Source organism: Drosophila rhopaloa, unplaced genomic scaffold (genome assembly GCF_018152115.1).
Source record: "Drosophila rhopaloa isolate 14029-0021.01 unplaced genomic scaffold, ASM1815211v1 contig_155, whole genome shotgun sequence".
Lineage (NCBI taxonomy): Eukaryota > Metazoa > Arthropoda > Insecta > Diptera > Drosophilidae > Drosophila > Drosophila rhopaloa.
This window is the reverse complement of record NW_025335034.1, coordinates 7,902,946-8,047,124: the sequence shown is the minus strand read 5'-3', so window position 1 is coordinate 8,047,124 and position 144,179 is coordinate 7,902,946. Positions and strand designations below refer to the sequence as shown.

General features: G+C 37.7%; 1 protein-coding gene and 1 long non-coding RNA gene across 4 annotated transcripts; one reads left to right on the top strand and one right to left on the bottom strand.

The window, feature by feature from the left end:
• The first annotated feature begins 26,821 nt into the window (after positions 1 to 26,821).
• On the top strand, positions 26,822 to 122,204 carry LOC108050656 (neuroligin-3). Its single transcript, XM_044457400.1, is given in 14 exon segments — positions 26,822 to 27,391; positions 71,398 to 71,715; positions 73,883 to 74,787; positions 83,974 to 84,137; positions 107,241 to 107,525; positions 108,560 to 108,757; positions 109,125 to 109,517; positions 110,120 to 110,156; positions 115,205 to 115,417; positions 117,577 to 117,715; positions 118,103 to 118,254; positions 118,803 to 118,915; positions 119,044 to 119,789; positions 119,792 to 122,204. Coding segments are annotated over 12 exon segments (3,498 nt in total). The 5' UTR covers positions 26,822 to 27,391; positions 71,398 to 71,715; positions 73,883 to 74,140; the 3' UTR covers positions 120,203 to 122,204.
• Positions 48,461 to 49,495, bottom strand: LOC108041726. Of its 3 annotated transcripts, none has more exons than XR_001769164.1 (3): positions 49,207 to 49,495; positions 49,089 to 49,154; positions 48,461 to 49,032 (listed from the first exon to the last, which is right to left on the bottom strand). It is a non-coding gene; the product is annotated as an uncharacterized LOC108041726 (long non-coding RNA). The 3 variants fall into 3 exon arrangements; XR_001769165.1 differs by having other exon boundaries at positions 48,461 to 48,980; XR_001769166.1 differs by having other exon boundaries at positions 48,461 to 49,154; positions 49,207 to 49,276; positions 49,333 to 49,495.
• Positions 122,205 to 144,179: the final 21,975 nt, after the last annotated feature.

Sequence of the window (144,179 nt, the reverse complement as noted above, 5' to 3'; positions counted from 1 at the left end):
GAAATAAATAAAGTTTTAGTCAAATAAGGATCATCGAATTCTTTTGACCACCTTTTAATAAATCCAAGCACTCCTCTGGCTTTATTAACCATGGACGAAATGTGATTAGAAAATTTTAGTTTAGGGTCCAAGAGAACGCCAAGATCGTTTACAAGAGTTATTCTATCCAAAGAGCTGCCACTTAACGTGTAAGTCGCGTATATCGGATTGGCCCGATAAAAAGTCATCGGCTTGCACTTGGAGCCGTTTAAATTTAGTAAATTATCTCGGCACCAGTTTTGAAAATTATCTAGATCGGATTGCAAGTCTAAATGGCAGGAAATGTCCTTATACTGCAGGCACAACTTAACATCATCTGCGTACATAAGTACGCGAGAATGACTTATAATTGAGGGAAGATCGTTAATAAATAATGTAAAAAGTAACGGACCCAGATGGCTCCCTTGTGGGACACCGGAGGTAACACGGAGAATTTCAGAAATTGAGTTTTTAAAAAGGACCCTTTGTGACCTGCCATTTAGATAACTTGAAATCCATTTAAGCAGATCAACTGGAAAACCTAAAAGGTCAAGTTTATGAATAAGAAGTAAGTGATTTACAGAGTCAAATGCTTTACTAAAGTCAGTGTAAATGACATCTGTTTGAAAACTACTATTGAAGCCTTTTATCACAAATGTAGTGAGCTCTAGAAGGTTTGTAATTGTGGATCTACGTTTAATAAATCCGTGTTGACACGGAGAAATAATTGATCTGCAAAAGTGCTGCAAATGAGGAGTAATAATTTTTTCAAAAAGCTTAGGAATAGCTGACAACTTAGAAATACCTCTGTAGTTACTGGCTTCTAACTTGTTACCTTTTTTGAAAAGAGGAATAACAAATGATTCCTTCCAAATATTTGGGAATTGGGACGTTTCTAGAGATAAGGTAAACAACTTGTGAAGAGGTTTGCACAGGGCCTTAGCGCGATACCTAAGCACGCACCCAGGAATACCATCGGGCCCTGGCGAATAAACAGGCTTAATACGAAGAAGATCCAAAAGAAGAGAGCTTTCTGTTAAAGTGGGACAGAATATGAGGTTTGACTTGGGCATGGTGTAAGAATAAGGCTGAGATGAATAATCTAAAGTAGAGTAAGTCGTTTGAAAAAATTGGGCAAATATATCGGCTATTGCCTGATCTGTGGTTCCCGTCATGTTTTCGAACGACAGCGAGGAAGGATAAGAATTAGATTTACGCTTGGTGTTAACAAAATTATAAAACTGTTTCGGGTCCTGAGAGAACTGGACCTTACAACGGTTTAAGTAACTATTATAACACTGAGCATTAAGCACGGTAAATCTTGACCGAGCACTTAGATATCTAGTAAAAACAGATTGAGAACCGGTATTTTTATATTTCCTAAAAAGTCTGGACTTTACATTTCTTAAGTGTGTCAACTCTTTGCTAAACCAAGGTGATTTATTGGAAGTTGACGGATAGTACCACGGAACACAGGAATTAAAAATGAGTTTATTGCAGTATAAAAAACATTAACTGCATCGGACATATTATTGCATAAGTAAAGATCAGACCAATTAAAGCCAGAAATAAAATTATTAAGCCTCAGAACCAAAGTGTTTAAAAGTATGGGACGTAAATAATAACAAATTTATTGTTGCAAGAGACGTAATCGTAGATGAAACCAACATGATCAATTCAAGAGCTGTTAAAAGTGGAGTGGAATTCCTGAATGAGAGTAAGGAGGTAAGTGATAGGCTAAAGAACAGGCCACAAATATCTTACAAAGAAAATGAAATCGATTACAATAACTATATTTTAAACGCTCATTCAATTTTTAGTGATGTTCCAAATTCTTTCGAAGAAATACAAAGTAGGAGTGACAAATGTCTGTGGGAGGCTGCTATTAAAACTGAATTGGACGCTCATGACTTTAATAATACCTGGTCAATTGTTAAGCCGCCTGACAATGTAAATATTGTTGACAGTAAATGGGTTTTTACGTTCAAGTCTGACGAATTCGGAAATCCAATAAGATATAAAGCTAGATTAGTGGCACGTGGGTTTACTCAGAAATATTTTATAGATTATGAAGAAACATTTGCTCCTGTGGCTAGAATAGCAAGCTTTCGTTTCATATTATCCATTTCAGTCCAATATCATTTAAAGGTACATCACATGGATGTAAAAAGTGCTTTTCTAAATGGAAAATTAAAAGAAGAAATCTATATGAGAGTGCCCCAAGGTGTATTATGTAGTGCTAATAGTGTATGTAAATTGAATAAAGCTATTTACGGCCTTAAACAAGCAGCAAGATGCTGGTTTGAGGTATTTGAACAAGCGTTAAAAGAATGTGGATTTGTAAATTCACCGGTAGATCGATGTATTTATGTTCTTGATAAGGGTGACGTGAAGAAAAACATATATTTACTTCTTTATGTAGATGATTTAGTTATTGCCACATCAGACTTAGAGAAAATGAAATGTTTCAAATCATATTTAATGAACAAGTTCAGAATGACTGACTTGGAAGAAATACGATATTTTATTGGAATGAGAAAAGAAATTGATGATGATAAAATACTTTTAAGTCATGCTGCTTATATTAAAAAGATTTTGAATAAGTTTAAAATGAGTGATTGTAAATCAGTCAGTACTCCACTGACAAGCAAGCTTAATTATGAATTACTAAATTCAGATAAATGGCATGACGCGCCTTGTCGGAATTTAGTTGGTTGTCTGATGTATGTTATGTTATGTACACGTCCAGATTTGGCCACTGCTGTTAATATTTTAAGTCGATATATGAATAAAAATAATGCAGAATTATGGCTATGTTTGAAAAGGATTCTAAGATATCTAAAAGGGAATATTGATATGAAGTTAGAATTTAAAAGGAATTCGAGTTTTGAAAATATATTTGTGGGTTACGCAGACTCTGACTGGGGAGGAAATGAAATCGATAGAAAGAGTACAACTGGGTTTTTATTCAAAATGTTTAACCAAAATCTTATATGCTGGAATACAAAAAGGCAAAATTCAGTAGCTGCTTTATCGACTGAGGCAGAATACATGGCCTTGTTCGAAGCTGTAAGAGAAGCTTTATGGTTGAGATCCCTATTAGAAAGTGTTCATATTAAATTTGAAAGACCTATAAAAATATATGAAGATAATCAGGGATGTATTAGTATAGCTAATAATCCCTCATGCCATAAAAGATCTAAACATATTGATATAAAATATCATTTTACGAGAGAGCAAATAGAAAATAATGTAATTTGTATTGAGTATATTTCCACAGAGAACCAACTTCCTGACATTCTGACTAAGCCGTTACCCGCTCCACGCTGTATGGATTTAAGAAGAAAAATGGGACTGGATGGAGCAAATAATGAATGATCCGAGCCACAAGACAATATTGAATATGAATATTTTTTTTAACCATTACTATTTCATTTTAAGAAGTGATCGGATTGGGTTTTTTTGGGTTTTCCCAATCCTAGCAGCGAATGCTGGATCACAGAATTGTACGTTCCCAATAGAAAAGAAAAGAATGAACACAAGCAAGCACAAGCCACATAGATTAAGTTGAAACATGTAATATAAATTTTAATTTTTATAATGCTATTTTTGAGGGGGCGTATTGAATATACCTAAGAATATCCCCATTATAATTTATAGTATATACCAAAACCAGCATTACACATTATTGTGTAACATATTTAATGAAACATAAATCAGATGTTTTTGCAATGTTTAAGGATTTCGTAGCGAAAAGTGAGGCGCATTTCAACCTTAAAGTTGTAAATCTATATATAGATAATGGTAGGGAATATCTATCTAGTGACATGCGTAATTATTGTGTACAGAAAGGGATAAGTTACCATCTGACTGTTCCATATACACCGCAATTAAACGGCGTGTCAGAAAGGATGATCAGAACGATTACTGAAAAAGCTCGTAGTATGGTAAATGGTGCTAAATTAGATAAAAGCTATTGGGGTGAAGCTGTTCTGACAGCAACTTATTTAATTAACAGGATTCCCACTAGGGCACTTGATAATAATTCAAAAACTCCTTATGAGGCATGGCACAATAGAAAGCCTAATTTAAAATACTTGAAAATATTTAGTTCATATTAAGAATAGAAAAAGAAAATTTGATGAAAAATCATTCAAAACTATTTTAGTTCTTTTTTTTTTTTTTGTTTTTTTTTTTTTTTCGCGCGGAGTCCCACGGCCCACTTACCCGCCCAACCGACCGAGGGGCTCAGCCGTGTATCGTACGGCACGATTCGCGATAGGATAGACGCGAGATAGGAAAATAAAGGTAAAGGTCCGGGGAAAAAAGTAATAGTTAGATCAATCTTGTGCCAATGAAGCAAGTATTAATCGTTTTAGGAGCGGCAGAGAGTCAAGATTTGATATTACAGGAAAAAGTCTATTATAGTCAGAACATAATACTCTGAAAGGCTCATGCAAGGCATAGTTAGATCTACAATGATTTAAAATTAGGGGAATATAAATTCTAGTTAATCTACTTGGCACAGGAAAGTTTAGCCGACTTAACAAGTCGGGGCAGTCAATATCACCATGTATAAGGTTATAAATAAAGATAGTACCAAGCATCGTTCTACGGTTGGCTAGGGATGGTAAATTAATCAAAAGAAGTCTACTAGAATAAGAAGGTAAGATAAGATTTGCATCCCAGTTTAGGCGCCGTAAAGCAAAAAGAAGGAAGTTTTTTTGTACAGATTCAATACGACCAATATGTATTCCGTATTGTGGACTCCAGACGGGAGACCCATACTCCAGAATCGGACGGACTAGCGAAATAAATAAAGTTTTAGTCAAATAAGGATCATCGAATTCTTTTGACCACCTTTTAATAAATCCAAGCACTCCTCTGGCTTTATTAACCATGGACGAAATGTGATTAGAAAATTTTAGTTTAGGGTCCAAGAGAACGCCAAGATCGTTTACAAGAGTTATTCTATCCAAAGAGCTGCCACTTAACGTGTAAGTCGCGTATATCGGATTGGCCCGATAAAAAGTCATCGGCTTGCACTTGGAGCCGTTTAAATTTAGTAAATTATCTCGGCACCAGTTTTGAAAATTATCTAGATCGGATTGCAAGTCTAAATGGCAGGAAATGTCCTTATACTGCAGGCACAACTTAACATCATCTGCGTACATAAGTACGCGAGAATGACTTATAATTGAGGGAAGATCGTTAATAAATAATGTAAAAAGTAACGGACCCAGATGGCTCCCTTGTGGGACACCGGAGGTAACACGGAGAATTTCAGAAATTGAGTTTTTAAAAAGGACCCTTTGTGACCTGCCATTTAGATAACTTGAAATCCATTTAAGCAGATCAACTGGAAAACCTAAAAGGTCAAGTTTATGAATAAGAAGTAAGTGATTTACAGAGTCAAATGCTTTACTAAAGTCAGTGTAAATGACATCTGTTTGAAAACTACTATTGAAGCCTTTTATCACAAATGTAGTGAGCTCTAGAAGGTTTGTAATTGTGGATCTACGTTTAATAAATCCGTGTTGACACGGAGAAATAATTGATCTGCAAAAGTGCTGCAAATGAGGAGTAATAATTTTTTCAAAAAGCTTAGGAATAGCTGACAACTTAGAAATACCTCTGTAGTTACTGGCTTCTAACTTGTTACCTTTTTTGAAAAGAGGAATAACAAATGATTCCTTCCAAATATTTGGGAATTGGGACGTTTCTAGAGATAAGGTAAACAACTTGTGAAGAGGTTTGCACAGGGCCTTAGCGCGATACCTAAGCACGCACCCAGGAATACCATCGGGCCCTGGCGAATAAACAGGCTTAATACGAAGAAGATCCAAAAGAAGAGAGCTTTCTGTTAAAGTGGGACAGAATATGAGGTTTGACTTGGGCATGGTGTAAGAATAAGGCTGAGATGAATAATCTAAAGTAGAGTAAGTCGTTTGAAAAAATTGGGCAAATATATCGGCTATTGCCTGATCTGTGGTTCCCGTCATGTTTTCGAACGACAGCGAGGAAGGATAAGAATTAGATTTACGCTTGGTGTTAACAAAATTATAAAACTGTTTCGGGTCCTGAGAGAACTGGACCTTACAACGGTTTAAGTAACTATTATAACACTGAGCATTAAGCACGGTAAATCTTGACCGAGCACTTAGATATCTAGTAAAAACAGATTGAGAACCGGTATTTTTATATTTCCTAAAAAGTCTGGACTTTACATTTCTTAAGTGTGTCAACTCTTTGCTAAACCAAGGTGATTTATTGGAAGTTGACGGATAGTACCACGGAACACAGGAATTAAAAAATGAGTTTATTGCAGTATAAAAAACATTAACTGCATCGGACATATTATTGCATAAGTAAAGATCAGACCAATTAAAGCCAGAAATAAAATTATTAAGCCTCAGAACCAAAGTGTTTAAAAGTATGGGACGTAAATAATAACAAATTTATTGTTGCAAGAGACGTAATCGTAGATGAAACCAACATGATCAATTCAAGAGCTGTTAAAAGTGGAGTGGAATTCCTGAATGAGAGTAAGGAGGTAAGTGATAGGCTAAAGAACAGGCCACAAATATCTTACAAAGAAAATGAAATCGATTACAATAACTATATTTTAAACGCTCATTCAATTTTTAGTGATGTTCCAAATTCTTTCGAAGAAATACAAAGTAGGAGTGACAAATGTCTGTGGGAGGCTGCTATTAAAACTGAATTGGACGCTCATGACTTTAATAATACCTGGTCAATTGTTAAGCCGCCTGACAATGTAAATATTGTTGACAGTAAATGGGTTTTTACGTTCAAGTCTGACGAATTCGGAAATCCAATAAGATATAAAGCTAGATTAGTGGCACGTGGGTTTACTCAGAAATATTTTATAGATTATGAAGAAACATTTGCTCCTGTGGCTAGAATAGCAAGCTTTCGTTTCATATTATCCATTTCAGTCCAATATCATTTAAAGGTACATCACATGGATGTAAAAAGTGCTTTTCTAAATGGAAAATTAAAAGAAGAAATCTATATGAGAGTGCCCCAAGGTGTATTATGTAGTGCTAATAGTGTATGTAAATTGAATAAAGCTATTTACGGCCTTAAACAAGCAGCAAGATGCTGGTTTGAGGTATTTGAACAAGCGTTAAAAGAATGTGGATTTGTAAATTCACCGGTAGATCGATGTATTTATGTTCTTGATAAGGGTGACGTGAAGAAAAACATATATTTACTTCTTTATGTAGATGATTTAGTTATTGCCACATCAGACTTAGAGAAAATGAAATGTTTCAAATCATATTTAATGAACAAGTTCAGAATGACTGACTTGGAAGAAATACGATATTTTATTGGAATGAGAAAAGAAATTGATGATGATAAAATACTTTTAAGTCATGCTGCTTATATTAAAAAGATTTTGAATAAGTTTAAAATGAGTGATTGTAAATCAGTCAGTACTCCACTGACAAGCAAGCTTAATTATGAATTACTAAATTCAGATAAATGGCATGACGCGCCTTGTCGGAATTTAGTTGGTTGTCTGATGTATGTTATGTTATGTACACGTCCAGATTTGGCCACTGCTGTTAATATTTTAAGTCGATATATGAATAAAAATAATGCAGAATTATGGCTATGTTTGAAAAGGATTCTAAGATATCTAAAAGGGAATATTGATATGAAGTTAGAATTTAAAAGGAATTCGAGTTTTGAAAATATATTTGTAGGGTACGCAGACTCTGACTGGGGAGGAAATGAAATCGATAGAAAGAGTACAACTGGGTTTTTATTCAAAATGTTTAACCAAAATCTTATATGCTGGAATACAAAAAGGCAAAATTCAGTAGCTGCTTCATCGACTGAGGCAGAATACATGGCCTTGTTCGAAGCTGTAAGAGAAGCTTTATGGTTGAGATCCCTATTAGAAAGTGTTCATATTAAATTTGAAAGACCTATAAAAATATATGAAGATAATCAGGGATGTATTAGTATAGCTAATAATCCCTCATGCCATAAAAGATCTAAACATATTGATATAAAATATCATTTTACGAGAGAGCAAATAGAAAATAATGTAATTTGTATTGAGTATATTTCCACAGAGAACCAACTTCCTGACATTCTGACTAAGCCGTTACCCGCTCCACGCTTTATGGGTTTAAGAAGAAAAATGGGACTGGATGGAGCAAATAATGAATGATCCGAGCCACAAGACAATATTGAATATGAATATTTTTTTTAACCATTACTATTTCATTTTAAGAAGTGATCGGATTGGGTTTTTTGGGTTTTCCCAATCCTAGCAGCGAATGCTGGATCACAGAATTGTACGTTCCCAATAGAAAAGAAAAGAATGAACACAAGCAAGCACAAGCCACATAGATTAAGTTGAAACATGTAATATAAATTTTAATTTTTATAATGCTATTTTTGAGGGGGCGTATTGAATATACCTAAGAATATCCCCATTATAATTTATAGTATATACCAAAACCAGCATTATAATGTTATCGATCTCTGGTAACACCAAAGACGTGAACCACGCGATTAATCTCTCTCTTATTTCTGATCTCGTAAGCTGTGGTTGATTATGCTGTGCTTAATAAAAGAAACAATAATTAAATATATAATACGCTGGTCTATTTATTTAAACTTGGAATCCCAACACCTTGGAATCGGCTTTAGGGTCGGTCGATTTTTGTTAAATTATTCGGCTTCTTTTTTATTTTTTTTTGTTGCTGCTCCCACTGAAACACATTATTCTTAATTTTTTTCTGCTCAGGCTTTACAATTTTTATACCCTTGCAGAGGGTATTATAATTTTGGTCAAAAGTGTGCAACGCAGTGAAGGAGGCATCTCCGACCCTATAAAGTATATATATTCTTGATCAGGCTCACCTCCTGAGTTGATATAGCCATGTCCGTCTGTCCGTCTGTCTGTCCGTCTGTCCGTCTGTCTGTTTCTACGCAAACTAGTCTCTCAGTTTTAAAGCTATCGAATTGAAACTTTGCACACACCCTTCTTTCCTTTGCACGCAGTATATAAGTCGGAACGGCCGGGATCGGCCGACTATATCCTATAGCTGCCATATAACTGATTGATCGGAAATGCCATAACTCTGCTGTTTGTTAAGTTAGGAAGTTGGGACTCTCTATGGGTATTATATTTGGCCAATCAATCCGACGTACCAAATTTCATAAGGATCGGCCGACTATATCCTATAGCTGCCATATAACTGATTGATCGGAAATGCCTTAACTGTGGTGTTTGTAAAGTTAGAAAGTTGGGATGTTCTATGGGTTTTATATTTGGCCAATCAATCCGACGTACCAAATTTCATAAGGATCGGCCGACTATATCCTATAGCTGCCATATAACTGATTGATCGGAAATGCCTTAACTGTGGTGTTTGTAAAGTTAGAAAGTTGGGATGTTCTATGGGTTTTATATTTGGCCAATCAATCCGACCTACCAAATTTCATAAGGATCGGCCGACTATATCCTATAGCTGCCATATAACTGAACGATTGGAAATGCCATAACTTTGGTGTTTGTAAAGTTAGAAAGTTAAGATTTTCTACAGGTTTTATATTTGGCCAATCAATCCGACCTACCAAATTTCATAAGGATCGGCCGACTATATCCTATAGCTGCCATATAACTGAACGATTCGAAATGCCATAACTTTGGTGTTTTTAAAGTTAGGAAGTTTGGATTTTTTATGAGTATTAAGAATGCATCATAGGAATAATTTTGGAGAATATTATTATAGAGAATTCTGCAAGGGTATATCAACTTCGGCTCCGCCCGAAGTTAGCTTTCCTTTCTTGTTTTTTTTAACACCTACTAGACACTACGCCACTCTAGGCCTGCCGAAAATCAAAAGAAAAAATGTGGCGCGCGGAACTCGGTCGGAGCTGTCTCCGTTCTCCCTAGCCATGACTTTGCCATTTTTCCTGATCTGACAAGTGCCTCTGTTGCCTTATATACTCCAAAACCTTTACCCCCAGAATTCTTCTTCTATCCCAGCAGGTAGTACTCAAATCAACTTCTCTGCCACAAGCGTTACAATCATATGAATAATTTTGGAGAATACAATTTACAGAATATTCTGCAAGGGTATTTCAACTTCGGCTCCGCCCGAAGTTAGCTTTCTTTCTTATTAGGGTTAATTTTGGTATGAGTATACTGTTGTTTTTGTATTTGAATTACTGGAAGTCTCTCCTAAAGAGGCTTCCTCTTTTCTTATTCTAAACAAGGCGTCTGCCACATGGTTTTCTTTACCGGGCAAATATTTTATTTCATAATCAAACTCATTTAGTTTGATTTTCCAGCTCTGTAATTTCATATTAGGTTCTTTGATATTATTAAGCCATACTAAAGGCCTGTGATCACTTAGGATCAGAAATTTGTTGCCAAAAAGATAGAACCTGAAATATTTGGTGGCCCAGACAATAGCTAACAGTTCTTTTTGTATTGCCGAATAATTGATTTCGTGTCCATTAAGAGTTCTGCTGGCATAGCAGATTGGTTTATGATTTTGGGATAATACTGCTCCTATAGCAATATTACTTGCATCTGTTGTTAGTGAAAATGGTTTTTTGAAATTTGTGTATATAAGTATTGGATCGGACATTATTAAAAGTTTAAGTTTTTCAAACGCTTATACATAATCATTATCTTTTATATTTAATGTTACGCCTTTTTTAAGTTTTGCTGTCATTGGTTTTGCTATTTTAGCAAAGTTTGGAATAAATTTCCTATAAAATCCACAAAGACCCAAAAAGGATTTTATTTGTTTTGGGTATAGGGAAATTTTGTATTGCCTCTATTTTCAGAAGATTTTATATACCAGTTGTTTGATACCAGTTGTTGTTATAATATGTCCAAGGAATTCTGTTTCCTTTTTCATAAACTCGAGTTGAAGCTTGAGATTAGCTTTTCGTATTTTTATACCCTTGCAGAGCGTATAATTTATAATTTTGGTCAAAAGTGTTCAACGCAGTGAAGGAAACATCTCCGACCATATAAAGTATATATATTCTTGATCAGGATCGCCTCCTGAGTTGATATAAGCATGTCCGTCTGTCCGTCTGTATGTTTCTACGCAAACTAGTCTGTCAGTTTAAAAGATATCGAATTGAAACTTTGCACACACCCTTCTTTCCTTTGCACGCAGTATATAAGTCGGAACGGCCGCGATATGCCGACTATATCCTATAGCTGCCATATAACTGATTGATCGGAAATGCCATAACTTTGGTGTTTGTAAAGTTAGAAAGTTGGGATTTTCTATGGGTTTTATATTTGGCCAATCAATCCGACATACCGAATTTCATAAGGATCGGCCGACTATATCCTATAGCTACTATATAACTGAACAATCGGAAATGCCATAACATTGGTGTTTTTAATGTTAGGAAATTGGGATTTTCTATAGGTTTTTTTTTGGCCAATCAATCCGACATACCAAATTTCATAAGGATCTTTGGTATGTTTTTCATATATAGCTGCCATATAACTGAACGATCGGAAATGCCATAATTTTGGTTTTTGTAAAGTTAGGAAGTTGGGATTTTCTATGGATTTTATTTTAGGCCAATGAATCTTAACTACCAAATTTCATAAAGATCGGCCGACTATATCCTATAGCTGCCATATAACTGAACGATTGGAAATGCCATATCTTTGGTAAAGTTATGAAGTTGGGATTTTTATGAGTGTTAAGAATGCATCATATGAATAATTTTGGAGAATATTCTGCAAGAGTATTTCAACTTCGGCTCCACCCGAAGTTAGCGTTCCTTTCTTGTTCAAATACCTTTCGCAAAGATAATATATGTTCCTCCAATGAAGTGGAGTACACGATAATATCGTCCATGTAGACCAAACAATCCTTGTAGATCAAATCTTCTAAAAGATTGTTCATGCACCTTTGAGGGGCTTTTTTCAACCCAAAAGGCATTCGATTATATTCGTAATGACCATTTTTGGAGGAAAAAGCTGTCTTTGGAATAGAGTTTTCATCCATTTGTATTTGGTGAAAACCTTTTGCGAGGTCAATAGTGGCAAAATATTTGCATCTATCAAGTTTGTCCAATAATAGTTTGTCCAGTTTCATCCATGACCGGGATGGGGTATTTGTCATCTACCGTAATTTCATTTAAATTACGATAGTCAATTACAATACGGAACTTTTTTGTTCCAGATGCATTACCTTTCTTAGGTACTATCCAAATAGGTGAGCAATAAGGGGAATTTGACTTTCGAATTATTCCCTGTTTTATCATATCCCTCATTTGCGAATCGACTTCTTGGTCGTAAGCTTGAGGATATTTATATGGTGTTTTGTAAACCGGTTGCTCATTAAAGCATGAAGCGAAACAAATTCAAATTCAAATAGTCAGGCGGGCGCGCCAAAAGAAATAGCTGGGCACACTGACCAATGACCACCACACGCGGTCACCGGCGGCCAGCCATCGATATTATCGATAGTGCAATAGATTTTTTTGCAGCGCTACCCTTGGTTTGGCGATGGTCGCCGAATGGCGAATCAGTGTGACCAGGCGGCTTTTGACTTGGCGCGCGTTCAAATCTGCTCGCTGATTGGTGAATCGGTGTGACCAGAATATTCGTGGATGGGCGCTCGTTTAAATAATAAGTCGAACTTCTTTTTATATTTATTTCCTTATTTATTTGAACACATCTTTATGTTGTGGCAACATAGACGTCACAGTATTTGTATTTTTTGTTGGCCCCTGGCCGTGGCTGGCCACAATTTATGTATTTGTAAGCATGGCATTGCCTTAGAGAAAGCCATTTGATATAAGCCCAGCTGACCAAGGCGCGATAGTAAAGCGAAACTATCGCAAAATGTTCGTAAACGGACTTAGAAACGATAGAAATACACGAACTTTTTACCAAAGTCTCGTTAAATGTGCGCAAACGAACTCGGAAAAGCATAGAGTAAGAAACTACATAGAGGTTTCATTTGCTCTGCCCGGGCCTCTGCCAAAGCTCTGCTGAGAGCCATGTTCGAAGCTAACTTCTTCTAACTTCGGTTTCTGACTTCTTCTAACATGTGCGAAGCACAAGCAATAGTATGGGGAGTTCTCGCACCTATCCTTAGGAATAAGAGCGAGCAGTGCAGCAATAAGAATTTACCATGGGCATCGATTCAAGCTCGATTCGAACAAATGAAAAGCTCTCCTTTTTTTAAGTTTTTCCCCTACGTGGCATCACTGGCAAAGTCACTCGAGAGCGCGGCCAGAGCAACTGAAACCTCTAAATAGTTTCTTACTCTATGTAGACATAGGGAAAAACGGAAAAAAAGAGAGTTTTTCATTTGTTCGATCGAACTGGAATCGAGTCCCATGGTGACTTTTTATTGCTGCACTGGTCGCTCTTATCCCTAAGGATTGGTGCGAAAACTCCCCATACTATTGCTTGTGCTTCGCACATGTTAGGGATGGTGAGAAACATAAGTTAGAAGAAGTTTGCTTCGAACATAGCTCTCAGCAGAGCTTTGTCAGAGGCCCGGGCAGAGAAAATGAAACCTCTATATAGTTTCTTACTCTATGATGTCTATATAGAGGTTTCATTTGCTCTTCCCGCACCTCTGCCAAAGCAGATATAACTGAAATATCAGTTATAAAGGCCAATGTTTGTGGAAAAAATCCAAAGGCAAAAAGAAGCGATGCCTATTGAGCCCTTTAAGACTGTCGGCGAATGGGACAGTTTTCAGACGATTTTGAAGGAGGAAGCTGTCTTCAAAAAGTTGGTGAGTATTCTTAATGCAACTCAAGAGTGAAATTTAACTTATTTGTACATTCTATACAGATTTCTAAACTTATGATGTCAGGCGAAAAAGCGTTTGACAAATGGATTATAAGCTCTTGGCGCTTAGAAGTGTGCGACGAACTCGCACAGCAGTGCTCTTGGCGTGGAACAGAAGCTGCGTACCGACGGAGCCCCAATCTTCAGCAAAATATGATGCGGCGCACAGAGTGATTGTCCACCTGTGGCGGCGTTGGAAGTTCCTCGGAGTGGCGGTCTGTTTCCCAAGGTCCCAAATAAGAAGTCGAAAGGTTCCAAAAAATGTGCGTTCGATTTCATTAGGTTATGTAAGGAAACATAAAAGAGAAGAGCACAGAGGGTGCTTCTGAATATATTGACTGTGGCTCGCAGATTAACTTATCGGTTTTACATTTCATTTTCACCGAAGCTGCAGCTCTCCAAATTATGTATGTACATATGAAGAAATTAACTGTGATCTGGTTCGATCTTTCGAACAAGACTACGAATAAAAGGCAAAGAAGAATGTCTGTAACTAGAGAGCTTACAGTGTGACGTCAGTCAGTCGTGTTGACAATATACAGTCCGAACATTCTCCCCCTAATGATATTATTAGAATATTATTAACTGCTTCTTCAACGTCTTCGGTAGGTTGGAGGTTGGACGCTAAAAGATAATGCAACTTAGAATTGTTGTGGAGGGTCAAGATCACGATTTAACCAATTGTCTTGTATGGGTAATGGGCACAATTTTGCTACTGGCCGTTTAATAATACCACTCTGAGACTGGAGTTTAACCACTCGAACCAAACCGTCTTGGCCGCAATGAGTTTCAGTAATTCGACCAAGAGCCCATAGATTACACGGCAAACGTTCATCTTTAATGAGTACTAGATATCCAGCCTGCAAGTTACGCCTATTTTCCAACCATTTCAGTCTTCGCTGCAAGCGTGATAGATAATCCGAGGACCAACGCTTCCAAAATTGCTGAAACAAGTGCTGACAGTTCCCCCATCTCTCGGTGGCACTTAGTTTATCGGCGTGCTCTGTTGGCATAGCGAGTAGAGCATCCCCAACTAAGAAATGGCCTGGAGTTAGGACCATCAAATCTTCCGGGTCATTACTTAGCGGGCACAACGGACGAGAGTTTAAGCACGCTTCAATTTGAGCTAATACAGTGGCCAATTCCTCGTATGTAAGCGTACGATCACCAACTATCCTTTTTAAGTGGTGTTTCATTGACTTAACACCCGCCTCCCATAGACCTCCAAAATGTGGAGCGGAGGGAGGGTTAAAATGCCACGTAATCCCGTCATCTGTGAGTCTACCTAGAATCGTTTTTTCGATGTACAACTTGTATGCCAACTTGTCTGCCTGCAGCTTCCGATTTGCCCCGACGAAATTTGTGCCACAGTCGCTATAAATATGAACACATTTTCCACGTCGGCCGATGAATCGGTAAAGTGCTCCAAGAAATGCGTCCGATGTCAAATCCCCCACTGGTTCTAGGTGGATAGCTTTTGTTACAAGACATACAAAAACAGCGATATAGCCTTTAACCGAAGTCCGTAGTCAATCCCAACTGACGTAAAAGCCTTCTGTGGCCGAATCCTGGCCGTTGGCAGATTACCCACCTTTTGGCTTGTAATACTAGGGTTAAATTTATAGCAACCAATACATTTATGGATTTCTCTTCTTACGGCGTTACGTCCGTTGATGATCCAACATTTTTTCCTGATATGATTGAGTGACACCTCCATGTACGGTACTGACATGGCTATAACGAATGACCAAGCTTTGTAAATGAATGCTGATAAGGTAGAATGTATGGGTGTTTTTCCGCCATCGGCAGCAGTGCGTCCTCCAAGTCGAATGATTTTTTCCGATTCACCAAAATACGGATTGAGTGGTAATAGCGGACTTTGCTTATGTAACATTTTCGCTTCCGATAATAGTTTCCAATCGCCTGCAAAGCCTTCCATTTGGCACATACGAACCGCACACAAAAACCCTTCAGAAAGTTCGCTTATCGTGAGAGAATCTATTATTCGAGCAGATTTCGATATCTTGCAATTCCTTATAAATCTATGAATATAGGCCAGCATGCGAATGAGAAATGTGTACGATGAAAACCTTCCTAATATATCGGATCCGTTCTCTTTCTCCACAGAAATAGCGTTGCAGTGCATCTGCTTCTGTTCGCTGGTGACTCGCATATCGGTTCCAGAATCTAGTTTTTTCGATGGCCACTCACAATCTTTAAATCTCAGCCACGGCGGTCGATTCCATCATAATTGGCACGATGCCTATTTAGTAACACTGATACCCCGATTTAGATCGGCAGGATTATCCTCAGATGCTAAATGTCGCTATTGTTTCCCATCGCATAGCTCCAAAATTTTGCTTATGCGGTTGGCAACAAAATCCTTTCACCTCGCAGAACCTCCTTGGATCCAGCTCAAAACGATCATCGAATCTGACCAAAAGACAGTCTCTGCAAAATCAATATAAATAGTTAAGTGATCCTTTAAATACTTAAATATTTTCGCAGCAATGACTGCTGCACACAATTCCGCTCTTGGAATTGTAAGCTGCGGCTTGATAGGCGCTAACTTGCATTTCGCTAAAATTAGTTCCGCATGAAAGGCGTTCTCTCCTATCGGAATTCGTAAGTAAGCCGCCGCACCGTACGCGTATCCTGATGCGTCGCAGAACATCTTTAACTGTGGAGTTCCCTTTGACATTCCCCAGGCAATGTAGCGCGGTATATGAATCTTAGACTAGTTTGGTGGCTCTTGAATGAATTTCTGCCATTCTTTTTGAAGTTCCAATGGTACGTGGTCGTCCCAACTAAGTTTTGTCTTCCACAGAACTTGCACCATTCGCTTTCCAACAACGGTGATTTGGCTCAACCATCCCATTGGGTCAAATAACCTCGCAATCGTCGAAAGCATCTTTCTATTCGTTGGTGTACATGCCGGGAGATCAAAATTAATTTGAAATCGAAACTCATCTTCATTGGGTTTCCAATATAATCCTAACGCTCTAATCGTCTCGTCACCTTGAAAGTTTAGAGGCTCTTTGGTTTCCCGATGTTCTAGAGGTATTCCTTCCAACAGTTGAGGACATGTGCTGGCCCATTTTCGCAACTCAAAAGATCCCCTTCTCATCATTCCTCTACCTTGAGCTTGCAGCTCCAGATAAAACGTCGTCCACATACATCTGACGTTTAAGAACATTGGCTGCCAGCGGGTAGTTATGCTCTTTATCTTCGGCTAACTGCTGCATAACTCTAATGGCCAGATATGGAGCACAGCTCGTGCCAAACATGACCGTGCAGCAGGCATATTCCTCTACCTAGACAGTGTTGTCTGTTTTCCACAAAATTCTTTGAAATTGAACATCCTTCTTATGTATATTAATACATCTATACATTTTTTCCACGCCCGCAAGGAATGCAAAACTTATTACTCTCCAGTTGATCAGTATTGCTGGAAGCTCCATGTGCAATTTGGGCCCTATTGCTAAGATTTCATTCAAAGATTTCCCATTGCTCGTCTTCATCGATCCGTCAAAGACGACGCGCACGTTGGTAGTCGTTGACGTTTCCTTGATTACTGGGTGGTGAGGTAAATAACAATGTGTGGCTCCCCCCGGGTAGCCTGTTTCTTCCGTTTGCCCAGCCTCACCCTTACACCTCATTCAAATTGGCATCGTTGCGTAAACGCTTGTCCAAATGGCACAACAAAATTACTAACTGGGGATCCAAAGTGGATAGAAATGGCAACCGCACTTAATATTTCCCTGAAGGAAACCGCACATGTGTATTAACAAAATGTTCCTCACACCACAAATCTTCCTTCGAGAAAACTTCTGCTGCCTCATCCACCTGTTCAAACTCCCAGAATCTGCGAAGTAATCCTTCTAATTCCGCAGATGATTCGTCCTTGATTACGGTCACCGTATGCACCGAAACCCTTGTGATGGGTTCCTTAACTTTTTTTGATATAATAAATCCAAGTCGTGTGCTTTGAGCAATAGGCCTGCCATCCGGTCCACGATGTATTTCACTTAGCATCAATTCATCATAGATATCACTCCCCAACAATATGTCCACACCTTGTGGAACAAAATAATTAGGATCAGCCAGGCAAAGCTGTTCAAATGGAGACCATTTTTCCACAGATAAGCGACGATTTGACATGCGATTACTCACGTTTGGTAACACATACGCAGTCACACTATACCTTGCCTGTGGCTCAAACCTTGATCCAAAACATAAAAGAACGGAAGAAGACGCTTCGGTAACTTGGGCGTTGGCCAGTCCATTAACCTTAATGTATGCCTTTTGACGAGTTCGTCCCAACTTCTGAACTACGTTTTCCGATACAAACGAAGCTTGCGATCAATGCTCGGAACTGTAGTGTAAACCCTTCTGCTGACTGGATCAGAACTAACGCTGTTGGCAATAGCACTTCATAACTAGTTTCAGTTGTACTCGAAGTCCCATCTTCGCGCTCCATCGTAGTCCAAGTAGTGACCCACAGATAATCCAAGATTTTGTTGCGAGCATGCCTAAATTGTTGTGGTTTAAGCAATTTTCACTAAAAATTATGGAAAAGAAAGACAAAGGTATGTTTGATAATGTGTTCTTTGTGTGCGTTTATTGGTGTTGTCCAAAAGTAGAGAAAAGCTAACCTGCTAACCCGTCTGTTAGTGTCATTAAAGTGCAAAGTGTATATAAACTAATTTTATTAAGCTTTTTTGCTCTATTTTGCACCGATATGTATAAATCCCACATATTGAAGCTGTGGTTGAGTTCACCTATAAGCAACTACGTGATATCTATATCTACATATATGTCTCTGTCCGCCCTAAAACAACGAAAGCTGATTTGGTTTGAAGTTTTCTCAACCACTAAGCGCAGCCACCGACTGCGGTGCGCCCTGTTCCTATCTCAGTAGATTGATCATGTTTCTGCTACCACTTACTTGAATTTGTAAACCAAAATGAAATATATGCGTAAATATTCCGTCTGTCTGTCCGTCTGCCTGTCTGTCCGTATGAACGCTGAGATCTCGGAAACTAAAAAAGCTAGAAGATTGGCATTTTGCATGTAGATTTTAGGAGTTCCTACGCAGCGCAAGTTTGTTTCAAAATGGTGACACGCCCCCTCTGACGCCCACAAGCCACAAGCTGTGGTCACAGTTTTGATGATATTATGAAAATTTTAATTGATATGTATTTGTTTCGTCAATAAATATCGATTGGCCTAATAAAAGTTTGCCACGCCCACTCTAACGCCCAAAAACCCATTAAACGCTTAAGCCTGGCTAGCGCCTACATTTCCGCCTTTCATGGCGCCATCTAACGGATGACTTTGGAACAGCTGGCCAAGGTGCTCAACAGAGTCAACGTTAATTCTCGATAAGGATTTCTATTAAAGGAAATTGCGATGGTTTTCGTTTGTCAATACCGAACTATATCCCAAGAACTATGCAAATCAAATCAAGTTAGCCAAATTGGAGGTCTGAGTCAAACAATGCACTATGGGGTTTTTGACCACTTTATGTGGCATTTAGTCATTTTTTAAAAGTGCTCTATTTAAAAAAAAAAAATTGGAATGCATTAACAGAACATCAAACTGTTATGCCTCATACTCAAAATGTTAATACTTAACAGCATATGTTAGCATAACAGCTGTAAAGTCAGCTGTTGCATCCGAAAGCACGAGCGCTAAGTTTGCAATTTTTTTAAAGCGTTCTTTGAAATTAATTTACTCGTGTAAAACACCATTTGAAAAGAAAAAAACAAATGGAAACTGATCTCACAGGCTTGTACTATATGTTAAATGTATTAATTGTTTAAATTATGCGTGTTTATACTAATATTTTGTCATTTTATAAATGCACCTTAAGCTGAATTTTGAGGAACAAATTTCAACTTTGGGAAGAGTTTTGAAATAGAAGTTTGCATTAGTTTTCAATGCGCCCAAGTGTATGTTGTAGCCTGGTCAATTCTGAGCAAAAATCTGTTAGTCTTATTGTGCACTTTTCCGCACTATTGGTGCAATTTGAATTTTTCTTAGATAACCTCACTTTCTCCAACGCCGACTTGGTTGCTGTTTGCAATAGCGAGAAGGGCCGGCTTGAGCAAGAAAAGGTTATACAATGTTTGATGAACAAATTATTTATAATATGAGGATCATTTTGATATGTTTGTCCTGTCAGTTGCCCGTCAATTTGGACAAATTCGAATCATTTTGCCTACAAACTGGCGAATTGTTAGTCGATATGTATGCATGGCTGCCGTTGAGTTTTGAGTTTGATGAATTTTTTTCTTTTTGCTTTTGTTGCACTTATTATCATAAACTTTTATAGGGCTGGAGCAACAAATTTCAGCTACTTAAATTTCATTAATTTTTTTTTAGTTTTAACCGATCGTTCCTATGGGAGCTATAGGATATTGTTTCCTGATCCAAACGATTTTCACACTATATGTGCCTAGGGACAAATAATGACGATTGGTAAAGTTTCATGTCGATATCTCCAAAACTGACCGAGTTATTAATTAATGCCACAAAAACAGGTCAAAAACCCCATAGTGCAATGGCGTATGTGTGTATGTATGTAAGCATACATAAACACAGCTGCTGGTGCAGGACAAAAGCTGCCTGCGCTAAAGCAGCGCTGGTGCTGATGCTCGTGCTGTAAAGCTGCCAGCACTAAGAGAGAGCCGAATTCAAATTGATAATTTGAACTTTTTGTCCTTTTTTCCTGTGGTCACTATAATTCACATTATGTTAAAAAAAAAAACAAAAAAAATCACAAGAAGGCATATTTATATTAAGTTGTTTAGCTGAGTAACGGGTATCTAATAGTCGAGGCACTCGACTATAGCGTTCTCTCTTGTTTTATCATTAACTCAATAATAAATACGCCTGTATTGTTAGGGTATCAAGTCTGAAAAGTAGCCAAAGACGAATTAAAATAAACGCACACATGCACCCCTTTATGAGAATGCATGAACACGCATACATATAAAGACCAATTCAAGCGCAGGCGTAACCTTCTTCAAAATGCGCGTCTCTGCCATAGAATAAGAAACTTAGTTTCTTACTCTATGTCTATGCGACTGAACGACCGAACTCGTGCAATGAGTGCGCGACCATCAAAATGAGAATAAGAATGAGAGCGCAAAAAACCCGAAGGCACACGAAATGTCCGGGGCCTGCCTGTCCATTTTCGTTGTATGAAATTACCAGTCTATATGTTGTATGGTTAGTACCTTTACTTTGAGTGTTCCAGAATTCCCGTAGGAATTTATAAAAGCTTGCACTTTTAAATTTGGGAGCGAAATTCCAACTTTTATGGCGGGTGTTTTTCCATTTATTATGTTTTGGTGAATATAGTGTTATCGAGTGGTATATTCGAAAATTGAAATTCTGATATATTACTTATTACATATTGGTATCAAAAAATACTGAGTTATCACTGTTAATATGTATCTATACACATATGTGTAAGAACTTGAAAAAAAAGGTGTCTTGTTTTCATCGTTGGGGAATTGTAAAAATATTTTTTCTTTAGTTCAGGGGAAAGTCAAAAGTGGAGTGAATTTCGCGGCCACTAATATAAAAGTGGCTTACAGAGGGTAAGTGACAATATTTCTGGCAGGGCGACTGACTCACTAACATCGGCTCTTTGTTTACTTTGATCGCAATCAGTTAAAGTTTAATACCGCAAGTAAGTGTGTATTCCAGCAGATCGTTTGTTTTTATACCCTTGCAGAGGTTATTATAATTTCAGTCAAAAGCTTGCAACGCCGTGAAGGAGACATTTCCGACCCTTTAAAGTATATTATTGTAGGGTATTACAAATTAAATATTGTTTATTTTATTTCGGGTATTTTACAAGGTTTAATAAATTAATTAATTAAAGATTAATATTCGGTTTTTACGACTTTCGCACTATGGATATTTAATTTTAGTCAAAGTATATTTCGATTTGTCAATTGTTCGGCATCAACTAAACTTGGTGCAATATCGTGGCGCGAAATTCGGGTGGAAGAGTGTTATCCATCACACTATCCATACTATAAAGATCACATTCATGGAAAAGGATGGAGAGTGGTTTGCGATGAGGTTGATGAAATTATACGCCTCGTTGTGAAATCTATCAATGTATCCCTATCCCACAATCGGCCATCCTGAATATTCATTCGCCCCTGAATGAACCCCATTTTTATACCCGTTACTCGTAGAGTAAAAGGGTATATTGTATTCGTGCAAAAGTATGTAACAGGTAGAAGGAAGCGTTTCCGACCCTATAAAGTATATATGTTCTTGATCAGGGTCACTAGCCGAGTCGATATAGCCATGTCCGTCTGTCCGTCCGTATGAACGCTGAGATCTCAGAAACTATAAAAGCTAGAAGATTGGCATTTTGCATGCAGATTCTAGGAGTTCCTACGCAGCGCAAGTTTGTTTCAAAAAGGTGCCACGCCCCCTTTAACGCCCACAATCGCTTATATACGATTTTAAAAATTTAAATATTTCGGAAAAGTAAAAATGCAGTTTTATTGTGTTTATCAATACCTATCGAAATGTAGAAGAAATTTTTCAAATCGGACCATTCGTTAAAAAGTTATGCGTGATCAAAGTTTCTATCTCCATCTCCCTCGCACTCCCTTTACCTGAGTAACGGGTATCTGATAGTCGGGGCACCCGACTATAGCGTTCTCTCTTGTTTCATATATTCTGCAGCTGTTGTAGCTAGTTTCGATCCCTCCTGGTTGCCTTCTTTCTGAACTTCATAGCGCCCATGATTACGAAGTTTCATCCCAGTTCCATACTGTGTCCTTTTAATTGCTACTAATTCTCCTACAGTATAATCAGTTTCAACCTTTCTTTTCTCATTAAAGTTCTTTCGGTTCTCTTGCTGCGCTTTCTCAATATTTTCCTGAGCTTTTTCACGTATTTCTTCTCGCTCATTACTTATCTCTTCTATACCTAAGTCTTCAAAAAGTTTTCTCAAATAATCATCTTTCTTTCGCATATCTAATCCTGTTCTGTTTATTATCTGTTTAACTCTGTCTACGTGCCGATACCAATTTGCTGGGCTTTCTTGGCAAATCTTGCTCAACATCTGGATCACAATTTTGTGGATTCTTTCCACCTGACCGTTGCCCCTAGGCATGCCTGTGGTGATGTGAAGTAGTTGAATTCCTTCGCGGCTGGATTACTCCTTGAACAGTCCAGAAGTGAATGCAGTTCCCCTGTCAGTAACTATGCTTACATACATACACACATACGCCATTGTTTGACTCAGACCTCCAATTTGGCTAACTTGATTTGATTTGCATAGTTCTTGGGATATAGTTCGGTATTGACAAACGAAAACCATCGCAATTTCCTTTAATAGAAATCCTTATCGAGAATTAACATTGGCTCTGTTGAGCACCTTGGCCAGCTGTTCCAAAGTCATCCGTTAAATGGCGCCATGAAAGGCGGAAATGTAGGCGCTAGCCAGGCTTAAGCGTTTAATGGGTTTTTGGGCGTTAGAGTGGGCGTGGCAAACTTTTATTAGGCCAATTGATATTTATTGACGAAACAAATACATATCAATTAAAATTTTCATAATATCATCAAAACTGTGGCCACAGCTTTTGGCTTGTGGGCGTCAGAGGGGGCGTGTCACCATTTTGAAACAAACTTGCGCTGCGTAGGAACTCCTAAAATCTACATGGAAAATGCCAATCTTCTAGCTTTTATAGTTTCCGAGATCTCAGCGTTCATACGGACAGACGGACAGACGGACATGGCTAGATCGACTCGGCTAGTGATCCTGAACAAGAATATATATACTTTATAAGGTCGGAATACTCAGAGATATATGTTTGCCATTTCAGAAATACAGTTTTAGTTTTATAAGAATTGGGCGAAAATGGGAAATACAATTATAGCTTCGATATTTCCGCACATATACCCATACTCTGAGATAAAGTAATTTTTAAGGATTTTAGAATTATAGAATGATTAAAAAAATTATCTGTAAATCGACTAAGCTTCATTGTTTTTAAGTAAGTATATGTAATATTCTTGCTTCCTTTCATTTTAAAACTTGTTCCATCAGTCGAACGTTCATGCTTTTTTATCGGTACTAAAACCGCGTACAAAGACAAAAGCAAAAGCACAATTTGGGTGTAATATAAATAAATATATAAATATTGACAAATCTTACCAAAATAAGTTTATTTAAAAATAATTAAATATTAATATATTTCGTCTTTAAAAAAACCTTACAAATCAAAACCAAAATACATCGGAATTCAATTTGTTTCTTCATTCGTAATTTGAGACCATTTATCGAAAACAAATCCCCTTGGATCTATGTTAAACTTTAGCCAATATATACCAGATCGATCCTCTTTATTTACTCAAAATACTTTTTGTGACTACTACTCCGTTCGAAAATAGGTGGAAAATCTTTTAATTTCTAGTGGATTTTGTAGTTATGGTTGTATATGACAATTTTCCCAAAATAATAGCATTCTAAGTAAATAACTTAAGAATCCTTCTTTTGAAGAGTGTTGGGTCGGAATGTTGTACTCGACAATTATTTGATTCAAAGGTGTTCTGTACTTAGGATTCAAAGGTTTTTCTTTTGCAAAGTAATTTAGGCTTCTTACCAACTACAGTATAATTTTATATTGTTCCTATGGTAAATCCTATATGATTAATTTACAACAAACTGAGATTATTAGAGTCCTACAAAATCTTAAAATTAAGATTTTAATTTGCTTATTCATTACCAAATTACTATCTATCTTAGATATTAAGGTTTGACTTTAATTTTATTTCATTACACTTTACATGAATGTATACAATGTATATAATAGAATTTTTAAGATATCTTCTTTTAAGGAAAATGTCTTCTGCAATAATACCTGTGACATTTTCACTGTTTTCTAAAATACATAGCAGTTTTTTTTAGTGTGTAAGTTTTGGTTTTCCAATTGTCAAGTCAAGTGGTCCTTTAACAGAAATTTAAACCAAAAATTTAATATCAAATTTTGTGACGAAAAATGATTAAAGACTCGGATAGATTAATACACTTTCAAAAATTGTATCACTCGACATTATGCATTACATTTCGCACGAAAACGCCTGAATATTGAATAATTGCCCTAAGAATATAGGGAAAGCCACTTCTGATAATATTGCCCAATTTTTCCTATTTAATGGCGAGTTTTCGTAAATTTATGGCAATTATTTTTTAAGTGCATGTAATTTGTCTTATACTCTTAGCTATTTTCCTTTTTTTATTAAAAAAAATCATGTTTGCACATGCCTCCACAGGGTTGCAACCAATCCTTTCTAAAAACAAGAGAGAACGCTATAGTCGGGTGCCCCGACTATCAGATACCCGTTACTCAGGTAAAGGGAGTGCGAGGGAGATGGAGATAGAAACTTTGATCACGCATAACTTTTTAACGAATGGTCCGATTTGAAAAATTTCTTCTACATTTCGATAGGTATTGATAAACACAATAAAACTGCATTTTTACTTTTCCGAAATATTTAAATTTTTAAAATCGTATATAAGCGATTGTGGGCGTTAAAGGGGGCGTGGCACCTTTTTGAAACAAACTTGCGCTGCGTAGGAACTCCTAGAATCTGCATGCAAAATGCCAATCTTCTAGCTTTTATAGTTTCCGAGATCTCAGCGTTCATACGGACAGACAGACGGACAGACAGACGGACAGACGGACATGGCTATATCGACTCGGCTAGTAACCCTGATCAAGAATATATATACTTTATAGGGTAGGAAACGCTTCCTTCTACCTGTTACATACTTTTGCACGAATACAATATACCCTTTTACTCTACGAGTAACGGGTATAACAACATAATTTTTCTTGTACTGTTCCTATTATTAAACTTATTTAACTTTTAACATACATTTTTACATTCATGTGTAGGACAGTAGATACTGAAAATGATAAATAAACTACAAAAGGGGAAATAAATACAATGATCAAACAATTTACTTTTTTGAGAAAACTTTTTTGTTTGTTTTGGCGGAATTGAACAAGCGAACTCTCGGCTTGTAGTCAAACAAAATGTTCAATATCCTATTCTTTTGTAGTCTAAGTTGCATTCTTACCAAAGACAACAAAGTTTGAAGTTTAAGCATAAGCGATAAGAATATTTACAAAAAAAAAATTGTTTCCCAATAAGACCAACAGTTTTTTTCTGAATTAATTATATTTGTTTCGTAAATTATAAAATAAAATAATAACAATAACACATGACTTTCTACATTTAATTTTTACTAATTATGAATAATAAGCTCAATTTTTGTTTTTTGATTTAATACAATTTTAGATGCCTATTAACCTATTGTTAAATGAAAATTATTTTATGTTCTGTGAGAACGACTTCTTTATTTGTTTGTGGTAAAAGGGGAATCCCAAGGACAATACAAAGGACTTGATTCATATAAATATTTATATAACAAGAACACATCTAGTCTTTGAGCCGTTTTGTAAAATTTTTACTTTCACTATGCACACTTCTTAGTTAAAGCTGTAGCACTCGATCAGTGTATCATTTTTTTCGTATAATTATCTTTCATCTCCGACCTGATGTTTATTAGCAACAAGTTAGATGAGCTAAAAGTTTTCGAACTCTAACAAAAAGGGGAAACTTCCCCCTAACAAAGAAGTTTCCCCTCCTGAAGGGGAAAGTGTCTCAAAGGATTTTCCCGCTCCAGCAGACCGCAAAAGCCATGCGCCCGCTCCCTAAAGTCCTCAGCGCTCTCTCGATTAGTTCGCCGCACGCCCGTCTGGCGCTGCAGTCACCGGGAGTCGAGAGTCGGCTAAATCCGAGCGAAGTTGGCCGAGAAGAACGAACGGCATCCAGTGGCCTGGGCCTCTTTTCGGCTGGCTGAAGTGGCGATTTCCATGTCAGTTCACGTTCGATATTTGTGTTGTTTGGTAGCGGTAATCGGGCGACCGTTCAAACGCTTAAGCAAACGAACCGAGCGCGTCGTGTTTTTTCCCAAAAATCGTTCTGAAAAATACCACCCATCGTGTGGGTGTGCGATTTGGCTAGGATGTGTGGCTGTGTGCGCGATGAAGTTGTTGCATTGACAAGGCGCGACCAAAAACAACGCCCCGAAAAGTAGGCAAGCGGATATATCTGAACTTCCCGAGACTTTAAGAAGATAAAAGCAGTCGGAGCGCCGAAAATCGCAAGAAGCCAACTAATTTAAGTGAATGTGCCAGTGTGTGTGCCCGTGCTCGAGTGTGCGTGTGTGAGAGGCGCCAACTTGACCCGGCAGAAAAATAGAAATAAATAGTCAGCCAAATGGCAGCAGGAAAGCACAAAAAGTGAGAAGCATATCCCGGCGAAAGAAATATTAAAGAAAATTAAAGTTTCCGCCCGAGCCAAAAGCCTTGGTGTGAAAGGTTAGTGAAGTGAGACGAGAAAGAAAAACCATTCCCGAAGAAAGTAAATTTTGCAAATCAAAGTCAAGCACTTGGATCCGGTCTGGACTATTAAACGGTAATTGAGTCATAAATCAAGGCATAATTAAAGCAGGTCACTTCGCCACGCGAGATTAAACTTGAAATGGGCTTTCATTCGCGATGAAAGTTGGCACTCCCGGAAAAAACTCAGAATCAAACTTCAAACCGACCCAATCCATCATGCAATGCCTCTCGAAAAAACTTTGGAATAACATAGACCATGAGGGCCTTCCACTGATTGATTAGTTGTCGACTTGCGGGCACGCACAAGTCAAGTGTTTTGCCCAAGAATATTCTGCTCGATTGGCGCATTTCTTTATTCGATGGCTCTTGTTCTCTGTCAGTCAGACAAACGTCCTCACACTCTCGAGGTTCAACATTTGACATGAGTAGCGCAATTAGTCCATAAATCGGATTGTGATCGCGACCTGACAATGAACCCTGTCAGTCATTAGAGTTCAATTGTTTTGTGTTCGGTGCTTTGTGAATTTGCACTTCTGGCGGGCACTTTTTGTCCCAATTCAGTTCTTTTCATGGTATTTCGTTGCGCCAAATGTAATTGATTATTAATAATCCATTAAATTTTGCACTCTGTGAGTTTGAAGAACTGTGGAAAACAAAAATTCAGCAGGGCGTGATTTAGGTCTAAGAAAGACTAAAAAATGTATTGATTTATGTGACATAAGTAATTGTGATTTAGAACTTCAGAACTTAATAATTGAGAGGTAACTTTCTTTTTAGTGAAAAAGCACATGAAAAAAAGAATTTCTATATAAATATATATATACTATTTGGTGTATTAATTAAAAAATTTAAAATCTTCTAAGTCTGGAAAATATATTTGACAGTTTTAATTTTAAATTTCATATTTTTTTGATTCTAAAAACTCTAACCATAATATTCGGATCTAATAATTTCATCTCTTTGATTATACACAATATGTATGCACATTATTTAAAAGATTGATAAAATGCACAAAATCCTGAAAACAGAAAGGCTATATGAGCATATATATCAGTTTCAACTCTTTTAGTGATCAAAAACCAGGAAACGTGAAAAGTAAGCGTCTGTAATCAGATTCTCATTCGATGAAGTATTATTCAAATGTTTGGCAATTTGTCCGCCTCGTATTCATTAAGTTGCTGAGCAAAGAAAAATATCATGGAGCTTTTCCCAAAGGGAAATTAACTTTTCTCGGCGCATGTTCGCCTAGCCCCCGCACTTGACTTTTAATTAAATATTAATTTTGATGAGAAAATAATACGCGCACATTAGCGCAGTGACCACCACCAGGGGCGATGACCAATGTAATTATTTGCCAGGACCGGAAGTGCTCACTTCGTGCATAGCTTTGAGTAGGTCCAGTAGGTGTTGCTTAGTCGCTGTGATTAATAATGCTTAATTGCAAGTATTTGCGCTGCCGAGGATAGAACTCCCCGAGCTGCGACGAGGGCTTCCCCTTTTTGATTGATTACCACATTTTGTTGACTAATACCGGGCTGCCTTGGATAAGTTTGGGGTATCCTTGAGTCTGAACTCGGAGGATTACCAGGGGGCTTAGCAGGGCGGCCACGAGTTTGAGGCGGCCACGTTGCGGCACTTGAAAGCTAATCAACAATTAATGAGCAATTAATATGCAAAATTTGGCACAGTAGATGGCGGGAACAGGCGAAGGGCTGGCCATGTGCAATCGGGCATCATTTAAATGCATAAATTAATAAGCGCTCACTCGACGCGCGCTTCCCAGATGAGGCAGTCGCTCATTAAGCACACACACGTCATGCGGGGTATATGAAATTGGCATGAATCAATTGATGAAGTCCAAATTAAAAGCGAAATCAACCCGAAAATACTGCGTTCTGTTAATTATTATGCATGCCAGCTTTCGGGCATAAAATTAAAAAGTTTTTTGCTCTGGCGGTACCAATAAAGCAAATGGAACTTTAACCATTTGCAAACATAATCAAATATTCGGCGCCATCGAAGGATGAATTTTTCTTTTGTTAGTGCCCTGAAAAATGGATAAGGTTTATTAAATGGCAACTGCAGCACAATGATTTATTCATTTACTTCACATGAATTGATATGTGTAAAGCAAACAAACAAGTAATTGTATGTGTCATTAAAATTATAGTGCACGGTGAAAAATGTACCAAATGCGTAAAAATATATTGTTTCTATAAAAGAGCAATTAATTTTTAATGCCAAACAAAACACATTAAACAACGAAACGCCGCAGTAGGCAAACAGAATCCATTTTAAATACTTCATGCAGACGAAGCCTAACTATTTACATTTTCCGCCTGGGGAATAATAAAGTGAGCATTTCGGGAGCAGTTGGCTACAAACATTTCAGTTTCCGCAAATGCTCGGTAAACTGTGCCGATAAGAAGGAAAATTATTCGTAAGCCCCAATGTTGCCTGGCAATTGCAGTAATAATATGTCACGAATCCGTGCAGCTAAACATAAAATAATGGCAGCCATAAATCATGGACATTGGCCTTGTCAAATGGCAAGAGTTTGATATATTTGCGGCTGGCGAACGCCAAAACTACACGCAATCGGAATTCCAACTAAGCCCTCAATTGAAGTTATTTGAATAATAGTCTGGCCAAAGTAAACTTGAGCAGCCAAACAGGCATTAATTCAAGCCCGAATTCGTTGGATGTTCTGTGACTTGGTGTGCAGTGGTTGTTCATTTGTACTGCTTAGGATGAGTTTCGTGGATAAAAAAGTTTTTAAAATGATTATTTTCATAAAAACAAATTGTTTAAGCTTTTAAAAAATATATATTTTAAGCCTCAACTTACTTAAAACTAATTCAAGTTAATTCCATCTATTTTAAAAGTTGAATACATTTTTTTTTACATTTATTTTTAGTACATTATAATTTTTGATTTAGTTCTTGCTTATGTCTAATTGCATGGTACTTTCATGCTGTTTTTAGATAACCTATTTTTATATTCTTAACAAGAATCAGCGTTTGTCCAGAGATTGGTTTTGTTGTAGTTATTAGTAAACAAATTTTCTAGCTTAGCATTGAATTTTAATGAGTGCTGGAAACGCAAAACTGATTTTTATAGAAAAGGCAATCTTCGCTAGGGTATATAAAAATGATTGTTTATATTGGGGAGAAACTCCTTGTTGTTTTTCTATTATTCAGGTTGTTTTAGCTTAACATCTCTCCCTGGTAATTCCCATCTTTTGCTTGTCTTGGCTTCACAAAAATACTTTATAATTAGGCTAATTTAAAATTCCTTTTCGCCCCAAGCTAATTTGCAACGCATTGCGTGCTAAGAGGACCGTATTTTCGCCGCATTGTTTTCCGTGATTGTATAAAACTTCAGGCCTGGCTTTCCCTATTCAACACGGGCATAATTAAATCAAATGGAGGCACACGTTGTCTAGCAAAAGCAGAAAAAATCACAAAACAAGGAAAAAAACAGAAGCGAATGTAAAGTTTTGATGAAATCGGCTCTCCGCTTTCCGGGCATTCATTATATTGTTTTGCTTTGGTTCTCCTTTCATTTCCACGATGAGGGCAATTAGCAAAGTTTTTCCAGCGATGGCAAACAAAGTGAAGCATTCTTTTGCGCGGGGCTGCTGTCGCATGCATAGTTTTTGTGGGGAGCGAGAGGATCTGCCATGTAATTGAATATTAATCATACGCCACCCACGCCCATTACTCACCGGGGCGGGCGGGCATTTGCATGGCCGGCTGGACAGGTGAACGAGAGTCCCTGCCGAGAATCGAATGCAAGCAGTGAAAACAAAATAAAAATGCCTTGTATGTTTGTACGCCGCCAGCAAGCCAGCAACATTTATTTAAGCAACAACAATGACAACAAGGACTCCACGTGTCTGGAACTGAAAAGTCCACCCACGAGAACCTCTGCCGGGCACCTGGCATTGCATGCAAGGCCATAAATAAATTTGCTCATATTTCAGCACATGAACAATAATTAAATTCGTTTATATGGCACATGGGGCCGGCTAACCGTTCGTCCTGCTCTTTTTACCACTATTTTTCAACCAGCCTTGGCCATCATCTTTGTAGTTTTTGTGCTGACTGTTGACACCCGTAATGGAATGAATGCTGATGCTGCAGCCCAATTAATTGTTTTTCCCGCCTGTGCTGCATTAAATTTATTCTGCAGTTATTACACCCAGCGATTGGGAGACTAGCAAAAAACACTTATGGGTGCAAATAAAACCAAGGTTTATGAGGGACACACACCAGCTGTAATGAAACCGAATTCGCTTTTTCACATTGAAAAAATCGAAAATTAATTAAGGATTTATTTTGGCCTCTTTCTGGCGGTTCCTTTTAATGGCTTTCCTGTTCGTTTGATGACTTTGGATATTCAATGCTTTTAATATGAATAATATCGAACAAATGGATTACCAAAGAGTTACGAATACCCATGATTCGATCGGCTTTATGGATATTTATTACTGAGCATGTTTTTTTTGAGCTTGTGTTACCGAAGAACGGTTTACGACTTGCCAAATTTAATTACCTTATTTTTTTTTATTCAATAATTTACGGCATTTAACTTTTTACATTCATTACCAATTTCTCATTAAAATTGGGCAATTTAAGCCAATGTTGCAAATTGCAGCTTCCCATTTATGATCCCGCAGCATTGCTTTGACCTTTTATTTTTCCATTGCGTAAACCAAGGCGAATATAAATTGTATTGTGGCTGCAATTAAATGAGCAATTCGTTTTCCCCTGCAAACCGAAAAAATACGATTCCACCCAAAACATGTGATAAATGTATCTGCGATGGATTTTTCAATTATAATTATAAAAATACATCTATAGTAAAATATATAAAAAAGCACATCAGGTCTGAAAAATATTGATTTAAATGTGAGAAGCAAATTAAATTTGCATGTATTAAGAATGAGCCACATGCGCCAGCCGCGTTGATAAGTTTTAAATTTCTGACAAGTTGTCGAGGGACGAATCATCGCCAAGGGGCTCGTTATGCTCTGTGAAAGTCAAGCGCTTCATTCAAATCCGCCGAAGGACCATAAAATATCAATGCCTGCGTTCTGTCAGCTCCAATTTAAGCCATTGCGTGTCGGGAACTGCCTTTAAGACTTTCCATAATCTACACCGCGAAAAAATCTATTTACTATGAATTTTACAGAGTTTAATTGTAAATCATTTTCTCAAAAATTAATTTATTAAAATTTGTGTATTCCGCAAATAATAGCAAGTTTATAAAGATATTTTAAAAACAAACAATACTTTTTTCAATTAATTTTCAGGACATGATTCTTTAAAAATGTAACCCACAATTGTACTCTCACCTTACTGAAAAACATACCGGAAGAATTTTTGTTTTACACACGCCTTTAAGTCCATTCTCAATGATTTTCTGGCAATTTTTGAGTTCGCTCTCCATGGAACAAACTGCCCAGCAAAACATTTTTCGAAAAACATTTTGCCTATGGCAACCCCTTTTCCCATTTCATTCTGCTTTCCGTCTTATAAATGTTTTAACAGAGTGCCATTTTGAGACGAAGTGTCACTTGTCTAAAGACAACGGCATCATGCTCGTGTGCCTTCTTTCTGGAGGATGAAAATCCCCCTCATCACACGAAAAAATACATGTTTTCCCCACTGGCTTCCACTTAAAGAATTTTAATTTTGAAATGCCTGCAAGGGTGGCGGGAAAATTTGGTATTTTCGTTGAGGTTTTAAGTGACACGACGACGAGTTAATATCATAAAAATATTAAAATTGTGTCAAAAACAGGCAAAAGTCTCTGGCAAAATGGTGGCACGGGGAGGAAGTCTCCAAATTATGTCTTCCTCATATGTTAGAATGTTTACAGACATGTTTCAACTCACTTAGGCAACTTTTTGATGTACCACTGTGGGTGGGACGTACTCGGGTAATTACGTAAAATTGCACAACGATTTGGTTTAAAAACTTTGCGTTGGAGAAATCAATTCCCCTCAACCGCAAGAGATAAATTAACCCACCAAATCCCAGAAAAATATCCATTAGCTTAGTCAGAGAAGGCAGTAAAATCTGCTTGTGCCACGTAGTGTAAGACATAAACCTCACACGCTGGCCGCACCCATGACTTTCATTAGAGCCGGAATTGTTTTTCCTACTTGCCTTGGCTTATTTATGGCGGCGTAGGAGGGAAGTTTTCCTTTTGTTTTTCTTGCTGGGCGATAATAAAAACGATGACGAGTATGATATGCATGTGTGGCCCGGTAGGGCAACGAAACAGTTCAAGATAAATGGCCCAGAACTCGACGACACAGAGAAAAACAAAAAATTCCTAAGTTGATAATTTTTAAAAAATCTTTGTTTATAGAAATCTCTTTTAACCAAATATTAGCCCAAACCAGAACTTTGCCAGACGTCTAAAAAGCTTAAAATTCTTTCAGTCAAAAAATGTACTTAAACCAATTTAAATAGTAATAAATGTTCTATCTGCGTACAATGCATTTTATATTTACATTTTATTACCTTTAACATTAAGCTAACATAAACTGTTTCGTCAAAAATAGGGGAAAACGACAATATCTTAAATCGTCTGACCTAGAAATACATTTAATAAAACATTTTATAAAAAATAAAACACATATAATGCTATAATTTTAAGTGAAACTATGTTGTATTTATTAACAAATTAATACTAACAAGTAAACTTACAATAATTGCCGGCTTCAGCAAAGAACAAAGATCATTTGACAAAAATTTAAGTTTTTGTTTTCATTTTTTAGATGTAGCCAACTCCTTGTACTTTACTGAAGTGTATTGAAGTAAAAACATTGTTCGGATTCTCTGGACATAGGGATATTTGCTAAGGATCGTAGATGTCGAAAGAGAATTACCCCAATTTTTTGTAAGTGCCAGCTGAAATGGAATCAGAGGTAGTCCAATATCAAATCAGCCTGTGAAGCCTAGAACAATGCCAGCGCACTTGATTTATGTTTATTATGTTGCCCTGCCAATATTATAGGCCAGGCAGCCTGCCCCTGCGCACTTTCCTACCTTCCCGGACTGGTTTATTACAAGACAATGGCGTTGACAACAGAAAGAAGCAAAACAGAGTGAACAAGAAATATGGTGGCAGAAGCAAGAGCGCCGCGACTGGCAATTAATATTCCATTCGCTGGCTCTGTCAATAGTAACTGCTTATAGTATTTTCGAGGCACACAGTCCTGCATTTAATTATTCATATATTTCGCTTTCCGCATTCGAGTGGCATTCACATCGCGATGAGAAAACCTTGAAATGGGATCCATTATGAGTCTGGTTCGCAGGGCTTGATTAATTGAAAATAAACCCGGTCCTAGACTCTCAGTTTCGGCAACAATGCCAGTGCCAGTGCCGGCGTCATCATCATCATCAACTGAATGGGAAAAATTGAAAAACAAAAACATCGAGGAAAGCAGGGAAAATCAGAAAAATAAGGAACCAACTGCGGAGACTATTAATGCCCATTTCAGTGTAATGCCAAACAATGCGAATGCACATGAAGGGAAATGAAACTTTTGTGGTGCATCATCCGGCGACAATGACATTGGCAGAACAAAGCGAGAGACTCGCTGTGTGTGCAGCAATAATTTTTAATCCGGCATTGTTGCACACGAATTTCCATAATTACTGGCGAAACTTTTCAGTGCAGTCTTTTTGGGCGTCTGTTAACCTTGAAATCACTGCACAACGAATTTAAGGCTCCTTTTGTGAGAGAAAGTCAGCGTACAACGCCGCGTATGCGTGATTTTTATGCAAATAACCAACAGTACACAAACCAAACAAAACCAGATGGCAGAACGCCGCTCCATTTTTTGGCTTCAAAAGGAAAACAGCGAGCGTTGGAGTGTGAAAATGCAAGCTTTAAATAAATTAAACGCAATGCGAGTTGAGTGTATGAACTGGATTCTGGGTTGGTTTGTTATTTGGTTGGCTGACTCTGAAGGCTAATTTTTTACCGAGCTGCATGAATAGCATAATTTTCTCTAAAAATGGGTCAAATTCAATGGAAAATTAAGATAAAACTGAGTCAATTCAAAAAAAATGTGTGGTACAGTACCAAAAATTTTTATCGCTCTCTGGTTGTAAAAGTCGGATCGTTTGTAGAGGCGCTACCACTTGGTAGAATTTGAAATATTCATAAATTTCAAGAGCCACCACTTTTAACTGCCACTTAAAGCATAAATACAAAATCGAAATAAATTTTATCGCTTCTACTTGAAGATGTAATAATAACACAGTCAACAAGTCAAGTAAATGTTATCTAGTTAAAAGGAATTTTGCTTAAATTCGCTTGAAATTTGAATTATTTATATTTTTATTAAATTAGGAGTTCATTTCTCAAAGTTTATTATCAACCTGATTAGAATTGTCTGAGTAATTTCATAAAACATTTTTCTTATGTAAATCATTATCAGAGTTAATTACTCTCTTCAGATCTTTCTCCTTTTGGCCTGTTCTTCACAACCACCAGCAATTTTAAAAGGGCTTTCCCTTTTCCTTTTTCTGCTGCCAAACCTTGACTTGCTGACTGATTGTCTCATTGTGACCAACTCACACACCCAACTGGCCAACTGACAGACATCTGATGTTCATTGTCAAAAATGCATCACAGCATCAACAGCCAGCTGAGAACTGTGCTAATTTGTTTTTGCACTTGTTGTCATGTTTGCTTTACGTGTTTTTTTTTTTTGATGCCATGGCCAGCTGGTTAAAACAAAAAAACTGTGGGGAAACGCTGCACCAAGCCGAGCAGAAGCAGCAGACAGACAGCATGTCAATCAAGTCCACGCTTTGGCTGAAAGAAAAACCCCGAAAAGGAAAAAAAAGGGGCGTCAGAGGAAACGCCACCAGTGCAACAAAGTGTCTTCATTTGCCAGCCAGAATTTCTGAGGCTGAGGGAAAAGCTGGGTTGGGACCCTCTGGCTGGCCTTTGGTTGTAACTGCTGCACCGAGTTATGAAAACAAAATTAATGTCAGGCAGTGTGGGTCAGGTTTGCAACACCCGCTTAACACTTTCCGTCAACTCGCACAGAACTTTCAGCAGATAGAAAAGCATATCCCAAGTTCTTGAGGACTTTGAAATTTTAGATAATATTTGAACTTAGAAAACAATTAATTAATTTTAATCTATTAATTTTTTAAATATTCCCGAATTTTTAATATTCAAATAAAAAATTTGTTTTAACAAACCTCCCACAATTTGCATACTCGACTTAATTTCGAGTTTCTAAATATAAAAAGATCTTAAAGCGTAAATAAAAGAATAAAGGGTTTTCTTAAAAAATACTAGATATATTGTGAAAGATTTATTTCTCGTCTTAGATTATATAATTAAAATTAAAAAAAGTGAAAATCATTTATTTGTTACCCTTGTTTAACAGAAAAATATTATATGAAATTTAAATAATCAGATTCTTGTTATTTTTCTACGTGTCGGTAACAGCTTTCCGCCATCAAAGCGAGCTTAGTTTTTCGTCCTTTCATTCACATTTTTTGCACTGCCACTGCCGCTTTTGCTGGCGACCTTGTTAATGACAAACAATATACATAGTTTGTGCGATGCTTTTTCATCTGACAAATGGCCGCTCGGAGGCTTGAGGAGCCGTCGCTGAGCAAATTGACAGCATCAGGCGTCCGTCAGCACCAGGACTGAATTTTCCGAGCCCCCATATTACATTTTTCTCATGTAACTTCCTAAGTTGTCTGTGCCGGGTCATTTTATGTGCGCAATAAAAAAATGAAGCCGCTTCTCGGGGCTTCTGAGGACGGCCACATAAACAGGCGGGCTTTATATGTGTGCGTGTACCGTACAGAGAAAAGAAATTCTTTTAACGGACGTCCTTGAAAAGAATTTTAATGAATAACTTAAAACACAGTCCTTACTCATTAAGGAAGAATATAAGGCAATAGCTTAACTTGGCTGTGTAGGTTATGTAAGACTAAAAAATGGCTTAAAAGAAAATAATTTGAGAAGGAGGAAAAGTTTTTCAGTGTACAAAGTTGGACGCTTGATGCCAACCTCATTGCCTAGTTTTTTGCCCAACGCAAATGTCAACAGCAACAACAACTTGCCTTTGGACTCATTTTTATGGCCCGAATTATGCAAAATTTGTTCCGTCTTTTTATTGGCGTTACAAAAATGTTTTTAATACGCAATGGTCTGGAACCAGAGTGATAAGCTTAAATTACAGTCGGACCTACACAGCCAACTGCAGTGATGTATAAGGGATATATTTTTTTTCTATTTAGCAGTTTATTTTGCAGGGCAGGCTGTTGAGCTTTATTTCTATTTGGGGCCGGCCCAAAATTTACCCATAAAATATGGGTCAGTCCGTTGTTGATTGAGTTCTGAATAGGGGCTGTGGCTCAGATTCTGGTCAGTTGAACAGTCTGGCATGTGAATTAAGTTGTGTGCAGGGGAGAAAATGGAAAGATAATACAAACAAAACAAAAAGGTTAAGGAAAAAAGCAAAAGTGAAAATGAAATAAACATTAGATAGGGTTCTGTTTACTCGGTACGTGTTTGGCCCAATTTGTTGTTTTAGCTTTGAGGATTAGAACTGAACTATTAAAGTAGTAAGACGGCAATAGAATTTCGAAAGTGTTAAGGAAGGGAAAAAAGGAATTGCCAAGTAAGCCAGCTGGAAAAACAAAAACAAAAAATAATCGAGCTCTCGATTTCTCTTAAAATATAATTTTTTAAAAATGTAAAGTGTAAGGTCGTAGTCAATATCAGTTAAATAGGTTAAATACTTTAATAGTTGTAATTTTAGACTTTAAAATAAAAAGAGAGGGATCCCGCACAAACAAATTTTTAGAACATACATTTTTTTAAAAATTCCAACACCGTTTAATATTAAAAATTAAGTTGAAAGTCCATTAAAACAATAACTTTTATTTTAATACTTATAATTATTTTTGGCGTTTTTCATTGGTCTTAATTGTTTTATTAAATGTAATAAAAAATGGTACATTTTAAATGTTTGGCCTGCCTTCAGCCAAATTTAGCAATTTAACCAATTTAGACTCAATCTGGCAAATGCCAGCAAACTGACACTCGACCCTCACGCAGACAATAAATGCAATTAAATCCTGCATACAAATAGGCGCACAGCAAGAAAACTGAGAGCCACAGTCGGAGGCTGCGTAATTTCATTGCATTCAATTACATGCTGGCAACAATAAAATCCTTGAACTGCCGGCCCCACATCCTCCAATGTCCTAAACCACTTGTGCTGACCCACTTGAGCGGCCCAGCACTTGAAAATGAGTCTCCAAGGAGCGCCACGGCTCTTCCTCCTGCCGCCATTGTCCTTGATGGTGTGCGCCATTTTATAATAATTGCAAGAATGAAAAGGGAAGAAGGCGGTATAAGGGACCTAAAACAAATTGTATGCGAGCCTCAACAACAATATATTTTAAGGCGGCACACGACCTCCCACAAAAAAACAGCGCCATTTTGTATTTTTTTGGTGGCGCTTACAAAATGTGATCAAAGAGGGTGTGCGTATCTTTCATGTGTGAAGAAGGCGTTCTGGATTTAAAATTGTACTTGTTTAATGTACCTATTTTAACTTAAACTTCTAGTTAAATGTGATGGTTAAAACAACTATTCCATACAAACCGCTCTTAAGCAATGCAACATACTTCTGAAGTACTTAGCTTGAAATTATTTTAATTTTTAATAATCATTGATTCTCTTAAATATTAAGCCAATAATTTTTACTTTTCTTGTTATTTTGCCTCTTGTTTATTTTCCATATGATAATAGATACATATAGTCCACTAATGCAAAATTTAAATGGATTTGTAAGTGTTAAGCAACTCTCAATTCTTAATGAAAGTAAACATTTCTTGTGTTTACAGCACGACAGAGAAATAATATGTAAGCACTTTAAATCTAAATTTTTCCTATTTAAAATTATATTTAACACAAAACTCATTTTGTTGGCCAGGTCAGGGCTGGATTTCGACAATTGATAGCGGGGCGAAATTGAATTCACAAATTGAATTTCAGCTAAATGGCAAGCAATCAATAATAATCAAGTTTCAGTTGAATGACACTGATTATAAATGAGAGCTGCCATTGCGTGATACAAAATTGCTCGACGAAAATGTTTATTTCTAGATCGTATTACCCAATGCTTGTGGGTGAAAATAAAGAGTACACCCTTTAATAAAAATAACCATTCAAACAGAAACAGACCACTATCAATATGGTTTTGATTCGTGCCACTTGTTCGGTTTGCTCTTTCTGTGCGAACCACCAGATAACAATCAACGGCAAAGCTAGCACTCAAGCCACATCCACAACTGTGTAGTCCACAAAAACAATTCGCCCGCAATTTCCCTTGCACCCCGGGGCCAAGCTTTGTTGGTTAGCACATGTAAAATGCCAAAAACTTTGAAAAGGAGCCAAAGCGATAGACATCAATTTGAAAAATGGGCTAAAAGAACCGAAACATCGAAAAACAAACACGGGAGAACAACGGGCAACCCAAGAGCGTACGCGAATCTAGAAAGGGACTTCGACTTTGGAATACCCAGTGTCAATTCGGGATTATTAATTTATATAGAAAATTGTTAAAGATAATTAAGGGATTATTTTTAATAATGAGAGTATATTAGAAATTTTAACTAAAATGTTTATGTATTTTGTCATTTAACATTCCATTTAATTATAAAACATATTTATATGGTTTAAAAAAATTAAAAATATAAATTATTTTTAAAGTACATATGAAACAATAATTTTTTAGATTCTATTAAATTTTTTTCTGTAAAAAAATATTCTTAGGATTTTTGAAATAACAGGATAAAGCGCTTATTTCCCACACAAAAAGAGATATTATATGGAGACCCTAACGCAGACGGCGACGTATACTTAACGTTAGTTTTGAGCTGGAAATTTGAGCAGCATAAATTTTGACAGCCAGCTCAAACGGACAGACATGATTGCCCTGACCAGCAGGAAGAGAGCAATAAAAAATGCTACATGGATGGCAGTGGGTGCAAGCTAACGGACACTCACTGGCACCCACACACACACACACACTCAGACTATGAGCCATAACGAATGCTTAGCCATACGTCACTCATACGCCAGGTAGCCCGGCAGGATACCTATCGAGCGGGAGTTCGTCCTGGGCTGCTGTACACGGAAAATATATTGAATTTTAAGACAATGTGCATATTGCAAAAACAAAAAGTGAAAAATTTATCATTAAAAAAGTGAAACTACTTCTAATTCTTAAATTAAAATGTCTTTAGAATTTTTAAAATTAAAAAAACGTTCCAGTTAATAGCAGCCTGAAGTAGAGCTTTAAAATTTAAAGAATTATAATTTGCTTATTCTTGCTCATTATTGGAACAATTTTAAATGTTTGTATATCTAAATATTAATAAGTAAAAGGACTTGAAAAACTTTAGCTAATTAATTAATTAAAGAATATGGATTGTATATTCAAAATCTGATGTGATTTTAAGAGAACAAATCCGAAAACCCATAAACAATAATTTATAAATATTAAAACTATTTCCTGTGTAAGGTGTGTCATGCGTACCAAGAATGAATGTCCTTCGCCGAACTGGCGTTTCCAAAGTGCTGGCTAGCTAGGGAAAATTCAATAAAAACAAATTGATTGCTTCGAAGGATTTGCGTGCCTGGTGAAAGCTAAAGGTAAACATCATCCGCACTCCGCGTCTCTCCGGCTTACCCACCTTTATGTTAAGTGGCACCTGACAGATTGTCAGCAGAGGCGAGGGCGACAAACAAACGCTGCCAGCTGACTTCCTGGATGGCTGAAATGGGGGTACACCTCAAGCACGTCCCCCGATCAATATTTGGCCAGCGGCGTGGATTTATGCCAGCTCATTTGACTGCCTGCCTGCCCGCTCTGGTAATCTAGAGCCTTGACAACTTGATTTGGATGCGAAGAAGTCAATGCCCGAGGCATTCCCTAGCACACACATGCCAAGAAGTTCTGGAATATATCGTAAGAGTAGAAAACGTCGTTTGTTGCCCATTTAATGTGCGCCCACGCATAATTCCATCGGACTTTCCGGGTGTGTTTCAAAGCGATTTATGTGAAGGACAGCAGAAGTTTGCTTTCGTAAACTGGCAAGGGGCATAAACACATTAAAGTCCCTTTTATGACCGCCATAAAAGTCAAGTCAATTCGCCTGCTTGACCCCCGAAAAGAACAGAGAAATATTGTACTAAAAAAGGTGAACGTTAAAAAATAATGAAATCTCTATGATCCAGGAAATGTGAACAGAAATGTTAGTATTTCCTACGGGCTTAGAAGAAAAGCCTCAAAAAATTTTAAGCAGTACGCGAAAATCTCCTCAAGATAGATGACAAACCTCTCTGGGTAATATCCGATCTTATTATTTTTTTCATTTGTCTAAGGCATCAGTCGGCAATCAGTGAACACATGAAAAAATACTTAGTTTGTCTGATACATATTTAAGTAAATAAATTTTACCAAAACAAAATTATTCTTAAGCATTGAAAAAATTAATTGGCAATTCAATGAATGAATTTTAAAATTAATAATGTGAATTAAGCTTATCAAAACAAGCTAATGAGCTAAGCTAATCAACAAAAAAACAAAATTATTTTTAAGCATAAAATAAAATTAATTGGCAATTCAATGAATGAATTTGAAAATTAATATTGTGAATTAAGCTAATCAAAAATATTAAAAATGAACTAACAAATTTATTAAGCATTTATATCAAAGATTTTAAATTAGTTGTATTTCAGTGTATGTAAAAAGACGGACTTTTCCGACACGAGTTTCCTCCTCAACCCAAACAAAATCCTCAATCACAGCATGATTCATTCCGAAACCTTAGACAGATATCAGAAAACAATACAAATCCACGGCGTTCAAATGTAAACATTATTTAAATGTTTCCCAAAAATATGCTACAGCAAAATCAAAAAAATCAGAGCGAATTGAAGGCAAGAGAATACAAATGTGAAGGCGGCAACAGTAAAAAGTGGGACAGCAATGGGGCAAAAGGCGAAAACAAAAATCAAATAAATGGCAATTTAATACACTCAACATGCCATTTCAAAGCTGTGGTTGTTGCTGTTTTTGCGTGGAAATTGTTATTGAAGCAACATAAATTGTGCCGAGTCGTGTGGCGTAGTTATTTGAATATAGCTGCACAACAAAAGTATTTCACCCCACATGGGATATGGCGGATTTGCCAAAATGGGTTTTACACCGAAATCAACCAAAATTAAATAAAACTCACACTGGAATTGTTTGCCGTCTGCTGTATGTGCGTATGCGTGTCCAATTTATTTGGTAAGCCGCTGAAAATGAAATAAAAAATCTGTTGACCAGCCGCGATTGCCAATGCGATAACAGCCCCTGGATTCAGTTGCAGACAGAGCTACAAAAGACACGCGGACACGCACAGCCAGCACTTTTGGGCGGCCTGCAATTGCCTTATTTAATTTTGGCCAGTCGTAAATCTGAGCAATCTGCCCCGAAAGACAAACAGGCCCTGCACAATCAATTAGCATCAATTAAGGTGCTCAATGAGGCGGAGGACGTGCGTCCCGAATGCGGGCAGGGATATAGCCAAACCCACGCGTCTGTACACCCCAGCCCGCAGCCGTCACCCAGCTCGATTGCAATTCCAAGTTCTTGTTGCATTGTCCGTCATGCAAATGATAACTAATTAAATGCGGATGGGAAAACTGCCGTTTGCGATGGTCGTCGACCGAGGACGAGGATGCCGTTTGCTCCGACGCCTGCAAAGTTGTTCGAGCGTTGTGTCAACTTCTTGCACAGATAATGAGTTAATGAGTTTGTCAAAGTTGTTGCAGCAAAAGTTGGCCAAGAAGAGGGTGTGCAACTGGCAGCTGCAAAACGCTAAGAGGATCTTCTATGTTTGCCATGCGAACTTGGCTAGGGATAAGTTGAGTGTTTGATTTGTGAGAGACATTTCTATGTTCCTTCAGCCATTTCCCCTTAAATAGCGGTAGGCTTTAGCTTTCTTTAGCTTTAATCAATTTGTAAATCGCCAAATACATGTTTAAGAAATGGATCGGGCTTTCTCGGTGTACATACTATTATACCCACACGCAAGCAATAAATAAAATTATTTGTTTTCATGAAAAAATACCAACGTTCTAAAAGGCACTATCAAATCTTCAGATCACTTTTATTTAGAGCCCTTTGTTAATAAGACAAACAAATTTAAAATAAAATGTCAACAAAATATTATTGGATACACAAATTGTTGAAACACATACAAATTTCAAAGGAAATGAGAACAATCATAGTTAAGTTTGTTTCTATGAGCAAAGGTTTTTCTTTTTGCCCCCTTGGCGATTGTTGATTAATTCACAAAGCAAACTATAATAAATAAAAATATGAGGTCATAAAAATACAAGTGCAAAACATAACTGAGGCCAGTCGAGGAAAAACGCATGGAATTTCTTGAGCCTTGAGGCAAAGGCCTACCAAAGCGGGCCAGGGACTCATATATATACATATATATATATAATGTGAATCTAGAATTATATTTTCAAGGCACAACTTCACTTGTGCCAATAATTTCAGAAATTTATGGCTCAACTTCTTGATATCGTATTGAAATTTTACGCACTACTTGCTGCAGCCGGAAACTTTGACAATAAGCAGCAAAGCCAAAAGCGTCGAATCCAAAGCCAGAGTACACATAAAACAAAGCAAACGACCAGGCAAACAGTGGGTCACACATTTTATGAGCCAACTCTGAACCGGGGGCACTTAAACCGCCACAAAGTTGTATGTGTTTTGACTGAAATCCCGCTCCTCAGCCAACTAATCCGTCCCTCTCCCCGCCACCCACAGCATTAAATCGGGCGCTTCAGCTTTTATGTGAATACTTTTCACAAATTTATTTATACAACTCGTTGCCTTTTAGGGATATTTAATGGCCAAATGTGACTAATAAATGCTCAGGCTGTATTTTAATTAAGACATTTTCTTTGACGCAGCCAAAATTCGAATTTGAAATGTGTCTGAATTGGCCTTATGGATACGTAATTTCCCCGCATACCAATAACTCACCATAATAAATTCGATTTCAGAATGATTTAATTACGTGTTTGGTCAATAGTTCTCGTCTCGTGTGTGCCTATTAATTTTAGTGTGTATCATCACGGGCAGTTGGGCAGGTATTTTTCAATAAAACAACTGCCAATGTTTGCTGTGCGTAACACATATTTATACCCTTGCAGAGGGTATTATAATTTCAGTCAAAAGTTTGTAACGCAGTGAAGGAGACATTTCCGACCCTATAAAGTATATATATTCTTGATCAGCATCACCAGGAGAGTCGATCTAGCCATGTCCGTCTGTCCGTCCGTCTGTCCGTCTGTCCGTCTGTCCGTCCGTTTCTACGCAAACTAGTCCCTCAGTTTTAAAGCTATCTGCTTGAAACTTTCCCAAAAGTTGTCTTTCTATTGCAGGTAGTATATAAGTCGGAACGAGCCGGATCGGGCCACTATATCATATAGCTGCCATATAACTGAACGATCGGAAATGCCATAACTTTGGTGTTTTTGAAATAACAGGATAAAGCGCTTATTTCCCACACAAAAAGAGATATTATATGGAGACCCTAACGCAGACGGCGACGTATACTTAACGTTAGTTTTGAGCTGGAAATTTGAGCAGCATAAATTTTGACAGCCAGCTCAAACGGACAGACATGATTGCCCTGACCAGCAGGAAGAGAGCAATAAAAAATGCTACATGGATGGCAGTGGGTGCAAGCTAACGGACACTCACTGGCACCCACACACACACACACACTCAGACTATGAGCCATAACGAATGCTTAGCCATACGTCACTCATACGCCAGGTAGCCCGGCAGGATACCTATCGAGCGGGAGTTCGTCCTGGGCTGCTGTACACGGAAAATATATTGAATTTTAAGACAATGTGCATATTGCAAAAACAAAAAGTGAAAAATTTATCATTAAAAAAGTGAAACTACTTCTAATTCTTAAATTAAAATGTCTTTAGAATTTTTAAAATTAAAAAAACGTTCCAGTTAATAGCAGCCTGAAGTAGAGCTTTAAAATTTAAAGAATTATAATTTGCTTATTCTTGCTCATTATTGGAACAATTTTAAATGTTTGTATATCTAAATATTAATAAGTAAAAGGACTTGAAAAACTTTAGCTAATTAATTAATTAAAGAATATGGATTGTATATTCAAAATCTGATGTGATTTTAAGAGAACAAATCCGAAAACCCATAAACAATAATTTATAAATATTAAAACTATTTCCTGTGTAAGGTGTGTCATGCGTACCAAGAATGAATGTCCTTCGCCGAACTGGCGTTTCCAAAGTGCTGGCTAGCTAGGGAAAATTCAATAAAAACAAATTGATTGCTTCGAAGGATTTGCGTGCCTGGTGAAAGCTAAAGGTAAACATCATCCGCACTCCGCGTCTCTCCGGCTTACCCACCTTTATGTTAAGTGGCACCTGACAGATTGTCAGCAGAGGCGAGGGCGACAAACAAACGCTGCCAGCTGACTTCCTGGATGGCTGAAATGGGGGTACACCTCAAGCACGTCCCCCGATCAATATTTGGCCAGCGGCGTGGATTTATGCCAGCTCATTTGACTGCCTGCCTGCCCGCTCTGGTAATCTAGAGCCTTGACAACTTGATTTGGATGCGAAGAAGTCAATGCCCGAGGCATTCCCTAGCACACACATGCCAAGAAGTTCTGGAATATATCGTAAGAGTAGAAAACGTCGTTTGTTGCCCATTTAATGTGCGCCCACGCATAATTCCATCGGACTTTCCGGGTGTGTTTCAAAGCGATTTATGTGAAGGACAGCAGAAGTTTGCTTTCGTAAACTGGCAAGGGGCATAAACACATTAAAGTCCCTTTTATGACCGCCATAAAAGTCAAGTCAATTCGCCTGCTTGACCCCCGAAAAGAACAGAGAAATATTGTACTAAAAAAGGTGAACGTTAAAAAATAATGAAATCTCTATGATCCAGGAAATGTGAACAGAAATGTTAGTATTTCCTACGGGCTTAGAAGAAAAGCCTCAAAAAATTTTAAGCAGTACGCGAAAATCTCCTCAAGATAGATGACAAACCTCTCTGGGTAATATCCGATCTTATTATTTTTTTCATTTGTCTAAGGCATCAGTCGGCAATCAGTGAACACATGAAAAAATACTTAGTTTGTCTGATACATATTTAAGTAAATAAATTTTACCAAAACAAAATTATTCTTAAGCATTGAAAAAATTAATTGGCAATTCAATGAATGAATTTTAAAATTAATAATGTGAATTAAGCTTATCAAAACAAGCTAATGAGCTAAGCTAATCAACAAAAAAACAAAATTATTTTTAAGCATAAAATAAAATTAATTGGCAATTCAATGAATGAATTTGAAAATTAATATTGTGAATTAAGCTAATCAAAAATATTAAAAATGAACTAACAAATTTATTAAGCATTTATATCAAAGATTTTAAATTAGTTGTATTTCAGTGTATGTAAAAAGACGGACTTTTCCGACTTTTCCGACACGAGTTTCCTCCTCAACCCAAACAAAATCCTCAATCACAGCACAAAGTTGTATGTGTTTTGACTGAAATCCCGCTCCTCAGCCAACTAATCCGTCCCTCTCCCCGCCACCCACAGCATTAAATCGGGCGCTTCAGCTTTTATGTGAATACTTTTCACAAATTTATTTATACAACTCGTTGCCTTTTAGGGATATTTAATGGCCAAATGTGACTAATAAATGCTCAGGCTGTATTTTAATTAAGACATTTTCTTTGACGCAGCCAAAATTCGAATTTGAAATGTGTCTGAATTGGCCTTATGGATACGTAATTTCCCCGCATACCAATAACTCACCATAATAAATTCGATTTCAGAATGATTTAATTACGTGTTTGGTCAATAGTTCTCGTCTCGTGTGTGCCTATTAATTTTAGTGTGTATCATCACGGGCAGTTGGGCAGGTATTTTTCAATAAAACAACTGCCAATGTTTGCTGTGCGTAACACATATTTATACCCTTGCAGAGGGTATTATAATTTCAGTCAAAAGTTTGTAACGCAGTGAAGGAGACATTTCCGACCCTATAAAGTATATATATTCTTGATCAGCATCACCAGGAGAGTCGATCTAGCCATGTCCGTCTGTCCGTCCGTCTGTCCGTCTGTCCGTCTGTCCGTCCGTTTCTACGCAAACTAGTCCCTCAGTTTTAAAGCTATCTGCTTGAAACTTTCCCAAAAGTTGTCTTTCTATTGCAGGTAGTATATAAGTCGGAACGAGCCGGATCGGGCCACTATATCATATAGCTGCCATATAACTGAACGATCGGAAATGCCATAACTTTGGTGTTTTTAAAGTTAGGAAGTTGGGATTTTCTATGGGTTTTATTTTTGGCTAATCAATCCGACCTACCAAATTTCATAAGGATCGGACGACTATATCCTATAGCCGCCATATAACTGATTGATCGGAAATGCCATAGCTTTGGTGTTTGTAAAGTTAGGAAGTTGGGATTTTCTATGGGTTTTATTTTTGGCCAATCAATCCGACCTACCAAATTTCATAAGGATCGGCCGACTATATCTTATAGCTGCCATATAACTGAACGATTGGAAATGATATAACTTTGGTGTTTTTAAAGTTAGGAAGTTGGGACTTTTTATGAGTATTAAGAATGCATCATATGAATAATTTTGGAGAATATAATTTATAGAATATTCTGCAAGGGTATATCAACTTCGGCTCCGCCCGAAGTTAGCTTTCCTTTCTTGTTTTAATTAAAATGTTCGGCCTTGACGCAAAAGTATTTCATTAGAGACGTATTCAACATAAATGCCACAAGTGGAAAACCATGGAGATAAAGAGACAGAGTCTATTGTACTTCCCATAACAAGGATAGGCTTGAAAAATAAATATATTATAAATGTTCATATAATGTAAACTGCCAATAGTATATTATAAGAAAGAGATTATTAGCTTCTTTATAAATCTTACTGTACTTTTTACACATAACAAAACTTTTCTAATTCGGTATAAAATTTTTTTGTATTAATAATCGTTTTTTTACACTAATACTTAATATTCAAATTATACAGAAACTTGTTGCAAGGAAAGACAGACCATAAGGAACTTTATGACTTGAGATTTCGTACTTTTTGCATTAAGGGCTACTTATTTAATTTTCCAGATATTGGCCTGTTTTTCGCTGAGATTTAACTTGACTTGAGGGCAGCTAAACATTTCAATTTCATGTGCTCACGTTATGGGCGCCTAATGAAGCCGCAAGCATTTCAACTTGCCAACCGCGCAAAGTCACACGCCCAGCACTTTTCACCGCCCCTTCACCCGACAGATGGCAGTTTATTAGCCAATTTAAGACAAAAGCTGCGACAGGCCACTCCAAACCATCGTCATCCTCGTCCTCGGTTCTTCATCCTTTGCCTGTGGTGCGTTTTATGTGCTGCGATGAATTCTGGCGGCGTTTTTGCCGGGCTGCCATTCATTTAATGACTGGAACACACACAGACAAAGGGGTGCCTCGGGGTGGCCACGCCCCCTGGAAAAGTGCAACTGTTTAAGTTCCAAGGCTGCCCCACCTTCAGTCGAAACTGTGACAAGTGTTTGACTTTGTCTTTAGTTTTCCGACCGCTTTCCACAGACTTACCCCCGGCACAGTAAGTGGCACTTTCTCGCTCTGGCATAACGTTAATTATACGACTCGTTGACCGTGCTATTAGAGCTCAGTTTTTAGCTTGAAAATGTATAAACTTTGTCATACTTACCGCTATTCCCGAGGGGACTTGCCTTGACTTTTCCTCGGTTGCCACAAGGATTGTCGGGGGTGGTCGCTTCCTGTTTTTGAAATGCAGTTTTTTACAGCTCTTGAAATAGGAATTCTAAAAACTAACTTAACTACTTGCTTCTTAATAAAGAACTTTCTTGGATGAAAATGCAAGTCTTGAGCTTAGTACTTAAAACCCAGAGGGTAGAACATCTCTTTAAGGTCAGTGTGTTTTCACGATCTAAACGGTATAGTTTATGTTACTAATCGATGACATTTTTTCCAGTCAATCCTAATTGACAGTTCCTAAAATGGTGTCTTATCTTTAAAACATCTTGTTTAAGTTATATACATTTCATTACATTTAGAATTTTTGTTGGTTGAAATAAGGAGATTTCTCTATTTTAGATTTGGTCTTTCGGATTTTTTAAATTTCTACTGTTTTCGGAATAACACATATTCCGTCCATAAAATATTTCAATTATGATGACTATTTACCGTGTCAGAACAGCACAAGTAACAAAAGCTTTTGTTTCTATTTTCAGGTATGTGAAGATTGCTAAATTGAATGTGCAGCAAAAAGGTAAAATATTAATTGAATTACTCCGTAGTTGGCCACAAAGCCACATTTGCCACAGTCAGGCCAAATATTTTACAGAGGCTGCTGCTAAAGTCTACTCTAGATTCAGCACACAGCCGCAAGGATCCTGCTGCTCCCGAAGCCGATGCCAAAATGCAAATCAGTCAAACGCATTTCATGCATGCCTGGCACTTTGGCCCACCATTAGAAAGTGCAAGCAGGCTAAGAGGAAATTACCAGGCAGAGTCGAGCAGATAATGCTGAATGCCAAGCCACACTCAGACAAAAGCGCTTCCTGAGTGCGGTTGACTTGGGAGCGTTTTCCCAGCACCCGTTTCTAATAATTAGATGTTAAGGCATCTATACTCTCACATCGTGGTCGTTGAAAACGCACCTCAGTTCTTCAGCTTAAGAGCCATCAATGTGCTCAAGAATGTTTTAAGTTAAGCTCTAATTGAGGTCTCAAATTAATTCTTCATTGCTAACAATATATTCGTTGCGTACACAACCATAATACAAGTGAAGATACTTTTTTATTACGAAATAAACATGTTTAGTGTAAGAATTCCAACATAATTTTTTGTTGCCTTATTTATTATTTAAATATTAGTGCAAGTTAATGATCCTCTTAAATTTGAAAGGTAACTTAGCAACCATTTCTCAGTGTCAAACTAATATATTCAAATAGTGAAGCTTTTAATGCCTTAGTTTCAATTGGAACACTACCGAATTGTAGAAAGTTTCAGTTTCTGGGGCTCAACACCCAAATATAAAAGCTTAAATTCTGCGTACATATTTATATTTTTGTTTCTTGTAAACCCTTGCATCGACAGCTCTTCGCACTTTGGCTGTATTCCGCAGACACTGCCATTCTATCATTTATTATTGAATAATGGAATAAATGAAGAAACTTGTATAGTCGGGCACAAGCTCATGTGGCGAAGCAGCTAAATTTATAATGTATTGCGGCTGCTCCTGCTGCTGTTGTGGTTAATGAGACTGCCAGCCAGTGGTTGACCTGCCAAAATCCCTTTCCAAATATCCTTTTCGCACGTGGCAACCACCTGGGATATGGTATAGATTATTTGGGCTACTTTTCATTAGATTGCATAATCATTTCCAGACACCAGGCACTGTGCGCCAGTATGTTGCCTTTGTAATATTTCATGTTGCCAGCAAGTAACTTAAAATATTAATGGGCCAGAGCTACACATAAACGCACTTAGGCACGGAAGGAAACTTGCAATTTTGGGCAAATAATTGAATATTTAATTTGCACACAGTGTGATATATAAACGTAACAATCAGCTAATATTTATTGGTATCCAACAGATACTTGCCTTCTGTAATCACAAGATAAAGGAGCTGCACCGTCTTGTTTTCATTACGCATGTATTTTAATGAACTGAGTGCGGTGTGTTTATTTTGAAAGCCAAACTAAGCCTTTGTCGAATGACATTAATATAGATTGCCTATCTAAGCTACCTCTTCGCTCTTCGAAATATTCACCGAGCTTGCCCCAATTTGCCATCAATGTGTCAAGTTGAATTTGAAAGCTTCTTAAAAACTTGAACTCATAAAACTCTGCCCCACAAAATATGATACAGAAGTTAAGCACACATGCCCAGGACAGAATCCTTTCACACACATGTGGGGAAACCAAAAAAAAAAAATGGTGGGAGAAGAAAACATTCAAATCGCCGTGAAAATCAGGCCAAGCTCGGGCTGCGTACTCGTGCTTTTATTTGCCGGAGCAGAAAAGTTTGTTACGGATACGGATCGGGGTTTCTGGTCCGCCGCAGCCACAGTGTGGGAATATCTATATTTTTGCTTATTTTCCAGGTCTTTGGGGAAGCATAAATAATAAGCAGCTGCAATTGCCATTGGAAAAGCTGAAATTCGGTGTGGCTCCATTAAATATTTATTCTTTTCGTGGCTGGTTCAGCGCGAGTCATTTATAATAGTATCACATCGGATGCTAACATCCACAGTTAGTTGATTAAAAGGCCAAATGCACAGGACATGTCTATACAGGCAAAAACAAATAGGCCTAATAGTTTCGCACAATCAGGAATTCCACTAGGAGTATGATTATTGTATTTTTTATCTCAGACGCAAATCCTTTATGGTGTACTTTTAAAACAAGTGAAATGTCAGTCTTCAGCTGAAGGGACGTTCATTTTGCAATTGGTTAGCTAGTAAGTATCTTATATTCGGTCCCTCCACTATAGAGTTTCTCTTTGTTTGTGATTCACTCGGGCCATGAGTTTCCTAGTTTACTAGATGTTGTATTAAAACAGAGTTGAGAAATACCCTTTAACTTAAAATATTTGTTTTTAAATTTGTATCATTTAAAAATAAATAAGAAATCAATAACAACAAGAAAGGAAGCAAACTTCGGCAAGCCGAAGTTTATATACCCTTGCAGTTATTACAAAACGACTATTTCGATTTCTATGCCTATATTACTAAAAACAGTGAAGCTATGTCGATGTTGCGATGCAATTTGCCATCGTTTCTATGGCAACTATATGATATTGTTGTCTGATTGTGACAAAACTAAGGGCGTAATTCTGATATAGTAAATAATTATTTATAGTAATTACTATATCTCAAAGGAATATTTTGATAAACAGCAAAATACAAATTTTATTTGATCTTATTTTTTTTTCATTTTTTGACTTTCCTATAAAAGTTAATTCAAGCCGAAATTTCAAATAATTTAAATATTACCAAATCCCTAAAAACAAAAAAAAAACATTAAAAACAACAAACTTATAAGTAAAAAATGTTTTTTTTCCGATTGTTTCTATAGAAGCAATATGATATAGTCGCCCGATCCGGCTCGTTCTGACTTATATAATACCTGCAATAGAAAGACAACTTTTGGGAAAGTTTCAAGCAGATAGCTAGATCGATGGTGATGGTGATCAAGAATATATATGCTTTATAGGGTCGGAAATATCTCCTTCACTGCGTTTAGTCTTTCAATACTCTCACATTTATTTCCGTGTGTCCTCAGGGTCCTAGATATAGGACGACATGCCGTGCCTGTGTTCTTGGCAATGTGCGTGCTTCACTTGCAAATGCCATTAGGGTTTCTTGCCAGAGGCGTGTCTGCGCTTTAATTATGCTGCAAACTTGCCACACTCGATACTGCTGGTGTGGACTAAAAGCCATTGGATAGTAGCATTTATAAGCGTATGCTCTGCCCACAATTAGCAAAAGTTGCTGCAGGTGTTTTATGCACAAGTTGTCCTGAGCGCTGAGAGTTTTTCCCTTCGTACTTCTCCTTCGATTCTACCCCAATATTCCTCCTGGCTGCGGTTGTATCTGTATTTTCATCGCAGCCCCTTCTCCATTGCTTGGCACATAATGAAACTTGATTTAGCTGACAGCAAAAAGTCACGTACAATGGTGCGTATTAGTAATCTTGTGTTAACTTTGTTAGCAAGCACTTGTGCATGTCGCAACGGAAAAAGTTCCCTCTATACATTTATTCGTACATACATTGTTGAAAAAGAATGGCTGAAAATAGTGAAATACATAAATGTGCGTGCCAGTTTGTGCATCCTAACTGGGTTAGTTTCATTAACTTGACCAACCTGATTGACAAAAGGTTGGTTTATTGGGGCAAAATTTTAAAATGCAAATTAAATTTAATTTTATGCACGAACATTTTTGGCTTGTGTTCAATCTAAAGCTAAAGACAATTCCATAAAACCTTCCACGAAGAGACAAGTATGAGCGACAATCGAGTTTCCCAAACATAGGCATTTCATTTTTTTAACGATCAGCAATTAATGAAGCCTGCTAAGTTTAGACTTTCTTTAACTATGTTATTTGACCGATTCATAAGAAATTGGGTGTGAGTCCAAACAATCTTTTAAAAATCGCCTGATAAAATTTGTTTATATGCCGAATAAATCAGGGCATCCTAATGTTGACTTTCGATTTGCATTGATCCTGCTTATTAAATTTTAATATTTGGACACATGCGGTTGATTTTATTTTTCCCTTGTAAAGTCAAACAACTTTTCCTTTATTTTAAGGCACTAAATAAATTTTAGTTATAAAATTATTCATTATACCATTAAGATTATAGAGGCCAATATGATAATTTAAAAAAAAGTGGCCAAATCGATAAAGTTTTAACAAAATAGTTAATTAAAACCCAAGTGTGCCAATAATTTTGTTCAGGCAAATTTGGTCCATTATTTGGTTTTTTATTTTTAATAAATTATTTATAAAAGATAAATTAATGAAGTCACTTGTATTTAACATAAAATTAATGATTCTATCTAAAAATATTTTGTTTCATTTTAATATCAGCATATTATAAGAAGAAAAATAGCCTCAAAGTTTAACATGCTTGCTGTGCCAATAATTAAGTTTGTCACTGTATGTAACACATAAAAGTGACACTAGTCTAAGGCCTTGATTCTTTTAAAATGGTCAAGACCTTTTTTATACCCTTGCAATATAATTTCAGTTAAGGAAAGTCGATCTAGCCATATCCGTCCGTCCGTTTTTATTTTGCTGTTTTTCTATTTATCAAAATATTCCTTTGAGATATAGTAATTATTTACTATATCAGAATTTAAGTTTTGTCAAAATCGGACAACAACGGCAATCGGAAACGATGGCAAAATGCAGCGCAAAATCGACATACCTTCATTGTTTTTAGTAATATAGGCTTTTTTTGGGTTTGGTAATAACTGCAAGGGTATATAATCTTCGGCTTGCCGAAGTTTGCTTTTTTATTGTTATGAATTTTATTTTGCAAGGGTATAAATGCTTCGCCCTGCTTGCTTTTTTGTTTTTATTTTTTTTTTGTAAAATATTTGGTAAACATTTAAAAAAATTAAGTTTGTTTATTATTATCATGGGGACCTCTGCTATGTTGCTAGTACTTTGACCGTAGCTGTTTTTTTATTTATACGGTCACCGCTGAGTAGGAAAGGCCAGTATTTTTGTTTGGAGTAATTGCTACACACATTCAACGGCCATTTGACAGCCGGCCCACTTGCTTTTGGCCTAATAGAATTAGATCATAAACCGCTTTATTGTCTGCAGTTATGCGAGTATACGAGTTTATGCGTCACACAGAACAAAGCTTTTTTATGACAGTTTCCCGATTTGCTCGCCCTGCAAATTGGCGCAAAATTGTGAGCTCGAATTTACCATCATTAAATTCACCGCTTTCCTTTTGCATACGTATGTGTATATGTGAACGAGGGGCGTGGCTAGACTGGTCAAGCCATAAAAAATTAAACTCATTTTTAGGCAGGAAAATTTTGAGCTCAGTTGACGCACTGCAGGTGCGGCACATTACACGAGGGATTTTCCTGCTGTTTGTGTTGGAAGTCGCATTTTATGATTGTTAGGCTGCTTATGCTTCGCTGGACAATAAAAGTAGGAGAGTATCTCAGGGTATGCAACAATTATAATGTAGCCAAGGTGGAGAAATAATAATTATATACAGCCCAAAAAATGTTACCTTTTTTTGCAGAATAAATCCCAATTGATTATTTTACATTAGGTGTTTTTTACTGCGAATGATTACATTGATAAAAATATGGAATAATAAATAAATATCTTAATATAGAAGACATAATTTATATATGAATGGATATTAATTTATAATTATCATTTAATACTATGCAAAGTTAATTCGAATGATTAACTATTACGATTTTTTAACAAACGTAAAAAGGATTGCATTTAAAATGGTTCCATTTGGTTATATATCCCTCCCTCTGAAATTATAATACCCTCTGCAAGGCTATAAAAATATATATTTTACAATCTATCCCAAAAAAATCTACTTTCCAAAAAAGCAGATAGCTACGTTAAACTTACTTAAAAGCATTAAGATTAAAATAAGATAAAACAAATTTAATGACTTAGGTTTAGCCCAAATGAATTACTACATAAAATCGTTTTCCGTCCTACTCATATTCGATTGTGTTTAAAAGCAGCGAAAAATGCTGACATATCGGGGAACGAACGAGAATTTTTCTTTATTATGCAATTCCCAGTCAGAAAACATGGAGCAGTAAATTAGACAAAAGCAAAAGAGTGGAACAGAGGAAAAATTGCTAGTATCAAAAACAGCCAAAACGGTAATTCCAACATAAAACAACATGAGGAAACTGAAAATGAAAAGGAAGCAGAGGCAAACAAAAATTCCCTGTTCCCAGTTAACTAAGTCCTTGGCCTGAGGGAATTAAACGGCAGAAGCCAGCATAGCCTGAAAGCCTTAAGAAAAGCAGAAGCTGGCTAGTAATTATCGGAAAAACTGAAGGCAAAAACAACCTAGCTAAATTGGATTGCTGTACTATGCTGGTTGGGCTTTAAGATAAATGGGGATGTCTACAGGGAGCATGAATCAAACTAAAAAATGATATCTATCGAAAACTCCTACAAAAATTGCAGCAACAAAATGATAAATAGGGAACACTCAACTTTTAAAATAAAATCGAAGATAAAATATATATAGGGATCCGGCTTAAAAGGCAAAGTGCTAGCCTAATAATAATATTTTATGAAAGGACAATATGTCGATTAATGAAGAGAGTTGTATTTCCAAAACTCTTTCAATCGTTCCTATGTCAGCAATCACATATGTAGCTGTCCGTTTATTTTTGTAAAATATAAAATGTATTTTCTTGAAAAGTATTTGTCTCCAGTTATATGCGTATGTGTTTAATCAAAAGCTCCTATAGGAGGCGTCAGATTATTATATAAAAATAAATATCAAATTTTATTTATTTTACCAATTGTTCCTATAGCAGCTAGATGAAACTGTTGTCCAATTTTTATTAAATTAAGGCCGAATTTGAATCTGAAAATATACAAAATGTCACAATCTTGGTGCTGATGCGTATAAGATAAAACAATATAAACAAAAAATTATAATTTTTTGATCAAGTTTCCCGTGCTGGACAATTTCGAATTATATACTACCTGCAAAAGAAAAAAGACTATCAATAAAAAACAGCTCATAAAAAATTTCTGATATCACAATTTGTGACGTAAAATGAATCGAATCAATAAATCTTATAAACTAACTGTAATGAAAAATAACGCATCACGACTATATACTTTATAGGGTCGGGAATGTCGCCATCACTAGGACAATTTGGACAGGCTTTAGTAATTATGCAAGTATATAGCCTTTTACATTTTATAAAAGCTTAAAGGGTATCTTAACTTTAAACGTTAACTTTAAATTAATTTAAAAAAAAATAACATATGGCAACATATTAAAAAAAATTAATTTGTTAACGTTAACTTTAAATTCGATTGATAAATGAACCAATTAACCAATTTAGTTAACTTGTTAGCTATTTAATATAGTTTGATAAAAGTATGTATATGTAAAAGCTACCATGCAATTCCCAATTATTCATGTTCTGATGAAAATTGTAAAGCTCCCAGTGAATTAAATCAAACGCCACTAATTCCAAATTCCTCCTACATACATTTTCAAAATGTCTCCCTTCAATTTTATTCCTGAAACGTGTGTGCTTGTTTTAGTTTTTGCCATGTTTCAGATTGAACCCATACTCAAACTCCTGCACAGCCCGAATCTGGAGCGTGAAAAATCAGCGACACTTGTGCTCCCTTTGGCTTGTTAGCCATCAGCATCTGTTGCCGTGGAATGTTGGCAGTGCCCCGGAAAAGAGCCCCCAGGCTCAGTCAACGGATCTCCAGCCACATTTCCTTCTTTTTTGCTGCACTATGGGTGGTGGCGAAAGGTGGTGAGTGGGGGAGATGGCTGGGGAGCTGCGCTAACAAGATTCGACATTTGAACGAGAGTAATCCATCAGCTAACGTTGAGTACAAAAATGGATTAAGAAGAAATGTGTGTGTAGTACGAGAGGAGAAGGTTTCAGTTTCATATCGTGCCACGGGTTTTTCCTTCTATTTTTAAATCGCTTTTAATGTGCGGCATTTGCTCCCGTTTTTTCCGCTCCCACAGGCGCTAGGATGTGCTTCATTTTTCACAATGGACTGAAAGTTCAATTATTTGATTTGACAGGCCGTGCCAGGAACTGGCATCAAAGACGTCGGCTGCGAGCATCAGATTTACTCGCACACAAACAATCATGAGCGAAACGAGCCGACTCCCACAATATATTTTATATCGAACATGACTTTGACTGCACAATTGAAGTGTAATTTATTAACTTCCCCTCAACTGAAATGAGTTTTTTGTGTTTGGCGAGCTCTGAAAACACTAAATCGATAAACAATTCTTTTTCAACAGAAAGGCGAAAAACCAGAATTTTAGGTCACATTTTCCATTCAAGGACTAGTATCACCAGTCATACTTTATCGTTTAAAGTTATTTGCACAATAACATTAACTAGCTTAAATATGTCGTTTACTTACTAATTGGTAATATTTTTGTTATAATAATATTTCTTAGTTTCAACAGTATTTTGTTATTTAACTATTAAAAAAAAAATTTTTATGCACATAATCAATAAAAGCTTGAAGCATTGTTATTACAAAACTTTTTTAAATTGAAAAATAATAAGAAAATTATTAAAACAAAAAACATAATTTTCTCTATGTGCCAATGGTATCTCTGTTTATTGGAATTTTACGGATTTTTTAGGGCAAAAAGTTTGATTAACTTCTGTAAATAGAGGTAAAATACTCAAATCCTGATATCTTTTACATTGCTACCCTCATGAGCTTGTGTGCTGTATATTTGATGACATCGGTTTACGTTTGCGATAAAGGAAAACCCATAAACAACACACTCAGCTGGTTGATAGTCCGTAAGCCCCGATGCCGCACTTCAGAACCACCTTTTCCATGGCCTCGGCAACAAATTTTAATGAGCAAGCCCATCGGCGGGTTCATTTTTGGGTTCACCCGCAGCCAAATAAAATGTTTCCCTTTGCGGTTTGGTAGCCTGAAACAAAAACTGTTAGATTTTATTTGTTTTGTGGGCGATAAGTGGTTGACAATGTAGATTTTGCTTTGCAATGAGCAAGCCAAAAGCTCTAAAATAAATTTTGAGATGGCTTGCAGATTGTGTAGATGGACTTTTACCCCACTCGGGCAAGATTTTAGCTAGTTGCGCCTAGATTTAACAAATATTAGAGCTTTTACTACTCGTTATGAATTCTTAATTTTTTAAGAATAACTAAAATAATATAAATTTATGAAACATTTTTGGCAGAAGAAATACGTACAATCCTTGGTATTAAATATTGATTTCATTAAGATTTTTTCTTGGCACATACTGGCAAAAACAAAGTCAAAGAGCGCTCCTTTTTCAAATTTCACAAAATCAACAACTTGTCTGACTGCCTCAGTCGAAATCTATTCGATTCTCATCCATTCTCAGCGAGTCAAAGGCCCCCTGCAAATCACACAGCCAATCGAAATTCCAAGTGTGAGAACCAATTTGCGACTATTAAACGGGTCCCAGAAACACAAGGAGCCGTATAAGCCAAAAGGATCGAAAAGGAAAGAATGAAAGCGGAGCGGAGCAGTTTGCTGTGCAATGCATTTTGTGGGGTGGCGGATTCGGATACTGAACAGATTTGAATGGCAGCAAAGCCAAAACGAGCAGTCAAGTGGGTGTTCTCCAGTATGTGGGTGCTTACACTGTAAAAACAGAGCTTAAAGAAAACAATGTTGATTAATAGACTCGTTATACTAAGATGAATTATCTAAAATTTTACATTAACAAATTTATAGCGCCCTTAGTTGTATAATTAATCATCAGAGAAAACTTTAATTCTTGAAGTTTTTAAATCAACAGACATGCCATTATAATGACAAAAAAATAAATAAAATAATTTATTTGGTTAACAAATATAAAAAGAACTCTGAGGCACGATAGAAACACAAAATTCTTAGATCAAATCATATTTTGATCTCAATTTTCTTTTCGTGTACATCTGTGTGTAGAAGCCAATCTCGGAAAAGGCGACAGGCAGAGCTTGCTGAGCTACGAGTACAAATTGCAGTACTTGTATCAAGATACATTCGAAGAACGAGCGAGCAACTGAGCAGAAAGTTTGAATGGCTAAGGGGGAAAGCGGAGAAAGGCAGTCTGGAAATATTTGCATAGGTGACTCCCCCGTTTCGCCGTTCCTTGGCCCCCTTTCCCCTGTTTGCTCGCATATTGATATGCTTTTGGCCTTTTGTCGACCCTAAATGCCGGGCTGTGCGCTTAAAGGCAATCAAAATCCCAGCCGCAAATGCGTTGCCCAAATAGTTAAACGCGAAATCCCCGCACAGAAATTGTGCCAAGATTTAGCTCGTGGGTGAGTGACTAGTTTTACTTTGACATTTGTTTCACTTTGCTTTTTGCTATAACCAAAAAGCTGCGGCTTGTGCGCATTTTAGCGGGGTTTTAGGCGAAAAACTTACTGACATGGTGACATGGGTGACTCAAAACAGGAAATAATTGAAGAGGAAAACTTAACTAATATTAAAAAGATAAATAAGCTTTTAATTTTTTTGTTAACATTTTAACTTTTTAGTTCAATTATGGGAAAAATCGATATTTTAAAAATTCAAATACTTGGGTCGATTGATACAGGTGTTTTCAACATTTCAAATCGAAATAAAATTGTTTCAATAAATGCTGCACAGAGCCGCCATATTGTAATGACTTCCTTTGGATAAATGGTACTTTGCACAAAAAATACTTATTCAACTGACTATTTCACTAAAAACGAAGCTTATAATAAGACGGTTATTTTGTGAGTTTCTGAGTTTTTCCCTTTACCGATGTTTCATAGGAGCATTAAATTACTAAAAGCCGTAATCGATAATTATCGAAAACATTTATTTGGAAAAAAAAACATTTTCTAAGATAAAATTTAAAATTGAAACATCGGGAAAAAATATTTAGTTTAATTAAATAATAATAATTATGTAAGTGGTTCTTGGTAAGCAATAGTTTTTTTATAATACAAATTGTTATTAAGTTGAAATATCTAAAGCATTTTTTGTAAGTTTATTATTTATATATGTTCATGCTCTAGAGGGTATTGTTACGTTCGTTTTTGTATTTACTGATGCGTAAACCATCCACTGGCTCACATTAACAAGCACACATTCTGACATTTAGCCAGGAGGTCACATATTGCGTATACGCCACGTCTTACGCTCGCTTGCCACCTGCTTGCCTGTTAGCCAAAAACTGTTTGCCGCCTGTGGAAACTAATTAAAATATGCACAACTTGCCAAAATACTTAAAAGCAACACATGTGGGGCCCGAGACGCAGAATGAGCCACTCTGTGGCATGCGGAAAATGTTGGTAAACGCCGCTTTTGCAGTTTTTTGTAATTTTCCACTCAACAGATTTCCCTGCTCCCGTTGTTGCCTTCACTTCTGTATGCCGTTTACAAAAATGTTGGGGAAACCGGGCAAAATGGTCGTCCAAAATGCTTGGAGCGAGCTGCTTTAACAACAAATAGTTTATTTATGCGCTTACTCTTCGTTCTGTATGCACGTTCTTTTTGTGTTGCCTTGAGAATTAATTTAAATTTTTTCTTGGCTTTGCTTAGTTGCAACCAGGAGTGCAACATTATATGAATGAAGCAACGGTGTTGGTAATCCATACATTTATGCATATATCAGTGAAGGGATGTGCTTTGCCCATGAAGATTTTAATGGGACCGAAATCCCAGATGAAAAGCTCGTTGAGCGAGAGATATTCTACGAAAGGGAATTTCTAAAATGACTTGGGTTTCGTTTGATCGTTAAAAAATACCTATTATTTTGTCCCTAGCAGAAAATTGCTTCATGCTTTGTGCAAAAGCAATAGCCTGCTCACCTTTCTTGTTGGTCCTAAGGCAAAAGTCGTCTGCTGTTTGTGCCAAAGTTTTAACTAATTTTCTTGTTTTCGTGCCAGGGACACGAGGAAAGCCAAATAGAAGCGCACAAACTTTCAGAGAAAATTCACAGTAAACTTTCTTTTCTATGCCGCATAGGAGGACAATTAAAAGATTTGTTTTTGCGCTTGAATTTTGTTTTCAGAGCAGGAATTGCATACATTTGTTCTGGTACAGATCCTTCAGTTTTAAAGCCACCTGCTACACGATAATTTAATTGAATGTGCCAGCCGAGTAGGGCGAGTAATTAAAGTCAACGTTTTGGGATGGGCGGGGCGGCGCGTTCAAATTAAGCCGAAACAATTTCGGATGCCTTTGTTTATGCCATCGTTTGGCCCAAAAGCTGGAGCGACCAAGAACGTAGCCAGCGGCGGCAGCAGGCCACTTGACGCCTAATGACCAATTTAATGGGAAGGCGGAAAGCTCCATGGCGCTTTGCGTCCAGAGAACATTTGCAAATGAAATGGCCTGAACAACGGCAGAGGAGTTCTGGAGGTTGGTGCGGCAATTCGACCGCCTGCCGATTACCTGTTCGGGGTTGTTAATTAAGTTTAGGCAGCCTAAATGTTATGGCAAAGTTTTCTATTACCGAGTTGAGTCGAGTCGAGCAGGGCGAGTGGCACACGTCCCTTAATGAGGCACGTAGGTGTATGAGTAACGCAGTCAAACAGGTGAATTTACGGGGCAGACGACGTGACATACTGAGTCTAGCACTCAGACAATGGGGCGTATGCGTAGTGCACAGGATAATCACCTTTCCTTAATTATTGCCTCGCTCTGAGGCGTAAATACATCTCGGCCCATAACCGTTCTGTGGGATGCTGTACACTGAAATATGTATGAAACTCAATCGGGGAATTGAAAAAAGTCCCACCGAAGTATTCCATCTAACAAATTTTCCAGCCAAAAGTTACCGAACCAAGGGGCACCAGCTACAGCTCGGCTTAGCATGTAATACCATCCGTAGCCGTAACCCAGAAGCCACCCCGCCCATCTATGAAATTCGAGACTTTTTCTTGCTGGTGCTCACAACTTTCACTGCTCGAAAGTTTTCGCACATGAGCTTCAAATTGCGCGTATCCCCCCCATGGGAAAATATAAGGGGATGAGGCAGTGGGGCCCAAACTGAAATCGAAAATTGTTTGCCAAGCGAAGCGCTTAGCTAAATGTCTTCCGTGCCAGTTCTCCATGGGGAGGATGTCGATTGTTGTAGAAGCCATTCGGGGAGGGGGAGTAACAGGGTGGGGAGTCCTAGGGCGCAGGATAAGGGGGACCAGTTTCGAGTAGAGCAGGTGCAGTCCTCGCCCGCCCATTAAAACGAACGACAAGTGCAAACATCGAGTCCCACACGGTGGAAAAAACATGAAATCTGATTTAGAATTCCCTTTTATTATCATGAATAAGGCATAGAATAATTTTGATCCGAATCGTTATCACGCTATATTATACAAACGTGTCCTAAGTCATAAAAACCAAAATGGGCTTAGGAATGGATTTCAAATCTGAAGTCAAACTTTGCAGTTTAATTGATAACTTTTTGCAAACTATATGTTATCGCAAGATAATTAAAAAAAAATAATTTATAAAATTCCCAGTAATCTGCTATTAGGCTATTACAACACAGTAATCATTTTGGTTGGTAAATTATTTGAAGGACGATTTCTCAATGTTAAGGAAAATTAGTAATTGTTAAATGTTAAATTTATGTTTCGAAAACATTTACCTGCATTTGTCTTATAAATTATCTGACTAATAACTTTTACCAAGAGACAATTTCCCAGAAAAGTTCGACTATATTTTATTTTTTGGCTTCTAAAGAAATATAACTTTCTAATTCCAAAAATGAACACCACATTGTGAATACAAATTTGTACTCCCAAACCATTTGACATCATGTTAACTTTATCTTTCAGATTATAAACTAAAACCTTATCATGATATTGACTCTAAATAAAGAGTTTAGCTTTTTGTTCTTAAAATTTATACGTATATCTATATGCATTTACAGATTAAGGTAACACATTTATAATACATTTTAGAGTAATATAAACAATAATTTGCGAATTAACTAACATTGATTTTAGCTTAATTTTTTTGTCTCTGCACCCGGAGCCATTCGAAAGTCCCAGTGCCCGTGCCACGTTGCTGTATTTACATGCACACAATATGAAGCAGTCGTATATGTTTATAACATCCGCAAATTGTTGAAGATAACAATTATTGTGCATTGAAAGCAAAGCTGGGGGAAGCACTGGAGCAGTAGCAGCCGGAAATGACAGTTTACGGAAACACACAAAGCCAACAAGGACGCCAGGACCAAGGACCAGGACGGACACAAAAGCCAAGCCAAATAGCCTGGAGATGTGCCATTAGGTCGGCAACTACACACGCAGCCCCACAATCCCACCCACGATGTGGTTAAACAGATTTTTGCTACTGTGCTGTAAATTTTGCAACTTGTCTGGGGATAACTATTTCACCTTTACAGCTGCTGCTGCTCTTGCTGTCTCCCCAGGTGTTGCTCATTAGTGTAACAGGCTTTCCTATGCGGTTAAGTTGAGATTGTTTGGATTGAAATATTTCTGGCTAAGACTCCGGCTTACAGCATGAGGTCGAAACTCAATTAGGACCAGCTGGCCAAGTTGTTCCTTTACTGCGAATTCCTCTGCGCTGTAATGAATATCAAAGTTAACAAGAAAGAAAAGCTAACTTCGGACGGAGCCGAAGTTGATATACCCTTGCAGAATATTCTGTAAATTATATTCTCCAAAATTATTTATATGATGCATTCTTAATACTCATAAAAAATCCCAACTTCCCAACTTTAAAAACACCAAAGTTATGGCATTTCCAATCGTTCAGTTATATGGCAGCTATAAGATATAGTCGGCCGATCCTTATGAAATTTGGTAGGTCGGATTGATTGGCGAAAAATTAAACCCATAGATAATCCCAACTTTCTAACTTTACAAACACCAAAGTTATGGCATTTCCGATCAATCAGTTATATGGCGGCTATAGGATATAGTCGTCCGATCCTTATGAAATTCGGTAGGTCGGATTAATTGGCCAAAAATAAAACTTATAGAAAATTCCAACTTCCTAACTTTAAAAACACCAACGTTATGGCTTTTCCGATCGTTCAGTTATATGGCAGCTATATGATATAGTCGCCCGATCCGGCTCGTTCCGACTTATATACTACCTGCAATAGAAAGACAACTTTTGGGAAAGTTTCAAGCAGATAGCTTTAAAACTGAGGGACTAGTTTGCGTAGAAACGGACGGACGGACAGACGGACAGACGGACAGACGGACATGGCTATATCAACTCAGGAGGTGATCCTGATCAAGAATATATATACTTTATAGGGTCGGAAATGTCTCCTTCACTGCGTTGCAAACTTTTGACTGAAATTATAATACCCTCTGCAAGGGTATAAAAACGAATATGAATATTTTGCGCAGGGAAAAATGATCTCTGAAATGAGAGTACTATGGATATTGTAATGAAAATAGTTATTTGACTTATTATTTATGTCATCTGATTAAGAAATGACTTAAAGGTACGGACAGGAGCCTATACAGAGAATAAAAAATGTGAGAACAACGTTAAGAGGTCTTAAAGGCATTTCTTTTTCCAAAACCATAGAAACAGACTTTTATATTCGTACATGCCTCATCGCTCTTAGACACATTAAATGTCAATTTGTGTTTGTTTCCAACAAAAATCTTGGCCATTAAACTTGTTTACTTTTTAGCCTGATTTTTTGAGATGCCCTAATTGATGGCCATTGTCTGGGATGAAATGAAGCCTTTATCCTAGACTATTATTTCCATCAATGCCCTGTTAAAAGGTCAATTACGTCTAGGATGTCTCGCTTTGGCCATTGTTATATAACTCTATTCAACGTTGACCTTGCATTATTTAGGCAGGTTGATTTGCCCTGCATATTTATAAGGCAAAACGAAACCAGCAAATGTATTAACTAAGTGGACAAGAACAAAGCCCGGAGCGAAATGAAACGGCAGCGAGGAATGCTCCTATGACCGCACACACACAAAGGCCCATAGGACTAACTCTAAGGACCCGTTGTCATATCGCGCCAGCAACGCCCTCATTGAGTAAACATTGAGTCAACACTTCCGCTAAGATAACATCAACATGGCGCCAACATTATGGAAGGGCCGAAAGCGATGGCCAAATAGATATTCCATTGCAGATAACATGAGCCAAAAGACAAAAGCGAGGACAACGCAAAAAAATTCTGGGAGGTAGCTGGGGAAACCAGAGCGCTTAGCTCTTGGCCAGCGATTTTTACCCAATAAATTATTTTATCTGCCATTTCAGCCGAACAAAAACAAATACGTAGAATGAAGGCCGAGCCACGTGGCATAAAATGGAATTAGGAACGCATTGACAGACACAAAAAGACACAGAGAAATAGCGGCGGCTGTTTATGAAAACGTCATTAAAACATCCCAAAGAGTATCTAGTGCTATGCCACAACTAGTAAAAGTAATCCCGAGCAAAGCCAAGGACTCTGCTCGGCGTGGGTGGAAATTAATTAAGACTAACGCGCTCAGCCGGGATGAATATTTAGGGCTTGTGTCCTTTGGCGTGTGTGGTGGAAATTGATTTTCATTTGAAATGGTCGCCTTAAGTGTGATGGACTGGCAGGATGATAAGAATTCAAAATAAATTATACGAAAATGTGGACACAGATTCATTTAGTTGGTTGTGAATGCAACGAAATGTTCGCCTTATTGGTCTTGAAATACCACTATTTCAAGACCTGTTTGAAACAATAAAAGTAGAGGAATATTTTTCACATTTTAATGATTTTCACGCATATAAAGTTTCAAAGAACAAGAGCTTCTTAAACTTTTGAAAAATAGCAAGTAAGGTTTTCAAGATCATATATAATTTTAAATGCCCTGCTAGACTATTTTAGAAACGATTCCTTCTAAACCATTCTTAGATAATTTAGATTATTAAATAGACACATGGTAAATGGAACTATATACAGGTTACCTCAATGTCTACCCTTCGATGCCATTACTTCGGGTTCCATCTTCCTCTTTTCTCCACCCCTTGACTTTGCCAACTCCGCCGGTGCCCTCTAGCCTCATTATTTAGACTGGCTTGGCTTACGGGGCGTATGCACAATTTCTTCGGTTGCCAATGTATGTCGCCTACGTCATTGTCGTCAATTATTTTTGCATGTGTGTTGCTACGTAATGGCGTAATGTTGCTCTAATATCATTATTTCGTCATTTGCTGTGGGTGACCTCCCAGGGCAAAATTATTTCATGCGACGCCGAATAACGAATTCAATTTGGGAATTTCTGGTAAGGCCAGACGGAGAAAAAACACAGGAATGAATGAGAGAAGGGGAAGGGTATCGTATTATTTGCCAATATTAAACGATAATTTATTTCTAACAGCGTCGAAAATTTGCTTTTGAAATTTGTAAGCCTCGAGCGCTAAATTTATTCCATGAATGGTAAGGGAATTGTAAAATCCGAGGGAAATTAATTTTCCATGCATTGCCGGGCTCGATTGTGCGAAAAATTTATTGCCATAGCTAATGTTTGGCCCAAGGATAAATACATGTGTATCTCTTTCAAAGGATCCCAAACTTTGTTTCAGTTTTTCACTCTGATTGGACTCACAATTAAAATTAAATTTAACGTGTAAGCTCGAATTTTTCAAAGCTTTTTCCTTACTCCAGATAAATGCTTGAATAATTAATTTCAATCCAAGAACCTTTATAAATGTGAGTTCATAGAATTCAAGGTAAAATTGGTTATGAAAAATTAACGAGCTCACCATTTGCATATATGGAAATCCCTATAAAGATAACTACAATTTTCCACTTGCAGTTAAAGCAATCTCTCATTTTGCATATTTAATTTTATGTTGGCATTTATGCTAATATTAAATACCCTTCTGAGCTGCTTTAAGGCTCAGGCCAGAAACTATTTCCCCCATTGTATTTTTTTTTTTTGATGCAGATGGATTATAATTTCCGCCAAGTATTTTTTATCCCCACTACTTTCCAGAGACCGCTTCTTTATTTTCTTCTCGTTGACTTGTCAGTTGCGCTCTTCCTGATGAAAGTCAGTTTAATTTCTGCCTTCGTTGTTGGGAAAAGCCATTGTTTTAGCCATTTTTGCTGGCAGAAGGCGGAGCCCAGTCCAAGAGGCGAGAAGTTGTGTACTCGTATACATAAATAAAGTACGTGGGCGAGTAAAAAATTATAAGCCTTTGTCTGTTGGATAGTCAACATAATGAAACCCTAAAACGCAGCAAAAAGGAGGTGGCCCATTAAGGCAATGAAGAGACGGAGATAAAAAGTCGGAGAGTTCTTTTCGAATATTATTATCAAGAGACGAACTCTGACATGCAAAATGCATTTGGCTAAACTAAAACGTAGTTAAAAAGTCGCATTATTTCCCATCACTTGCGAAGTTCTCCATCCCACTTCATTCTTTGCTTTTTTTGTTCCTCTTTGGTTTTAACTCTTTTGCAGATTGCATTTTTCGCTCATATTTTCTTGAAGCGAATTTCTCACATTTTTGCATAAATTTGCATGAAATATTACAGTTTGAGTTGGTCCGAGTATCTGCCTCCCTTTTGGTCAGCTTTTTTCATCAGACAAGGCATTAGGCCAAAACAATAGACTTTTCTGGAGTCATATGTTGAAAACTGTTCTCTGTGAATGTGGTTCGAGGTTTTTACTAAAATTATTATAAAATACTTATCCGAAAATATCTTGGCCTTATTATTTCAATGGCAAAACAAAATCAGTTTCGGCTTTTTCTTCGTTTTCCTTTCCTCTACATGGGTATTTTCATACCCACTTAAGCAAGGCAAGACAGTCATTTCAATAAACTCAAATAACAATGCCAAGGCAAGTAAGTCAGAAACATTTTCATTTCCATTTCCAGTCAGACAACTGCTAAACAATTTTCCTCCCCATCTTCTGCCGTTTTCTCCGCTGCTCTGCATTCTTTTGCCTTTGCTTCGCCTTAGGATTTGGATTTCTTTTTATATTTGTGAAGATTCTTTCGTTTCGTTTGCCTTCCACAACTCGGTTAAGCACCAAAACTGATTAAATTTCCGGAAATACATGTCTGCGAGCATACGAATCAATATACTTACTATAGAGCAGGAATTTTTCCAGACACGGGCATAGAAATGGTAGTAATGAATACAAAGCAAAAGCATCGCAAGCATCTTTCAATTTCTATTAACAGCATCTATTAGTGTAATTTGTATTAAAATAATTGTAATCTTGTATGATATTTTAGTCGAATTCGTAAATATATATATATACATATGTTTTATAAAAATTGTATTGAAAGATAACCTTTAAAACCTTTAAATTAACTTGTAAATTGGGTATCACTAAAACTTAAAATCTTGCTTTCCTTGTAAAAGTACAATACTAGCCGAATACTAGCCTCCGAGGCAGTGGTACTTTTTCTTCGTATATCCTTTGGTTTTTATTTGGTTTGCGTGTGAGCTCTGAAACCTCTTGGAAAAGAAGATTATGGCAGGAAAAATCGGAGCAAACAAATATCCATTACACCTAAGGATTGACCTAACTTCGAACTTTATTGCTCCTTGTCTGACCTGCCTCCTGCTGCCCCTTTTCTAATTGCTTGGCCCACAATTCTTAATTTAGTTGTGCTACTTAAGCAGTTTAATGCCGCGGCGGCAACGACTGCTCCTCGTCCAAAATGCCTTTTAACCTTCCTCGCACCCGCCTCGAAAGACAAATTAATGACCCTCGGACCGGGTAAAATAACTGAGGCTGCGGATGCGGATGCGGATGCGAATGCTCCGGCTAGCTGGCGCTGAATTTATGGCACAAAGAGAACAGAAAAAGTTGCGGCAAGACGGAAATTGCGGCCAGTTGCAAAGTCAAGAGACTACTTCTTGCTTTTGCTGAAGATGTAGTTCCTCCACCCCCCCTCGGCGACCGTGATAAAACGTTTTCCATAGCAATTCCCTGGGCCGCTTATCGCGTTTTGATTTTTAATTAAAGGAAAAGTATTTCACAAACTGGAATTTCGTTTCGTTTATTTGCAATTAAATTAGGCAAACAACATGAAAACACCCTCGAATCCAATTATAGCTTCGAGAGTCGAGATACAAATTACGAATGTGAATAAAGTCATTTCAAATACTTGCGCATATATATACAAGTTGTATACAAATTTGAACTTTTGACAACTTTTTGTTTTGAGTCCAAAAGTTCGGGAAGAATTTTGGTCGAAGCAAGAGCAAAGTTGGAGATGTTTTTCCTTTCATGTAATAAGGCGGCATTATTATGTAGACGGCATCTTTGAGTGCGTTTAAGGAGAATCTTAAGCTGGCTTCTTTCAGTCCTGCAAAAAGAAGGCCAGGAAGTACCAATCGGACATTAATAAGGGGCAGAAAAGTTCAGGCTGGCCACCAACTGTTGGTCTACGAATAAGTGGATATTTGTCCGTTTGTTTCACTGCTTAAGTTCAGGGTTTTACGCAGCGTGACGTGCTCTTAACTCATTCTCAACAGCAAAATAAAACAAAATGTCTGCGCCACAGTGCGTATGATTCACAATGTTTACCAGGGAGAGGGCCGACGTGAAGTAAAGTTAAGTTACTACTTTTGCTGACACTGGGGTGATGGTATTTGTTGAACAAACTAAGGAACTGGCACTCTAAAATCCCTTCGCATCTGTCCACTGTTTACTTATGGGTCTCAACATCCCGGTCTTTCCTTGGGGGAAATTGTAAGCGGGAAATGTAGTCGAAATTCGCATAATAAATGAAAAGCACCAACAAGGCATTCGTGGGCGCCTTGATGGAATGTGCGAATAACTCAATTTCCAGGAATACAATTAATTCAACTAGTGAGCCGAGGATTATGGGCGGCAAGGCAGCTGAGTCTAATTACTTTGCTAATGATCTGCATAATAATTTACTTACACTTGAGGGCATCATATAATTGAAATTTTCCACCAGCTTCGAGTCACTGATTCAATTAATACCCTGCAGAAAGAGGCTGCGGGGGGATAATATAAGTTTATATTTGGTTTGGTGATACCGTTAATTTATAATCAAAGAATATATCAACATGAAACAAATTGGATGTTTTAGAAGGAAAGAGCGGAACGGCAGCTTTGGATGTCTGTTTATTCGAATTACACTTTTAAATTCACTTAGTTGTTGGCTTGAAACTAAAAATAGAAATACGTTCTTTTGAAACGAAAATTATGCTTAACTTTTTTGTTTTCCGTCGAATTTAAATCAAATTTCTCTGACTATAAGAGTAATATTATTTGATTCTCAATATTCATAAATTCTGTTCTGATGTTTAAGAATTTAATAGGGTTTTTTTTTGGTCTCAAGATATAAAGATTTTATAGCCATGATTTTATGTTACTGGATACTAGTACAAAAATTACTAAAACTTCGTATTAATTTGATCACATACTATTTGACAATTTGTTTTTGGTCCCTCTTTATTATTGAGGTGAGCGAGAATTTATGTACACCCAGAAACAAGCAAAGAGCATGGATGTCTATTAACCTGCACCGATACTCGTCCTTAGATAAACTGTTTGCCCCTCTAAAAACGCAAAATGGCGCGTGTCGGGTTAATTATTAAGCATAGTTTAAGTGCCACAAAGTCGATTGGACGGTCTAATAAAAGTGTGCCACCTCTCTGATCCGATTGCAGCGTCGTCCGCCATGGAAGAACTTCCCCTAGAGCCCCAGAAGTATGCCAGCGCCTTCTCCTCCTCGGAATCCGGCTCATCGCTGAGTACGTGAACGTCTCAGTCGAGAATGTCCGCTTGCATGACAATTGTAGCGTGCCGGCATTCAAAAAACGCAGCAGCAGCAGACGACGCGGCTGAGCGAGCAGTACGTGAAGTGATTCTAAACAAGGAGCAGGACTAGGCCGCAGGAGCAAGGACACCCAACGCACATGCACGACAGAAGGGCTTAGCACCTGCACTCGAGCCGCAGACAGCAGCAGAGCCACCGCACGGAATAAGTAAGTGCGAGCTGAATAAAAACGCCTTCCTTCCACCGAAGAGAAGGAATGTTGCGGAGGGGTGGGGCCGAAGGGATCACCAGGATGGCTGTTTTGGGCTTATGGTTCTGTGGAGTGCCTTATTCAAGACACAGGGAAAAAGAATAGTGGCACGGCTAATCCTCGTACAACAGCCAATATCGGAGGCAAGTTCAATTCGAGCTCTTCCGAAGAAAATCCTTTAAATTTGAAAATGATTTTTAAAAAGTAAAAAAATGAAATTCGTTAGTAGAATTAAATAATTTTTCATAAATCATTTTTAATTTCCTTTCTTCCTTAAACATTTAAAATATATGGTCAGAGGAAAATATATTCAGTTTTGTGGTGTATTTAGCCGGTTCATGTTTTAATGATTGTTTGATGTGCCTTTCTTCAAATTTATCGATACAGAGCAACGATTTTTCATTGCAATATGTTTTGAAACCTGTGCACAGCGTCCATCCCATCAGCAGTTTTTAAATCCGGTTTCGGTACCGGAAACAAAATCCGATTCTCGTAGAGTAAAAGGGTAAATTGTATTCGTTAAAAAGTGTGTAACATGTAGAAGGACGCGTTTTCGACCCTGTAAAGTACATATATTCTTGATCAGGATCGATTGCCGAATCGTCGAGACCTCTTAAACCATAAGTTCGATATATTTGGGATTTAGCACGAAGATTCTAGATTTTCTTACGCAGTGCAAGTTTATTTCAAAATGTTGCTAATCCCACTCTAACACCCACAAATCACCAACAATTTTTAGAAAGTTATTGGGCGGAATCTATATCTATCAACACTCCAAATAATTAACGGATCGCACCATTCCTTAACAAATTATATAACATTTGAAGCGTTTATTATGACATAATTTCATTTTTGAAAACGGAGTTCATTTATTTCAGAGAGCGGAGGAAGCAGATGGCACTGCCTAAAATTTATTTATTTTGAAATTGTTTAGCTGAGTAAGGGGTATCTTCTAGTCGTGGCACTCGACTATAGCATTTCTCCTCGTTGTGATCGATTTTCGTTCTCCGCAAAAAATGAACTTGTTTTGTTGTTATATTTTTTTTTGGCCATTAGAGCTAAAAAAGCGATAAAATACCAGAATGAACCGGTTGCCCTTAGAGTCTATTCGGTGCGTTACTGAAGCTCGGCTTAATTCCGTTTTGTGAAATTAAAAAACACATTAAACACAGATAATTGTCTTGGTGTCAGGGATAATAATTCATTCATTTACAATCGAGGTGAGATAAAAAGGCATTTATAAATGCAATTGTAAATCCTTAAATGATTAAAGAACATCGGGACATTTATGGTCCCTACCCTATTCTCGTATTCAATTTAAGGTACCACAAAACAAATCCGTTAATGACCCTTACATCCAATCCCGCTCATTGGGCCGCCCATATCCTTCGTTTGACTCTTTCGAATTGTTGATCCAATGACCCAATGTCACCAGTTAGGCACTGCAAAGGCTCCAGCGTTGGTCCCTGCACCTTACCTCCATGGCCCACTTCTTAGTCGTTTCACGTAGGCATTCTCTCCGTGCTGTCAGGAGTCTCAACCCTGCTTGCCTGGTAGACTGACATGTCTGGCATATGCAAAATGCCAACTGTCCTGGCCACCCAACCAGGCCCATAAAAGCCCCTCCATCCTTTGTTGTTGTTGACTACAACAAGGGCAAGGACACTACACCAAGTGCAAACAAGGTGATGCTTCAGCTGGCAAACATACCAAAAAACAAGGGAAAAAAGAAAAGGCAACGAGTGGACGGAGGACTTTTTATCCACATCCTACCCGTTTTATTCACCTTGTTTTTTGGGGGGATGCCTCTAGTCAGACTACAAAAACGGCAGTAAGGACCGAGTGAAAGGCTTCAAGACACACACTCGGCGGAATTGCCTTGATGAAAGCAGAAGAGCCCAAATGAAGAATGTGGAAGATGATTTTATAAAAAAATCAAATAAAGTTGTATGATAGCTACAAATAAGGTTATTCTAAATATTGATGTTAAATGTTGAAATCATATCTGATTTTGTTGGTCGAAGGTTTTTAGCCAGAATACACCACTTAAAATATACCAAATACAATCCTATTAATTGCCCTCCAAAAACATTTTATTTATTAAATTTATTGATTCTCTTTTCAGTTTACTTAAACTGCCATTTTTTGCAAAAAACACTGACCAAAAGACGGATTGCTGTTGTAAAGTAAAATTAAAAAGGACATAAAAGGTGAAATTCCTTGCCGGAACAAGCAAAGCGAAAAGCAGGCCACGCCACGAACGGCTATCTTGTGGTCAATTATACAAGAGCAGAGAGGAAGCACACAAAGCACCAGTCGGACATCAAGCTATCGGAAAAACAACGGCAACATTGCGACCTGGCCATTTTGACCAATAACAATAATGGTTATGTTGCTGCACTCGAAGCGACAACTCCCGCCATCAGCAGCAACGAGAACGCGGCGGAAAGTGCCGCCCCCCAAGTGGGCGTGGGCGTGGTCCTCCCTGCTGGTCCTGCTGCTCCTGGTGCTCCTGGACGTATCCCGATGCACGGCGGCTGGCGTTAGTTACAGCAGCAACAGCGGAAACCTGAGCACTTCCCAGAGGAGCCCGGGTGCGGGACCCTCGGCGACCAATAATGGCGGACTCGTGCTGATCGGTTCCAGCAGCGCCACTTCCAGTTCCGTGCCCTCGTTATCCCTCACTTCGTCCGCGTCGGCGGGCTCCTCGTCCTCCGCCAGCAGCTCGTCCTCCTCATCCGCCGCCAACAACAGCGGATCCGGTGGCAGCCGCAGTGGCCGACCCACCAGCAACAACGGCAACCCGAACTCCAACCCGAACCACGATCAATTGCCCGCCCAGCTTTCGTCGCGCATTATCCACACACGCAACGGCGCCATTTCGGGCGTAATTGTCCAACTGGACGGCCGGCACTTGGACCCGGTGGAGGCGTACCGGGGAATCCCCTACGCCTCGCCGCCGGTCGGCAATTTGCGGTTCATGCCACCTGTCTCGGCGGCCATGTGGTCAGGTGTCAAAAAGGCGGACAGGTGAGTTGGCTCGCTATAATGCAAGGGGTATTAGACGCCATTAAAGTGAGCTCTCGCTTCAGAGACTAATGTCCAAATATTACTACAAAATGACCCCTCAAATTTGAGTTTTCTGTTTTGCTTTATTAAAAAACTTAACTATCTTGGCAATTATCAGGCAGGTTTTATGGTTTTTTACCCTTGCGAAGATATTATAATTTCAGCGAAACGCTTGCAAAGCAGTTATAGAGACATTTCCGCCCCTATAAAGTTAATCCAAAAACAAGAAAGGAAAGCTAACTTCGGGCGGAGCCGAAGTTGATATACCCTTGCAGAATACTCTGTTAATTATATTCTCCAAAATTATTCATATGATGCATTCTCAATACTCATAAAAAATCCCAACTTCCTAACTTTAAAAACACCAAAGTTATGGCATTTCCAATCGTTCAGTTATATGGCAGCTATAGGATATAGTCGGCCGATCCTTATGAAATTTGGTAGGTCGGATTGATTGGCCAAAAATAAAACCCATAGAAAATCCCAACTTCCTAACTTTACAAACACCAAAGTTATGGCATTTCCGATCAATCAGTTATATGGCAGCTATAAGATATAGTCGGCCGATCCTTATGAAATTTGGTAGGTCGGATTGATTGGCCAAATATAAAACCCATAGAAAATTCCAACTTCCTAACTTTACAAACACCAAAGTTATGGCATTTCCGATCAATCAGTTATATAGCAGCTATAGGATATAGTCGGCCGATCCTTATGAAATTTGGTACGTCGGATTGATTGGCCAAATATAGAACCCACAGAAAGTCCCAACTTCCTAACTTAACAAACAGCAGAGTTATGGCATTTCCGATCAATCAGTTATATGGCAGCTATAGGATATAGTCGGCCGATCCCGGCCGTTCCGACTTATATACTGCGTGCAAAGGAAAGAAGGGTGTGTGCAAAGTTTCAACTCGATAGCTTTAAAACTGAGAGACTAGTTTGCGTAGAAACAGACAGACGGACAGACGGACAGACGGACAGACGGACAGACGGACAGACGGACATGGCTATATCAACTCAGGAGGTGATCCTGATCAAGAATATATATACTTTATAGGGTCGGAGATGTCTCCTTCACTGCGTTGCACACTTTTGACCAAAATTATAATACCCTCTGCAAGGGTATAATGACCGTCAGTTTCTACGTACGTATCCGATTTAAACTTAAATATCTGCCATAGCAATGATCCTTCTTGGTAAAGCTTCAAGGGAACATCGAATTCGGATTCTTAAATTTTGCTTTATAATACTTTTAAACAAGAAAGGAAAGCTAACTTCGGGCGGAGCCAAAGTTGAAATACCCTTGCAGAATATTCTGCAAATTATATTCTCCAAAATTATTCATATGATGCATTCTTAATACTCATAAAAAATACCAACTTCCTAACTTTAAAAACACCAAAGTTATGGCATTTCCAATCGTTCAGTTATGTATATGGCAGCTATAGAATATAGTCGGCCGATCCTTATGAAATTTGGTAGGTCGGATTAATTGGCCAAATATAAAACCCATAGAAAATCCCAACTTCCCAACTTTACAAACACCAAAGTTATGGCATTTCCGATCAATCAGTTATATAGCAGCTATAGGATATAGTCGGCCGATCCTTATGAAATTCGGTAGGTCGGTTTAATTGGCCAAATATAAAACCCATAGAAAATCCCAACTTCCCAACTTTACAAACACCAAAGTTATGGCATTTCCGATCAATCAGTTATATAGCAGCTATAGGATATAGTCGGCCGATCCTTATGAAATTTGGTATGTCGGATTGATTGGCCAAATATAATACCCATAGAGAGTCCCAACTTCCTAACTTAACAAACAGCAGAGTTATGGCATTTCCGATCAATCAGTTATATGGCAGCTATAGGATATAGTCGGCCGATCCCGGCCGTTCCGACTTATATACTGCGTGCAAAGGAAAGAAGGGTGTGTGCAAAGTTTCAATTCGATATCTTTAAAACTGAGAGACTAGTTCGCGTAGAAACAGACAGACGGACAGACAGACGGACAGACGGACAGACGGACAGACGGACAGACGGACAGACGGACAGACGGACATGGCTGTATCAACTCAGGAGGTGATCCTGATCAAGAATATATATACTTTATAGGGTCGGAGATGTCTCCTTCACTGCGTTGCACACTTTTGACCAAAATTATAATACCCTCTGCAAGGGTATAAAAATTGTTTGCTAATTTATTTTTTGTTTATAGCATGAATGGAATAAAACTTTAGCAAGCCAAATTAGCACCCTAATTTAATTCAAAATTACATATAAATTAAAAACATGTTATGTTTTCATAAAAGCTAGTTTTATAAAAACGGTCGCCAAGTAAACACGATACTAAAGCAGAACTACAAACTTTAAGCGAACAGAAATCACGCAACCCAACATTTTTCCCTATCCAATCCCATCAGGAGTAACACGAACCCTCGTCCAAGTAATTTAATAAATATTCCTAAGATGCCAGGGAGACTTCCACCTTCTGACAGAATGCTTTGTCCATCTAAAAGCATTAAATCATTTCGCAAAAGGGTTGAATTTGATTCGCCTTCCGAGTGCATAAAATGATCAAAATGCCATAAGTCAAGAGCCGAGTCTCTCGAGAGGGCCCAACAATTGTCACCTCAATTAACTGACTCATTATTGAGTCAAGTGCGCAGGCGGCGGTCCGAAAATGTTGAGAGCTGAGTGTGACTGAAAGTAATGAAAATAATGGAAAATGCTAAAACCCTTGCCTGGCCGCCGACAACAATGGGTGTAATGATAATGGCTTCTGAAAGTAGCGAATGAAAAAATGGGAAAATACAAGTCAAAGGTCAACTTAGTCGGCCGGCTTCCGCTCGGAATATCTCGCAAATTAAATATTTACGCTGTCCCCGGCAGCAAACTGCGCGTCGGGACATCGCAGCTACACAGCGGCATCTAATTTACAAATGCTCCCAAGTGGCAAATCATTATTCACAAAGATGCCCAGAGATATTCCTGGTTCCCTTACTTACCATTGTTATAAAAAAGGGAAGCGGAATAAGGCCGCGACGCAGCAAAAGTTTTTCCCCTTTTCCAGAGCCCGGAGCCCCAATGCCGATGGAAAAGGGCCGCGAAATCAGTACAGCGCACAGCGGAGCCCGGCAAATAAAGTATAATTTTTCAAGTTTAACAAAGAACACCACCTGCGGCCTGGCGGCAGACTGATGATTCTCGCATTCTCGCATTGCCCCGCCAATTTTTGGGTAATTCAAGCCCCGGACGGACGGCCCCGTCTCTGCCGCATCATCTTTCGTCTTCCGGAGAGGTGAGCGGCTTTATTTGTCGGGCCGTCTTGTTGACAGCGGGGGTCAGTCGAAAAGGAGCCAATAAAACGGCTTGAGTAATGCCCCGGAGATTTTTCAGCACGTCAGCGTAATAAAGTTGTCCATGGGCAGTTGGCACAATAGGTCATTAGCCTGATTTTGCACGGGAAATGGATACATCTCAGGTTTTGGATGGTAAAACGCTTAGATTGTTTCGTGGTTTGGCTTTAAGTTTAGGTTTGGTTTCGTTGGCTTAAGTCCGTTTGGGACTTGGTAAGCAAAGCCAAAGTTTTGGCATCATATTTATGGTGAGGCTACACAGTGGAATAAGTTATTGTTAGTTTGTTTTTTCTCTGCACTCAACTCCAGGTAAAGTTTTGTTGAATAAAATAAAACATATGTTTATGAAGGAAGGAAAATGACTACTAATGACGTTTCAATTGACAAACTTCAGGGAAGCTAATTAAATTTATACAGTACCCAATAGTATGAATTCAGAGCGCTTGTAAAAAATAAAATACATTTATTTAAATAATTTATATACTGTTTTTAGCCAACAGAGGTTAAAGACATATATATTGATATTCTGTAATGCATATTTTTGAACAGAACTCTGATTGAAAACGAACGAGTTGGTTAAAAAGCGACTATTAAGAGTTTAATAATAACTTCAGTTGTTATTTCCCAGTGGTATAAGCATTAAAAGAGAGGCACATGTATAGTTTACCTGAGCTCACCGCTGTTCACCTGTCATATTTCGTCCTTTGAACTAAAGTTTTCCCTAAATTTCCGCTACAACAAAAAACGAACTTTGCGAGCCGCATACTTTTCCCTCGCAAGTTAACCCTCAACTCACATCGACCCCATTGCAAAAATAATTTCTCACAGCCACAAAAAATGGAGGCAACGCAGGAAAAAAGAGGAAATTATGTCCACACATATTCCTAGCGCGCCAAAGGCAGCAGCTGTTCATGGCTTTGACAAGCCACGCGTGTCACCACCAAAACACCCACCTCCCACCTACCACCTCCCACCACCCACCACCCACTACCCCCTCCACACAGTGGTCCAACCTCGTCCACGCACTTTCCTCCAACGTCTTTAATAAAAATGAAATAAATTCTGCCGGCCACTTTGCACTTCGGTGCTGTTGTTCCAACGGCTGCACATTGGTCCTGGCCGTTGCCTGTGGCGCAAGGATTATGAAAAACAAGCGGATTAGTGGCCAACCTCTCCTGACCAGGTTTTGCCCGGGCCCCGGTTCTGGCCCATAAACGAAGTGTAAAAATCGCAATAAACTGACGAGTTTTATGCATGACGCCAAAGTTTTTAATAAAGACGAAAGTAAAAGCCCGACGCAAAAACGCTAAGTGGGGGAACTCAAGTTAACGATTTTCCTAATAAAAAGCGCATTAATGAATGGTGGGCAGGCAAACAGGCGGGGGTAGGAGTCTGAAGGCAGGAGGCAGGACCTTCAGAATGTGCGTGCAGCGGCTTGAGGGGCATCTCTTTCGCTCCGGCAAACAGAAGCTGGCTCGTCATTAAAAACGTTAATTCCAATTTGAGGCTCAAGAGCAAGTGGTAACCGCAAGGCGGCGGAGGGTTAAGGGACCGGGAGCTCGAGGACATCAGCCGCATAAATTGCCGACTGACTCGGCGACGGCGCTACAAACTGTTGCCCGTTTTAAATGAAATTGCGAAAATTCATTTTAAATTGGATTTTATTTAATTTGACTGCGGCAAGAAAGCTTTACGCCCCAAGGAGATTTTCCGACGAAGGTGTGAGGTGTGGGCTGCGAGGGGTGTGTGTCTGTGTCGCCCCAATCTAATTTGTGTGAACGGTTGGAGGAATGGAAAATCAGGATGAGGACGACAACCTTCTGGCCCGTTGGCCACAGGTAAAATTAATCTATTTTACTTGACGTGGCCGCAATGTCGCGTAAAATTTTATGCGATACGGTGCCCTCCGTTCCACTACCTCACTTCCCCCATTGAAGAATACACAGAAAAAAATTAAGGATAATATTAAAGATCAACTATGAAAATACAACAAAATAAATAAAAAAACTGTTTATAAAGACTCCCATTTTTTATCAGTTGACAAATAAATACTTAAGCGGTAAGGCCAAATTTTAGAATAAATTTAATTGTTTTTTATTAATGTTAACAATTTTTTTTAAATAGCGTAAAAATGCACAATACTTTCTAATTATTAATTTTCACACCAGTTTTAAAGATGGAAACAGATTTGAATGATACACTTTATATCAAAAAACGTGTTTAAAAAATGAATTTTTTAAAATTTAGTATTTTTGGATGGATATTAAACAAAACTTTTTTTTTTATTCTTGTATATTTAAAATACTTCCACTACTTTTGAAATAAAATAACATATCATGATATTGATTTCCGAATGGTAAAGGTTGTCTTTATGTTTCTTAGTGTATATGCGTGTATTTTTCTGCTTGGCTAAGATTAAACTTTTGTTTGATGTATTTAAGCCGAAAACGCCAGCGGATCTCTGGACGGGCTGCTGTCCTGGCTACCATTTGTTTACCACAAAGCGCTGGGTACTCCTCCTTCGCAAAAGCGCCCATGAAATCCCAAAACCCTGACCCTTAAGCTTTGTCTGCTCTTGAGCATCTTTCCCCTGCATGCAGATTAGCCTGGCCTTCCATTCAAATGTAAACACAAAACTCGAGCATTTTGGGCCAGCTTTGCTTTATGTTTTGTTTGTGAATTTCAAATTGCATGTGCTCCGGAATATGAGAGGAATATGGGGAGATGGAGCTACAGCTATAACCTTGTTTACTTTTGACCGCGTGCTCTGGTTGCTCGGCAGAGCAGTTCCTCGCTGGTCAGGGTCACCATCTTCATATTGTTTGCACGAATCTCGCAGATATCTGTTTGTGGCAAATAATCTGCGATGGGAGATGCAATACGATACCTGTAAGTTATTAGCCAGAAATTTGTTATGCTGAATGTTCAGGCAGGAAATCACAGGCCTCTTAAACTCAAGGCCCCTTACAAAACAGTAAAAATTAAACATTTAAATTATGCAATACTGAATGTGCTCGCAGATGACAATTAAAATTAAAACAGTTTTTGGATGTTTAAAAATTTAGGAAAGGACCTATAGTTATATAATGAAGGGTGTAATTACTTAGCTCTAAAGTTTCAGAATACTTGCCAACTGGCATGTACGCTTTATTTCCAAAGACTCTATTTTTATATTTTTGTTCATGATGAAAAACAATCTGAAAGTAATTCTCCTACTTTTATCACGTACGAATTCAGTAAAAATGGAATAGTAAAGCTCTAACGTAAATTGGCTACCCGGAAAACAAGATTATTGCCTCCCCCAGCTGTCTGTAAAATCTACAAGTAATTATCAAGTTTTAATGCCTGGCCATTTGCAAATGCTGCATCGATGGCGAGAGGAACTCACCCTGACCCTAATTGCGGCACCCGCTTTATTAGCTCAACCTCCAGCTACTGCTGTAGCTGCCACCTGTATTGCGTGCCACCCGTTCTTATCTGCGAAAGTTCAGTGGTTGCAAAGTGGCATAAACAAGATCGCTTGCCACTTGAGAAGTGTGCGCCATTCGTTTGCCATGGGGGCAACATTAAAAAGGCAAAATGTGGCTTTTATGACCTCGAACTGGGGGGATTCGTTACCTGACCGGACCACTGGCAACGGCAGTGGCAGCCACTACAACAACTACAGAAGTTGCCGTAAAAACTTTTCACTTTCATTATTTTTAATATTTTCTGCTCATCCATGCTGCTCAAGCTCCTGTGGCTGCAGGGTTCCGGGGTTCCGAGATTCCGAGGTTGACACCATGTCCGCTACATTAAAAAAAAGGCGAAGGGAGAATGGAGCCCGAAAATGAAACTTTTATTACCTGCCTTATTGTTTTGCCATAAAATTAATGATTATTATGGCAATCGCATGGCCACCACAAGCGTCCATTAAACTGGCGACCCACAGAGGGTCAGTTCCAAGTAGATTCCAATTTTCTGCGAGGCGTTTGGAATGCCATAAAAACCAAAAATTAAATACACTCGCCATGGTAAACAAAAAGCAGCAGCGGCCGCGTTGGCGGTAATAACAAAGATAAAAGGGCAACAGCGAAATAAAGTTAAGGAAATTAAATAAAATAAATTCTCGTTTCGCAATGTCATTAATGTTAATGCATTTTGCGATGACTGAAAGAGGAAGCCTCATAATGGGTAGCCGATGGGGGAATGAAGGAGTTTTCCCTCTTAAATGCTGCTATTGATTTTCGCTTTATGACAATTTGATGGCCAACAGGAGTTGTGGCTGTTAATGAGTTGAGCTGGCTACTTTAAGGGATCCCAGCACTCAAGAGTAAATTAGGAAAATTTCTGACGACCGAAAGGGCTGGGTTTATGGAATCAAGGCCTTTTCCCAGACAAATTGCATTGGCCCTAATTCATTAGTGGTCACAAATCCCCTTTCGTTTGTCAATCCTTTCAAAGGCCCATGCCACAAATCAACCATTTCCATCATGAAATTTGAACACAAATTTACCTAGAAAGCGTATACCTCCCAGAAAATTTTTAAAACCAGGTGGAGCCAACTTGAATGAATATGTGACCTGCCCACACATAGATCAGATTAAAAACAAATAATAACAATGCCAGCTCAAAGCAGCTGCCAGAATCAAAACCACTGTACACAGAAAAAAAAGGAACCTATCGAAACTATTTTACATTTGATATTAACTAACTTTGGCTAGCTTTCTGATCGGCCAATTTTTAAGCGTGATTGCGCAAATATATTAATATATGACGGCTAATTGATTTACCACTTAAGATATTGGTTCGAAATTGGTATGAAATTAGACAGTGGGTAATTACATAAAAACAGTTAAATTTAATAAATTTGAGTGTATGGCAGCTTTAGGATAAATACCTCTGATCAGCAGCGTGTTCTAACGTAATCTGCGTTCGCATATAGAATACTATTTCAAGTCCTTGAAGTGAGCTAGCAAACGGTATTGAAAAAGTCGGACATAATTGTATAAGCTCGCCTGGGTATGTAAAAGAGTATATATATTTTATAGGGCCGACACTGTCTCTTTTTCTACAAACATGTGACCAAAATTATTATATTAATTATTATTATTAACAAAAACATCAATAATTTAAATAGATAACAAGTGCATTTATATAAAATGTAGTATAATTTAATTTTTTAAATATAACTTCATGAAACTTTCTTAGTTTATAGGCTCCCGGTTGGTTTTTGTGTAAACCGAGCCCCATCAGATTCATAAATGAGCGCAAGGCCAAAAAGAGAACGCTTCTGGCATTTGCATGGCCTGTATGTGGGAATAGAGGGAGAAATCAGTAAATTGCACAAGTGCACACACAGAGGGAGATATGCGAAGAGGGAAAATCGAACGATAAGAGCCGAATCGAAAACCAATTTTCCAGCATCGAAAATAAGCCTTGGTCGAAAAGGGGAATATGCAAAAAAAGTGAGCGGGGGACACAAAAAAAGCCAAAAAAGAAATTAAAACGCAGACTTGGCTTTGAAATCAAAAAGTTGTTACGGCCAAAAGACAATCACAAAGTTGACGTTGACTTGGCCTCTCTTCAAATCATTAAACCCCTCGAAGATTACACAATTCTGGCAAATTAATCTATTTATAACGACATTCGAGGCCGGGCATAAAAATAAGCCTATTTACCGAAAAACTTTTTTCGTTTATTTTTATCAGGTCGGGGAAACCTTTTTAAGCCCAGCAAAATGCCTTGAGAGAAACTTTCTCCTTTGACTAGCCTGGCACTGAAATCTTTTTTGATTTTACAGATTCAGCCCGGTTTGCCCGCAAAGATTGCCCGACATCCACAACGAGACGGCGGCCCTGGAGCGAATGCCCAAGGGCAGACTGGAGTATCTGAAGCGATTGCTGCCCTATCTGCAGAATCAATCAGAGGACTGCCTCTATCTAAATATTTATGTGCCCATACAAGGTGAGTGCGGGGTAAAAGGGGCTGCGCCTAACACCAAATAAGTGTGCTATAATTTTTGTTTTTTTTTGGCACCCAGCTAAAACCAAGAAAAATGACATGACCATGCCGGGGGACTGAGTCTTGTTTATTTAGCACTTTGCAAGGCATTTGAATAAATTGGCAGACGGCTGGCTTGGGGTAACTCGCTTCAATTTTTCTTCCCTCCGTTAATCCCCAAGGCCAACGCCGGAAAAGGGTCAGCCATGGTAAAGTTTTAAAATCTCGATATTTTTGGTCTTTTTTTGCACGCGTTCTTCCCCCGTGCTGCACGTAAATGGACAAATGTTTTGGCATTTTTTAAATTCCCAAAAAAAATAAGTTAAGCTGCTGGGATGGTCCAAGGTCCCGAACGCAAAGTGGCCAAATTTATGCCTAAAAGTATGTCTGGTCCTGACTGGAGAAAATCCAAAGCGATTTGCCCCATTTGTCTGCCGTTGATTTGGTTTTTGAGCTCTGAGAGAGTGCCTTGGTATTCAGTAAAACACAACTTGTTAATTATGTTAAGTGCGATTATAAATGTGCACAAGAGCAACAAACAATTCCATATCTAAATTTACTATTCAAAACGACCTAAATATTTATTTATTTCCTTATGGGAAAGAAGAATTTTTTTTTTTAATTGGCCTGTTAAGAAGGTAATATGTATATACTACAATTTACAAAAAACATATTAGGATCACAAAAAAAGAAATACGAATTATCTGATATGGTTTATATTAACTAAAAATTACTATATTTTAAAATTACCTCATGGACAGGAACCAAATGCTAAAATTATATAATTTAAAAATAGAACTAAGTATGTTGGTGTTAATTTAAGTAAAATTGGACACTTATTGATTTTTAGACGAAAATCAAAAAAAGCTAATAATATAGTTTCATATTAAACAAGAAAGGAAAGCTAACTTCGGGCGGAGCCGAAGTTGATATACCCTTGCAGAATACTCTGTAAATTATATTCTCCAAAATTATTCATATGATGCATTCTTAATACTCATAAAAATCCCAACTTCCTAACTTAACAAATATGGCGGCTATAGGATATAGTCGGCCGATCCTTATGACATTTGGTAGGTCGGATTGATTGGCCAAATATAAAACCCATCGAAAATCCCAACATCCTAACTTTACAAACACCAAAGTTATGAGATTTCCGATCAAATGAAATTTGGTACGTCGGATTGATTGGCCAAATATAAATCTCATAGAAAATTCCAGCTTTCTAACTTTACAAACACCAAAGTTATGGCATTTCCGTTCAATCAGTTATATGGCAGCTATAGGATATAGTCGGCCTGTCCCAGCCGTTCCGACATATATAGTATACTGCGTGCACAGGAAAGAAAGGTGTGTGCAAAGTTTCAATTCGATATCTTTAAAACTGAGAGACTAGTTCGCGTAGAAACAGACAGACGGACAGACAGACGGACAGACGGACAGACGGACATGGCTATATCAACTCAGGAGGTGATCCTGATCAATAATATATATACTTTATAGGGTCCGAGATGTCTCCTTCACTGCGTTACACACTTTTGACCAAAATTATAATACCCTCTGCAAGGGTATAAAAACACCATATTATTCAAGTTTGTAAAAGAAGTTCGAAATTTGACTGAAAAATTGTGAAAGGACAATTAATTAAACAATTAAAAATAACATTAATTTGGTCTAAACAGTGACCTGAAAACCCTAATAAAAGATTACCTTTTGCTGAATTTTGAACGGGAGAAGGAATTTTGCTATCTAAATATTCAATACAAATCAACCTTATTCATCGATCCATCCCGATGTCCGCCCGTCTGTTTGGCAGTCAATTAAAGTTGGCCACTAGGAAATGCAACAGCAGCAAACTCAAACGTAGACGCCGCCGCCGTACGTCAGGGTTGTAAATTACATTTTAATTAAAACCCAAAGGAGCGTTGGCCGTGGGGAATCGGGACGTGTAACTCGGGCTTAATGGGAGCCATCAGAGGCAGTCAGTTATCTCAGCCAACTGGGCCAGCTCTGGCAACTGAGCCAACTCTGGGAACTCAAACAGCGCGGCACCTGTCAGCCGAGGAGTCGAAGAAGTGCACTGCGAATCGAAGTAAATTTGATTGTCTATCAGCGCGTAAAGAGCTAAATTTAATATACTGTTCGGCGGCAATGGAGTTTCAGCCGCAGAGTGACTGCCCTTCAGTCTGTCAGCCAGTTCCTCAGCAAGGCAGTCGTCCATCATTCGAGGAGACAGTTGCCTTGATTTCGCCGCTGGCTTTCAATTAACTTTCGGTTCGCCAGGGCGAGTACCTCGTGTATTTGCTCAGCTCGCTTCCTTAACTAAACGAAATTAAGATACATTTTCATGGCTTTTTGACATTTATAACTGCTATGTTATTATAACAGCTTGTTTATGCAGCGTAATTTAACAAAACAATATTTCTTGGCTTGTCTTATTAAATTCGTCGTATATCTGTAAGTGCGTTGAGCTTTGGTTGATCTTGATGGATTTCTTACAACTTTCTTCGCAGTATACCCAAGCTTTCATTTTTTCAGTAAGTACTTACTTGTTATTTTGAATTGGTATTTTTTAGTTAAAAGAAACTCCAACCCAGCTTACTGCTCTACCCTTGTACTCATTCTCGCACTGTCCTTCCAAAACTCGTTGTGCCCTCTATTGAAATACCATTCAACCTCCACAGACTGATTTTTCCATTAGGAGTGTCCAATTAGATGAATTTATGTCGTTATAACAACGGCATTTTTTTGACTAGCTGATAAGAAAAATGTCGCCTTGTCTCAGCATGAAAAATGAACAAAGATAAATACCTACAGAATAAACAAAGATTCGCTCTGGAAAATTTACATTTTACCTGCAATTTGTCTTCGACAGCAGATGGCAGAAAGGTCTCTGCCGATGAAGGCGTGCCAACTTTGCTGAGTTGCAAGAGTTTCCATTTTTTCGCATTTATTTTCTTTGGGAAATTATGACAAATTGTTTGGGCCCTAAACTTGAGACGCGGTCCTAAATTGAATTGGAAACTGTATACGTTCTTCGAGTGCAATGTTCATCTTCAAGGGCAGCTAATTGAACGAGCAATTTGTCGAGGGCAAAGCAAGTAAAAGGGAAAATTAAATGTCTGGTTTTGATAATTGGATAAGCAGACCCTGAAACACAGAAAAACTTTTTGCACACAGCAAAGGCAAGAGAGATAAGGATACATTTACAAGGGAATAACAACCTTAACCAATCCGAGTCCTTGAGCATTTCATAATAAATCGTTCAAAAGGAAGAAAGAAAAGAGAGGAAGAATATGTAAATTTTTGACAGTTTAACTTAATGAGCTGAGGCCCCTTTTTTGCCCTGGGTTTCCCAACTGTCAGAAGAGCACCTTGAAGCATAAATCATTATTTATTTGTGCTGGGTTATGCGAAATATGTTTCAAGATAGGCAAAGAAAAGTGATCCAAGATTGACCTGGGTTGATAGTCGCCTACAATCAGGGATGGATGTGCGTGATAATTTAACTGGTCACGAAAAAACACAATCTCAGAACCAAGCAAGGATACACAAGAAAAAACTTAATTAAAAGCTGCCCAGCTTTTAAAAATTAAAAGGTAAGAAAGGCCAAGAGCATATCTCAGAAATGACTTCGTATTGAAATAATTTTCGAACTACCACAATAATTTATATAGTTTGGTTTTATTTCTTATAATAAATGGTGCCTTCGAAAAAGAAAAATATTGCAAGTTCAAAATAAATAGTCTAAATACCAATTTGATTCAATTATTCCAGCAGTATATCAAAAAAAATTTACGTATTTATTTTGCACATCAAAAATTGACAAAATAATGAAACAGTTTTCTTCTAATTGCCTACGTTAATATTATAAGTATAGTTTGGTTTTTGAGAAAAATCTTGATACTTAATGATGATAACAATTGAATATTGCTTTATGTTTGTCAATCACTGCTCGTGTTATTTCCGCGAATATCTACGAATCAAAGTGTTCTTTTTTAAATGCTGAATGTCAAAAACATATAAGAGATTCTGAAGCTCTTTTTTGTTGCAAACATGGGCCCCACTTAATGTCCGAATCTGTATGAATATGCTGCGTAAAAAGTGAAAAATATTCTTTGTTATCCTTACTCCGCTCAGAAGCTCATTCCCATACTGGCACACACATAAGGACATAAATCTCTTGTGCCTTTTTTGTAGTCTACTTTTTGAGCCCCGTTTACGGGATGGAGGAGCCGGGATTCGGGACTCTGGACTCGGACGGATATGCAGCTAGTTTAATCTACTTGGACATGACAATAAAATTTATATCATCTTGGCTTTGCTCTCTTTTTGGGCTGCTGCTTAGTGAAGTCCCTTCTCGCCTCTGTGGCTTTTATTTGCTCCTCGCCAGCGCCACTGCTTATTGCCTGCGTCCTGCTCTTGGCCTTGCGCTTCATTTTGGCCTTTTTCGCATCTCATCTCATCTCGTCTCATTTTATTTTATTTGCTGCCTTTTTATGGCATTATTGTTGCTGCTGCGTCCGTTGGCGTTTTCTTTTAAGTCCCGGGCTTGTTCTCGCTGAGGAAAAGCGTAGAAGGAAAAAGTATAAAAGTAAAAAAATAAACATACAAATGCCACATTAAGCATGATTTGCCGCTTTTCCAGGCAAAAGTCCATTGGGCTTTTTATTCCCCAAAACCGTGCCCCTCCGGGTTTGAACCCTCATCTGGCTTTGCTCGTTCGTGTGTAGATTTCAAGTTTATCAGCTGTTTGAATGCTGTATGCCGGCCATATTTTGTGCTTAACTGACTTTTGTTTGCCCAATGAGAAATGAACCTCTACCCTCCATCCCTGAAATGTGGAGAAATTAATGTCATAATTTCTAATCTTCAGCATTTCCATGTGATTAACCTCCTCAAGCCTCACTTAATGGCGCGTTATGAGAGGGCTTTCTTGCCCATTGACCAATTGATATATTTATGCCAATGACTTTCTTGACCTTTTATATTAGAAAATATTGGAGCATACGAAACGGATGCATCTATATTTTCCATAAATCTATGACAGCATTGTGCTTGAAATCGTAATGAAATTTTTCTTTTGTGTCTATCTATTCTTTTCGGCTGAATCCAATAAGCCAATTCAGTTTTGGCAAAAGGTTGTTTGATTGCGTGAGCCACAAAATAAACAAATATTTACAAAAACCACTGCTTGCTGGCGAAGTGGATTCTTGAATTCGATATTTGTCAACAATAAGTTTTCGTTTTAAAAATAACTCAATGCGAAACTGTGTGGTACGCCAATTGAAATCGTGTTAATAATAACAGCTGGAATTTATATTTTTATTACAAACTTTAGAACATATTAATCTTCTTTCAATGCTAATTAATTTTAGACTTAGCTTATTTCTGGGTATAAATATACTTATATATTTTTTTTTAATACCCCTTCAAAAAATTGTGTTAGCGCAGATAGTTAAAAGGTGAATACTTCGTCAAAAAGTTAGAAGTTCTTTTGAAAAACTCTGAATAATATGTAGGATATAAATATTGAAACTGAGAACAAAAACATCAACTTAAAGGCAGACGTTGAAAATAATTCTTTCCTCAGTGCACCAATTTCGTTTTGATTATAACCACTCCTGCCTTTATTCCCTAAACCAATCGAGTCGGGGATCCGAACCCATCGAAAATACATTATTAATGAGAGCAGGGGCGTGGCAGGGGCAAAGGAATTGATGTGTGCCCGAGTGCGTGCCGCATTCAACACGCAATCGGGGGCATAAGTCAGACTCAGTAAGTCCCGAAAGCGGAACCGGAAATCGAAACGAGAGCCGGCTGGCGCGTGTTTCTGGTCACACACGGAAATGAAGTTCTTCTTAACTTTTTTCGTATGAATACCGCCAATACAAGAGTTATGTATATGAAGGCCAAAAATAGAGGCAGTGCGCCAATCCCCCACACAGGAGTAGCTGATATAACACAGACAAAAGCAGCCAACGAAAAAACAGCAGAAAAGAAATGAATGGAGGAAAAACAAGTAAACTTTTTACTTTGTCTGCTCCCCTAAACTTTCCACAGCAGTTATTGCAGCTGGATGAGATGGTCATAGGGCGAAACAAGACGGGCAAAAGCCAGAATGAGGTTACTTTGCTCATTTTCTTATACCAGACACAATTGCCAAACGCAACGAGGGAGTAGGAAACGGAAAATTTTGAAATTACATTTATTATTTCCCCCAGACCCTGCGATCCATTTAGTGTCAAGTTTGAAAAGTTTTTCAGCAGCATTTGCATGTCTTAAAGCATTGACTTGATTTGTCAATGCAAAGCAATCGGACTCGTGAAATGTTAATCCTCCATTCAGAGAACTACAATTTTAAGGTTACTGATAAGCAAGACTCAGGAACAGCTTTAAAAACATTGAAAAAACTTTTTCAATAATAATTAAAAGGTCCATTTAAATGCAAACCTAATGGAATTCGACCAGAATTACAAGTGAATTCCATAATTCCCTTCAAGGCTGACGTTCCTAATCTTTTTTTTAATTAACGTTATATTTGCATTTGTAAAACCCTGGAATAAGATTAACCAGAAACGAAAAGCACCCCTGATAACATTTCATATTGTTTAACTGTTTAAAATGTAATGTTTTAATATTTTAAGTTTATAGCATATATCTCATAACTTACTTAGTCCGGTTGCCAAAAATTACTATTTAACCAATTCTCCCGACCCATTATATTTCAATCTCCTTTTAGTATTAAGTAATTGTACTTTCATCTGGTCAGACTGATAACAGTGCTTGAAAGTCCCACAATGATTCCCAACAGGGGAATCCCATCCTGCTACACAAGGACATGCATTAAATCACTCATTTTGCGTAACTCCTTCGTCGAGATAGACAGTAACTTCTCCGATGGGACTTTGTCTGCGTTTGTGTTGCTGATTGTATTTGCTGCTTGCGATTGCAATTTTCTAGGCTTCGCCAACACACAAATATACCAGCTTCTACAGTAACTCTGGAATCACTACCTACAAGTGATGGTGGAAGCCATAAATACCGAGCACAAAAAAAGCGGCTGGCAGAAAAAGGCGTCGGAAACTTTTGTCAACTTTGTGTTATAAACGAAGCGCTTGACTACATATTGACTTTAACTGAAAACGTTTACGTTGATTGTGTATGTGTGCATATTTATGAGTGCTTGCGTGAGTTCATACACTAAAAAAAAAAATTTATCACAGCTGTATTTTAAAAATTAGAAAGTAATGTAATGCATTTCAATGCCTATTAGCATTGCCAACAAATGTAGACAGGAATGCCTTCATCGATTTTGTAAAAAACCAAGCATAATTTTGGTTCTAAAAAAACAAACAAAAAGCTCTTGCTATTCCTTCATCAATTTTGCAAAAAAACAAATCAAATTTTTGGTTTTAAAAAATTAAACAAAACACTTTGCACCTTCAACATCAAAAATTTCAGATATCATATTTTGTGTCAAAAATTACTGTTAGCTCGACTTAATTAAAAAGACTTTTGCCTACAAAACCATTTTCTCTTGCAGTGTGAAATTTTCTAATTTAAATAAATTGCTGTAAATATTTTACGGAGCTGGGGGCATTTAATTTATTTTGCAATTAATTTGTTGCGCACTACGTTTTTTGCTGATCCCTTATCTAAATTGTCATTGTAAATGTTTCTCAACTTCAAATTAATTTCAAGTATATCGTAGTTTTAAGAGAAAAAAACAAAGTACTACTATTTAAAAAACTATATGAAAATTGACTTTTAAACGGCTTGATCTCAACATCTAAAACTTTTGTTAAAGTGTTAAAGAAGTGCAAACATTTTTGAGTGAGCATTTTTATTTTTTAGGGTTTTTTCTTTTGTGCAGATGGGTACTGCATATGTGTTTGTGTTCTTGGTTGGGTGAAAGAGGAGCGCTATCAATAAATCTACAATATGTATGTATGGCAAACTGCTGATGGCCACCATTTGTGTATACGTATGTTTGAAATGTGAGCGTGCGTGTGACATTTCTCCACTTTCCTTCTGTCTTTCACAGTTATGAAACAATGTTGCACGACACTTATGACATTTTTTTATATTTCGGGAATATTATTATACTCTTTTTCATGGCTTTTTTTACACCCGGTCATCTCTGAAGAGAATAGTAAGTTGTATTCGTGCAATAGAAAAAAGGCGTTCCAGTTTTCATAATATACATATTATCAATAAATATGAAATGTCATAAAATATTAAATAAGTTAAGAAATATAACTACAGAAGTTTATCTCATCCAAAAAGTTTTGACGCAATTTACTCAAATTGCTTTTGGCAATAAAGAACATTTTGCAAGACGGCTGTAGTAAGAAATATAAATAATTTTCGGAAAATGAATTTAATTGTTGTCAGTTATTAACTTTTTAATGACTTTCTTCTGATTTTTAAACAAACAAAAATACCTCCTAAGAAAGTCGACGATTACAATGTAAACAATAAATATATGTGCTATTAAGTTTTCTCACGAAAAATATTTTTTTTCTTTGTAAGGTTTTGCATTTGATTTAGTTAAATATTTGTTATTTTTACCTATATAGATGTTTTACATCATATATATATCAAAAGTACATCGAAATTTCTACTCTGGAGTTAAAAATGGCCAAACAATCTTTCAAATTTAATAACTTTGGTACCGTTTGCTGCGTTTTTCGAAAAAGAATACTTTTAATATTTTAAAAATAAGTTTATATAAAATCGGTGTATTGCTTAAAATATATTTCAATCTTCAAAAGTTAAAGAAAAACAATTTAAAATCAGCCTATTTTCCCTCTTTGTAGAGCACTTTAAATTCGATACTGTTAATGCTTTTCCGTTGTTTATATTTATGTTCTCATTTTTTTTTGAATGTTTAAATATTCAATATTGACACGGAAAATTGGGCTTTTAAAGCGTAAACCTTATTTTTAGTCGCACTCAAAAAAGACCAGCCGCCACCCAAAACCACCTTCTGAAAAATGTATTTTTGTGTCATAAACCCTGGTTCACCCACACACACACCACCAAACACAAGCAAGCACACACACTACGACATCCATTGAACACTCGAAGCCGAAGCATAAAATATGCATGAAAAATTTGTCACATCTCGGCGAAATGGTCGAAGGGAGTTCACCTTTTCAATGGCCACTTGACCCTCGAAAGTGAGCTATACATATAGGAGGAACCCAAGGCATTGAATTTAAATTGCGCATTAAATGTGACCAACAGAATTTGACCATTTTAGTATGTGTGGTCAGTTTCCAAGAAATTGATAAGTCAAAGTTCATAATTGGCTACATGCGCCTCCCACCGTTTCTGGGGGCAATTTGGAATACTTTCCAAAAAAGGACATACTTTTCCGGAGTGGGCAAATAATGTGTTAGGGCAAATTGAAATAGAAAATGTGCCAAGCTAAAGCAAACAGGACTGGGAAATGAAACAAAGTCCGTTGAAAGAAGGGCGGAAAGTAACTCTCATTGCATGCACTTGAAGCGTTTCCCCCAAGACGTCACTTCCTTTCCCCCGCCGGATTTTCCTTCCTGATTTTCTTTTTATTTCCTTGTGTTTGGGCACTTAGCGTGCCCTGGTCTAATTACAGGGCGTTATACTGACTGCTATTTTGCATGCTAGCAGTGCATTAGACACATACCCATGAATTAGTAGCGGCATGTTGGCAAACACACAAAAATCGAAGCTGTTGGCCCCAGTCGACCGGATAAATGAACAGTTGACTTTTCCATTTTGCGGTATTGCCTAATATGTGTAACAGAAAAACTTCCTAAGACTTCCTGCCCACTTTGCATTACGAACTGCACGCAAACTAATCCCAGTTTTAGTGCAAACAAAATGGCAATTTAATAGTTTTGCGGGTTATCAAAGGACGAAGTGCCGCTTTTGGAAATACGTGGGTGTCTTGCTGCTTTACAGATTGTAAAGCAATATTTGTAACGTTTGTTTCCAGCCTTTTAACTTCTAATTTGTACTTTCATAATTTAATTCCTGTAAAAGTAATTGACGGCAAATAGCTATTTCTATGTTCTATGGGCCAAAATGTTGTTATGTAAAATTAACTCAAACTTCAAAAGGTCAAGGTTTTTCAATTATCCCAAGTTAATCAACCTAAGTCTTTTGGCCTCGTTAACGTCTGAAAGAATTATCTCCTCAAAAGCATCAGGACTTCCACTTCCAAGAGCTGGCTTTAAATCGACCTAATCGATTGCATAATCAAAATCAGTTGTCAAATCTAATCTAGAGACTTCTCTGATTCCTGGAAGACACGGATTAAATTGCCTAGGAAAATACTCTCCACTGCCGCTCAAACACTCGGAATCACGAAGAGTACGGCAGATATCACACCACACACTGTCATTTATTACCTCCAGTACACTTGACTGCCTAACTGCCAAACGAGCGTATATAATATTTCATTATAAATTACACACGACTTACGTCAATTTGTTTTCGGTGGCCAACAAAAGTGAAGTTCGGCAGGATGGCAGGAGTCTCGTAAGTAAGCCATCGCACACACACTTACGCACAACATATGACGGCTCAGTTTATTAGACAGCAGAGGCGGAAGTGGCCATAATTTACTAACGAAGCCGTAACATAAAATGGCCAAGCAAACAACACACACACGGCTTATACAAAAAGAATGGCAGCCGTAAAAGAAAATTTATCAATCAAAGAGGCCGGGAAGGAGGCGGCGGAAGACACGCTTTCGAATAGTTGTAGCAATAGACATAAATTTGCTACAACAAGGAGACCGAACTACTTGATGGCCATTAATATTTTGACAATTTTTCGCCGTATCTAGCGGATATTGATGATGCCGACGATGGATGGGTTTTTGCGCTTATTTGTTTATAACACATACGTCATGTTAGTTATTGATGAGCTTGCCATGTGCAGGCCATCAATTATGTGCGGACTTTTCCCCCGGCTGGCACAAGGCGAAACTCTAGAGGAGTCGTTAAAAAGCTGCATAAAATGCAAAGAAGAAGGCCCCAGTGTAAATAGGGTGCACATTATGCATACGCCCTGGTGTCCCGGACACAATGTATGACACATTTACGGGGCTGCAACAAATGCAGAAAAGTAAGCGCGCTCGAGGATTGTGCACAAAATGTAACTGGAACGCAATTATGTGGCAGATTTTCCCCCTCCCTTCGATCACCATAAATTGCTGTGGGTCCGGACGCAAAATGAGGAAAAAAACTATTAAGGTGGCGAAGCACTTGCTTCGATTTCAAAACGACTGCCAACCAATTTCTATTCTCCATTTTTTTCCCAGTCCGCAATTTTCTTAAGCAGTTTTACGCCTGAACGCTGACATAATGTTGTTAACCGATAATACGTTGAAATTGAAAAGGGAATGGAAAGGAAAGGAAAAGGTGAGGGCAAAGGAAAAGCGGACCCAGCACAGCAGGAACTGCAGTCGAAGTCAGCGGCAAAGCCACACAAAATCTCTCACGACAAATTGCATATTTCAATTTGCAACAACATTCAGGGCCAGGAGCCACAGCGAGTCTCCCTTCTGGTCCAGATACTTTTCTCTCACCCATCCAGCCCCCTTATCTTCCCGTAGCAGCATCACACTCAGGGAAAATCCTATTTTAGGTTATAATAAAATTTGGTGATTATTAATACGGTGCTCTTGGAAATTACCAATTACTTGTAATAGTTTCGAGACTTTGTAAAAAATAGTGGTATCCGTTACTTTACACATATATAAATTAGAAAGCCAAAGTAAAGGAAGTTTGACAATAATTCTTAACCTTAAATTTAACCTTTGACTCTTAACCATAGTTAGTTTAGTTAAGTTGGTTTTGTTAATTTGGTTTTGTTAATTTGGAAAAAATGAACTTAAAATGTATATAGTATATGTTAAGAAAAAGGCTTAAAAACTCCGTAAATGAATAAGAATTTCAAACGTTTACTGCCTAATAACAAAATCTGAAGATTTAAGAAGAACTAATTTAAACAAACATCTTATTTCACAAGTTCGAGGTTAGTATTTAAAGAAATTCTCCTTGATTAAATAGTTTTATTGTATAATAATCCCCTTTACAAGTTTAACCGTAAACCTTTGCGATTTTACGAGCAATAAACATAGTTTCTTAAATGTTTTTCTCCGTGAAGGACTTCTTCTCTAAGGGCTTTCGTTTTTCGCCCACATTTCTTTTTTAGAAGTCAGGTGTCTGCCGCATATTGGTTTCGTTAAAATGCACTCTAACCTGTGCGCTCGTATGCAAAGCGGCTGGCTGGCTTAAGCAGGAGTTAAGCCTGTGCACGAGTTAAGCGGTAGAATGCATTAAGATTAAGTGGCCCGGTTCTGTTTCTGCCCCAGATCCAGCCTCCCTTGCGATCGGCTCCTCTGGCCTGCAGTGCAATTTATTACGTATACGCAGGGTGCGGGGATGGCTTGCATTAAGTCGGTACATGTGTTTAACTAGCTTGCAAATGGCATCTGGAGCTGGTTAGGGTTACAGGTGCCGAGCTAAAGGCATCGTTAAAGAAACCCGAAAGGGTAATGATTCCCACCAGTAACATTGAGGATGACGATGACATTCCAAAAGAAATTACCATTTACGCTTGGATTTTCCCTTTTTGGCCAGGGCAAATATTCGAAAAAAGTTCGAAGGCATCACACACAATGCGTTTTGAGTGAACGTGTCCGGAGGCATCATAATATTTTACATTTTTATGAAGTGCCAGACGCTGCCACAGGGCCAAGGCAATAAAAATCGTATTTTGTGGGTTATAAAAGTTCAACAACAAGCGAAAAAAGAATATCAAGCAATGTTGGCAGCAACATTTTCCATTTGCATTTGACTCGTTTCGGTTCGTCTTCCCAGCGCTTTTCCTTTATTTTTTCTTTTAATGATTTATCGGCATTTAAGTGTGGCGTGGGCCAAGTGACGCATCGTAAAGTTTTCCACTCTCTGTGTGCGCCTAATTTAATGCAACAATTTTTTCTTCACACTTGCCCGGCGCTGGCTTTCCCAGCATTTTCCCAGAGCATTTTCCGTCGCATTTTCCCTCGCACTCTTCTCATTCATTTCGGGCTTATCAGCGAGGAAGCAAAGGGCATTTGGTGGGTGAGGAGCACGTGTGTGCTTGGGTGTTGTGTACATGAATGTAAATTGAGTTTTGGCGGGCAAAGTACTTTGTAATTTATGGCGTGCAATGTGCGTAAGGAGTCACGTGATAACTTCATACTTCCCGCTCCTACTGACGCATTCATATTTCTTTTATGAGCTTTTATGTTTTTTATTTATGAGTGTTTAGCCGCATTTTGCATGACGAAATCATAATTTCATCTCTCCTTCGCTTGTGACATTTCGCTTTGTTTCCTGCTGTTCCATCTAATCTATTCGCCAAGTGCGTGCAATTTATTAAATGCCGAGAATTTATCCGTTGGGTTTATTAACATTATAGGGGCACAGATTACTCGAGATTAGATGGCTCATTTAGAAGAGAATTTCCTCCAGCTGCCGTTTGGAATTTAAACTTCAACATCTGCAACTTTCCTTGGAAGCATTCGAAAACTTTCCACTCATACATTTTGTGGAAAAGTTGCCGCCCAGAAAACTTTAAGTTTGAATGACTTTTTGCATCTACGAGTACATTTGCCTACTCACTCATGCAATTTGAGACAAACACTAAGTGGAAAATCAAGTTTCTTAGTCTGACCACAGGAACTTTAATTGGTATTTGAACCAATTGACTTTTGCCCAACAATTTTTCGCAAAACATTTCCTGCCTTCCACAGCATAACCAGAAATCCCCATTTATATCTTGTCTGCTAACTAAATTATTCAATTCACTTATCGGATTTTTGCTGGGAAAAAGTTACCAACTTCATGTGTTCCTTTTTCCGAAACCCCAAACATGTTTGTGTTAATCTTCCTACATCACTTAAGCCCCCATAACGCAGCCAACAGTTTAACAAGCTTTTTAAAACTACAGGAGGGACGGAAAAGAACTGAAAAAATATCGAAAATATTTCCAACCAGTTTCATTCATTTGTCGAAGCTGAAAAGTTTTGCAGAATCAAAAACATAAAAAGGGAGGAAAATAAAAACTTAAGCGAAAGTAATAAACTACGAAACCGAAAATGCACTCGCCACCTAAAAGGCTAAAGTCAGGAGGACAGGGCGAAACAGTTTGGGACAGGTTTGGTTCAGGAGTTAAGAGGACCAGCAGCTCGGCCATAAAGTGCAAAATGTCGAAAAAATAATGATAGAAAAGGAAAACTTACGTGACCGTAACTGTGTCACCTGGATAACTCGGGCCCAGCGAAACATTCGCCGGACGGAGAGCTCAATGAACCTTAAATTGAAGACACACGCCCCAGCGATTTTGCAATTTATTAAATCGATAAAAACAAAAAGCCAAAAGTATACAAAAAAAAATAAAGAAAATAAATTGATGGAGATCAGATATTTGTAGAATAAACGTTTTAGGGATTAATCTTAGAAAATAAGATAACTTTAAAAATATAAAAAGTGAATTTAAATACAAATTAAAACTTAACTCTTGTTTTGGGGGAATTTACAGTAAAATGTTAGTTTGTACGTTATTACAATACGGTATTGAAATATTAATATTGAATTTTAAAATTAACGGTTACGGCTATTTTCGTTAAAACAATTTCTAAAATTGGTTAGGCTTACAAAAAAGTCTGTTTGTAAATAAAATAATATCATTTAAATATTTTTTTAACCTGAATTTAAAAGACCATAACATTTAATACAGCGGTTAATATTAAATAAATGATAAAATAAAAACTCTAAAATAATATTACAAATTATGAAATCAAAATATTTTTTTATTAAGATCTCATTCCTGTTAACCACATAAACATTGCTGTAGTGACAATTTTGACTACAATTTGCTTTAAGCAAATAATTTACTTATCCAGCTATATTATTCCTTTTGATCAGAATTGGCTGTACTTGAAAATATACTTGGTAAATAACAAAGGACGACACTAAACTTGAAGCTCAGCGAAATGAAATTTTCTCGCTACAACTACCATAAAGTGAAATGAACTAGATTTTTTTGTAGCATCTTCCTTCGAACACAAGTAGCATTGTTTGGGGAGCAGGAACTGAAAGGGTTTTCTTCAGGGTAAGGGAAAGTCGGGGAACTATGACGACAATGCGGCTGCCAGCAGGCCAAGCTAAATGAGTTGAGGATATTGATTTCACCTAGTTTTTGGTCGCCTGAAGGCTGTTTTCAGACAAAGTTTCTCCTTCTCCGCCTGCTTTTATTTTCCTACTTTTTTTATTGAGTTTGTTTTGGGTGTGAAAGTGTGTGCCATAAAACAAGCAATACAATATTGTGTGAGCACACTAGAAAATGAATTTCAATAGCAGCAACTTTATTATCGACAAATTGCTCTACATACTCGAGTGGTTTGTCAACTAAATTTTTGTTTGCGGGTATTTTACGGCAAATATATGTACAGGAAAATGGGATAGAAAAAACCCTTCGACATATTCAAAAAATACATAATATTGCACTTTATTTATCTAAGACTACTGCACTTGGACTACTCCTGACATGGCAAATAAAAATATGAGACCATGCATGTCCTTTTAGTTCTTAAAATAACTTTTGGAATATTTTAAATTTTAGTAAAGATTACTTTTGAGTTGGTTCTTAAAAGCATTTTCAATAAATTTAATTCAAACAATAAATTGGTAATATACTTCTATATTAAATCAGTTTTAAGCTTGTTATTTTAAACTCCACTAAGACCCATTTTTATACCCGTTACTCGTAGAGTAAAAGGGTATATTGTATTCGTGCAAAAGTATGTAACAGCTAGAAGGAAGCGTTTCCGACCCTATAAAGTATATATATTCTTGATCAGGGTCACTAGCCGAGTCGATATAGCCATGTCCGTCTGTCCGTCTGTCTGTCTGTCTGTCCGTATGAACGCTGAGATCTCGGAAACTATAAAAGCTAGAAGATTGGCATTTTGCATGCAGATTCTAGGAGTTCCTACGCAGCGCAAGTTTGTTTCAAAAAGGTGCCACGCCCCCTTTAACGCCCACAATCGTTTATATAGGATTTTAAAAATTTAAATATTTCGGAAAATTAAAAATGCAGTTTTATTGTGTTTATCAATACCTATCGAAATGTAGAAGAATTTTTCAAATCGGACCATTCGTTAAAAAGTTATGCGTGATCAAAGTTTCTATCTCCATCTCCCTCGCACTCCCTTTACCTGAGTAACGGGTATCTGATAGTCGGGGCACCCGACTATAGCGTTCTCTCTTGTTATACCCTTGCAGAGGGTATTATAATTTCAGTCAAAAGTTTGCAACGCAGTGAAGGAGACATTTCCGACCCTATAAAGTATATATATTCTTGATCAGGATCACCTCCTGAGTTGATATAGCCATGTCCGTCTGTCCGTCCGTCTGTCCGTCCGTCTGTCCGTCTGTCCGTCCGTTTCTACGCAAACTAGTCCCTCAGTTTTAAAGCTATCTGCTTGAAACTTTCCCAAAAGTTGTCTTTCTATTGCAGGTAGTATATAAGTCGGAACGAGCCGGATCGGGCCACTATATCATATAGCTGCCATATAACTGAACGATCGGAAATGCCATAACTTTGGTGTTTTTTAAGTTTGGAAGTTGGGATTTTCTATGGGTCTTATTTTTGGCTAATCAATCCGACCTACCAAATTTCATAAGGATCGGACGACTATATCCTATAGCCGCCATATAACTGATTGATCGGAAATGCAATAGCTTTGGTGTTTGTAAAGTAAGGAAATTGGGATTTTCTATGGGTTTTATTTTTGGCCAATCAATCCGACCTACCAAATTTCATAAGGATCGGCCGACTATATCTTATAGCTGCCATATAACTGAACGATTGGAAATGACATAACTTTGGTGTTTTTAAAGTTGGGAAGTTGGGACTTTTTATGAGTATTAAGAATGCATCATATGAATAATTTTGGAGAATATAATTTATAGAATATTCTGCAAGGGTATATCAACTTCGGCTCCGCCCGAAGTTAGCTTTCCTTTCTTGTTTGTAATATAATGATGATTATAGAGTAAAGCTAAGTATATAAAACATATATATAGGCTAATATTAGAGCTAGTTAGTAAAATAGTATACATTTAAATATTAATTGATAGAAGAATATAAAAACAATCCACATATCAGTATTAAATTATATTCGCACTGAAGGTTTTTAAGAAGGATATGTTAGCTTAAATAATTTATTCAATTTTCCTTTTTTTCCATCTGGCTTATAAATTTAATCCTTTTTTGTCCTTTCCCCAGTCGCCATATTTAGTGTCAATCAGTTTAGTTCCATTTAGTCTCACACTGACAACATTTGGCTAAATGTCGCAAGAAAATGTCTGCTATTAGCTGGCTGAAAAGAGAAAGCACAAATTTTCACACGCCACAAATATGATTAAACTTATGCCAGTCAAAATAACACAGAACTGTTGACACTGCTCAGAAAGACGGCAACTCCCAGCGGCAACTTTCAGACGAGACTGCCTAAAAAGTTGAAATCCAAGTTGTGATTTGCCGGTCGCAAGTAAATGGCTGACTGAATGACAACCAGAGCTCAGCGTGAGCATGTAAATTAAAACATGTTCAACTTATTAACAACCCCGACAGTGGGCCCCGAAAGTCGCATTAGTTTCCCGACAAACACATATTTGTAGACGCGTTCCTACAAAATATTTACATTTGCTGAAATTATGCGGAGCAAACTTTTTGCCAAGCACCCAGCAAAAACTATTGTACAAGTTTTTTACAGCGAGGCAAAAGTGGGCGAGCCCTGCTAAACTATGTCTGTCTGCGATCCGTAGTACACAGAGATAATAGAATACCGAGCTTAAATTTGTATGTATTAACAAATTAACTGCTTAACAAATTTAAGATTAGATAAAAAGGTTTTAAAAAAAATTATTTAACTTTTAAATAATTGTGTACTCTTTAATATTCGTTAAAAAAATCGTTCTTTGCTCAAGAACACGATTTCATTAGTTCAAGGAATAAATGGTAAATTACCATTAATTATTTAAACAAAAACATATATTGGTGTTTATACATATATGATAATGATTTAAAAATTTATTTCAAAATAATAATAAATAAATAATTAACCCATGTTGATAATCACGTACATTTAGTAATCGTTTTATGTTATTTTACACTCTATGATCGAAAAATACTTCTCCGTTTGTTCTCAGTGCATCTGGGTATGTGCTGACTTCTTCTCGGGGGCAGTCATAAAAGTTTAATTCCTTTTTCTCTGGTTGTTGTAAGTAGCATCCCCCGGGGGCTGCAACTTGCAGAAAACGTCGCCATTTTTGTTGAAATGACAACAAAAGTTTTCTGGTCGGGTTTTTGTGCGGGTGGTCGGAAGTTTTGGAGACAAGTTTTAAATGCTGTTTGCATGTTACGTGGCTTTCCCTTCACCTCCCGCTCTGGAAATAACCTTTCTGGCCTCAAATTACTGTAATGACTCAAGGGGGAATTGAATTTTTGCGGCCTGCTTGGAATTTATAGGTGATTACAGCTTAAAAGTTCCCTTAGAACTAATAAAGAAATGTTTGGCAATTATGCCGCCAAATTATCTAAGCTAAACTGCTATGTCCTCAACTGCCAAACTATTTAAATGCCTTAAATGCTTTAATTTCAACTAAAACCTTATTAGCTCTTGAATGCTTTTGACTTGATTTGTTTCGTAAAAGTAAGTTATATAAAAAGGTTCAAACATTTATTAAGTAAATGATTTTTTAATTCCGAAAATACCATGGTATAGTCGAGGTTGGTGCTGCGTTTTCGACATCTGTGTTATGTGTTATGTGTTTCCCCAAATAAGACGCTTGTCGAGATGGAAGCCGAGGTAGGTGCGTTTCATCGCTGACTTAGGGTATCTGCCTACGATTTAAGGTTAGTTGAGGACCCCATTGCCTGCTAATGGTTTAATTATTTGTACACGCCTGTTTGATAGCCACTTCTTAAATACCAATGTTGCTCTAGTTATGAGGTCGTTAGATGCATTACATCTCAATTAAATGACTCTGTTGTACAGATACGATTCAATAAACTTATGAGTGCACACTGGCAATAGCGTTTTGATTTTATGCATAAGGGCATCAAGCCAGATTTAATCGAATAATGGAAAGACATCAAGTAATATTCCCCTACAATACTCCAGATGTTCGAAAGCGATTCTTTTTCTGATGTTATTCAGTGGACTTGCTTTATAGTTCCATATTACTCCCGGATTGCAAAATAATGTGCCGGGACTCTTAGAAATTGTATTATGAGCTTTAAAACGCATTTTTCAAACAGTATGAAATGACTTTGGATCTGTACGACAACGGATCGTGTCGGGCCCTCAATAATATTTTTACAATCTGTTTTTTCCATTTCTTCTCGACATCACAATGAATTTTGTAGGTGTAAGGCGTTCATTTTTATACCCTTGCAGAGGGTATTATAATTTTGGTCAAAAGTGTGCAACGCAGTGAAGGAGACATCTCCGACCATATAAAGTATATATATTCTTGATCAGGATCACCTCCTGAGTTGATATAGCCATGTCCGTCTGTCCGTCTGTCCGTCTGTCTGTCCGTCTGTCTGTTTCTACGCAAACTAGTCTCTCAGTTTTAAAGCTATCGAATTGAAACTTTGCACACACCCTTCTTTCCTTTGCACGCAGTATATAAGTCGGAACGGCCGGGATCGGCCGACTATATCCTATAGCTGCCATATAACTGAACGATCGGAAATGCCATAACTTTGGTGTTTTTAAAGTTAGGAAGTTGGGATTTTCTATGGGTTTTACATTTGGCCAATCAATTTGACGTACCAAATTTTATAAGGATCGGCCGACTATATAGTATAGCTGCCATATAACTGAACGATCGGAAATGCCACAACTTTGGTGTTTGTAAAGTTAGGAAGTTGGGATTTTCTATGTGTTTTGTATTTGGCCAATCAATTTGACGTACCAAATTTTATAAGGATCGGCCGACTATATCCTATAGCTGCCATATAACTGATTGATCGGAAATGCCATAACTTTGGTGTTTTTAAAGTTACGAAGTTGGGATTTTTTATGAGTATTAAGAATGCATCATATGAATAATTTTGGAAAATATAATTTACAGAGTATTCTGCAAGGGTATATCAACTTCGGCTCCGCCCGAAGTTAGCTTTCCTTTCTTGTTGTAGGTAAAGGCGTTCATTTCAGCTGCTGCTGAATGGATTGTGCTGTTTGGTAATAGTTTCTTATGAGCCTCTTCCTTCTTAAAAACTTTGGCGCGTCTGCAAAAGCAAGCTACAAGTCCGTTACAGACCGTTCTCTTCTAAAACAAGCCGTTCGTCTTGCTGATTAGTCCTTAAGATTTGGTTGTTGCCACGATTACATTTTGCAGGGCATTAGCAGGTCATCGATGTCGACCTTTATGTTGAGCTCTGGATTAGTTCAATGTGTGAACTCACATACTTCATGTGTTTAAGCCAGTTAGTTCTGTGCGATGTCAGCCTGTCGGGGTGCTCAATTATTTCAGGACTTTGAAAAAGAGTTATAAACTAAGGCGAGCATCGGATTACTCGATAGGTCCGAAAGGGATTTGGCACTTATTAGAGGTTTTTTGGCACAGCAAAATGTATAAGATCTGGAAGGGCTGCCAGAAGAATCATTGACCAATTTGTTGATTACATTTACGATGGAGTTGTATTGTTTAAAGCCCTCGGACGCCACAAGCCACGATCCCCAGTGCGTATGGTTGGCGTTGTAGTCTCTTAATGCTATAAAATGATCCTCAGGTGAGTTGTAGAAGACCATGAATTGTCCTGCCGATATTGTAAAGCAGATTCACAGCAGCGATAGTAATGTTGCCGTACCCTGAGTGTAATTTTATTGATGTATTGATGTATTTGTTGCAATTAATTTGCGCCTAACATTGGTGCTTCATGCGCTCCCAAACTTAGAGAATTGAGCATAGTTTAAACTACCTTAACTACCCAATGATTATAATGTGTACTTATCATAACTCAACAGAACCCCAATTCAAGAGCTCAAATGATTTAACCGAGTATAACAAAATTCATTGGGTTAGCTCGAAATGTGAGAATTGTGACACCGCTGTGACATGAAGGCGAGAAGATTCACCATAGATATTGACATTGGTTTCCTTTCGCTGACACGTTAACACACATGGACTGGCTCACACCCGGTTTCGGCCAGGTTTCAATAGGTATCTATATATGGTGTGGCTGCCGCTCGATTCTTTGCCCGGGGTCCACACACGTGCCACCAGTCGGTCTTTGTTCGCGCTATTTATAAAAGTCAGTGACACAGTAACTTGCTTTCCTCCTTCGGCCTTTGTATGGCGCCCGTTTCGCCACTTCTTGCAACTCCTGGTAGCAGAACCTCCTCCTCACCAAGCCCAGCCCCCTCGCCTCCTCAACTCTTTTTCCGCTTTGATAAGCAGGTTCTTTTGTTCCAGCGAGCAACTTTCTATGTGGGCGGCAGGCGAGAAACCCGTGCTCATATTGCTTTTGTTATGCTTGTTGTTGTGGCTTTTGTTCGGTGTGGGTGGTGTGTAGTGGGTGGAGGGGGTGGTGCAAATTCGCCTGATGTTGACTAGCTCAGATACATGCGATATGTATCTACCAAAGATGCAGCTGCACAAACTCTGCTTTCCTCCTCGTTTCCTTCTTTTCTAAAGATAAATTTATGTTTGCATTTTGCGAGCGATTTCGTGTTCTTTGCTGCAAAGTGAGTTTAGTTTTGACTTGCAGGTGGCCTTAAAGTAATGTTTTACTTTTTATTATGCAGTACAGGGTTTCATAGTTAAGGCTTTAATAAAGGCATAAAAATATTCGCTGCATAAGAAGTAAAAAGATAGATTATTTTTTTAAAGAAATTCAATTGGCATTGACTTAATTTGCTGACTGAAGAACTTTAAAAACACTTGATTTATTTTATGTTTTAATCTATCTAGGATGATCAATTTTATTAAGTTTTACCAATTCATTTTTTTTATTGTACATAGATTGTGATTAGTGGACGCGGAGCTTCTAAATATTTTTTAAAAATATGCTAGAAATTGTTATCTTAAAGCAATAAGTTACTTTTTTAATATTTAAAATATATGTATCCTGTCTGCAAGACTGAACTTCTGCACCCTAATCCCCCAATGTGCTTCTTCAACAGCTCACACCCATCTTAGGATTACTTCACATACACACGTCAGCAAAAAGGGATCAATTCCGTGCTCCCATTTATTTCATCTTAAGAAAAAGCCTTTCAATACGTAAATATCCTAAGCCCGAAAACGTGTCCGTTCCGATTAGAGTCCACTAGACCTGGAGAGCCTTCGATGACTTTCGGCTTCCGTCACACAAGTCGAACGGGAAAAGAGTTGTTTACGTCTAATTTGGCTATTTTCGAGGCTTAGGACTCATTTGCGCCGGAATCGAGTCAATGGAAGACCTGATTTAATGTCTTGTTTACCTGTTTTCTCAAGCCGTCTTGATTAATGGTTTTGGCTTTTCAGCTGACTCTTTAAAGGCAAGGTCCGCTAATCTATTTCCCTCGTTGTAGGCTTTAATTATTTCTTTAGGAATTCCGCAGGAAAGACATTCAATTGTGCTTTCCCATTATATGTCCCTTACTTCCGTCGTTTCCTCCAATTGAGCAGCTGTCAATAAACATTTTTTTGTTTCGTTACACAGTGAAAAATCTAAGTTTTGTTATATGTATATTCTTGAATTCACACCTGATATTAATTCTATGCTCCTCGTTCTTAATTAGATAAAGTTTACTTATAACCAAGACATTTAGTTCTGTACTTTAACAGTAACAAAAATTTTGTTTCAAGTCTTACGAAATCGTATATTTCTTGAGAAACCGACAGAGGAACTTACCGTTAATCGCTATGAATCGTAAATTTTACTTTCAAACGCACATCTAACGAATTAACAAATAACATCTACTTAATACTGATAATTTGTTTTCTCTGCATTTCACAGTTGGATCGCGTGACTCCTCGGGCAGTGCTTCGTCCTCATCCGCCGGCTCCCCGTCATCCTCGTCATCGGGAAGTGGCGGCTCCGGCTCATCCTCTTCGTCGTCGTCATCCTCCTCGTCGGCTGGAAGTGGGAGTGGCAGTGGAGGTGCTGTCAAGTATCCTGTGCTGGTCTTCGTGCACGGCGAGTCGTATGAGTGGAACAGCGGCAATCCCTACGACGGATCCGTGTTGGCCAGCTATGGACAAATATTGGTGGTAACCATAAATTATCGCCTCGGAGTGCTGGGTAAGTGCTCTGCACAGTCAAATCCTAATGCTAATTGATATGCCGAGTGCATGACCGAAAGTACGAAGGACAGCGGGACGGATATGCGAGGACGAGCGAGGCCAGTGCAATGGCGCGAACGTGCGCCAACCAATCGACCCCCTCGTCCTTCCAGCCAACCTCTTTTCCCATCCAGTTGCAACATCAACTGCACTTCCGGCGCCAACAGCAACAACAACGGCAGCTGTAGCAACTGCAGCAGCTACGAGGCGTACATTTATTCCATAATCTAACTAATTTAGCTAGAGTCTGGCGCAAAATACACCAGCGCACAGTGGATATTAGTATGAAATTAGAAAGACTGGGGAACATTATTAAATTAAATTATAGTTTGCTTTTATATGCAAATAGAAGATAATGAAATAAATAAAGGCAGATCACTATTATAAAAACTTATCTGACAAAATTTCGCCATCTTTCATTTAATTTAAATGATTAAATTAACCGATTACCTATTGACAAATTAGTTTTCTCTAAATACTTAAATTAATGTTGACTTATAGCAAGGAAAAAATAAATTTTTTTTGATTTCGAAAGAAATTAATTAATATTACATTTTATTTGGTATTAGTAAACATTTACTGGGTTGAAGTGGTAGTTCAGACCACTGTGCACTGCCCAAAACTCAGTGTAAATTCAAATGCACAGGCAAAATTAGTGTGACCTCATTGCCGCCAGCCACCATTTCTTTCTGCCCCTTTCCCCAAACAACCCGACCCCTTCCCTCCGCCGCTGCCGACGCCTCTGTTGTTGCAGAGGAAACGGAAGTGCTGACATCATGATTTGCACGCGTGACTTTGCACATTTTTGCGGAAAAAAAGAGTGGCGTTTGACATTTTAAATAGGCAAAGCGACCGACTGGCTGACTGGCTGACTGGCTGACTGCACGAGTACGCGGCGAATCGATTAAATTTCCATTCGCGAGCCAATCAGGCGCGCAAGGAAAACTGCTGATTAAGTGCGGGAAAACCCGGCCACTATTTGCCCATTTGCAGGCTTTCTGAATGCCAACACGGACCGCTACTCGAAGCTGCCGGCCAATTACGGCCTGATGGACATCATTGCGGCGCTGCACTGGCTCAAGGAGAACATCGCGTCCTTCGGCGGGGATCCCAACAGCATCACCCTCGCAGGACACGGCACGGGAGCGGCCTGCGTCCACTTCCTCATCTCGTCAATGGCCGTGCCGGAGGGTGAGTACGTCCTCATGGTCCTGGACAACCTGGACTGGGCAAACTGGTCATGCGGGGAGGTGATGGTGGAGCCCCTCATATCCACTTGCCACACGGAAAGCAAAATAATATTATTGAAATCATAAAAGTGGTTTTTACACTTTTTCACCTCGTAAACACTACAGCAAGAACATGGTTTACTTTACCTATTTTTAACTCTTTAGCTTTTTGTTTTCAATCCCTTGTCTCACTGTTATGATTAAGACCCAACGACTACATACAATTGTGAAACTTGATTTAAATCAAATACATATTTTGATTTGTAGATTCCCAGTTAATGAGCAGCGTGTTATTCATTCGATTTTCCCCCTTGTCCTTTCATCCCAAGGCCTGCTCTTCAACCGAGCCATCCTGATGTCCGGCTCGGGCCTGGCGCCCTGGTCGCTGGTCAGCAACCCGGCCAAGTACGCGGCCATCGTGGCCCACCACGTCAACTGCGCCTCCGACCTCCCGCACGCCCACCTCATGAAGTGCCTGCGCGAGAAGACCCTGGACCAGCTGCTCAGCGTGCCCATCCGCCCGCCGGAGTTCGGCTTCGCCTTCGGACCCAGCATCGACGGGGTGGTCATCGACGGCGGGGACTACGTGCCGCCCGCCCCCGGCTCCCCGGCGGCCCAGGCCCAGGCCCAGGCGTCGACGGCCGCCGGGAACGGACTGGGCGGCGAGGCGGGAATCGCGGCTGCCGGCGGGTGGGGAACGCCCGGTCAGCTCGAGAATATCGGTAGGTTATGGAGTGCCCTAATGACTGACTTTCCCACGGCTGTAGCAACAGGGGCGCAAGTCTATTTCAAAAATGTTCGCAGTTTCAGTGAATATTTTAAGGTCCTTCCTTAGTATTTAACGCATATATCAGAAGGATAGAAACAGTGTTTTTTTCGTACATTTTTTGGGGCTTAAGTACAGTTACTGCAGACGGTGAGCGTAAGTTTTTTTTTCAACACCCTATTGGCCATATATCTTTTCAGATTGCTCATTGTAATAGCGCATTATAATGGTTAAATAATTAGTAGTTAATTAGATAAAATATGTTTTCCAGGGGTTAATTAATTAAATTAAAAATTATTTAAGTGCATCTGGACGCTTTTTCGTTTACTCGCAAATTACTCTCATTTTCTTTGCATAATTAAAATAAATTAAAAAGCAGTGGATTTTTTCGCTTCTCCATTTTTCTCTTCAACACGATTCCTTCGGTTCCTGTTGATGGTGATGATGTTCTTGATGATGATGAAAATGAAAATGATGTTTCCTCACACATATGCCTGCACGAATGAACAACAACACTTTCGCTTACCCAACTCGCGGCGGACTTTTTAATTAATGCAGTATTAATGAGAAAAACTGCCATTAACAAGTTGTCAAGGTAAGTTGGGTTAGGCCGGAAAATGCTTAATTATTTTTACCTTAACTTATACCCCTTTCACAAACCCATACATATGTGAGATTACACAAAGAAAAATGTACTAAAATATCAGTTTTGTATAATTAAAACAAGAGAGAACGCTATAGTCGGGTGCCCCGACTATCAGATACCCGTTACTCAGGTAAAGGGAGTGCGAGGGAGATGGAGATAGAAATTTTGATCACGCATAACTTTTTAACGAATGGTCCGATTTGAAAAATTCTCTACATTTCGATAGGTATTGATAAACACAATAAAACTGCATTTTTACTTTTCCGAAATATTTAAATTTTTAAAATCGTATATAAGCGATTGTGGGCGTTAAAGGGGGCGTGGCACCATTTTGAAACAAACTTGCGCTGCGTAGGAACTTCTAAAATCTACTTGCAAAATGCCAATCTTCTAGCTTTTATAGTTTCCGAGATCTCAGCGTTCATACGGACAGACAGACAGACGGACAGACAGACGGACAGACGGACAGACGGACATGGCTAAATCGACTCGGCTAGTGATCCTGATCAAGAATATATATACTTTATAGGGTCGGAAACACTTCCTTCTAGCTGTTACATACTTTTGCACGAATACAATATACCCTTTTACTCTACGAGTAACGGGTATAATAAGAGAGATCTAAAAAATCTAGCACTGGTGAATATTCTAAGCACAAATTTGATATTTTAAAACTAAAACATATTCTGGAAATAGAAAGACTTAACTACGTCTCCAGACTTCTTGGGAAAGTTTTATTCAGACAGCTTTAAAATTGAGAGTAGAGTTTCTTACTTAAAATATAATAACATTTGCATGGATTTTATTATCATGCATATCAATAAAACTCTTGCAAATAAAAAATTGTGTCCTTGCGGTAGGCAAAATATCTCCGTCAATTTTTATCTGAAATCAAAAAACCAAAATTATTCTGATAGTGTATGTGTCTCGCCTGTCCTCTACGAGCCATTTTTTTAAAAAATTAAAAATTGAATTTTTTTGTAGCGCTTTTCATAAAAAGTGCCATTTTTATACCCTTGCAGAGGGTATTATAATTTCAGTCAAAAGTTTGCAACGCAGTGAAGGAGACATTTCCGACCCTATAAAGTATATATATTCTTGATCAGCATCACCAGGAGAGTCGATCTAGCCATGTCCGTCTGTCCGTCTGTCCGTCCGTCTGTCCGTCTGTCCGTCTGTCCGTCCGTCCGTTTCTACGCAAACTAGTCCCTCAGTTTTAAAGCTATCTGCTTGAAACTTTCCCAAAAGTTGTCTTTCTATTGCAGGTAGTATATAAGTCGGAACGAGCCGGATCGGGTGACTATATCATATAGCTGCCATATAACTGAACGATCGGAAAAGCCATAACGTTGGTGTTTCTAAAGTTAGGAAGTTGGGATTTTCTATGAGTTTTATTTTTGGCCAATTAATCCGACCTACCGAATTTCATAAGGATCGGACGACTATATCCTATAGCTGCCATATAACTGAACGATTGGAAATGCCATAACTTTGGTGTTTTTAAAGTTAGGAAGTTGAGACTTTTTATGAGTATTAAGAATACACCATATGAATAATTTTGAAGAATATAATTTACAGAATATTCTGCAAGGGTATATCAACTTCGGCTCCGTCCGAAGTTAGCTTTCCTTTCTTGTTTTTTTTTGATTTGCTCAATTTTTACATGTTTATTATACCCTTGCAGAGGGTATTATAATTTCAGTCAAAAGTTTGCAACGCAGTGAAGGAGACATTTCCGACCCTATAAAGTATATATATTCTTGATCAGCATCACCAAGAGATTCGATCTAGCCATGTCCGTCTGTCCGTCCGTCTGTCCGTCCGTTTCTACGCAAACTAGTCCCTCAGTTTTAAAGCTATCTGCTTGAAAATTTCCCAAAAGTTGTCTTTCTATTGCAGGTAGTATATAAGTCGGAACGAGCCGGATCGGGTGACTATATCATATAGCTGCCATATAACTGAACGATCGGAAAAGCCATAACGTTGGTGTTTCTAAAGTTAGGAAGTTGGGATTTTCTATGAGTTTTATTTTTGGCCAATTAATCCGACCTACCGAATTTCATAAGGATCGGACGACTATGTCCTATAGCCGCCATATAACTGATTGGTCGGAAATGCCAAAACTTTGGTGTTTGTAGAGTTAGGAAGTTGGGATTTTCAATGGGTTTTATTTTTGTCCAATCAATCCGACCTACCAAATTTCATAAGGATCGGCCGACTATATCCTATAGCTGCCATATAACTGAACGATTGGAAATGCCATAACTTTGTTGTTTTTAAAGTTAGGAAATTGGGACTTTTTATGAGTATTAAGAATACATCATATGAGTAATTTTGAAGAATATAATTTACAGAATATTCTGCAAGGGTATATCAACTTCGGCTCCGTCCGAAGTTAGCTTTCCTTTCTTGTTTACGTAAATTTTGGCCGTATTTTGGCTTATAAAATGAGTTGTAATTAAAAATTTAAAAAATCCCTCCGTTAAGGACAAGAGAATTATGTCTAAAAGAAGTGTGCAAAAGCAGAAGTTGATCGGTGCAATAGTTTTTGAGAAATCGTGACTACCGACTTCAAAAAAGTGGTTTTGAGAAAAACGCGTTTAAAGTGCCGTATCTGCCCGACGCCAGAGCCCGAATGGCCCGTTGTGACGTTCGACGCGCTGGGCTTTAAATTTCTCGCATTCCTACAGTTTTGCTTTGATCGACTTGAAATTTTCAGACAACATTCCTGAAACTTTGTACTATTATATAAAAAAGTTTGAAAAAAATGAATTTTTTGAAGTGTCAAGACCCGGATAACCCCTTAAGGAAGATAAATAAATTTTAATTTTTGTGATTAGGATCATCAGCCAAAGTCGATCTAGCCATGTCCGTCATCATATCGGAAAACATATACTAGAAAATCATTTTAAAATTCTTGAGTTCGAGAATAAAAGCATTGAACTTGAGGTTCCTATGTTTTTTAAAGGTATAATATCAAACTTATTTATATGAGTCCACCATATATAGAATGACCATTCTTTTGTGGTGCTTTTTTCCTAGTGCACGACTTTATTTAACTTAAATATGTGCTATAATTAATTTTAAGTCTCGACTTCTTTTGGCAAGTTTGTGCTACCTTTGTTGGCTGTCAAAGGAGTTTTATCTTGACTGTTGCCACGGCACGATCCTTTTAACAGCCGTTAGCTTAGCCAACGATAAGATTTGGCCACACACCAGCTTTTCCCACACTTGCATATAATTAATTTATGCACATTAGGCACGCAAATGTTGGGCTTCATTTTGTTATGCTCAGTTCGCTGCTGGCCAACGTGGCTCCTGTGGAGTGCTGGTTGAAGTGGTGTGGGCACTTGATTTATGCACTTTGTGTTTGAGCCATTTTACATTGTTAATATATATTATTAACAGCTAATTAGCTGCGATTCCATAATTGATGTGCGGCTATGCTGTTGAGTCCCCCAACTAGACTAGCTGTAGTGCTGTGAAAGTTCATTTATTTTTACTCAACAAAAAGGATGATTGAAAAAATATTCTTTACTAAGGTGAAGTGTAACCATTAAAAAAGTCAGAAGAACAATAAATTTGCATTTAAACAAAATCTGTTTATTACTGCTTTGCGTTTATGTTAGTAATTTCATTAAAAAACCAAATAATAAGCTAGAGAAATTGAGTACCTAGAGGTACCGACATCCAACTACCGACATATAGAACTGCCCATCACTGACTATCTGCAATTCAAGTCAAGCACTAGAGCGCACTGCACTTGAATAGATAATTAACAGAGAATTGGAATGCCAGCCAATCAAACGCACAGTCAATAGTTAATGAGAACTCTTTTTGAGTTGAAAATTGCAGCACTTTGAGGTCCTGGCTTTGAGCTTCAACTCGTGTGCAGCGTGGCATTGTTGGTCTAACATGAATTTATCTCGTGCGCTTTGTAAACTGTCAATGTCCTGGGGGCTATTAGTCGGTCTCCCTGCCAAAGGAGTTTAAATATTTCTTTGTGCACATTTAAAAGCAATTTGGCGAGCACACACGCACGGCGAATATCCAAAGGAATTCCAGTAAACACATGCACAAAGAGCAAATAAAATTTGCCAAATATAAAACGCAAAACTTTCAACCGACCAATCTCTTCTCGGTCTGCGTCTATCTCACAATGTGCGTAAACAAATAAGGCAAAAACAAATTTAGAATTGCAAATGCTGCAAGTTGATGCGATGGTCAGTGGCTGTAGATACTTACCCAGCTGCTTTTGGCCGAGAGTTGCTTCAAAGTTTTATATCTATCAAGAGTGCGGTTAGCTGCAAGGGCTTGCTTAAACTTGTTTAACAAATGAATGGATACAAAGTTTTCCGGCAAAATTATTGTGGCAGAGAGATAAATGTGAATTGATGCTTGAGGAATGCAATTTGTTGGTTGCAAATTCTTAATTACAAAGCATAATTTAAGCCAGCGAAAGCACTTTAACAGGAACCCTGTTTTATTTCTTAATTCGGAAATTTCTTGAAAGCAACCCGGTCAATCAGCGACTCAGGTATCCTCAAATTATCAAAGAAGGCTCATCTTTGGCGAGGAGTTAACAGTTTGAAAGCACGCAGAAAAAATTCTTCTGGGTATTCGATGTAAAATCAGGGTGTCAAAGAAATTTCTCCCAATCAATTATTTTTTTAGAGAAGGCGTTTCTGATAATCCCTAGTTAAGATTGTTTACCATTGTGGCATTTTGATTTTACAAAAATCAGAAACAGTTTTTAACTAGGTCTTATAAGCTAAAATAATCTTCCTGTTTAAAATAAAGAAGTCAAGACATCTGAATAACTGGTTCTAAAGTTGTGGTCTATTTAATTATACAATTCCCATGGATTAAAAAAACCAATATCCTTATGATCAATATATAGGAATATCTTTGTAACTTTACTAACTGGTTCGAACATATTTATCGAGTTTTTTCGAGTGCAAATACTGACACCCCCATTTCCATTCGCATTTTCGCAGATACGACCTGATGGCCGGCGTGACACGTGCCGAGGCCTTTTTCAGCTTCAATTCGGGCGACGTGCAATATGGAATCGAGGCGGATCGACGGTCGAGAATTTTAAAGGCCTACGTACGCAACACGTACACGTTCCATTTGAACGAGATATTCGCCACGATTGTCAATGAGTACACGGATTGGGAGAGGCCCGTGCAGCATCCAATTAATATCCGGTGAGTAATTGCGTTTGTATGCGAGCCCCTCGAACGCGAGGTTCCAAAGGGGCGGAAAGGGTGAAGACGGCACCGAGCAGGTGGGGATTTCGGGGAGTAGGGTGGCCTGAGTTGCTGGGTGGCTGGGTGTGTGCCAAATAAATATTTCGTTCTTAATTAAATGCGCAATGGCATGCCCCGATCTCTTGGTCCGGTGCTCACATCCCGAGCAGGTTTCAATTAAAGCGGCTTAAATGAATCTTGATTTCAATCTTATGGCAAATGAAATGCAAATTTATTGTCCATTCGCTACGCATCGTGTCGCTCGGTCAGCCAGCCAGCCAGCCTGCCTGCCAATCTTCATAAATAATGTTCGGCTGCAATTTGTCCGCAAACGGGTAGTATAAGTGAGATGGAAATTGCTCGCACACACACCCAATCGAATATATGATTTGCTTTTCATTTTTCGATTTCAATCAATATTTATGCTTGCGACTAGGCCAAAGTGACATCCCAGCTGGCACCCAGAATGCATTCATATCATGTAGAATATATGTTTCGACCCTGGTTTCGATTTCCTCAAACAATTTATTTGTGTTTGCATAATTTTTGCGAAATTACCTTCAATATTTTCAAAGAAATATGGCAAACAAATTGATTTCCCTTAGTGCAACGCATGGCGTATACTCAACACTGCCTTTACGGCCCTCTGCAAAGTTGGTGCCGGAGTTGTGCGGACGTGCGTTAAGTGGCCTCCAATGAAGCACGGCGAACGTTTCACGCTTCAACTCTGGCAAAGGCTGCGTTTCCGGCGAGCATTGATCACAGGCGAGGGAGGGGAAACTCAGGTGGGGGCGGAGCTTCCGAGAATACAGAAAGGCTCCTTTCCATTTAAGTGTCAGCGATACAATAAATAGATTTGCCTTCTTCGCACCAGAACTTTATGCAATGGGGAGTTGTAATGAAATATGAAGAAAATAACAACATAGCAAGAAAAATATCGACAAGAGATGCATTTTCATTGAAAAGCTTTAAAACCAAAGTATTGAAATCTTTCCTATGATGTGAAATATCTTTGGTATATAGTTCAAAACATGAAGTGTTATGTTAAGAACACTAGTGAATAAAAAAATTATTATTATAAATATTATTATTACTATACAAAATGCACACCTATCAATTTAACACCCAACTATTATTAATATTAGCTTTACTTATGTAGAACTGTGTATGAATTCAATAAGAAAATTAGACCCCAGATTTACCAGAACAACATTTATCACTCTATAATATTCATTATATTATATAATATATGTAATGCAAATTGTTCCTAGGGGAGCTATGTGATATAGTTGGCCGATCCGGCTCGTTCCCACTTTTATACTACCTTGATTGACTCTCCTGGTGATGCTGATCAAGAATATATATACTTTATAGGGTCGGAAATGACTCCTTCACTGCGTTGCGAACTTTTGACTGAAATTGTAATACACTCAGCAAGGGTTTAAAACGAAAAATGGCTTTGCTCAGCAATCGTGAAAGAAGAATTTTAGAATGAGTTTTCTTCCAATTGGTAAAAACTAATTTTTATTGTTAATAAATTGTGAGCCAATTATTATATTATAGTAAAAGATAATATTTTCGGGGATTTCAGCGATAGTTTTAAAAAGTAAAGCTCATTTAACATTATACACTAAATGCGGAGAGACACTCCAAATAATAAAATGCAAAAGGCACAACGAACTATTTTCAGACCATCGCCTGGTGGATCCATCTTTGCTGCATTGAAAAGATATGTATGCAAATGCGCCAAATGGGTTTTATTCAAATTTTACGCTGGTGCATTTCGAATGCTGAACAAACTAAAAAAGCGGAAAGGGCAGACAGACAAAAATAAGAAAAAATGAGGAAAATCAGACGGGCGAAAAAAATGAAAACCCAAAATAGGCTTAGGGCAGCGTTGAGAACCCCTCTTGGTAAACAGGTAAATACGAGCCACATCAACGAAAGTGGCAGCACTCAAAGTGGCTTGTTAGTTGCGCACTTGAACACAGCTCGATTGGCGAAGAGCAATAGCAAAATAGCCGGAAAATTGCAAACGAGCTGAAGGGCGGCGACGGGCAAATATTGAAAAATTGTTATTTGATTTTAATGTTGTGCTTTTTCCCCATTTCCCACAGGGACGAAACGCTGGAGGCGCTGAGCGATGCCCAGGTTGTGGCTCCGGCGGCTCAAACGGTGGACTTGCATTCGGCGGATCATCGGAACTCCTACTTGTACGTGTTCGACTACCAGACGCGCTTCGGTGATTATCCTCAGGTGAGTTCAAGTTCAAAGTAGGACTCAAAGGTCAAATTAAAACAAAAATGTGGTTCGACCTAGGCAAAAATTCTCAACATTTAAAGTATTACACTATACCAAAGTTAGTTTTCATCAGCGTTCTTCTACTGGTTTTATTTTTGAATTCAAAGAAAATTTACATTTCATAACAATCAGTAATAAAACACCCGTTCAAGTTTAACTATCTTATTATTTCCAATTACATTGTGAGAGAAATACTCACAATTATCCTAATGTTATAGGAAGCCAAGTCGTAGTTGTTGCGATGACAGCCTGAAAACACATTAGTACTAATGGGATCGGGGTCAAAGGGCTGATGTGAGGCCAGGCACTTAATTTGGTTTCTGGTTCTCTGGGATTTTACAGCGCCAGGGATGCATTCACGGTGAGGACTTGCCCTATATCTTCGGTGCCCCGCTCGTTGGCGGTTTCAATCACTTCACGCGCAACTACACCAAAACCGAAATCAGTCTATCGGAAGTTGTGATGTTTTACTGGTCCAACTTTGTGCGAACCGGGTAAGTGCAATTTTGAATGCTGCTGGTTTCCATTTCAAATGGACTCAACTAACTGACCACAGTTCAATACACAGAAAAGTATTCCACATCTTTTGAACTCTCGACTCGATTATTACACCAGTTACTCGTAGAGCAAAAAAAAAATATGTAACAGTTACCCCCTATATAAAAAGTATAAGATCTCGGAAACTATAAGTAATAAAGAGTTGGGACTGAAGATTTTGGTGTTGCGTATTTTAGAAAGCGACGAATACTATCTCGGTCTATGTATACTGTGCACATACCTTAGTTTTCTAAAAATTATTAAATAATTGTTTAATTTTAAAATTTGGGAAAACATAAATGAAGGGTTTTTCCTTCGTGAAGTCGTGGCACCTTATAGCGTTCCTTAAAAGACTTTTGCGATGTGAAAGGCAGGTTCTAATTTCTGCATATGGTTTTTCTTCTCTATGGGTGTCTTAAAAATACTTATTTTTCTCTGTGTATGCAAACCGCATTTATGTCAAACTCTATCTCGATTCACACACTATCATCTCGCCCGCTTGCAGCAATCCAAATGAGCAAATGGAAACGGAGCATGGGAGTCGTCAGGAGCGGAGTCGCTATAAAACAATCGAGTGGACGGCCTACGAAAGTGTGCACAAGAAATACCTAAATTTCGGTTAGTATGGAAATTATTTATTTTCCTCTGTATGTGGATTGTAGTTTACAAAGTATAAACAAAGATTATTTTCATACTCAAAAATATATTATCGAATTCCTTTCTATTTTCCCCAATATTTAATGCAGATACCAAGCCAAAGCTGAAGAATCACTATAGAGCACACCGCCTCTCCTTCTGGCTAAACCTCATCCCGGATCTGCACAAACCAGGCGGCGATAATGTGCCCGCTGCACACCACCAACTGCACGACGACGAGGAGGAGGACAACAACATCGCCAGCGACGCCTCCGTGAAGCCCCTTAATCCGCCGTACACTTCGCGGGCTGCCAATGCGGCGGCCATGGGAAACTTCACGATTTTCACCAACCAGGTCTTCTCACTACTCAACCTCAGCTCGCCGTCTTCATCGCTTCAGAGAAACGGCACTCGGTACGGGGGCGGTAAGATATATCCAGATGACATGATGGATGCAGATCATGCGGGCGGCGCAGCCAGTGCGTCGCAGGATAATGACGGCTTTGCTGCCTATTCCACAGCCTTGAGTGTCACTATAGCTATAGGTTGCTCGTTACTGATCCTGAACGTTTTGATCTTCGCGGGGGTCTACTACCAGAGAGACAAGACCCGCCTCAGCGAGCCCAGGCCCCAAACCAAGCTGAAAAGGCAGGAAAACGGTCAGATGCCGAATAACATATGCGGGGACTTGGAGACGCTCACCATCCACGCAAAGAGCGACCCGGCCACCATCCTGTCGCACCACCATGCCATGCAGCACCACCAACTGCCGCCGCCGGAGTTCGCCGACATACCGCACCGCGCGCCTCCGCCGCCGAAGCACATGAAGTCCCTGCAGGATCCGGGGGCGGGGGCGTTGGCGGGGGTTCGGTCAGTGGGGCGGTGGGCGTCTCGGGGGTGGTACAAATGGCTCCGCCACACGCCCTCCAAGTGATGGGCAATCAATGCGGTACACTGACCAAAAAGAGCTGCATGAAACAAACGCAGGCCCAGGCCCAGCAGCATTCGCCTGCCCAGCAGCAGCAGCAGCAGCAACATGTGGTTACCCATCAGCAACACTTGCAGAATCATCATAATCAAAGCATGACCACTGTGCTGACCACTGCCGGTGGACTGGTGGTGCCCACGCCACCCACTGTGCCCGTGATTGTTGCCACCACCACGCAGCACCAGCAACACCAGCAGCAGCAGCATCAGCAACAGCAGTCGCACCAGCAGCACCAACAACAGCAGCAGCAACATCCGCTGATGGACGAGCTGCGTGTGTGACATTAATTGACCGTGCGTTTTAAATGTGATCTCTAAGCGCACAGCATCCCTGACCCGGCCCCTAATCCCTTTCCAATGCGTTTCAGCTGTCCCTATATATAAATTACATAGGCTATAGCCTGTAAGTGTGTGTGAGGAGTTCCAGCTGTGTCTATCCAATACTCGCGGATGCTTCTCCTCGGTAAACCCTGCTGGTTGATTTTCTAAAAACGTTCACTGTAAATAGTTAAGTGTAGATTGTTGTCGAACTCATAATCAAAGAAAGCTAACTTGGAATTTAAACTGAGCGGCAAGGTGTTCATTAAATGGTTTAATTGCATATGTTTTCATAACTTACCCAATATTTACTACTTTTAGAGCGATACTTGATTTCACACTGAACTATATCTTTAGTATAAATAACATATATTTATTCATAATTTGGAACTTATAAATATATTTACTATGGTTTACAATTGATAGTTTTACTTTTTTGGGTAGTTCATAGCAAACGTTTTATTTGTATTTAAGCTTTACATATAGAACCGATTACACTATTTTTTAGTTATTTCTCTTACTCTAATATGTATTTTACAACTATTTAGGACCAATAAAAACCACATAATTCCAAGTTACGGACAAGTTTCCATCTCTTCCTTTTGTTGGCGTTAGTATAGAAAACATTACGGTAGAATAAAAGTATAGGAAATCTAAGAAAATTCGGAATGCGTAAAAACAAAAAAGAACATTAATGTTATTCTTCCAAAGACTGAATTATAATTGTGTATTGTGTGTAAATAAAACTAGTTGCAAAAATAAAAGTACTACTCTACATGTACAACAAACAACTCCCATATTTGTATATGAATTTCAAACGTATAAATATGAGAGCAAAGTTTTTAGCCAAACAAAAAACAGAAGACATAGCCGAACGGTCAAGAAAGGTGGCAGTCATAAAATCAAATAATGTACAGGAAAAAGGGAGCTGTTCCTTTAAGTTTTGGCAGGAGATTTGTAAAAACGAAACTGTACAACTACCCCAACCAAACAATAGAAGCAACATAAACTCGAACTAAAACTAAAACCTAACTTTGGTCAGGCAGAAAACAAACAAAACAACAACAAAAGCAAAATTAAATTAAACTGTTAATTGTAAGCATGCAGCTACTTTGTTATGTAACTAAATAAATATTTATATAGTTATTAAAATTAAATGCGTATATAAGCCCACAAAAAAAACAGTAAGCTCTCTATACAGCTATACAAACTTCCAACTGCGAGAATAGTTAAAAATTCCATTAGGAGTTAAGCGGGGCAATTGAAATGCGCAGTGAAAGCATAACAAATATTCATAATTTTTCGTATTTTTTTATTCAGTTGTTTTTTTTTCAGAACTACAACTATTTGCAAACAATTGCCCAAAATTGTAATTAAAATGGAAATGATACCCGAGAAAAAACAGAAGGGGAAAATTAAGCAATGGAACAGCTCATTAAAGTGAAACAGCGCGGAAATTGCAAACAATTTACGGCGCTTATTAAAAATACTTGTAAATTATATAAACACATTTAGCGGCAATAAAAACCAAAGTGAAAAGTATACTATAATGAAAAACAAAAACCATTTACAGCCCAATTGAGAATGTTTAAGTCTATAGCTTCTGTATGCGTAAACATACATCTACAAAAATAAATCTATATATTAATGTAATGGTGTAAACTTAGCATAATTAGCTAAATAATACAACAAATATAAATAAATAACATATAGAGTGCTGCATAACTGGCAAAACAAAAACGATACAATTCAAACCAAAACTCATGAAACTATTGCGTTAGAAAATGTGTAACGATTGTGCGAAAGAGACTTAGTATTAACAAATTTGGACTAAATGGAATATAGTAAAAATCAGTAAGAAAAAAAAGCCCAATGAAAGGAAAGAAGAAAATTTAGTTTAATGGTGTATTAACACGAAAGCCATGTGAAACAAGTTGCAGACATTTAAGATGAAATGGAAATTAAAATAATAATAAAGTTGCAAAAATTATAAAAATACATTCGAATAGTTTTTATTCATATGAAGGAATTATTTTTGAAAGATAAAGAAAAAGGTTTGTATTTTGGCTTCGCTCCAATTTTATACAATATAGCACATTTGTTACACTTTATTTATATAATATAAGGAATGAAAGCAATTTGATAGCCCAAGTGTTTTGATACCTACTACTTAATACGATACATAATAACATTTTTTACGAAGATTTTTATAAAACACAATTTAAGGACTGATATCCTCTTATTTGTTGTTTTCTATTTAAAAAACGTTTAAAGCTCCCAAAGAACCCAACTTAAATGCAAGTGGAAGGTTAAATTATTGAGGCATATGCACTTTAAGAGACTATTGAAGCGTTGAGTATCCACACACATCTCCGAACATCCCACTCGCTTATTGGGATACAGATAGTTCCCAGCATCTTTATGCGAAACAAATATGGCAGTGGCACCCACACAGAGATACACCCCAACACACACAGACTGAGTCCACACACAACTACACTTGTTAACCAAATATTCGCAGAGCTGCAGCAGCAAGGATAAAAGCAGAATACAGAGATGCGGGGGAATTGCTGGGTGGGGGACATATACTACGTACTGTAGTATAATAATGGCTCTATTGATACCAAAATAGAATGCGCAAAGGAAAAACCCGTTGGAGATAAGTTTCTTTAACGAAAAAACCGAGACGGATAAGAACAAGAAAATCCATTGAAAATAGATTTATTATGTAAATTTGGCAAAGCGTAAGTGAGTGTGCTATTACTCCATCTGTGTCTCTTGCAGCTTAATTTATAAAATAGAATAATAGCACTACTGTCTGCTCTCTGAAACCCATATATGCTTAGCGCTATAATTGAATCAAAACAATTTCAAACTAGCTTCGCTTTCGCTTTGTCTTCTCCCTCGGCTTAAGATTTGACTGATTTTTATTACCAATGACGAAATCCAATTGAAAGTCGAAAAACAATGGGGCAAAAAGGAGAGTCTTGGCATTTAATCCCCTCAAAAAAGTTTCGTTTCGTAGTTTGGCTTTTGGGTTACTTTTGCATACGACGTACGTGTTTTGTTTTGTTCGTTTCACTTAAAATCAGGACGCCAGGGGCGTGCCTTGGGTGGGCGTTAGTCAAGCTGTGTTTAATTTATTAGCACAAGCCGGTTAAAATTAAATAATAAAAGTCCTCCAAGTGGCTCTCCTTCTCTGTGCTCCCCCTATGAGCGAGTGAAAATTATCACTTTTAATGCTGCCAAAAAGGTCACGAGTCAGGGGGCGGTGCTGCTGGAGGTCGTTCGACCCTTTGATGGGCGTGAGGCCAAAAGCAAATGGCTGGCTAGCTGAACATTCGTCCTCCCTGTTTCCCTAAGTCCTGGCAAGTTGATAATTTATGTTGCGAAATCTGTTGGAAATTGCTTTATACGCTAATAAAAGTATTTCCAAAGGGGTAACAAACAACTTTATTTAAGGTGATTCAAATTTGGACGGAAACTAAAAGGCAGAGAACTGAAAGTTGATGGCTTAATTACAACTCAAAAGTTTATATCTTATAAAACGTTTTATAATAAATTTTAAGTCATAAATGCACTACATGTAAACTTATTGTAATGTTTATAAATAGGTATAATGAAGATGAATACTACAGAAATATCTTCAAAACAAATTACGATAGGATCATTTTCAAAAGGTTATTATTTTAAAGCAAAACAAAGAAATACCGTAAATGATAACTAAATGAAAACTAAATAATTCAATATAAATTCAACTTTTGGTAAAGCTTAAGCTTTAAAACTAATGATTAAATAACAAAACAAGAGAGAACGCTATAGTCGGGTGCCCCGACTATCAGATACCCGTTCCTCAGGTAAAGGGAGTGCGAGGGAGATAGAGATAGAAACTATGATCACGCATAACTTTTTAACGAATGGTCCGATTTGAAAAATTTCTTCTACATTTCGATAGGTATTGATAAACACAATAAAACTGCATTTTTACTTTTCCGAAATATTTAAATTTTTAAAATCGTATATAAGCGATTGTGGGCGTTAAAGGGGGCGTGGCACCTTTTTGAAACAAACTTGCGCTGCGTAGGAACTCCTAGAATCTGCATGCAAAATGCCAATCTTCTAGATTTTATAGTTTCCGAGATCTCAGCGTTCATACGGACGGACAGGCAGACGGACAGACAGACGGACAGACGGACATGGCTATATCGACTCGGCTAGCGACCCTGATCAAGAATATATATACTTTATAGGGTCGGAAACGCTTCCTTCTACCTGTTACATACTTTTGCACGAATACAATATACCCTTTTACTCTACGAGTAACGGGTATAAATATTTATACCTTGTATGGTCAAAAGTGTTACCATCGTTGCTCTGCATGCATTTGAGTGAAATTATAATAACCTGTATGTTGCAAAATTTGGATTGAATTTGTTAAGTGAATGACAAATTGGAGTTTGAGAACTTAATTGTAAATGAATTGCTAAACAATCAAAAGTGCTTGCCGGTTTTTTTTTTTTAAAAATTTAGGAGCGACAGTCAATAAAATTGATACCTTTAATATTAAGGGAAATTTTACATTTATATCACCCGAATTTTATATTGAAAAATAAAATGATTTGAATAATAATTCTTTACAACTCATAAGTAATCATCTCAATTTCTTAATAATATCCATTTCCATTTAGAAGCTCTCATTTTGTGGCCAGACCACAATCAATTGTGAGTAAACCATTTGCAATAACGATAACATCGATTGTCTTGCAGCACTTGGATTTTTATACCCGTTACTCGTAGAGGGTATATTGGGTATATTGTATTCGTGCAAAAGTATGTAACAGGTAGAAGGAAGAGTTTCCGACCCTTTAAAGTATATATATTCTTGTTCAGGATTACTAGCCGAGTCGATCTAGCCATGTCCGTCTGTCCGTCTTTCTGTCTGTCTGTCCGTCTGTCTGTCCGTCCGTATGAACGCTGAGATCTCGGAAACTATAAAAGCTAGAAGATTGGCATTTTGCATGTAGATTTTAGGAGTTCCTACGCAGCACAAGGCACAAGCTGTGGCCACAGTTTTGATGCTATTATGAAAATTTTAATTGATATGTATTTGTTTCGTCAATACCTATAGATTGGCCTAATAAAAGTTTGCCACGCCCACTCTAACGCCCAAAAACCCATTAAACGCTTAAGCCTGGCTAGCGCCTACATTTCCGCCTTTCATGGCCCGGGTAGATGGCGCAATACAATAGCGCCATCTAACGGATGACTTTGGAACAGCTGGCCAAGGTGCTCAACAGATTCAACGTTAATTCTCGATAAGGATTTCTATTAAAGGAAATTGCGATGGTTTTCGTTTGTCAATACCGAACTATATCCCAAGAACTATGCAAATCAAATCTAGTTAGCCAAATTGGAGGTCTGAGTCAAACAATGGAGTATGTGTGTATGTATGTAAGCATATACATATGTATGTATTTACATTGTACACAGCAATTGCCCGGCAAAGATAACTCCTTTCAAAGAAAGCTATTCGCTATTACCGTTACTCATGTTGTGCAAACATTTTTTTTTTTTTTTCTGATGGACGTTGATGCACTACGAGCAGTACAAACAAGTGGCCCAACGACACCAAGCACGTGCTTGTTACGCGCGGGCCCTATTATCAATTTGGGCAAAAAATGCGAGTTCGCGAGGAAAATACATAAATTAAATAGAGACAAGACACAAGTGAAAATAAAAGGCACAATTAAGAGAAAAGCAAATGAGTTAAAATATTAGTTTTTAGTAACGGGATAGAAGTGGAAATGCAGATTAGATGATAAAGGTTGTTATAAGTATTACATAGAACGCGAAAGGGCTCGTGCAGACAAAAATTTGATGAACATCGTGGCAAATTTAGAGGGATATAATTTCGTGTTAGTCTAACAGGAACATTGAAAGTTAGGCGGTTTACAAGTTCTGCAGAATCAATATCACCTCTTATAAGATTATGCATAAAAATAGTACCAAGCATTTTTCTACGATTTACAAGTGTAGGTAAATTAAGCAACAGTAATCTACTCTGGTAGGAAGGTAGCCTTACGTTTTGATCCCAGTTCAAACTACGAAGGGCAAAAAGAAGAAATTTTTTTTGTACCGACTCAATACGGTCAATGTGCACTTGATATTGTGGACTCCAAACCGACGAACAATATTCCAAAATAGGACGGACAAGTGAGGTAAATAATAATTTGGTCGTATAAGGGTCATCAAATTCTTTTGACCAACGCTTTATAAAGCCAAGAACACTCATGGCTTTATTAACAGTGGACATTATATGGCAGTCAAATTTAAGTTTAGGGTCAAGAAGAACACCTAAATCGTTAACTGAATATATACGGACGAGTGACGTATTTTCAAGAAAATAACTAATAAACGTAGGAGTACCCCTATAAAAAGTCATGACGTTGCATTTAAGGTAGTTCAACTTTAAAAGGTTGTACTCACACCATTCATGAAAACAATCAATATCTGACTGTAAGTTAAATCCCGACGCTATATCATTATATGATAAACAAAGCTTAACATCATCAGCATACATTAGAACACGAGAATGTGTTATGATAGAGGGAAGATCGTTGATAAACAAAGTAAACAGCAAAGGGCCCAGATGACTTCCCTGAGGGACTCCAGATGTCACGTAGATCAATTTTGAAACAGAATTCTTGAGTATAACCCTCTGAGTCCTACCATTCAAGTAACTTGAAATCCAAGTTAATAGATTACCAGGAAACCCAAGCAGATCTAATTTGAATAAGAGAAGAGAGTGGTTGACGGAGTCAAAGGCCTTACTAAAATCTGTATATATAACGTCAGTCTGCATTTTTTTCTGAAATCCATTTATTACAATAGATGACAATTCAAGAAGGTTGGTGGTGGTCGATCTTCGCTTAACAAAACCATGCTGACACGGTGATATAAGCGAGGAACATAAATGTTGCAAATGAGAAGTGATAATACGTTCAAATGCTTTAGGAATTGCCGACAATTTAGAAATACCTCTATAATTCTTGGCATCAGCCTTCGCACCCTTTTTATGAAGTGGAATAATAAAAGAGTCCTTCCAGATAGTAGGAAAAACTGCTGATGAAATAGACAAATTAAAAAGTTTAAGAATCGGTTTACAAATGGTTGACGCACAAAACTTGAGCACACATCCAGGAAGTCCATCTGGACCGGGAGAATAAGTCGGCGTTGTTGTTTCTAAATCTATTAAGAGAGAGTTTTCAGTAATTAAAGGGGAAACAAGAAAGGAAAGCTAACTTCGGGCGGAGCCGAAGTTGATATACCCTTGCAGAATATTCTGTAAATTATATTCTCCAAAATTATTCATATGATGCATTCTTAATACTCATAAAAAGTCCCAACTTCCTAACTTTAAAAACACCAAAGTTATAGCATTTCCAATCGTTCAGTTATATGGCAGCTATAAGATATAGTCGGCCGATCCTTATGAAATTTGGTAGGTCGGATTGATTGGCCAAAAATAAAGCCCATAGAAAATCCCAACTTTCTAGCTTTACAAACACCAAAGTTATTGCATTTCCGATCTATCAGTTATATGGCAGCTATAGGATATAGTCGGCCGATCCTTATGAAATTTGGTAGGTCAGATTGATTGGCCAAATATAAAACCCATAGGAAATCCCAACTTCCTAACTTTACAAACACCAAAGATATTGCATTTCCGATCAATCAGTTATATGGCAGCTATAGGATATAGTCGGCCGATCCCGGCCGTTCCGACTTATATACTGCGTGCAAAGGAAAGAAGGGTGTATGCAAAGTTTCAATTCGATATCTTTAAAACTGAGAGACTAGTTCGCGTAGAAACAGACAGACGGACAGACAGACGGACAGACAGACGGACAGACGGACAGACGGACATGGCTATATCAACTCAGGAGGTGATCCTGATCAAGAATATATATACTTTATAGGGTCGGAGATTTCTCCTTCACTGCGTTGCACACTTTTGACCAAAATTATAATACCCTCTGCAAGGGTATAAAAATACAATTTGCCCTATTTAAGGGATTAGGGTAGTTAGAATTTGACCAAGCTGTCGAACTATAAGTGGTTTGGAAAAACTCAGCAAATAAATCAGCAATGTCAGAATCCGTCGATGCCTCCATTGAGTTTAGACGTACCGATGAAGGCAATGCCGATGACTTACGCTTGGCATTAACAAAGCTGAAAAACTGTTTCGGATCATTTGAAAATTCAAATTTACATCGATTTAGATACATAGAATAGCAATGACTGTTGAGAACATTAAAATCCGATCGAGCCACTACATATTTCGAAAAATCTGATGGCTTACCCGATTTTTTATACTTTTTATAAGTATTTGTTTTAAGGTTTTTAAGTCTTTGAAGCGCATTGGTAAACCAAGGAGGCCTGTTTAGGTTTAAAGGAAACCTATCAGGAACGCATTCATTAAAAAAAGTATTTAACGCTATATAGAATAGTTCAGTGGCACTTTCAATGTCTGTACAATTGTACAAGTCTGTCCAATTATAATGAGAAATCATATCGTTAAGTTTATTATAGTCACATTTACGAAAACATCTCATTTTAGTTGGGGGCACTAAAGGAGAGAGGGTATCAGAGCAGGGGAGGCAAATTGTCAATTCCATTGTTGGATGATATCGGTCTTCAGGTACAACAAGAGCGTCAATTCTACATACCGTGACCTCGGACGGGTCTGAAACAAACACAAGATCTAATTGTCTATTTAAAGAATTTCGTATAAAGCTTACTTGCTGTAACGATAATTCTAAAAGGCCATCTACAAAATCATGGGCGGATAAAGGTATAGCGACAAGTGAGTCAGTGGGAGGAGACCAAGAAATATCAGGTAGATTAAAGTCACCCAAAACAATCAAAAGGTCTCTGTTAGAAAGCAGGGATAGTACGGATTTTATTGCGGACAGATGGTGCTCATAAATTACTAGATCAGAGCCAGGTGGAATATAGGAACATGTAACAAAAATAGATAAAGATTGTAAAGAAACTTTCACACTTACAAATTCAATTTCGTTTGGGATATGAGTGAGAATTCTTTCGGATGTTAGGCTAGAGGTAACAGCAATCAGTACACCGCCCCCCTACGTGAGGAGCGATCGGTCCTATAAGTATTAAAGTTATTTGACAGAACTTCCGAGTCAGATATCTCTGGTTTTAGCCAAGTTTCCGTAAAAGCCAAAATAACTTCGGTGAATGCAGAGGAGTCGGCATAAAGCTTGTGTAGCTTCATATTTAGTCCCCTAACATTTTGATACGCCAAGAATAAACTATTTAGTTTTTTGGCACAGTGGAAGGCCTGTTATTTGTTCTCGGTTTATTTGGAACAAATTCTTTAATTACTAAATCATCATTAAGCCAAAAACTTTCAGAAAGTAGCACATTAAACACATCAGGCGGAGCAAATATTTTAAAAGACGATATCCTACGAGCGTAAGAAAATCGAAATTGTTCAACTGCAATATCCTCGGATGGGAATTTTTCACGTATAAATTCCAAAACATCCTCAGATGTGGTATCTGGGGTGAATCTAGAAACAAATAATTGCTTCCTTTGTGGAACAACTGAAAGTTTCTTACGGCCCCCACCAGCAGTCTGAACCACACTGGGCTGAGAACCAGGGACGGTGTCTACTGTACCTGTAGGTACGGTCGGCAACGAATTCTTTGACTTAGCCAGTACTGTAGCTTTTATTCTGGAAACAGAGGTACCACCCGAACTAGCTGTATCCATAGGCACAGTTGGTTCATTTACCCCTGTGTCAACAGAAACTGCTGCTACCAAGTTCGGATTTGGGGTGGATTCCACAATCATATTAACGGCGGTTAAACTGGCTTTTTTACGTTTAGGCGACTCGGTTAATAATTTTTTATTATTAAACTGGGCACAGACGGAATTGAACCCCTCATTGAGTTGTTTAAAAGCTCCTGAGATATTCAATAAGCTGTCTCGAGTCTGCCTCATAAAGCCACTCATCTCAACAACCATTTCCTTGCAGGACCCACATGACCACATGAGACCAGAATTAAGATCAATGAAATCTTTGACTCTGCCAGTAAATCCTGCACATTTAACGTGCATCATCGAATCGCAGAGCCAGCAAAAAATAAAAGGGTCTTTAGTTGAAGACGCAAGAGTACAATTTTTCTTAGAACAGACAAGAGCCATTGTAAGTTTAAAGCAAAATAAAAAATACGAATATGAAAAATACCTCAAAGTAAATTTGGCACTGGGATCAAATCAAATTGTCAAAAACCACAAAACACGAAAAAAGTAAGAGCGCGAGATCACGAAATTAAGTCGAATAAAGAGAGCACGAGAGAATAAATCTTATATCGACTGAGCGTGGCTTGTGCAACACAACAACCTTAATCAATAAACAAATGCAATGTAAAGCATGCAAGAGAGAGAGAGAGAGAGAGAGAGAGTTAGAGAAATAAACGAACAAGTCTACCAGAAGTTCATAGAGAGTAAATTACAGTTATAAAATAGAGCGGGAGAGATTGAGAGGGAGTAAAAGAGTTCTAGCAAGTATAGAGAGCGTAAATTACACTAACAAAGCAATGAGATTAAACAAATCTAATAGAAATGTTAAAACAATTCTAAACACATACCCGTTTACTGGGAGATCTATTTAAAATTTCTAACACAGATATGTATTAAGTTAAGCTTTGTAAATAAATTAACACAAAACACTCGCACAAAATCACTGAAAAAATACAAAAACTCAGAGCACAAAGGTAAACACAACTGTTCACAAGCGACGCTATGATAATTGAAAAAAAAAGACTTTAATATACATAATACTATTTAATTCTTAATCTTATATTAAGTTGTTTAGCTGAGTAACGGGTATCTAATAGTCGAGGCACTCGACTCGAGGCGTTCTCTCTTGTTCTAAATTACATTTCTGATCTTCCGTCTGACCACATTGAAGGTAAGCCTTATGGAGTTAAAATTTCTTCTTTTTCCCGTTTAATAGCACATCAACGTTAATCCCAGCCAAAATTGAGTTTGGAATTGGAAAACTAAAATTGGTCGGCGAACAAAAAATTTCGCACAATTGCCGGAAAGTTCGTTCCGGGTTTTTTCCAGAGGCTGGTAAAAAATTTAAACGAAATCGAAGAAAAGTGGCTGAGAAAAAATGTTATACACATTATAACAGTTTTCGTTGGATAAACTTTATTTGGCTGGCAATTAGTTTGTATTATTTTTAGTTTGCTCTTCCATTTATATTTGTTCTTTCCGCTTCAGTCGTACAGTTGCATTTTTCAACTTTTTAAATATTTATTCAGTATGCGTTTTTTAAGCTTTTGTGTGCTATTCTCGCTTTTTTTGACAGTCAGGTGAAAACCGTATTCCGTGCAATACGCTTTTTGAATGCCACAGAAAGTTTTATTAGTTGTTCGACCAATTTCTCTCTGCTTCCCGGCTTTGGGTTTCGTTACATTTTCCGTGCCACAAAAACCAGAAATAACAAAGTTTGGCCATTGTCTTTTTGTCATCGTCGAGTAAAAACTTTAGATCTTTTTCGACCGGTAGAAAAACTCAAGTCCAATTGCCAGCAGCTATGAATAACATTTCAGATACACCTTCATACCGTTAAAGCCGCTAATTAGCCAGGCAAAAACTCACTCAATTGGCTTATGTGATTGCTTACTCGAAACCTAATTAGATGCTTTTGGAGTGGTTGAGAGTGGCAGCTTTCCTCCATTCACGCGGGAATCATTTGTTAGACTCGTCAAATCTCATTTGCATTGCAATAATACATCTCCGATTATATTGTCCATGGTTCATATCGCATCAAACACTTATCCGATACAATCTCCAAGTAACCCAGATTTCGCTTACACGTATATATGTATATATATGGGAACCATAATCCATCCATTCAGCCAAATCAAATCGAATCACAATGGCAGCAATGAGGGGACGGAAGAACGAGGGCTGAAGGAGCTTACATCCAATGCACTGAAATACGGAGAGTGCAGAATGAAGACTAGGTCAGCACTCTATCTATCTATATCACTATCCCACCCCGATCCACCTCTATATCCACCCCCTCCAGGGTCACACTCGATGGCTGTCAATGACGGCTTCTGCTGCAGGAGAGGAACAGAAGGGCACCAACTGCCCGACAAGTGTCGTATGTCGTCCTGTCTAATGTTAAGCTACTTTTCATGTATGCCCCAACATCCGATCCCCGCCCTTAAAGTTGTGGCAACTTCGAACTTGCGCACGAACGCACATTGGACAAAATCAACCACGCATTGGAGGGTTCGACCAAAGGATACCCGGATCGAAGAACCATATCTAAAAAAACAGAAGTTATTTAAAATAAATAGAGCTGCGTAGATTCAATCTTTATAAAGATAATGAACACAATATATATTTTTAGGTAAATGGCAGGTAAATCAATTCGGTTTCATATTTCTATATATTTAATGTTTAGGAACTAATGTTTTTATAAGCTAGTCATTTTTTATTGTATTGGTTTTATTTATTTATTGAATATATTTTTATCACTTAAGCCTGTTTAATGTAGGTAAAATAGCAAAGATTGACAGAATTGATCAACTCAACGTAGTTACAGCAAACTTTTTTGTCGCTTACGTTACTCTAGGAAAATACATATATGATGCTTATACAATACCTTTCTAAATCTTCGAAAAATTTAACATTTTCTGATGTGAAGAAAAGAACTTTCCCATCACTATTTCATATCTCTATTAAGTACCTTTTTATATAAGCAGTATCCATTTTTGAGTTAAGTTTAATAAGGGCTTATAAAACTAGTACTCATATTCCTTTTCGATTAAGAGGTATTGTAACAAACTCAAGGTACATACTTAATAAAGTGGAAAGGGAAACCCATCCATCTGAAGTCTCCTGAGCTTTCAACGCCCGTTAAGCATCGCAATTATTCATGTTTATGATGCAATGACACTGCTAACTGTTCACCTTCTACCGCAATCGGGTTTCCCTTTTTCTTTATACTTTATAATAAGCCATGAATGACTGAAAGTAGGGAGCAAAAGAACGGGGGCGTTCGGAAAGTTTGCAAGTTGGTCACGACCATGGCATCAAATTGGTTAAGATTGAAAAATTATAAATTATCGAATGGAAATATCTGTTTGGAATACTGAGTACTCGAATGTATATGAAGGTAAGGGTTAGGATGGCCTCGGTGGCTAAGGCTCTGTATGAACAGGATTGGATAGAGCTGAGCCTATTCGGGCTTGGAGGTTTCTAATTAATAACAAACCGCCGTGTTGACCGTGTACATTGTGTGCCCACGTTCTACACCCAACCACACAACAAAGCCCATGTCAAGTTCTACAGTGCGTTTAATAACAACAAGCCCATTTCATGACATAACCAATTTATTCACCTTGCCGACAATCATTATAATTTTTTTCCTGAAATTTATAAAATAATACTACAGTTGACACTCTAATATACTCCTCTAAAACTGGTTATATTCCTCATGTCAGAACGAGATTTTACATAGAATTTTAAAAATAATTAATGTTAAGCGAGGGTCAAGTCTAGTAGATGAACGCGTTAGTCCTGTTAGTCCTTTTTCTAACAGTGCACAAAAGAAATTATTGTGAAAGTAGTAATTTCAAAGCTCAGCGAAGAATCCTATATCTATACCATATATTTAATTGCATTATAATTTGGAAAATTTTGTGATTTTAACAATTTAGAAGGTGCACTTAATTACAGGCTTGAGTCAGTTCCTACCTTTTTAAAAAACTTTCAATCAAAAATGTTTACTTATTCCGTAATAATTAAAATTTATTTTTTTTGAATCCAGGTCCATCCTTGTGTGGCATGTCCAATAAATATGTAAAAAACAAAAAAAAATCAATATGGGTGACATTGTGTCATATCAAGAACACAATCAGGATAAAAAACTGAAACATATTGCCTCACCGCTTCACAATGTGTACTGTGTATTCAATAGTGGCAGTTTGACACTAAAGTGCTGGGATTATTCATAGGAGCATTTTGTTCTCCGACTATACGATCATAGGTCAGTGCGAGACAGACAGACATATGAGAAATCAATAGAGAAAATTGAAAAAATTAATATCACAATATTTCGTAGATTTCGGTGTTTTAAAAGAGAACAAGATAAACGAAAATATCAATATGCCTTAACTACATTACTATGACAAAAGTTAATCATTTTTTACAAATAAATAAAAAACTGTACAAAAATGTTAATTATGTGCCCGGTACAACCCCAATCCATTTTGAAACAATATTTAAAATTAAAACAGTGCTGTTTACGAAGCAGAAAAATGTAATAATGTGTTAAGAGCATAATATATAATATATGCTTCAAAGGGTCAAATAATTGGTAAAACCATTTTTTACGTACAAAGTTTGCGTCAAACGGTTAATAGTATTTGTGTCCATGCTTTCCCATCAAAACAAAAACAAAACTCCAACTAAACCGCCAATGAATGAAATATTCAGTGTTGTGTCACAACCCTATATAAGTCCTTAAAATATAAATTTAAGTCTTATTAAAACTTTAAATAATCCTTATCCAATACTAGTGATTTATTGAAACTCCACTATATTGCAATCATTGCAGTCATTGTTAAAATCACTAGCTGACATATGATTTCCGACGCTAGTGTATAAGTAAAACAAGGGCACCGTTAAGTGGATGCTACTGGGAAGATAACGTCCCACACTGCGACTCTCGCATCGCCGCCCACCACCTCAACAACAGGCAGAAATCTGCCCTAAACTTAATCGTGTGTTCTGCATAAGATTATGAACACGAATTTAAACCGGTAACAAGAAACTTCAATTAGAGGTAAACATTTTGCAAAACACAGGGAAAGGGGAGGCGGGGGCATTGGATAAGTTTATCTGACCAAGTGCAGTTCACGTTTGAAATCGCTCTAAGCTTGACGACAATAAAACATAAAAATTGCTTTTAGCCAAACGCAGCGTAACTTTTCCCAATCAATTTATTGAAGCAAGTTTTAAAAATAAAGTAAAAGAAGAAAAAAATATCACGTTTAATGGAAAAAGTTTTTGGCGCCAAGGAAAATGCTGCTAATTTGATTGTCATTAGACGGCGAGAAACAAATTCATCCAACCTTCTCCCTGGCCATAATGCCTACACTTAGGGGAAAATTCCTGAGTTTTGTATAAATTAATTAAAAACAATTTACCTTTCACGTTTCTTTTTAAAATATAAGCTACGGATCATTAGGTACAGATAAGCATTTCAGAAAAAAGTATTTTTAATGACAATATGTGATATATATTTGAACATTATTGGCACTTTTAGGAATCCTGCGCCTGGCTTTATTGTGGTCTAGAAAATAATGATGCTTTTCTTAGTGTTTTTATGTATGTGTAGATGGGCTATATGAAAGGTAATGCATATAATTGAATTTTTACACAACTAAAGAAGAGGCCTATTCGCCAAATGCCTTTGTAGCTAGAAAAAGCGCCGGCGAAAAGATGGCGATGCGATGGTGATGAAGACAGCGGAGAATGCCGGCGAAATTAAAGTGAAATTGAAAAAGTTTTATGAGCTTTTCCGCCATGCAGTGGGCCCCACAAAAAGAGCAGTCGGATGGCGGGCAAAGAAAGCAAAATATTACACAGCCACCGACGACGCGTAAAGAAGACAAAAGGCCAAAACGAGAGGGAGTGCGTGGGAGTGAGAGGCAGAAACGCTTTGCCACCGCTAAATTGCCTTCCTGTTCGTAGGCTGGGGGCATAACTTTGTGCAGCAGGTTGCTTAGGTAACAGTTTTATGTAGTTATCCCTCCGAGAGCCAATAGAAAAACGATGTCGGCCACATCCTCCGCGTCCTCCAACCAACCACCCCCAGTAATTGCATAATAATTGCAGTGGCAGCGGCACCAACAGCAATCCACACTCTGACAGCTCTGAATCATCCGAAGGCGGCTGCCACGCCCGCTTAAACTAATTTTCCCATAGAATTACTTTGGATGAGTTTGGTAATTAATGGCAGCGGCAACGGTGAGCAAGTCATCCCACACCGAGAAAAACAATAATAAAGTTTTCACTCGAATCAGCTAAAAAGTAAATAACAAGAGAGACTTTTTTTTTGCAATTTTTGTTTATTGTATTGAAATAAAATAATATGTATGTCGAAAATGTACAAGTTTATAAAAATAATTGCTGTTATATTATCCAGGGACGTGTGCGGAATTTGCAGTCTGAATGTTTCCCCAACATTAAAGTACATCAAATGACCACGTAGCCGTCTTCAGTGTTTTGGACCTTTAAGGAATCTTGAGCTCGTCCCATTTATTCTCGGCGATACTGATCGGTCTAATTATTATAGGTAGGGTAGCATTTGTTCAACTTCTATTCTGATAAGCTTATAAAGAAATATCATAACAAGAACGTCAAAGATGACCGTATAGACTCACCGAGAAAGAGAAAATGATAGAAAAACAAGAAAGGAAGCAAACTTCGGCAAGCCGAAACGACTACATTTCGATTTATTTGCCTATATTACTAAAAACAATGAAGCTATGTCGATTTTTCGCTGCATTTGTGGCCATCGTTTCTATGGCAGCTATGTATATGATATTGTTGTCCGATTTTAATTTATTTAAAACCGTAATTCCATAATATTTAAATATTACCAAATCCCAAAAAAACAACAAAAAAAAATTATAAACAAAGTTAACATTTTTTTGAATTTTTTTTTTTATCGATTGTTCCTATGGGAGCTATATGATATAGGCACCCGGTCCGGCTCGTTCCGACTTGTCCTATAGCTTTAAAACTGAGGGACTAGTTTGCGTAGAAACGGACTGACAGACGGACATGGCTAGATCGACTCTTCTGGTGATGCTGATCAAGAATATATATACTTTATAGGGTCGGAAATGTCTCCTTCACTGCGTTGCAAACTTTTGACTGAAATTATAATACCCTCTGCAAGGGTATAAAAAATACAAGAATTTTGAAATTCTAAGGTTATTCGTGGCCGCTGCTTTTATTTTGCAAGCTCAATTTTGTTGTTGACTCAGTTAACCAACTGACTCAACTGACTCAGAGAGCAGTTGAATAGATTTAAAGTAGCCAAATTCTTTTAAGGAAAGTGGTTTTCCCCGAATTCCAATTTGTCCGGAATCAATTGATGGTACGGCCTTCGTAGCTCCAAATGAGCAATATGAATTTATGTCAATGCCATTTGATTTGAAACAAGAAATGAAACTTCGGGCGGAGCCGAAGTTGGTATACCCTTGTAGAATATTCTGTAAATTATATTCTCCAAAATTATTCATATGATGCATTCTTAATACTCATAAAAAATTCCAACTTCCTACCTTTAAAAACACCAAAGTTATGACATTTCCAATCGTTCAGTTATATGGCAGCTATAGGATATAGTCGTTCGGTCCTTAATTTGGTAGGTCGAATTGGTTGGCCAAAAATAAAAACCATAGAAAATCCCAACTTCATAACTTTACAAAACACCAAAGTTATGGCATTTCCGATCAATCGGTTATATGGCGGCTATAGGATATAAGTAAGTAAGTAAGTCTTCTTTTGTATTTGGAGTCCTTAGTTTGGTGTACATATAGACCGGATAGAATCTGTCTAAAAGAACATTTTATTATTTGATCAACGGGACTTTAACTGAAACGCAAGCCCTTTTTATACCCTTGCAGAGGGTATTATAATTTTGGTCAAAAGTGTGCAACGCAGTGAAGGAGACATCTCCGACCCTATAAAGTATATATATTCTTGATCAGGATCACCTCCTGAGTTGATATAGCCATGTCCGTCTGTCCGTCTGTCCGTCTGTCTGTCCGTCTGTCCGTCTGTCTGTTTCTACGCAAACTAGTCTCTCAGTTTTAAAGATATCGAACTGAAACTTTGCACACACCCTTATTTCCTTTGCACGCAGTATATATGTTGGAACGGCCGGGATCGGCCGACTATATCCTATAGCTGCCATATAACTGATTGTTAGGAAATGCCACAACTTTGACGTTTGTAAAGTTAGGAAGCTGGGATTTTCTATGGGTCTTATATTTGGTTAATCAATCCGACGTACCAAATTTCATAAGGATCGGCTGACTATATCTTATAGCTGCCATATAACTGATTGATCGGAAATGCCATAACTTTGATGTTAGTAAAGTTAGGAAGCTGGGATTTTCTATGGGCTTTATATTTGGTCAATCAATCCGACGTACCAAATTTCATAAGGATCGGCCGACTATATCCTATAGCTGCCATATAACTGATTTATCGGTAATGCCATAACTTTGGTGTTTGTTAAGTTAGGAAGTTGGGATTTTCTATGGGATTTATTTTTGGACAATCAATCCGACCTATCAAATGTCATAAGGATCGGCCGACTATATCCTATAGCTGCCATATAACTGATTTATCGGTAATGCCATAACTTTGGTGTTTGTTAAGTTAGGAAGATGGGATTTTCTATGGGATTTATTTTTGGACAATCAATCCGACCTATCAAATTTCATAAGGATCGGCCGACTATATCCTATAGCTGCCGTATAACTGATTTATCGGTAATGCCATAACTTTGGTGTTTGTTAAGTTAGGAAGTTGGGATTTTCTATGGGTTTTATTTTTGGACAATCAATCCGACCTATCAAATTTCATAAGGCAAATGCCATAACTTTGGTGTTTTTTAAGTTAGGAAGTTGGGATTTTTTATGAGTATTAAGAATGCATCATATGAATAATTTTGGAGAATATAATGTACATAATATTCTGCAAGGGTATATCAACTTCGGCTCCGCCCGAAGTTAGCTTTCCTTTCTTGTTTACCATCTTACTCTAATAAACTTCTTATAATTAATGTGGAGAGTCCCGAGTTACTGGGTGGCATAAACTTATCTGTGCCTAATAGAAGTACCAAGAACTATAATCCTTTTACTTTAAATCTTTGTAGATCTAAGTATGATATGCAAAAACTTTTTAAAATACTGTGTAATGACTGTAATAGATTATTCCATGTCCATCAGGATCGCGTCCTGAGTTGATATAAGCATGTCCGTCTGTCTGTCCGTCTGTCAGTTTCTACGTGAACTAGTCTCTCAGTTTTAAAGATATCAAATTGAAACTTTGCACACACATTTCTTTCCTTTGCACGTAATATATAAGTCGGAACGGCCGGGATCGGTCGACTATATCATATAGCTGCCATATAACTGATTGATCGGAAATGCCATAACTTTGGTGTTTGTAAGGTTAGGAAGTTGTGATTTTCTATGGGTTTTTTATTTGGCCAATCAATCCGGCCTACCAAATTTCATAAGGATCGGCCGACTATATCCTATAGCTGCCATATAACTGATTGATCGGAAATGCCATAACTTTGGTGTTTGTAAAGTTAGGAAGTTGGGATTTTCTATGGGTTTTATTTTTGCCCAATCAATCCGACATATCAAATTTCATAAGGATCGGCCGACTATATTCTATAGCTGCCATATACATAACTGAACGATTGGAAATGCCATAACTTTGGTGTTTTTAAAGTTAGGAAGTTGGGATTTTTATGAGTATTAAGAATGCATCATATGAATAATTTTGGAGAATATAATTTGCAGAATATTCTGCAAGGGTATTTCAACTTCGGCTCCGCCCGAAGTTAGCTTTCCTTTCTTGTTTTCAACTGAAGTTGTTTTCGTGGTTTTTACGTGCACTTGCATTTGAGAGAACGGAGAGAACAGATCAAAGCTGAGATTTTTTGTGAAATTTTATAACTAAATTTATCAGAAATTTAGGTAAGTGTTATTTTATTAATTATTTTGAACTGTACCTACATATACTGTTAATATATTTATTCATTATTTAAGGCGAAGCTTATAATAAAACTGTTGGGCCAGCATAAACTAAGCTGGACTTGGCCGGCGGCAAAAGAAGAAACGCAGTAAGTTTTTATACCCTTGCAGAGGGTATTATAATTTTGGTCAAAAGTGTGCAACGCAGTGAAGGAGACATCTCCGACCCTATAAAGTATATATATTCTTGATCAGGATCACCTCCTGAGTTGATATAGCCATGTCCGTCTGTCCGTCTGTCCGTCTGTCTGTCCGTCTGTCTGTTTCTACGCGAACTAGTCTCTCAGTTTTAAAGATATCGAATTCAAACTTTGCACACACCCTTCTTTCCTTTGCACGCAGTATATAAGTCGGAACGGCCGGGATCGGCCGACTATATCCTATAGCTGCCATATAACTGATTGATCGGAAATGCCATAACTCTGCTGTTTGTTAAGTTAGGAAGTTGGGACTTTCTATGGGTTTTATATTTGGCCAATCAATCCGACATACCAAATTTCATAAGGATCGGCCGACTATATCCTATAGCTGCTATATAACTGATTGATCGGAAATGCCATAACTTTGGTGTTTGTAAAGTTAGGAAGTTGGGACTTTCTATGGGTTTTATATTTGGCCAATCAATCCGACATACCAAATTTCATAAGGATCGGCCGACTATATCCTATAGCTGCTATATAACTGATTGATCGGAAATGCCATGACTTTGGTGTTTGTTAAGTTAGAAAGTTGGGATTTTCTATGGGTTTTATTTTTGACCAATCAATCCGACATATCAAATTTCATAAGGATCGGCCGACTATATCCTATAGCTGCCATATAACTGATTGATCGGAAATGAAATAACTTTGGTGTTTGTAAAGTTAGAAAGTTGGGATTTCCTATGGGTTTTATTTTTGGCCAATTAATCCGACCTACCAAATTTCATATGGATCGGCCGACTATATCCTGTAACTGCCATATAACTGAACGATTGGAAATGCCATATTTTTTTAAAGTTAGGAAGGTGGGATTTTTTATGAGTATTAAGAATGCATCATATGAATAATTTTGGAGAATATAATTTGCAGAATATTCTGCAAGGGTATTTCAACTTCGGCTCCGCCGGAAGTTAGCTTTCCTTTCTTGTTATATATTTTATATTTTAGATTTTTATATTTTAGATATACTTGGTCAGGAAGAGCCAGTACATAAAGCACGAAGTCAAAAAAAGAGCACTGAAACCAAAACATCCTCAACACCGCCGAGACAACTGAAAACGTACATATGTAATTAGTTATTTGTAATGAAATAAATGAAATAATAATGAAATAATGTAATAAAATAAAAGGAAATTTGTATGAAAATTTACTGAATGAATTTCAATGATGAAAAAAAAGCGATGAAAAAGCGATGAAAATGCATTGAAAAAGCGATGAAAATGCCATGAAAAAGCGATGAAAATGCGATGAAAAGGCGGTGAAAAAGCGATGAAAAAGGGATGAATTACTGATTAAAGAGTGATGAATTACTGGTGAAAATGTAATGAATTCATCACTCTTTAATCAGTAATTCATCACTCGTTAATCACTATTTTATCGCATTTTAATCACTCTTTCATCGCATGTACATCAGTAAACGCTGTTCAAAGAGTGATGAATTACTGATTAAAGAGTGATGAAAAACTGAAAAAAGAGTGATGAATTACTGATTAAAGAGTGATGAATTTTTTACTGATTAACTCCTAGAACATGCCAATGTTAAATTCATCACTAATTTGTATGAAGATTCATCAATGATTAATCAGTAGTGATGAATTTTTGGTGATGAAAAAGCGATTAAAAGGTGATGAACGGTACTGGAGGGCTGGTACATACACACATACATATATAGATCTCGTGTGTATGTATGCCATAGAAAGAATACGGTTAAAAAATTGATTTGTATTTTCGTTTCAAATGTATTTATTATAAAATAAAGAATTTAGAAATTATTAATATCTTAATTAAAACTAATTAAAACAATTATTTTATGTTATTAAAGAATCGATATTTAAGTTATTAATATTGGAATGAAGCAACATTATTTTATTTACCATGTCTTCAGTGACTGCACTCATCTGCACAGTTGTACACAGTCAACACACAAGCTGTACAGAGTGTTTAAAAACGGACAAATGCTGTACTCACTCACGAAGACTACAACCATATACTGTACTCACTCGAAGTGAGTACACTGAAAATGTTGTACTATCTTCTTCTGGCCTATAGAGTATAGTGTACAGTAAAGAATGAGTGCAGTATTTTTAAGAACACCATAGTACTGTACAGATCTGTTATGCTACAAATGAGTACATTCATGCTGAAGTCTATTGAATACCAACTAAAATAACGAATTCGTGCTCGAATGATAGGCGAATAAGGCGCGAACTAATAATTGTATGCATACCCTCCTGCATTACAGTTCTTTTTGGGTCAAACGCACACCTAAACAAGAAAGGAAAGCTAACTTCGGGCGGAGCCGAAGTGGATATACCCTTGCAGAATATTCTGTAAATTACATTTTCCAAAACTATTCATATGATGCATTCTTAATACTCATAAAAAATCCCAACTTCCTAACCTTAAAAACACCATAGTTTCCAATCGTTCAGTTATATTGCGGCTGTAGGATATAGTCGGCCGATCCTTTTGGTAGGCCGCATTGATTTACCAAATATAAAACCCATAGAAAATCCCAACTTCCTAACTTAACAAACACCAAAGTTATCGCATTTCAATCAGTTATATGGCGGCTATAGGATATAGTCGGCCGATCCCGGGTGTGTGCAAAGTTTCAATTCGATATCTTTAAAACTGAGAGACTAGTTTGCGTAGAAACAGACAGACGGACAGACAGGCGGACAGAGAGACGGACAGACGGACATGCTTATATCAATTCAGGAGGCGATCCTGATCAAGAATATATATACTTTATAGGGTCGGAGATGTCTCCTTCACTGCGTTGCACACTTTTGACCAAAATTATAATACCCTCTGCAAGGGTATAAAAATACAAATCATTGAGCGCAAAAGTGAAGCTGGCAACTCAACGAAACGTAAAATGTACAACCCATTGAAAGTCAAAGTCATTGCAAATTAATTGAAAAATCATACAATTTTTTCTTTCGCTTGCCTTCTTTTTCAAGTGCATTTAGAGAACCCTCATCGGACTTCTCAGCTCAAAATTAAGTCCTTTGATAATAAAGTAAATAAATAATTAGAAATGTATTGAATAGAACAGCTACACCCAGGATCCCCAGATATACATACATCTAAATGTATTGATGTATGAGGAAAATCTTTCCAAACTTAATTTTAAGTTAATTTATTTAAAAATTTATGGAGTTCGAGCCACGGCTGACCACGTCACTATGCGACAAAGCGCACCGAGAGTGGCCAAAATGCGATTACTATATATACATACATGCAAAATTGTAATTCTGATGTAAGTATCGTTTTATGTAACAGGCGTACAGAAGTCTTAAAAACTAGGAAGACGAGCCGAAGTTTATATGGTATATAACAAGCTCTAACAAAAATTAAATATTATACATTTCGATTTCGTACTTAAAAGCAATGAAGCTAGGTCGATTTTCAGATCGAACGTTCCCTTGGCAGCTATTTGATATAATGACCGATTTTTATAAAAGAAAAACCATAATTAAGAAATCGGTAAAAATGTAATATAGGTAAATATATTATTCCTATAGCAGTAAGAAACTGTCGTCCGATTTTTATAAAACTAAAACCACATTTCTGATATTGCTAAATATATATATATATATATATCGGAGTATATGGATATGCAAAACGAAGTTTCGCTTTTATTCCTATAAGATCTTTATGATATAGTAAGCCGATCCGACCAGTTTTGGCAACATAATGAGGACTTTTTGCCAAGTTTAGCCCAAACCTGGGCTGTGGTCCACAAATAAGCTTGAACAAGAATGGAAAGCTAACTTCGGGCGGAGCCGAAGTTGATATACCCTTGCAGAATATTCTGTAAATTAT